Here is a 144,179-nt window from a genome sequence, read left to right as displayed (position 1 = left end):
CCGTTTTGCATAGTAATTCAAGAGAATGTCGATGAGTATTTCCTTTAATAGTGAAATTTTGAAAATAGGTAAATAATAATATCCTGGCCTACTTAAGTTCTTGTGGTATAATTAAATCTTACACTACAAAAGACAAGCCTCACATGAGTGGTATAGCCTGGCCTGGAACATTATTTTGCCGAAGCCTTTCTCCAAAAACTTCACTTCATTAAACAAAACTTTAAAAAAACAGCTTATTAGTTAATACCAATAATTACGTACTTAGCTAATATTTGAAACACGAAACACATTTGTAAACCCTACTATTCTTACACTATTGCCGTATCAAGTTTAATTATTTACGATCTACATTAAGTAAATTTGGCATTAAAGTTTCATTAGTTGGCTGATGCGTAATTATTGTACGTTTACCTCAGATATATAAATATTAGAATTTGGAGGGGAATGCAATCTATAACTAATTACATACCTATTGCCAACTGCTTATCTGCTTGAGAAATAAGTAAATATTGACTTCATAAAATCACAATTAAAAGTCTTACTACTGTCCTTGCTAAATTATTGTGTGACTTTTGGAAAAAAGGTTGATCAATCATAATCGTGATTCGCGGCTATAAAGAATTTTGTTCTTTTATCTGTCTAGACGAGAAAAAAGTTACACTCAGAAAGACGCTAACGTACTACGTGGTTTATTTTGCAATTGGTGTATAAGGGCGTATACCGTACGTATGGTCTGCGTTGCTATTTATCGTAACTAAAATGGCACGCGTTTTTTAACTGCATAGGTACTATTTGTTAAAATTACGAAACATTAGTAAGAGGTTGCTTGTTTAATTTCTCACGGCCTTTTTTTCAGAGCATAACCTTGTTTATTTTTGAATTTGATTTCGTTTTGGGGTCCCAGTATTTAAACAAAGAGTAGAACAATTTGAAATCTCACAAATTATTATGGATTTGAGGATCGTACAATGCAATTTTAACCCATGGATGTTGTAGAGTAAAACCGAGGCTTGACATTGTACCTACTGGTAAACATTTGCAACTGGGATTTACTGGGAGGCTGTGGGGTCGTATTACTCAATCTTGTGAATATGTTTGAATAATATAATTTTAACCGTAAACCGCTGTGCTACTGTACTTTGTAGTTTTGGAACGTAAAGAAATTTAGAACAGTAGTATTCGCACAACTTTTACTTTGAATCGAACGTGCAATGTAAATGGGAGGCTGCCGAAGGTGCAATTTACTGCAAATATATCGCACTAAGACTTCCTTTCAATTGTATTGCTACCTTACCAGAAAAAGGCCATTACAAATGAATTTTGTAAAACCATACCTAATACTTTACGGTCAGTTAATTTTTATTGGCGTTGGCGAGCAGTGCATTTTTTTCCAATTATTTATACTTACCTATAGTAAGAAATACCCAATTACTTCTTCACGGGCAATTATACATAAATTTCAAAAATAATTATCTACTACTACACTGACGTCTGTAACTATAACCTTATATAATGTCACTGCAGAAAAAGCGGGCTAATTACTTTCTGTTCACAGTAAATCTACCTACATCCATTGGCTATCGCGAAATCTGTTTGCCTTTCTCAAGTTTGTGATGAAAGGTGTTTGTTTTTCCCTCTCAAAGACACTTCTTTTGACCACAGGCTATTTTTAAAGATCTTATTTGGAATGAGTGTTAATTTGACGTCACGGTAATCGTACTAGGAATGGAGTTATCAAAAATACATTACGAAATCCCCCATTAAATGCGTTCACGTTATGGATGACATCAGCTACTAACGCAAACGCATATGACACATTAATTATCTGGTGACCTACTGTTTGAAACGTGCCCAGAATATTTAATCAGAACGATTGATCCAATATGTTATAAACACAAAACCTATCATAAGTCAGACTTTTTCATTTCATTTCCAAGTGTGAAGATGTACTAGTAAACATTATAATTTTTGGAAAACGCAGACTATAATGTTTCTTTTGCCAGATAGTTGTTTTGATTGTGGTTTTTTTACACGACGAACCAGTGTGCCACAATTGTTTGCTGCTCACTTATAGAACATTCCAGGTGATGCACTATAGACTATACAGATCAGGTGTATAAAAAATAAACTATTATATCAACTTTCCGTGTTTCTTCCACTTGTTTGATTAGCAATAGCACACCATCTATCACTCAGGTATGGGCTTATTATGTACGAAACTTTACTTTCCCAAAGTATAATCTCAAAAATACATCCATGTGTTATTATTATGTTGTTTCATGATGAAATGCTATGCTTTTTATTCATTTTTTTTTAATCTACGCCAAATTTGGAAGTTGTGATATTTAAAAAAACACAAGCCTCATGCGGTTTTCGAAATTTTTGAAAAATACGCTTTTTCACAAAATAAACAAAAGAATTGCTTAAATATATTGCACGCATAATATGCAAAAAATTTGATTTGATTCTTATCAATAAATAAAACACAAATTTGTTTCATGAAAGCACCTCTCAAGGTCGATTTCTTCAGGAATATCAAAATTACTTCAAGCAAATATAATATGCAAATTTCTGAAAATAACCGGCCGCTATTTTATATAAATCAAAAATGTAAAGTTACAGTAATTGACGGGGATGAGATTCCTTTCAGGTTATAATACAGGGTCTTATCTCTCCTTGAAAAAAATTGCGGCTGCCTTTGCATGGTAGAAAGCAGTGCACATATGTGGGGGGTTCAACATCCAGTTTTAAAAACGTGACACGAGGGGTACCGCAAGGTTCAATTTTAGGGCCGATTTTGTTCCTTATATATATAAATGACATAAGCAATGCCGTGCCTGATGCCCATCTGACCTTATTTGCTGACGATACCACAGTATCAAAATGGAGTGGTGGCAGCGCGGACACATCCAAAATCATACAGGAATCGACAAAGAAAATTTCAGATTGGTTTACCGCAAACCAGTTATGCATGAATGTGGAAAAAACAAAAACGGTTGAATTCTCAAATAAAACTCTAAACTGGGATAATCCGGATTATGTGAAATTCCTCGGGGTATATTTAGATCCGAAGTTAAACTGGGGTTTGCATATCGACTATGTGTCCGGCAAGATTAGTCAGAACATATATGTATTGCGACGATTGTACAGTCAGGTAACTTCAGAAACGATTACTTCAGCGTATCATGGATTTATTCATCCGCTCATTAATTATTCCATCTTCTGTTGGGGTCATTCCTCTCACTCAAAAAGACTGTTTGGTCTTCAGCGCCGGGCTCTGCGCGTAATGACAGGAACTCCATATATTAAATATTATTATAGAAATGATGTAAGAACACAGTTTAACACTATGGAAATACTTACGTTGCCTTGTTTATATATATACGTGTGTTTGTTACACGCTAAACAACAAAGAGATTCTTACACATTTCAAAACCAAATACATGGATATAGCACCAGGGGTGGTAATCTCGTGAGGAGTCAGTACCTCAGGTTGCAACGTAGCAGATACGGAGCAAATTATTATAGTCCCTGCTTTTTAAATAAACTGCATACAGACATAACAAAGCTACCATACACGATTTTTAAACACAATTTGAAAAAGTTTCTATTGAGAAAAAGTTTTTACTCTATAAATGAATTCTTAAGCTATCGTTGGCCTTCGGCCGATTTTCTGGAGTAAATTATACACGTCTAAGTGTTTGTTTGTCTGTTTATTTAACTTGTTTGTTTGTTTTTCTATCTGCACTGTTTTATACATATAGACATTAGGCCTTGACAATTGTAAACAAATTTATTTTGTAAAAACAAGAACAATACGGGCAACCATACGAATTTTCACGAAAGATCCGTGCGCGGCAGTTCTTGGTCACTTTTTACCAAAAATCTTTGTAATGCGCTAGATAAAACTTTGCGTATTTAAAATGGTGCACCCCCGTATCCCGTATACCCCGCTCGGTATTTTTCTAGCGTTTTATCTCGAAAATACTCGATTTTATCAAATATTCACGCGCTGTTATCGCGTTTAAAGTCTAGACATACTTTTGTTCCTATTTCATACGAAGCGGTTTTTGTGTAAATTTTCCTTTGTTAACCAAAATACGATTTCTAAGAAAAAAAAATTTTTTTTGAAAAGGGTTAAAGCGACCTAACCCATTAAGTGAAAGCGCTCATATTCTCGTTCTATGTTCCCTCCGTCTCTGCGCCATGGCAACTGTAGAACATTTATCCACTTCGTGTTTTTGTCACAAAATAATAGTGGTTCAACAATACATAATCATTTAGTTAATTGCCGTGCTTACGTTATATTATTTCTTTTGTGCAATTTAGTCTAGTTACGATGCGTTCGTCGGTAGCAATTTCTTGGCAGAGCAATTAATAGTGCCCTTACATAAATTATAGTGCGAACGCTTTTATTTCAGCGCGACAAAGTGTGTATTTTCGGTTTACAATCTTCGTTCGTAAAGGTGCGCCTGTACATCAAAATGTTGTGGTTTGTCATCAGAATGAGTGATATTCAATTATTTTTAAAAAAAGCATCGTTACATAATTGAAACAAAACATTCATTTAACATTCTTGAAATGTTTTAACACGACTTACATAAGACAATAAGAAACCATAAACAAAAACATAATTGGGTACATTCCTCCGATATAAGTATCTCTTAGCGAACTAGAAATCCACTGGTAGGTACATAATGATTTACTACCACAAAAGAAACCAGATACACCAGGAAGAGTATCAAATTGTTTAATTTACGCTTTGGCCAATGGGCAATGTGTGAGTTCCTGCATTGTAATTCAACCACTGAAAGAATGCCCTTATTTTAAAATTGTAAAAGAATATATTATTGTGAACTTGTTTACAACTGAAGGAGGTCATTGTGCCATTTCCTTGTAGAAATTGCATTTTACCAGTAAACATTTCTTTTTATGTAATAGGTATGTGTAGGTAATACTTTATTTAATGCTAATGATCAACGGTGGAACTACCTACATTATTTTACAATCAAATTTTGCTGGACGCGTTATTTTACCATTAAATGCGGTAATGATGGCCATTAACTGTTTTGTGCTCTTAGTATTATACTTCCTCACTTAGGTATATTCTTTTCTTTCGGTGTGTGTAGCAGTTTCGTAAGTTTATGACTTAACTAAATACGAACTCTTTCTTGCCACACTACGTTATAATATTCGTCTGTCCGGATAAAGTAAATGTACAAATGTTCTAATATTCCAATTTTGAAGGCCTGTTTTACCATATTAACAATTCGAATTCAAGTTCAAACCATCGCAAAATGTCGGATTATTATTTAATGTCCCTAACATCGTTCTCAAACTGAAATCAATACGTATGCAAAATATTCTTTACTGATCGCACGGAATGCACCTCAACACTGAACGAATTTCCAGAGCACGGTACCCTGGCTAACCCACAAGAAAATTTAAACGGGAAGTAATTTCATCTACTCAAATACCGAAACAGAATACGGTAACCAGTGAAAAACAAATAAGCATTTTATACATGATTTTTTATGCAAATAGTATGCCATTGGAAGATTTTGTATAACTTTCTTCAAGGTATAAAAAATCTCGGTACCAAGTTTGTATCCCTTCCAGCGGTAAAAAAAATCAATCAAACGGTATAGTCACAATTTTAATTCGAATATTTACGCTTTTGCGTAGAAATTAGAATTGTCATATGGAAGGTAAGTAATAAAATGATGGCCTAAAATCCCTCCACGGGAGTGGTGTTAAATGCAATTTGGTCGTTACTAAAGGCATTGTTTATTCAACAATGCTAAAGTTAACTTTCTCGAAGTTCAAGTTTTCTATTGTACAAAATGAAAACTACACAATGCGTCAATGGATTTGCATTACAGTTAATAATTTTAGTACAAGGTTTTATCGACATTTGTGAGCTTTCCAGTTCAAAATTACATTACATTATTAATTTTGTGAGTTTCCAATAGCCTTACAAGTTGTTATATAGAGCTTTTAAAGTCTATTAGTTTTATGAATCGTTATCATTTAGAACACTCGGAGCCTTTAAGAGTATTTAGATGTCTGAAAGCAACTTTAAGAGTCCCCAGTGTATCCGCGAGAGTTTTCAGGAGCTTTTGCGAACTTTAGTAGTGTTTAAGTGTCTTACAAACATTTAAAGCCTTTAAAATCATTGGCATTTGTAATTTCTTTTGGAGCTTTGTTGTTTTTGTAGTTTTTTGAGTAGGTACATGAAATGGCGTTAGATTCCTCAATAGCCCGCCATGCAAAAATTGTTAAACAAAAAATTGAGTAGTTGAAAACACCAAAAGAAATATCTTGTCCAAATAAATCAAGGGTCAAAAGGCATAGGTAATGTCATTAGCTTTATCTTTCTATGTAGAATGGTCGCTGCGAAAAAAAAAGAACAAACGCAAATTATTTTGAGACTTTTAGGAGCGTAGCTCCATAACGTGACATTTTGAATCATTGGTTTGAAATTATCTCATACACAGTGCGTTATTTCGATCTAAATGCCAAAAATAATTACGGGTCACTCTGTACGTAAGAATATTTCAATTTATTAAGTGTAAATCTGGGGGATTATTTACGAATAAGCATAAAGTCGGTTTATTGTATTTGAATTTGATATTTCAGTGGCTATTTTTGATTTTAGAATTGTTTGTAATTGACTATTATTTTCTCGTTCGAATGTTATCGCTTTTGTAAATTGTTTATTTAGGTTTGTGTATTTATTGTAAAACTTGAACGCACGTGTTTTGGTGTTGATAACTAAAAGGTGCAAGTGTTTTACGAAGTGCGCGTTATTTCGGCGTAAGTGGGGACTTCGAATCTGACGTTCAAATCTAAGTGTGATTGGCAAGTTCTTTTGTAATTTTTCTAAAGGGGTTCTGCTGCTGGCTGCGAGTGTGACTAAACCAAATTCAATTAGAAAATCCAAGCCGATCAGGGCAAGCTGAGAAGAGAAGCTCGATAAGATATAAGAAGAAGAAAGCCGACTAGAAATACAAGCAGATCGGCCTGAAATCAACAAGAAACAAAAGAAAGCATACGACAAGTGGGAAGAAAGATTAGAAACCCATGCACTCTGATCCAATTTTAGACATCCAGTCAAGAATGTGGCAGGAGAAATTGAAGAGGGGGTCAATAATAATGAAGGATTAACCAGTATGATTCCGACATTGGGTAACTAAAGAATAAATGGAACGAGTCACGAAGAATGACAAGTAGCACAGCACCATCTATGAGACTGTTATTGGAAGAATTTTGAAGGAATTACCCAAAATCTTGTTGACAGCGACATGCTCCTCGAAGGCAATGAAAAATCATAGTGGAGGGTGAAGAAATATGATTTTGACTCAGATACCGTTAGACACCTAATTAATTGAGATTAAAATATGTAAATAGAAGTAATTGATTTTGGACTGTATTAAATATAACAGATGGGCAAATAAGAACTTGTAAGTACCTATTTTAATGAGGAATAATTTAAGCAGTTTGCACAATAAAACAATATTAAATGTTCAGAAAAATAACTAGTGGTCTGACCGCAATAACGAACCTGCATCTTTCACTTTGGAGACTTCCGAGTTAGTGGCCCAAAGCAATGTTCGTTAGGAAAATTACCATAAACATCCGATTACCGATCTGAATAAAAAATCAACGCAAACTTTGAATAATTAAGCGCGTCCTAATAATCCCTAAACTGTATTGTTCTAGATATTGGGATATTGAATACTGTTAAGGTTCAAGGCTAACAATATTCACATATCAATATTTAACCAATTCGAGTCGCAAAATCGATTCATTCTACTCACGCTATAGTCAGGGTAAGTAGGTACGTCTTGAATTTGTATGCAAATGCAGTTAGGTAACATTACAATGAAAGTGAAATTGAATTTAATTATTTTCTAATTGCGGTAAGCTGCGCGCCGCCGATTTATAATAAATTGGAAAATAGGAACGAATGCATGCCAATTGAATAGCGGAACTTCCGGTAAACTTGACCACATTGCGTGTTCAACGTATGAAATTATAATAATTGCTTAACATTTTACATCTTAATCTCTTTTACACTTGTAATTTTCGTAATAACTTCAAATAAGATTGTTTCCGGCCTTTAAGAGTTGCAAATAAAATGTGGCAATATAGGTATTTCAAAGAACTTTATCTACTAGTTATTTCCTTGCTTAGATAACATCTCAATTATAAATTACTTGTTATGGTTGGACCAGTATTGTACAATTAGGCCAAACGGAAGAAGTTGCATTTATGTAATTTTATTGAGCTTAAATAGCTTCAATTAATAAAAATTTCTTCAAATTCTTGAATTTCATCTATTCCTTTAGAGCCTATAACCTGTTGAGGTTTTAAATTTTGAAAACGTTTTTAACGCATTTTGGTAAATGAGTTGACCATGTTCTCGTATCCCGTATTAGTCGAGAACGGTGGTAACTATCGACTTTAAACCTTGTTAATGCCCCCAAAAAGGGTTGTTGATTTTTCCCGGCACGTAATAAGGACGGCGACCGTGTTAGTTCACGAACTCATTTTTTTGACCCTCGCTCTTGTTACTTTTATTGATCAGTTTTCAAATGTATCTACTTTACTTCACACGCTTCTCACTTCACTTAATCGTCGTAATTTCATCTTTCCAAGACGACGGGCGTTGCTGAAAACTTTTTCTCACCGTATTTCCTTTCCGATCTGCTAGAGGCAAATGTCTCAAAAACTGTGTCCCTTTCGCTAACCACTGATGAACAATTCGTTAAATTGACATTTCCATGGGATTTTCCGGTACCAATGATACAAGTGCACTATTTTGCAATATATTGAAATATCTGAATCTGCTTGATGCACAAAAAAGATAACTACCTATCAGTTTAGAGAATTGAATATATTACTATGTAAACCATGTTACTGAACTGCGCCACACGGGCCGGCTATTAATACAAAACATACAACCCCTATCTCATGGTCTCGTATCATTTCTGATTTTCCGCTTATCTAAATTTGTTATTTTTTTTAGATGATATATAAATCCCCAGCCCATGAAAAAATAGCCAAATTCTTTCGTATAGATCCACTTATAATAAATGCAATACAAATCTGTTCCATGCAATTAATTTCCACAGATAGGATATGATTACGTTAAATACGCATCCACTGCAAGCTGTTAAAGATAACCGACCAATACTTTATACAATTCAAAACAATTAGAGTAACTTACAGATATCGCTAAGAATTGGTGTTTTCTTTAAGTTAGAAATAGTACGGCCCTCTTTTAAAAAAGGTTCTCTCCAAGAAAAATTGAAAACTGGATCGCTTTTCTAACTTAGCTTTCGTACAAAATTGATTCTCGTTGTATGGAAAGCTTCAGGATAATGAATCCTCTATTTACCTAGACCGCATTCAAAACTTGCGTCAAAATCTCGAAGAAATAACCCGAGTTGTTAGTGCACAAGAATAAAAAATGTTTAAATATGTTTTAACGGGCTTTGATTTTTGTTTTACGACAGAGAGACTGTGTATGGATGGTGTGGGGATTCTATATATATTCAACTATTAAGCTTCAACACTAAACGGTCAAAATGCGAGATAAGAGATATTAGCTGTAAGCTTTCGGCTTCTTAATGATTCAAGCTCAATTTTAAAATGCCAACTACAAGGTTAAATCTCAAATATGAAGCTTTAGGACAGAAACATCAGGATTTATACTTTAATTAGCTAACTCCAAAATCAAACTTCAAGGTTCATAGCTTCATAATGTAAGGTTCGGAATGCGCCTTTGAAAGTTCGAATGGCTAGATTTGAAATTCAAAGCTCAAGCTCCAAGATCCAACATTTTAAGGTTCATTTCACTTTTTTTGCGTATTCAGGAGTCGAAATTCGTTTTTGAAGGTTCAAACTCCAGAGCTCAATATTCTGGATCTAAGAATCAATCTTTAAAAGATGCACATGTGGATATTAAAGCTTTACCTTTCAAGCTTTAAGACTCAATTATAAAGCTTCGGTTTCACGCTTTAATGACTTTAAAAATCTACGTACATTGTATTATTAAGCGGCAGAGCAAAGCGATGCAAGCTTTATAGGGGAGTCGATGGTGTCCGTCTGTCCGTGAACACGATAACTGTCAAACGCTTGGACCGATTTGGTTGAAACTTTGCACAGTTGACCTATATGCCACATGTAATAAGCCAATTGAAAATGGGTCAAATCCAATGACCCCGTAGGGTCACACCGAGGTGCTCTGCCGCTTTTTTAGACGCTCTTTTATGGGTTTATTTGTATTGCACTTCCTTCGCAGAGATACACTTTAAGGCCCTTGTACACGTTCGGCCAACTAGTTGGGCCAACGTGTACAGGACCACTTGGCCTATGTTGGTGATTGTCGGTTTTTTCATTCGCACATCAAAGGATCTTGGCGCGTTTAGAAGGCTCACAAACAGCGTTCACACGTTGGCTTTCAACAGTCTTTTTTTAAAGGTTATGTTATGCGGCGGTTTCAGTGTTTTTATCCAGCACCTTCTTTTGAGCCATTTTTTAAATCACCTTTGTTTGGTGGTCTCCACATCTATAATCTACAGGACACTCAAAATGAAATCTACACTATAGTAAATGGCCAATGAAAACTGACAACTGAACGTTTTGTCACCTAGTGACCAACTCATTGGCCCAACTAGTTGGCCCAACGTGTAAACACAGTTGGCATTGACCCAACTAATTGGCCCAACTAGTTGGTCGAACGTGTACAAGGGCCTTTAGATTATACTTCAGTACATTTGATGTATATTTCATTATTTTTAAATGTCTCGTTTCAGTATACAATCGCGCGTTGGCCTAAAATGATTAATTGATTGTATCAACATAATTAATTATTTGATAATCGCGTAATCAATTTTTTAGTACGAACGTTTTTGGGTTGTTTGAACCTATATAATCGCCCTAGCTAATGACAGTGTATTTACAAAAATTATTATCAGATCACAGAGACTCATAATATATAAGAGACGTATACGTACGTCAGGTATACCTAATGATCATGAATTTCACACGAGTTTAGGATACTGACATGGGTGGAAGTCTGGAAGGTCATATCCTTCCTTTTGTTCATTGCATAGCCGTCTTACTTCCTCAGCACGATGGCAATTTAAAAGTTAAGGAGACATTTTTCATTTGTGAACATTTACCGTTCTATTTCGTTTATTTATTTGATTAATATTTAATTAGATAGCACACGTTTCCGTATTTTTAGTAGACGCCCATTCATCACACACATCCACGAATTTAGAAATTTCACGTTTAACTTTCTACGGTCGTTTACGCAAAAAAAGTGCAATGATGTACGACCTCAATACCCGCATCAACACTGTTTTAATCTATTTAAAAGCTTTAGAGGACAAACCCATAAATTGAACAAATGTATTATGTAGGTCATGAAATCGTCGCCCTAATTTATCAAAAAAAACATAAATTCGAGCCCCCCAGACCAGAAGAAATTATTTGAGAAGAAATTTTCGCAAAAATTTGTCTACGATGTATTTCGGCAAGACCTCACCTTGTTCTCCGTTTCTCGTCACATCACAGTTACAACTATCCTAATGAAGGAAAAAATCAAGGCTTACCATTCAGATAACCACGTTTTAGCACACTCAAAAAATGTAAATCAGCGAACGCGATTTGCGGAAATATTCGCGCGTTAACTAACACGCTCGGTAGAAATAAACCGCGCTATTTGTTGCCATTACTTTCTCTATCACAGCTACAAGATCATAAAAATTTCCTTCACGTCTTCGAATTATAAAATAAGAAACTTTCTTTGATGTAGTTAAAGGCAGTGAAATAATTATGTGTGTGCAATTTTTTTCATTATCAAAATTGCGGCCAGTATACTTTCATTTACATAAAATCAGCCGGTATTACTTAATCACAATGTAAAAGAATTTCTTTATTTACCTTACATAAATGTACCTATATGCATCACCTTTGTTTATATTTACGTAAGCATGTGGTCCTCTGATGGAGGAATTTGGCTTTGCCCATTGCGTGACGTAGTGCACGTTTGGAATTGAATTCATAATTAATATCTTATTTGGTACTTTCACTCTCACTTCGATGGATGTCACGAATAACAACGACCATTTAGGTACCAAATCGGATCTGTTTTTTAAATAAATAAAATTATACGTACGTGTGATTGATTAATTGTATTAACACCTCTATAGTTTTCACCACGACCTGAATGAATTCTTAACGCAACTGTTTGTGCGAGTATTACAATAAATTATACAACCATTGATAATAGAGCTTCCAAATTCGGGTAATTCTATTGTGCAAAATGTTTCGTAGTGGAAATCAATTGTAAGCAACTAAAAAAGCGCGTTAATAAATTTGTATGCAATGATTAGATTCGTGTTTGTTAATTGGGTAGTGATTAACATTGAACATGTGCACGAGAAAATAACAATACTGTATAGTACCCATCGTAAATACGTATAATTTTAACGGTATCTAATTCAATTCAATCGTACCAAAATCAATAAAGGCCATTGCACCCAACAAATGACGAAAGTCTAGTCATTTCGGTACCTCTCTTAACATCATGTCTATCTATTTGTATGAAAGTAATTTCCGCTCTCATTGCTGAGATCTCAAACACGCACGGGCGGAAAAAGATACGTAGCGCGGACGTAGATGAGTGGATCTCGGTGGTCCAGGAAACGGCATTGCTCTCATAAGGGTTAAAGACTAAAAGACCGGCAACGGTAAATTTTAATATAATTTATAATTTACAATTAACTATAATGTAAAAAAGGCACTCAGGGCCTGCAAAATACCACTCACCTGCGATCGATTGAAACAAATTTTTAAAAAAATTTAAATATCTTAAAAGGTTAATAATCCTAACATCCGGCCATAACTGCGGTCTTCTTTAACTTACGCACAAAAACACAAACACCAACTATTGTTGGTTCAAAATCTTTCACTGGATTCTTGATTTAAACAAACTGGCGTTGTTGTAATTTCAAGTATGATTGTGGCTTTTTGGTGGTGGATAACTTCACATTATCGGGTACTTGGGGAAAGCTTAAAGAAAGGTTCTACTTTTCTTAGAACGTCATTTAAAGGGTTTCCTTTAAAATCCTTTAAAATAATCAGTTCTGAAAATTATTTCCTAGAGTATATTCAAAAATTTTGAAATCACTCAAATAATTACAAAACTTTATTTAATATTAGTCCAAATTTTGCTAAAAACTTCAGGTATAACCGGAACATCTACAACTCTGAAAATATTTTTGCTCAAACAAACTGAATTTCGAGTATGTCCAATTGTTTGCAATATTTTCTCTTATAATAACCGACTCGAGTCGTCGTTGGACACCCTGTAAAGTAAAATTAGAGTCATCATTTAAGTTTAACTGCACTTTCCAGTCAAGAATAGCTAAATACAGACAGACTTTCAGAAACGATTATTATAATTTATAACGTATCTTTTACCAAAGTTGGAGATCAATAGCGCATTCCATTGAAAAGTAGCCGCATGGACATACAGAGGGATAGTAAGACAGAAATAGAAACCATTACTATACCATTTTCAAGAATTATAAGTATATTGCTGTGTGCAATGGCATGCGGTCACTACGCCACCCACAAAATACTCAGAACAAAATTGAAAATTATTGATTTGGGGGACTCAATAGCCTCGATTAACTTCCGAAAATTCCAAAGAATTAAACAAACAATAACAATTTTTATTAATCTCTGTCCATTCTGGGGTACAAAAAAAAATCTGACATGAAAACTCTATCTGGGTTCGAATAAACACACAATTAATTGACTGACAATGACAAAAATGTATGCCGCTGACACTTTTTTGGTCAAATTGGTAATAAAAATGGCGTTCCACATGGAAGTATCTTTGGTCTTTGAATATTGAGCCAGTTCCTTTATCGTGGTATTAAAGATTCTATCTGGACCGACTTCTGCTGTTTTGAACTACTTTTAGGGGAATGGTCCTAGACTCCTGTAATTTTTTGCAATATGTAACTGTAACCTATGATGAGAATCAGTCGCTAAATTAAGATTTAATTGCAAAAAAAACATAGTTATTAGAACAATCAAAATATTTGTGGTTTTTGCAGTACCTACCTACAGGCGGCAAGGAATATAAAATATTTTGTAATCAATTGAATTTAAAATCACAGATTTCTGCAATCTCTTTTGGAATGTTGTCTTTGATGCCCCGAATTACGGTAGAGGTCACATCGTATTTTAATGAATTTGCATTCCCTATGTAATTATGTCTGTATGTAATTAAATTAATCTGTGAAAGTGTTTAAATGTAAACTGAATTGCTTTTACCGTACCTACACGTGATTGTAAAACCGAACTTGCATTTTTATTTTTCCGCAAAGGAAAAGTATTGCTTCGCTTCGCCCTAAAGAAACGCAGAAAGAATCAGTTTTTGAAAAAATCCCTGTCGTTATCGGTGTTACTGGTTACTGTTAGCTGGATAGAGCCCTTGAAATATACAGGGCAAGTAAAAAGTCCTGGAACGGTCAATTATCTCAGTTATTTATTATGCAATTGATGTTATTATTACTATTCTTACGGATAAACCACCTACAAAATGTGACCTGAGACAATGCATCAATAGTAATACATTGTGTAAAGTAAAGTGACGTGTCCTGAAATGTGTTTAACTGTATAATGACATGACATTTTTTCGAGGGGATAGTTTGTAGTTATACCATCATTTTGTAGGTATGTAAGTATGGAGTAGGATAGTCAATAAGTAATGTCATAAAAGCCAAAATTTTTCTAGACCTACTTATAAACAATTTTGGAGGGAGTTGTAACGCCCAAACCTCCCTCATATGAGTGCACCCCTGATATTTTAAACAATTGATTAAATTAAATTTTCATTGTTTTGTTGCCTCGAATAGATTTTGTTTTGTTTAATTCATCACAGGCTACTTGATTAAAATATAAAAACCGTTGATATATCTGGTCTTATTTTCAATCTTATATGGTATGATAGCTCGTTGAAAAGAGAATTAAAAAATCTATCAGGTAATCTAAAAATCCAATAAGGCGCCTATTTAACTTTAGGAGGTTGGAAAATGTTCCTCAAAAGTAACAATCTTAAATTTTTTTGACATCACTTATTAATTAAGCGTATCAAAGACACTAACTTTTATGTAAAACTTTTTTTATATTTCTTATACTTTCGATTATATAAGACCTTCAAGGAACTGACCAATTTTAGTTTTTTGACATTTTGAATTTCCACAAGGAAATTTTAAATAAGTATCTAAAACTGCAAAACAAAACCAATTCTGTCCCACGCGATCTGGGACACACTGTATATTATTAGTCGAAAGCTTAATCATTTTCATCTTAAGTAATGATAAATAAATAAATCGCCTTTTAATTTTAAGGACGCTTCAAACTCAATAATAAACAGTTTACTCGTGAGTAGGTACATTTCTAATTTTTAATTTAAAACATGAGATTTTACCGCCAGAGGTACCTATTATTATTAGCATTTTTATACAGTTAAGGGGATTAGTGAACGAATTGTTTAACATTTAAATGGAATAAATAATTGTAATACTTGGACTAGCTACTATAAATTCCTTCTCTAAGTTCTGCACAACCTCCGTTTGTTTGGTTATAATAAGCACTTTCTATTGAAACTGAATGGTATGGAAGAATACGTAGGTACCTAGGCATGTCTACTTTACTAACGATTCTCGAGATCGTTTATAATTTTGTATTGCTGTCTGTCTGTCTGCCCGTGTTGCTCGCTTTGAAAATTGTTCTTAAGGATATAAAGGTCGGTATTGTTTTTCCGCTACGTAGACTATGGGGCCAAAAACTTACAGCTCAAAAACACGTCGAGAATTGTTCGGTATTGAGTTATATCGGATTTTTTTTATTCAAGCCTTTGCCAGAGGCAGAGAGGCGTGACCCAACGGGGTCATTGGATTTGACCCATTCTCAATAGGCTTGTCACATGTGAGAAAACTTGCAGGAGGTCGTGTGGATCATAAACAACAAAAATTTACTGCCAATATTTTAAAAACGGGCCTCTTTATTTGCTGGCTCCCGAGCTATCTTGGCTCAGTCGGACCCTTAGCGACAAAGCGAAACAGGCTGACGGCTGCTGTAATAAGAAAATTAAAAAAAAGGTTTTCGCTTTAGGGCTAGTAACTTTAGCGCATTTTCCATTAATTGATCTGTAGGTACATCCCAAAGGTTATATAATGGTCTATTTATGTGTACAAAGGAAAATTAATTAAAGCATAAATATTCTCCATAAACATCGTGTGTATTGCACTGTCTGCGCATGCGCACATCTATATGCGTTATATATGTGCCTTTACTGGAAGCATCTGTGGTTAAAATTTCAAAAAAAGTCTCTACAAATAAGAAAGTCAAGATTGTTATGTTAAAGTAGGCCTCGGGCGGACGAAAGAAGAAAGTGGTCATAATAGCACCTTCTAACATGAGTTGGAAAATGCGCTAAAAGGTACTAACGGAGTTTGCTACAACAGTAATTATCAGATTTCAGGAAATATTTCTCGGTGTAGGTTTTCTTCGCATTTTCCAACGCTATTGTAGCCACTTTCTCCATTCATTCGTCTGACCGTCCGTCCGAGGCCTTAACTACTCCTACAGTTTTTAATCTATTTAGTTCATTCTTTTTGAATTCGGTAGCTTATATCTCTGGCACCTGAGTCAAGAAAACTCTTGACGATTAATCTGCGTAATATCAGCTTTTAATATATTTGTTGAAATTTTAGCCACAGATGCTTCTAGTAAAGGCAAACATATCGCATATACTACAAATTATATGTGCGCATGCGCAGACTGGGCAATCAGCGCAATGCCAATTTTCTTATTAGTGTTTGTCCGTAGCTTACCAATGGTACGGCTCTCTTCGGGTCGCTTTTGGGAAGATACAGTTGAGTTTATAAAAGGCACTCTGATAATTGCCTCTCGTAGCATGGAAACACGACTTTTAATCCGGCTGATATTCAATACCTCTGATCCTTGAGCTCGTTGAAATCAATTGGCGAAGGTTATTGACATCGCTGTCTCTTTTCGTTCTCGAGTTAGACGGGGAATAGACGGACTGAGAAATGGACAGACAGACGGACAAAACAATAGCATAAAGGAAATTTTTTTCTTCCGAAAAATTACCTAAAAAAATTGATTCGTTTTACATGTATTTGTATTATATGTATTATAAAATGTTTACACCGTTTTCTACTTCAAGCGATATTTCTTACGATAATCAGCATTTTCAATAAACAACTTAATAGTAATCTAATTTCCCTTAATTTACAATTTATGTCGATAAAAAGTATGACAATCATTAACAAAGAAGAAATTTCGAAGAACTTGGAATTAATTAGTGTACCTACCTGAGTTACTTTTACCTATCAAAATGTTTTTATTAACGTTAATGCTTATTAAACCGGCGGCTCCTGGCGTAATGGAACTGAAACGAAAGGAAAAAATGAAATTATGTGTCACCATTCACAATTTCGAATGTAATTAAACAAATAATTCATTTTTGTATATACGAGGCAAATGATGAAGAAAAGTAGGTTAGTAGATTATTATTGATTGACACATCGCGATAGGTTTCTGAATACCTAAGGGAGAAAGTACGTTTACAATTAGTTAATGAGTAATTAAAATACTGCGCTGTCTTTTAGGTACCTCCTATTTTACTTTATGCTTATTACGAGTGTCTCTGGTTTTGCAAACAAAAGTTTGACTAAGTACCAAAGTGAATTCTGGTTGAAAATTATTAGCGCGCTATTGGGTCACTTTGTCTGCTCCCCCACTCACCCAGTTAATCACTCTCAAATCTTTATTCCTAATATGTATATATTATCCTGGTTCCTGCGTTATCTTGGTCAAACAGTTTGCATTAACGGTGACATTTCTTCCAGTTCACTTCGCCTGAAAGTTACGCCAGCAAAACGAAGAATTTACACTTTTGGTAACTGTAATTCATTCAAAGAATATAAATTAAAATGTCCTATTTATCTCGTGATCGCGTCCAAATCTAATTAATTTATCTAGATTTTTTTAGTACCTTTAATTACTCCAACACCCTGTACATTTTCATATTCAAAAAAACTAAAAATTCAACTTCACAGTTAATGAGAAAAAAAATCACCAGATCTTTGGTTTGGGTTTGCTTATCATTCATAACAAACATACAAATTTGTTGACGGAATAAACTCCTGTGGGTCGACCTCTTCAGGAATGCTAAATTGGGTGAGTCAAAGTTTTCTCCCATTGACACAAAAGAGCCAAAGATGTACACAGTTTTGATTAATAAACTTGTTTTTTGTACTAATTGTTTAACCGCTACAAAAGTAGACTCAATGAACGTTATGCACCTTGGACCACAACCCTTTCGTGGTAAGAATTTCTTCAAACCCGAGCACGCTAATCCAATAATGTAATAACTGGCAAATGTGTACGTACGATTAAGAAAGTTACACTGTAATTACGATTGAACATAAATCAGCTGTCCGTTAATTTCCACTACACAAGGAAGTTCTCTTTTTGCGTTAACACGCTGCGCATTATTGGTTGCTCGTAATGGTAACTCACAATGAAATAATATAATATCGCTCGCACGACAATAATTTAGTCGAAATGGCGGTACTGTTTTTCTTTAAAACTCCAGTAAATAACTTTCACAATTTTCACAATACAATAAGTATCATCTATGACTACGTGGCAGACAAATCTTTTGTCAGTTTCAAAAATACGGCTCTCGTTCCCGTTCACCTATAATTGAAAATGAATCGTAACACGATTTAAAAATACAGCGCTCAAATTTTCGTAGTTTTGCCTCGAAAGATTGGCTAAGAATGCCTCTCTCCCACCCGATTCTTGCTTAAAGACTCGCCGAAGGTAGCGAAGTGTCAGAGGTCACTGAGAATCACGTAAGTGTACAGATAGTGTCCAATTAAGATCTGGTCGTACCCCCCCCCCACTGAGGTTACTGGTAAAGGCTAGGCACGAGGGAAGATCACAAAGCTAAGTAAGGAAAAATCGGCATGGAGAACGGAGCACCAGGACGTGCAGGACTAAAATATTGGGGAAGAATGGGGTATATTTAAATAACACCCAGAAAAGGAACTAAACTGAAATTCTGTATTTTCCATTATTATACTCGTACATATACAAGGACGGTTCATTGGAAAATTCCCACCGCCATCTTATCTGAAACACAGTACTCCTGATCTACATAAAAATTATATTACCTGGTGACCTACTTACATCGAACTTGTTTCGAATTTTGTTACGTTTAACAGTTTACGGATTCCCAAAAATTCAAAATAATTAATATCCATAGTTTAGCCATTTGAAAGCATATTTTGCCATTTGACCACTTAGAAAATGAGGTAATTTGAAACCTTTTAAAATTTATTCTGTACAGATAAGCGACTCCTCGATTCATAAAACTCAAGTCACATTTTCCAAAACTTTACAAATTATGGGATAAGACTAAGGTTCTAAATTCCAAATTGTACCTAAGTCTTGAGAGATTGCAATTTTTAAGAATTATGCATTTATAAGTTTCTGTCGCCAGAATTGAGGAGGCAAGTTTAATTTTCAATTCGTAGCTCTTTGTTCGTTACGGAAAAGATCCTAGGCACTAAATCGCAAGCGCGCTTCAAATCAATATTCTCGTCGTTCCAAATTCGCAGTGTCATTTTCATAACTTTGATAATATTCTACTACAAAAGTGCAAACATTTACCAAAATGACCATTGCTAAATACCTAGAACACGAATTACTCGTAAGTACGCAATGAGCACCAAGTGTAGGTACGCAAAATTGCTTTGTATTATTTCAGGACGAAGAGGCGGGTCCTCTATGTACTGAAAACGATGGAACCCTGGTATGTGTAAATATAACCTCATGGGAAATTCTATGGGAGTTATTAGAAAGCCATGCAACAGCAAGTGAGGGTTCATTAGCCGAGATCGAAAGCCTGCTTATAAAATTTAGCAGTCTCCCAGTATTGCCGACCGGTTGCTTTTCCAGCACGCCTCATTTGACGAAGTTATTGTTGAAAAATTGTAAAATCAAGGAGCTACCAACGGATGTCTTTAGCGAGCTACCCTTACTTACAATGTTGTACCTAGATACTAATGATCTTTCTGAATTACCATGCGGAGTTTTCGACAACAATCCCGAACTAATCCATTTAAGTGTCCACGATAACAAAATTAAAAGCATTGAGGAAGATATTTTCAGTAATTTAACCAAGCTTAAAACTTTGTCTTTGTCGTATAACGACATTAATGAAATACACCCGGGGGCATTTCAAAATTTAGTTAATCTGGAAAGCCTTCAATTATTCCAGAATAAAATTGAATACATTGATCCCGGATTATTCGGTACACTGACGTCTTTAAAAAATCTAAATTTACTGTACAATCCAATTAAATCGTTCTCAAGCGAGATATTCTCCCAACTTTCATCTTTGGAGGAGCTCGACTTGGCCAATACTAACCTAGACCTATCCGTCGATGGCTTACTTTCCAATTTGCCACAACTCCAAGAGCTCAATTTGAGCGAGAACCCCATCAAAGACTTACCTGAAAATTTCTTAGCCAGTTTTCCCAATCTCACCAAACTGCTTATGCACGACACCGCCATCACAAGCCTACCCGAAAATATGTTTCAAGGTGCCGAAAATTTAAAATACGTATCTTTAGTGCGAAATAAAATTTCCGTCCTGCCCGATAACGTGTTTAGTAATTTGCGCTCCTTGGAGGTGCTGCAATTTGAAAATAATCAGCTGGCTGCAATTAACTCGACGCACTTTCAAGGCCTGACTCAACTTACATTGCTGGATTTGGGCGAAAACAATATAGAGACCATCGAGGATTCCGCGTTTAAAGACTTGAGCTCACTTGTAAATCTAAACTTGGAGGGGAATTGTTTAACAAAAATTGCTTCGGACACTTTCAATGGCTTGACGAGTCTAGAGGTGCTCACCCTGCGAATAAATAAGATTAAAACTGTCGAGGCTGGTAGTTTTGCACATTTAATCAGTTTGCTTATTCTACATTTAGACAACAACTGTATTGAACAGATTTCGGGTGGTGTTTTTGATGGGCTCGAGAACCTGTTGATGTTAAATTTGAAAAAATGCAGCCTTACTCATTTGGAACGCGGTTCGTTTAGTGCCCTTGCTAATGCGCGTTTGGTGAACTTGTCGAATAACGACCTGGAGATTATTGAGGAAGGTACATTTGTTGGGCTTACCAAGCTCGAAGAGCTTGATCTGACTTCCAACAATATCAGCGCAATTAAAACTGGTGCCCTAGCAGGTTTGGACAATTTGCGAAAGCTAGACTTGGAAAGTAACCTCATTGAGCGAATCGGCGATAATACCTTCGATTGTCTCACAAGCCTTCGCTGGCTCTCGTTGAAATTTAATAACGTAACTTTACTGGAACAAAACGCCTTTGAGGGTTTAAACATGCTGCAACTGTTAGATTTAAGCTTCAATAACTTAGATTTTGTTATAGAAAATGACTTTAAACATTTAGGTGAATTAAAATTTCTGTATTTGGTTTGCTGTAGTATCAACAATATTATATCCTTTAATAGCTTAAGCTTATTGGAACATTTAGATATTTCTGGTAATAGCATTAACGATCTAGATTTCGGTTTTTTGGAAACGTTGCCAGCGCTTTCATTTCTAAAAATTGTAGGTAATGAATTATCTGTGGAAAAATACATAGAATTGACTAACAATTACCCCGAGATTGTTATAAATGACGACACAGTGTGAAGCTGCATTTAAATTAAGTGTGCCTCTGCCATGTAATTGGTATCGTTACATAAGTTTATGCACAATTAATAACGCACCATTGTAAAGCTTTAATTAATAAATTACTTATTTTTCTTCTTATTCTTTCTTTTCCACTGCACCTGAACTTTTGCATCTTTACCTATGTTACATAATTTGTATAGGTATCTTGAATCATAACTGAAAATTAAGAAGCAAATTGGCTTCTTCTGTTGCAATAGGAAGTTGTTTGGATACCTACGGATATTGATTAGACCTATCAACATTAATTAAAATTGCTATTATATTAGGAATGGGGCAACGAAAACGTTATTCAACCCAATACGATTACGACGATTACGAATGAAATCACGTCCAGAGTTTCCAGAGGGAAATACAGGGTGTCCTACGACGAATGCCGGCTGTCTAGATCTCGAAAATGAAACTTTAAAATATTTTGAAAATTTGACAATATTAGGTAGTACTAAATGTCGATAAGAATAATTCATTTAAAACACTTTCTGGTGACCTTCCTGTAATATCGTAAGTTAATGCCAACTTTCTTATTTTAAATAGAACACCCTACATATTATTTACCTTTATATAGATATAGATTTCATGCATGCTGTACGTCCATTACGCCCGTTTTAACATATTTTAATTGTTATGACAAAATGGCGTTTGTTGCCCCATTTTTTTCTTTATGTTATGTAATTCAGTTGGGACTGATTTCCTTTTAAAAGAGCCCTTTACTGTTATTTTCTAGCACATTTTTCGCTGTCTAAAAGGAGGGCCCCTCACGAATTATTTCCTGAGATGCTGTTTTTGAAAGTAAAACGTGCATAACTTTTACATATACGACAACCAATTGGTCTCAGATTTTGCATACGCATGCCTTTAGTGGTGCTAAGTTAACTTAAGAAAATGAGGGGGTATGTTCTATCCTTCATGGTATTCTAATGAAAGGTCTCATCGAAATAAATTGGTGTGTACAAATGTACAAACTATAACTTTCCCGTGCGACTCTTTTTCGAGATCTGTGAGGGGGGGGGGGGTTAAAAATTAATTTTATATCGTGATCGGGTATATTCCCTTATACCTCAAGAACGGATTGTCGGAATAAGGTACTCACAAAGGGCGATTGACACGTCTGCGAGAAATATATCTATTGGTGATGTCAAAACAAAAGCCCTTTCGGTTAAAAAGATGCGCTTTATCTGCACAAGAGTTGTGTACAATTTATACTTCTTAAATATATTTTATACTAATCAAAATATCAACAGATTCCACTAAACTTGAATCCTTTTTAACAAGAAACCAATCCCAATTAAAGAATAGCTAAGTGCTTTAATATAGAAACGTTACCAATTTGCTGCAAACATTATCTTTGACATAAAAATGGTCTGCGCCCTCCATACTTGGGTATGACTCATCGATGTATATCGTAATAATTAGCTTACTGTCCGCTTTGTCTCTTACAATCTGACACATACTGCAGTTTGTTAGAAAAGGATGGCAATTCGCAATTTGAGTGTGCTGCTATAGAGAATTTTCACGAGGTAGATAATACTAAGTATAGTGAACCCAAATGACACTAAAATATAGATCAAAACTAATAAACCAGTAAACAAATCGTTAAATCCGTAATTAAATGACTAAGAAATATATTATGCCATTGTATTAAAAATGTTTGTTTATATACACTTGCTTAAAATATTGTCATTTTTACAAATGAATTTAGGATAAACACGAATTGCCAGTTTCCCATTTGAAATATAATTAATTATAATATATATAATTATAATATATATAATTATAATATATAATTATAATATATAGGTAATTATAATATATAATTATAATATATAATTATAACATTTCTTCCGCTTACATAATTCACTAACACTTTCTTCACTAACAATTTACGTAGAATCGATGTAGGTAGGTATATATAATGGTAGAATGAAATAAATATTATTACTACACTTCACTAAATTGAACAAATCAGAATTAGGAACTTAAGCGTAAATCGATTAGGCATAATGGCGTATTTGTGCGAGGTGAGGGGGTGTAGTCATGTCCCATACACACTGTGTCCAAAATAAGCATTGTCTAGCATCGAGATCTCCGAAACCATAGAAGATACGACGATGGTCAAATTAGAGAAAATATGCGCAATTAAAGATTTATTATATTGCTTTAAGGAAAACCAGATAATTCCCATTACTTCGGAAGATATGCCAGAAAAACCAAAATTTTCCAATTTCGTTTTTATTTTTTTCTGATGTTATCTGAACAGATTAAAAAAAGAAAGCCTTGTTCATTGCCACTTTTTGAGCTCTACGAGACACTGTTGAGACATTTTCTTTACAACGATTCGTTTCGGAGAATCATCATCAACTTTAGATTTTTATATGGCCCGCAAAAAATTACATACTGTATTTAGTAGCATTTTTTTACGAATACAGCGATGTATCACACGCGCAAAAAAAACAAAAGCTGGCAACTTTGTTGATTTCAACAAGATGGTGCTTCTGCGCGATAGGTATTTTCGCACGGTAGGGCGTTATGCGCGGAACACCGCCTTGTATCCGGCTGGTAAAAGTCTTTTCACTTGGGAGAAGTGGAATAGGCATATATGTATGGTATCATTTTACAGGTCTTTTTACAGCCCACGAAATTGTTAGTAGGAAAAAATGTTGTAAAAATTTAAGTTTCTGAAAAAAATGTCAAACTATCAATTTTCAGTGGTTCGAACCCCTATAAAAAGGGTTTCCACAGACCCCTCGAATTTGGAATTTAAAATCATATTTGAATATACCTATAAATAGTTATATAGTGGGAAGGGAACCCTCCGAAAACTGTTTTCTAGTCTACGATTTTATTAAATCGCATCTTTATCCAATATTGGGTACACTTTTCTATTATTTCTTTAATATAATCCTGTATACCTTTGGATACAGTATTTTTAATCAAACCTGTATAAGTACGTAGTGAAAATCGGCCTCTAGTTTCTCGTATAAAAATCGCGACTCATCTTCAAACCATCGTGGGACACTCTGTATTCAAGCAAACCAAAAGTGAAGGGTGAGGGTTAATTCTCTAAAATCAAATACTTATTTCTATATGGTTGAGTTAGGTAACTAAGGGCGCGCCTGTGAAATTCGATCTGTAAAATACACTTTATTTCCCAAAGCCACCTAGTTTGACTGACATCACCTCAATTCCTAATTTAAAGCTCATAAGTCAATAAGAGACCAAACAGAAATTAATTATTCAAAATTGAAGTCTATCTGCAATAAGTGCCATCTATCAGTGTATCTTAAAGAGGTTTGCAACTTCTCTACTAATTAATGACCACTTTATTTTGGTTTCAAGGTGTGTTGGACTGTGTGCTGTGTGTTGATTTATTTGCTTACAAAATAAGAATTTGTTCTAATAGAGGAATTTGTTTACAATAAAACGTAAATTAAATATGCCAGAAGATAATTCGGAAACATCAAAAAGTAAAAGACCTTCAGGTAGGTATTCTAAACCTAGTTGACATAATTCCACAGTAGCTTAGCATTTTATAGATTTGACTTTACCCCATTATTTTTTCTTATTGATTTTCCTCGTAATACCTCTACATAATTAAGGAGATCTGAATGCGGTATATATGAACATGGTTTGCAGCCGTTTCCTTTCATTTGATTCGTGTAGATGCTTCATGTCTCACGTATTTGCATCAAAAGTTTGCTCCACTTCGTTATAACAATAATGACGAACATGATTTTAGCAATATGTACGTGAAATTATAGCACGATCTCATCTATAACTGTGTTTTAGATAGTGCATTCAAGCAACAGCGGCTACCGGCGTGGCAGCCTATTCTAACTGCCGGAACTGTTTTGCCCACGTTTTTCGTGATAGGAATCGCATTTATACCCGTTGGGATTGGTCTGCTGTACTTTTCGGACGAAGTGAAAGAAAAAGTGATCGATTACACTTACTGTAAAAACACTGCGGGCTTTCAGTGCGCCGATATAATCAGTAAAGATCCTAATGCAAATTGTACGTGTCGTATCACCTTCGATTTAGAGACCGGATTTCAGGTATCTTGCAGTTGTTAGATGGTGGAAGTGATTCGCTTGTTTTTAGGGAAAAGTGTATATGTATTATGGATTGAGCAACTTCTACCAGAATCACAGGCGTTATGTGAAGTCGAGGGATGACAGCCAGCTGCTGGGTAGACTGAGTGATCTTGTTTCGTCGGATTGTGCACCATTTGCGTACGAGTTCGATAACAGTACAAACACACAAAAACCAATTGCACCATGTGGCGCTATTGCTAATTCGTTATTTAGTGGTAAGTATGTGCGGTCAAAGATCACATGATTTTTTGAGTTGGTATCTATTAAGGCATGTAGGCACGCATAAGACATTCTATTTTCACGGAGTGTAATGTCTTTTCCAAAATTATACTGCAAGATGTTTCATTGGTTTTGGTATCTGGGAGGTTTTTCACATGAAAACAACAAAACAAAAACGGTTCGAATTTTACAAAATTTGTTGTGTCTACTTACGTTCTGTAAGTTTAAGAACACTGTTTAGTGGGGAGCCACCTTGAGGTAGGAATTTTGGAAAAATATTTACAAAGCCAGAAACAAATGGGACATAATTGTAATTTCATTTTAATGTACTGCCTTATTTCAACCACCTAAAAGAGGCAAAGAGAAAACCTAAAAAAAATTTGCGGTGGCTAGCACAGATACCACCTGCACATCTGTGAATGCGTGTTGTACCCAGAAGTTTTTCAGCCTTTTCCTTTCTGTCTAAGAATCGGTGTACGAAATGTTAATGATGTGTTAAAAACTGACTTAAAAACACTCAAAATTCAAAAAATTAACAAGAGTCATCCTCTCACTACCACGAGAGTAGCTCTAGGGCCCGTATTGATTACAAGGAACGAAAAAAAGCTACTGAAAACCTTTCGAGCTAGGTACTCACATACTTTCTCATTTCTTTTCCGATTTGCATTTTACAATTACATTATAATCGCTCTCAACTTGTACGACATTATCGGAGAATGCGACATGTAGTTGTGTAGCTGCCACTAATTACAATCCTAACTTAACACTAAAGGATACGTGGACGGGCACAATAAAGGAAATCATAAATGCAATCACAGCAGTATAAATTACATTTGTCAGTACGGTTATGGTGGTATACACTGTGTCCGAGATAAGAAGGGCCATCGCAGATCTACTATAGAAACAGCAAAAGATACAAGTTTCGTTAAATGGGAGAAAAATTACGCCATCAATGGGTCTAAAAATAGCGTTTAGAAATTCCTGAAAAATTAAAAAATGAAGTTGATGAGGGTTCCGCAAGAATGAAACGTTGGATTTTAAACAAGTTAACCGCCACCTTAAAAAGCATTAAAAGTTGTTGAGAAGTGTCCTTGGTTTTGCTGTAGGTGAAATATTTCCGCCAGATTTCTTAACAGAAAAATCCACTCAATCATTTAAATGCTCGCGTTTGTGATTTTCGTAAGAAAACACCATAAGACGCCACTAGTGGTAGTGTGATAGACTGAAACCAAACGTGCCAAGTAATAACATATTTGTGGGAAAAATGTATTTAATAGAAACAAATAAAGGTGTTTTACAATTTTATGTTACTATTGAGTGTTTCTGAGTGGTCTGTAAACGAAACCTGTTGATCTTGTAGTAGTTTGAAACCGCTTGATGACCAGGGAGGTTTTTATCATGGCAGTTTGCAGTTATATGTGCTAAAAGAAATGTTTTATCATTTATTTCCTACTGAGACTGACTGTTTTAAGTTGTGTCATGCGACTTCCTCTTACAGATGTGCTGATATTATATAACGAAAAAGACGAGAAAGTGCCCTTATTGAACAAGGGAATAGCATGGGACTCGGACAAACACATCAAATTTAGAAATCCCGAAGCGCCGAACGGGCTGAAAGAGGCCTTTAAGGGATTTTCGAAACCGAAGGCGTGGAAGAAGAACATTTACGAGCTAGATTTGGAGGACGAAACTAATAACGGATTTCAAAATGAGGATTTCATCGTGTGGATGAGAACTTCGGCTCTACCGACGTTTAGAAAGTTGTATCGTAGAATCAATCACAGCGCGACCGGTTATAAAGATGGATTGTATCAGGGGAAGTATACCTTGGTTGTCCATTACTGTAGGTATCATTTTTCTTTTTAATGTACTAACAGTACGTACTTTTTAGCATACGATGTAAAACCGTTTGATGGTTCGAAGCGTATGATTTTGAGTACCACTTCTTTGCTGGGAGGAAAAAACCCTTTCCTTGGGATTGCTTATATTGTAGTAGGGTGCATTTGTTTGTTACTAGGCATTACCTTACTCTTTATCCATATAAAATGTGGGAAAAGGTCTGCTGGGATTGGCTAGTTATAAAATACTGACATATTCTGTTTTAGTACCAGTGAAATGATTAATGTAAATCCACGAACACCTTGGACGCCGTCGTGAGTTCTCATTAAAAAACCAAAGTAGCATACATAGTTTGTCGGACTGTAACGCAGGTATATGTGCTTAAAGTTAATTAATCTTAAGTCGATGTGATTTCTAGTTAATAACTATTTATAACTTTTGTAAGTATTCGTTAACAGTTCTGTTCAAATCTTTAAATTTGGTTGTAAATAAGTGATAAATTTTATAAATGTTTGACGTATTATTTATTACGTAAACTAGTAAATATGATTTGTTTGTTAGTACCTTACACCTTCTTTCCATAAATACAGTAGAATCTTGATAATCCGACACATATGGGACCACGCAATCGCCGGATTATCGAGAGTGATAAAGAAAAAACGCCAATTTTACTATGAATATATGTGCATAAAATGAAAATGCTTACAAATTATACAAAGAAAACAAAATATACACATATATGTAATTTTACATACTAGGAAAAATAATCTTTAATTTTTTTTGTTTCTTGGCTATATGCATTTTATCAAAAATAACATCTTCTAGTCGTGCCAGAGATATGCCGGATTATCAAGATTGCACTGTATTAGTATTCATTCATCGTTTGCTATTGAAGTATGTAGCCTTAACGGCGATTCAGAGTTCCTTAACAGTAAAGGTTGCCGCACATATGTCCATTCCGTCACGTCGACGGTTTGCGCTATGCATAGAGACATTGTCTTTTATGTTGAACGTTTTTCGACGGAACGTACTAGTGTGCAACCTAAGAGCAACACCTTATGTACATGTATGAGGTAACAGTAAGAAATAAGAAAATATAAACATTCAAATTATGCCGACATTCAGAGTTTTTCTGTAAAGACGCAAGGCATGAAATGAAATAACTCATTTTCATACCAACATCTCCGTTTATCCGTTAGTCATTGAGAAGAATTTTTAAATCGCACGTCGGCCTTTGGACGTAGCATGTATATGTATTACATTATACAATGGACGTAGTTTCGTTTCCATTGGACCGTTTTTAACAAGAGTGAGGTTATATTTGTTACATTAGCGCTTGCAGAGAGTAATTGCTTTTAGGCATATATGTTTTTTGTTCTGGGCATATATGTACCTTTTCGTTTTTGTGTAAGTTTGCTTTTCCAGTCAAGGATGCTATATAATATAAGGATTGCTCGATCCCTATACTTGTAAAGCGCAGTTTAGACGCTACAATAAATTGTAACAATTTATCGTAACGATCGAATCGTTACGATTTATCGTTGCGTGTGAACAGAGGATTGTAGCGATTTATTGGAATTGGATTGGATGGTTGATGGCGGCCGGCTTCAATTGCTGCGAATCGTAGCGATAAATTGGAACATGTAAACAATATCAGCGATTTATCGCTACGATTTGTGATTAATGTTGCCGAAGTGAACCATTTTTGTATCCATTTGGGCTACTTGGACTGTCTCTAGCGCATTTGGCGAGTGGCGATCAAGTTTGGCCACCCAAAAAAAATATTTAGCGACACATGGCTACTCATAAATCATAATCGAGATTAAGATTCTATTCTAAACAAGCAATGTAAGCAATAAAATGCGAGTATAATTTACATTAGTGGACAGAACCAAAAGACAAGTTGAAAAGTAAAAAAATAAAAACTGTATTAAACCGTGATCGACAATGAGATTGGAACAAGAAATCGTTACATGTAAACAGTATACGCACTCTTTCGATTTATTGAACGATAAATTGGACAATCAGATCGTTACGATTTATCGAAGCCAAGATCGTAGCGTCTAAACCGCGCTTAAGTCATATGTGACGTCACCAACGGAGCTGGCTCTCAGAATTGACAGTTATAATTTGCTAAGTTGCCAACGTTGTTGCATTCGCGTTATAACTGTGTGTATGTGTTCGCTATATTGCAACAAAAAATGCTTGGACACCGACGCGCGACATGCAGTATTGGACTGTAATAACAATTTGGGGTAGTATGCACATTTTACACTCAAACTGACGCTCATTTTAGTCAGTGTCAAAAAGAACGTCGCAAAATCGTTATTTTAAGATGGACAAAGTTTAAATAAACTGATTTAGCTGCAATTTTCATGGATGATGAAGAGCAAAAAAACAAAAAACGCTGGATGAAATGGGTTCACGACATTTATTTGAGTATGCGAAAAACCGAAGGAAAATTTGTAGACTTGTAGACGATGAATGACAAATGTTTCTAATTTAAATACCTACCTACAACATCCATTTGAACGTATTAGAGCCCCTTCTTACCAGGCGTTTTTTAAAGCGGCTGATAGCGTAACCTCTTCACACGGTGAGAATTGCAGCGCCACAAGTAGCGCGAAGCGATTTTCAGAAGCGCCTTCACGCAACAAAAGCGCACGTACCAAGAAGGGGCGTCGTTTTTTTTAAAAAATGGTAACCCTTTTTTGACAAGCACCTTCCGTAAAAAGGATCTAACAATGTTAATTTAGACTCGGAAAATCAAAAATGTAACAATATCGCACAGTGTGAAGGGGTCGCGGTACTAGAAGCGGAAGTCCGCTAGAAGTCTATTATAGCATCTACGCACTTCTGTGCCACTTCATGTGAGAGCGTCCAATAATAGTCCAGGAAATGAAAGTTGAAATAGTATAAAACCTGGCAAATTTTTCAAAATGCAACGATTTGCATGAAAATTTGGGATTAAACACTTGCGCCACGTTAAGTGCTTCAATTTGAATGGCGCTTGTGTTGATAAACAGCCCAAGAGTGTAGCCCCGAAATGTATACAATAATAGATTTTCTTTACAAGTTTAAGTTTTTTTATTTCAAAACGTCTGCTACTTTCTGGACAACCCTTGTATATATACAATAGCCATTTGTGATTTGTATTTCCCAAAAATAATTCAAAAACCACTCGATTTAGGTATATACTGGTTCTCAAAAATAATCAACTGGACAATCTATAGGTCTTCATTACAACTGTCTTTTCTTATGCTCAAACTATTACATAACCTTTTTATTTACGTTTAATTAAAATACACAGATAGGTATGTTATAATTTAAGTATCTCTATTATATACATTACCTATAAACTATTACATAATACAGGCAAAATTTATACATCTTATTCTTTCAAAAAATAAACAGATTACATTTCTGTAAAAACAAGAAATAACAAAGTAGTACTTAACCGGATCTTTGTTAAATGTATTTGCACATTTGACTTGATAACTAATCCTAAGAATATAAAATTACAAGCAACTTTAGGTACATAATAAAATTATTAAAAGAAAATCTGCAAATCCAGATTTCTACTTCAAAATTGAAAATATTTACAAAATACTTGAAATTAAATTATTGGATTAATTAATAAATCATGAAAGTTCATTTTCCATGTAAATTAATATACTCTAATTACTAAATGTGTTATTCACAACATTAATACATAGATATAATAGTGATCTGTACAAATAATTTTATGACAACTTACTACTGGAGTACTTCAGAAATAAATGCTCAATAGTTACAATGGTGCACGAAGTATTTTTGTTTCATACAAAAGGGCTTCTAATGTAAAAAGATACAAGTGGCAAATCCATGTAGGTATCAATTCTTTTATAATCAAATATGTATAGGCACATGCACAATTAACTGTTCGCGATCCGAAAACACCTCGCTGCACATTTCGCATTTAAATATATTTTGTGCATGTTGCACAGAAAGTTCGGCCAACTCGTGCAAGGGACTGGGATCTGTTATGAACTCTTCTTTAATAACGGGCGTAGGAGAAGCGCATATATCGGGTATAATGTTCTCAGGATCAACAACTTCTTCCTTCACCTTCTTACTTTTCGAAACAATCATACCGCCTCCTTTGACGAGACGCACTACTTTACTACCTGGCCCAATAATTGTACGCCCCGGCCTTAAGCTGTAAGTTTTCTTATCGGATTTATCACCTATAGGCGTCTGCGTTATTTTGATGATATTTGTAGGAACCGGACCAACATCTTCTTTCCGGGTTTCCACAGTCTCCTCGTTGACAATGTCAGTAGGTACGTCACACTCGCCGTTTGTTTGGAAGTGTTCCAGATCGTTTTGCAATGGCTCCTCACTGGCAAGTAAATTATTGACAGCTTCCTCCGGATCTTCTTCTCCGAATGTAGCGACGGGAATCTTGTCCGACTGTAGCATGTGATGATAGTTGACATTCTTTGTGCGCGGGCGTATCCTATCACCTGTTGCCGACTTTAGTTCTGTTGGCTGCGTGTGAGTTACCAGCGTTTTTGTTTTGTGTCTTATCTTTCCACCCTCGTTACTTTCGACCGGTACCCGAGTTTTTTGTGTGTGGATCATTTTGGGTCTTGAAGGAACAGGTTGCTGATCGTTCTTCAGTTTTCTTTTCACTTTGCTCGGTTTTGTGCTAACTATTGTATTAATGTTTTCTATAGTAGCGGTAAAATTGTTATATATGTCTGAGTAACTTTGCTCTACATTGGACTTGGGCGGTGTTTTCTTCGGTTTTCGCACTATTTTTCTCTTGTATTCACTATCATTATCAGTATCTGTTAGGTGATCTTCGTCTTCATCTTCATTGGGTCTTGTAGTCATCATTTCAATTTCATGTGGTTTTAGCTTTCGTCTTCTTTTATATTTTCTTGGGCCAACCTGAATACAGAGAGTCTTTAGTGAGTTGGGCATATATTTTACAATATGTTTGAGAACTAATTCTGGAGGGGGGGGGGGGGGGAGTGAAACCATACGTAACTTGTGGAATCTAATGATGATTTCTTACGAAATCACGATCGCGCGTATTTATTCCAAATGTAGAGTAAAGACTTTACACACTATAAAGTCAATGGTATTAGCTTAGCCTCCACCTACTATAAAACAAACGCAACTACACTTAAAAAATATCAAAAATTAAAAAAAGTTGATAAGATAAATTGTAAAAGACTAAATTACCCATAAACAAACTCCCCAATAGCGTATGCCGATTTTCAACCATCTATGTATTACTAATCATTTAAATGAATGGATGAGTTCACCGATTAATGAAAAAAATTTCAATGTGGCACTTTGTGCTAAGGGTCCCTCTCGCCCCAAATTTCCGCATACCGCTCAACCGGGTGTCAATTGGAATAAATTAAGTTTTTCTTAGTATCTTTTCCATTGTGACATAAGTATTGTTATTTAAAATAGTTAATGCAAAAAGTTGTCGCATAAGTTTAATGAACGCTTTGTAAAAAAACACGTGCGCTGGGGTTCAAACCCGTGTCATCGACAGTTACAATCTGAAAGCGGCCGCCTTTCTAAGAGAGCTATCGGACTCTGAAACAGCTTTGACAAATCTTTTTGAGAACCTTTTTAAAATCGTCCTAATACAACGCCCTTCCGCAAATAGAAAATAAAGAAAATTTGCTTATTATTATAGTATTTTCAGAACGATTTTGCAAGACTTCTGGAAAATAAATTTTATTAAAAATCCTTTCCGAGAATTGTTTTATCGTTTCCAAAATTTACACTAATATGGTATGTGTGGTACTCTTATACAGGGTGTCCCACAACAAATGCGGTCTTATCTATACCTCATTCATCTGAAATATTTTCAAGTTGGCGAGTAAAAAATAACAATGGAGCACTAAAGAAATGACCAATCATGGCCAACTAACAAAAATTTTAAAACCATAGAAAAAAATATTAAATAGCTGAAATGAACATTTAGGAATAGATTATACAAAGTTACCCCTAATTTTTGTACTTAATAAGATATAGTTATACAAAAGGGAGCTTTATTGACATTACTATATTGTCATCGAAAACATTCGTAGGTCTCGTTGAGACACCCTGTATATCTCTCTCGTGATAATATAAAAAAATGATATATAACATTTACTTACCTGAGGTTGTCTCTTCATTGCAGTATTTAAATCACAATGATGGATTAAATGAATAATCAAATCCTGTGATGTCGCAAATAGATCTGAACAGACAGCACACGAAAAAGGAGTCATGCTATGACTGTAATTAGGATCGGGTCCCGAATGATGGGATCGTATATGTTCTCTTAATACCACCCTTTGGTTGAATGCACGGGGACATACTGCACATGCGTAAGGTTTCTCTCCTGTATGAATTCTCTCGTGCTTTCGTAAAGTGCCTCCATCTGCAAACGCTTTCCAACAAAACCGACACCCGTACGGCCTTTCGCCTGTATGAATTCTGTGATGAATTTGTTGGGAGCTTCGAGATCCGAAAGTTTTCCCACATTCCACACAAGGAAAGTGCCTACCAGTTACACCACTGTGACTATGTCGGTGATTCATTAAAGTCCTTCCATCGGGAAAGTCTTCGCCGCACTCTTCACATGACACTACCTTATTTCTATGCGAGATCATGTGACGCTTTAAACGTGCTTTGTTGTGAAACGTTTTATCACATTTTGAACACCCAAATAATTTTTCCTGCGAATGCTCGAAGGAGTGCTTTAAAAGTGTACGTCTATCTTTACATGTACGTCCACACATCATGCACGTATTAGGTGGCAAACTCTTACCATGTCTAGTCAGGACATGGGCCGCGACAGTTTCGTCATTAATAAAAACCTCGCCGCAAATCATGCACCTGTGTTCCCAGCCTCTCGCGTGCACTTCTGCATGCGCCAGAAGCTCGAGCGCTTCCGGAAACGATTCCCCGCAAACGTTGCAGATGTGACCAAAGCCGGCCTCCTTGGTCATCTCCTCTTTGATATGAATCCTTTGATGTCGCCTCATATTGTCTTGTCGATGAAATGACATGCCGCATGTCGGGCAGAAGTATTGTCCATACTTGGTTTCTTCGTCTGAGTAATCTTCATCGTCGTCGTCATCAAAGTTCTGTTCAATGCCTCCGTGCTTAATGCGCACGTGCTCGCGCATGAGCGCTATGTCCCAGAATACCTAAACAAGAGAAAGTATTATTCGAACCTAATCGACATTTTCCAGTTAAATTTTGTTAGTGTATTTTTTAAATTTGAATCATTCATAATTCAAGTAAAAATACAAACCAATGATCAACCTTCATAAAAAAAGATCGTGCCATCTAATCCCCACAACATAATAGAGGTGATATTAAGACGATATACAACGAGACTTGCTTCCCCCGTTTCCTTTATGGGTGCAGAAATAGGAATATAACTATGACTACAGTCACAAGTCTCTTTAACAAACAAGATCAATTGTTTTCATTGTAATTGAGCAAATATATTTCCAAAAATTATAGTTCGTCACAGGCAACCACCACTGATGTAATAAACTGTCCCACTAGAAGTACATACCGAAGGAAGTAAAAACCGTACAACACCATCCATCCACATATGGTGTTCAATTTAACACACAATGCGGCGCCCCTTTTAGCAATGACCATAAACCATCTCCTAAATGTGTACAAAAGAAAAGTGACCCACTCCAAAAAGTAAATTCAAATCAGCTAATGGGAGTGATGTTTTCCTTTGAAGATTACTTTTGAAAACTTACAGAATGACCTCAATGGTTCTCCTCCAATCAGAAGCGCTAGTCCACTTACCAAAGCCAAGGGATTTGTGGGATGGGATTAGAAGTTTTAGGCAGCTTTAAACTTGATAAAACACTGATCCTAAAAAGATAAATAAAAACCAGGTGCCAAATTCTTGACAGAACAGCTTCCTAGCTCAAAACAGATAATATTCAGCCATGATGTATCAGAAATGCCAAACTTAACGTGCAGGTTATCTGCCAAAAAAAAACGTTATATTGCGTTCTTTAGGGGTCTATTCTATATATTGTCGTTAACAAACAATGTTGTGGTAATGACTCGATCTTCAATGATCAGTCGTTCGAAAGATAATCGTTAGCCGATCATGAATTCTCGTTACAATAGTGGGTCGAATGAACAAAATTTATCAACATTACAACTATTTCAGGGGAAGAATACACAGAAAATAACAAATAACTTCACGCCAATCTAACGTGAAACATATACTCGTATGCTGCTTACACAGAGGAAAAAAAGGCAAGAACGCTCAATGGATTTTGTAAAATATACCTACCCATTTATAATTTATAATAATCGATTAAAAATTGGGCAAATCCACTGTGGCTATCAAAACTCATACAACTAGAGCCCAATATATGCTGTACGTTGAGCAACTCAAATCGTAAGGCCTTTAGGAGAACAAATTTGACGCTTAATAAACCTCATATAATACCTGAGAAAAATTAATACAAACGGATGAAAACTGTCAAGGGGTATTTTTGAAAATATGCAGAGTGCATTGTATAGGTATATGCTAGATTTTTACAAACTTTTTTTATTTACAATGTAAATAATAAACCTTAGGCTGTCATCTTTCAATAAAAATGAGGTTAGTTATGCTTATAAGACCTCAACAAATGATTAGGGCTTGTCGTAAAATAATATTTCCATTACGAAACAACCCATTTTAGCATACAGGATCCACAAGTCGTGGCCGAACGATAATCGCTATGTAACGACATCGTTACGCGTTTAGAATAGGGCTCTTAATATGGGCAAAACAACGTTTTCTACAGATAACCTGTACGTTAAGTTTAACCTTTGATACATCACAGGGATGATTTAAAAAAAATTACATCCTTTATGCCGAATGTATACTGCCAAAATGTTAACAAAATCAAAATAACTGTTTTGCTGAAAAAAAATTAGTTTATAACTTGTGACATTTTTTCACCGTTTTTTGCCGCATTTTCCGCCCCTTGGACATAGTGGACCCTAGGCTACAAACCTAAAATATTTTCAGTTCGATCGGAACCCATATACAGGGTGATTCATATCAAAGTTACATTTTAATGGAACCCCCTGTATATTTGGATTACTTGGGCATTTTTGGTGTGACTTTATGTGACATACTTGCGATCTAAAACGAACAGCTTAGCCACAAATCGATATTTTTAAGAAATGCGTATGTCTGAAAAAAATTGAATATCGCAGTAATTATCAAGCTGTGACTTTGTGGAATTACTTACCACAAACTGTACCAATGTAGACCGGATGAGCAGGGTAGAATTCTTTTTACGTTTTGAGAAATCAATTTACTTAATAAATTTAATTTTTACGACAGGGGAGTTTCCAAAACACGGTAAAATTGCGAAAATCAAACCATTGCATAAAAGTAAAACAAAAAAGGATGTATGTAATTACAGACCGATATCGATACTTAACACCTTGTCAAAAATAGTCGAATCACTATTAAAGAACAGATTGATTTCGTACTTCGAATCTCACCATTTATTTAATAATTCTCAACACGGGTACAGAGCTGGAAAATCGACGAACACGGCACTACAAAGCATGCTAAAGTTTGTTTACAATTTCCATAACAAGGGTAAAATTGTAGCATCGATAAATTGCGATCTCTCCAAGGCTTTTGACTTGGTAGATCCGGAATTACTGCTGTCAAAACTCCGTGCGCACGGAATTAGAGGCGTACCGTTAAATTTATTAAAATCGTTTGTTAGTGACAGATATCAATATGTTGTAATTGACAAAGTCTATAGTTCGGGACAAATAGTTGAAGTAAAGTCACAAGTACGACCTGTGAATTATGGTGTGCCACAAGGCTCCATTCTCGGTCCCATTTTATTTATCATATATATGAATGATTTGCCAAATAATTTAATAGATACGTGTCACATTTGTACTTATGCAGATGATACTAGTGTAACTATTGCCTGCAGTCAAAACGACTTAAAATTCACCTTAAACAAATCTTTGGCACAACTAATCAACTGGTTTAATGCAAACTTTTAATTAACGTTGAGAAAACTAAAGTACTTGTCTATAAGAAAAATTCAACTTCTGTTATTTCAAACATAACCTACGAATCGACAATAATCGAAACAAGTAATTCCTGTAACTTTCTCGGAGTTATATTAGACCGAAATCTCAACTGGAAGGAACACATTGAACAACTACAATCAAAATTACACCAATCAATTTTTGCGCTCTCACGCTGTAGACAGTTCTGCAATAAAGATACGCTAATCAAAGTGTATTATGCTCTTTTTGATACGGAATCCTACTGTGGGGAAATACCAATAAAAATTTAATTAGCGACATTTTCAAAACTCAAAAACGGGCGCTTCGGACAATATTCTCGCTACAGCGAATGGAAACCTGTAAGCCGTACTTTCAACAGTTCCGCATTCCTACTCTGTATAGTTTGTATATTATTGAATCTTTGTGTTATGTTTTTAAAAATAAGGCATTATTCTCCTTTAATTCCGATTGCCACAAATATAATACAAGATCAAAAAATAATTTTGCAATAACCGCCTCCAAAAGTAAAGTGTATGACACATCACATCTACAAATGGGTCTACGATTTTACAATGCTCTCCCTAGAAATATCAAATCTATATCGGCATTCGTCCCATTTAAAAATAAAATTCGGAAAATACTTAACACAATGGCACCATATTCACTGGAAGACTTCTTCACAAATATCGCAATTTATTAACTGTACTTTTTATCGAAATTTTTATATACATTTAATATTGTTATGTTGTTGTTTGTTTAATTTATATCATAGTCTATTTAAATTTTATCTTTACATTTAATATTGTTATGTATATGTTGTTGTTTGTTTGATCTATATTATAGTCTATTTACAGTTTATCTTTATACATTTATATGAAGTTGTAATTGTTCCAATGTTATACCACAAAAGTGGTTCAATAAACGATCTCTCTCTCTCAATTTCCAATTTAGAACGATGGAAAAACGGCCTAAAGCGAATAGGCTTTTGAAAATTGGTGCATAACTAATTATTTTAGCTAGAATATTTTCACATTTCTTATGTCCGTTTTCTAATGCATTTTTTACATCTTTTTCAAATTGACTGAAATTTTTGAATTATTTGAATATTTCTGAAACTTTTAACAAATGAACCCTTTTACAAAACTAATTACCTTTTGTAATGCAAAAGCAACAAAACCTAAATTCTATGATTAGAGTAAATAGTACACATAACTTACCCAGAGATTCATGTAAAATTCTCTTTGCAAAAATTTAAATAGTCCCCTTTTTTATGTTGACCAAAAGATTCTACACTGCAACTACCTACACAATTTTTTTTTACTGTAAATGAAATCTTGCTAAATAAACGTCGATTGCAGTAAAATAAACGATTGGTAAATAAATAAAATGAAATAAAGTTAATCAACTTTTCCACTCAACTCCAACAAATTCCCTGCAGAAGAAGAACTCAATATTTCATAGTGGAAAAAAATCTGTACGTTCAAGTTGTATAGCATCTTAGAATGACGCGTCATCTTCTCTAACTTCTGAAACACTTTCCCTAGTCCTACCTATTTTGAATGAATTATCAAATCTTTGGAAGAAGTGAATTAAGAAAAATTCTTATGGCCCAATGGACGAAACTGCATTATAAAAGTTTGCTGCCTTCAATGAATTAATGCAGAAGAAAGTGTTTTTCCTGTAACATTTATGAGATTTATTTATTTATTATCTCTCTCTTGTTCTGGGCCCTCAACAGGCATGGGCCCAATTACAGACTGCGCATAATGCTTTTTAGAAGTGTCTGAGATGCAACAATCGACATATTTTTGCCAACGCTTACACTGAGTTTCATATACAGGGTGTTTGGTAAACATGCGGCAAAAATGAAAGAGGTTATTCCTTGGACTATTCTAATGTTATTTTATCCTTTGATGATTTTTGAAAAAAAGCTTCGTTGCGAAGATACATGTGTAATTTCTGCCCTTATTACTTAAACGGTTGTTTGTGAAATCCTCTATCATGGCTCATTATTCGAATGCGTTTTTTCAAAAAATCATCAAAGGATAAAATATCATTAGAATAGTCCAAGGAATAACCTCTTTCATTTTTGCCGCATGTTTACCAAACACCCTGTAGTGTAAATCGAGGTGTACCTAAAAGCATATTTTAACCATGGCGGACATTTTGTTGATAAGTAACAATAGACAATTTGTAACATTGCAGTGCATTTTATATTCATCATAGATGACAAACTTAGCTCCTACCTTTACAATGAAATTGAATAGTATTTCCATACCAATTTTAACCATGGTTATTTTTAATTCTTTCCGCCCGTCCGCCTGAGGGTTTGAGGTATCGACACCTAGGGTGGAGGAAAAGAAAAAAGAATGTCTAATATTCCGTTTATGCGCAAGCGCATACCAACTTTGTTATTTACCAAGATATTTTAACGAAATTTTAACTACAGATATTTCTCATAAAACGGAGTCTAAGTGAAAATAAGTACTATACCATGGACTCTGTTTGCGCATGTGCTGAACTATAGTGCAGCGGAGAGCCGGCGCTAACTCGCTTATTTGAGGTAGTTTTTTTTTTCGGAGTAGAAAGAATTGGGACCCACACCATTTTGTTCAGAAATGTTTGAACCTTCAAAATCTCGCTTTACGACATTTTCCCGTGGTCCTGACAAAAGTTATAGGCCGCTAAAGTTGAAATTTACTCATTTTCGCGCGCGCGACTAGACTACCGAAAGTATTTATTTTCTCAGCAACTAAGCGATATACATCAATAATTCCTTTTGTAAAATGAAAGTACATTTATAGCAGAATCTAAAGCATTCATATTTACCTACATTGTTATGCACAGTTTTTCGAAAAATGACCGTCAACTTCCCAAGTTCGTGTAGCAGATGAAAAGTGCGCACTTTGAACTCTCATAACTTTTTATTTCACGGTATCGATTTCCAATATTCATAGCTCATTCGATGCTCCAAAGCATTGTGATTATTTTATTTTCTATAACATTACCGTGAATTTTTCATAATAAAAAAGTTACGGTTATTTAAGTAAAAACCTACCGACCTCGCCCAGTCGGGAGTCGCGAGTGAGACGGAGAGGGAACGATAGTCAGCAGCGTTCGCTAAGCAAGGAGCGATGCGTAAGAGGTTCTCCTTTACTAAGAAATTTCTCTCCGAATACCAAAACTAGCTATTTAGGCCGTTTAAGCGTTTACAAATGCATTAATTCATTAACTCCATGTATCTCAGTTCTTTGGTGAGATATATAGGTACAAATAGGTACCTTTCCCTGTAAATTTTGGGGGTTACTCCACATTAGGTATCTCTTGTGCTGTGCTGTATATTGCAAGATCAGCAGTGACAACGGTATGATTTTGTCCCAAAGATTCAGGCTTGTTTTTTGATTTCACTAGACGATTGGTTAGGATGGTATTGTAGCTCGCTGGTGGAGAATTCAAAAACGGCACCCATATATTGAATAGTAGATACCGGAACTTACTTAGGATTATCAGCATGTACTTAGGCTGTTAAAGTCAGTTACCTGGTCGTTATCTAGTGATAGGTAAACGAGGAATTTGGATTTCTTCTGTCGATGTATCTCGCTTTTGAAAAAGGACTGTGCGTTGAATTTTTTTCGTCTGTTTCCACAGAATATGGCCTACTTATTCTTATTCTGTGACTGTTTCCTCATTGATGTCGAAGTTGCTCGCTGTGATAAAATATCATTTTTTATTTGACAAATTTTTGTGAAATGTAGGTAGACACCCTTTTAGCAGAACATGTAATATTGACGTTTACTGTACTTGTTATGCCACTGTCGGAGAACATTTTCTGACCCGAAAGACCAATTTGCAAATGAGTGTAACTTTTGTTTGAAAAATGACCTTAAGAAAAACTGTTCAATAATTTTGTCCCGTAAGTATGTACCTACACAACAAACTTCGTGGAATTTTGTCAATTTTCGTTGTCCGGCCAAGAATTGCAGTGGAATTATTTTTTTCGAATTTTCAAAAACTAATTTCAGATTCAAAAACCACCAGATACCAAATTTCGTCGAAATCAACATTTTTTCGCACCCCTATTGAGGGGTGTGCCCTTTTGCGGTAGAAATTTTGAAAAATTATTTGCAAAACCGGAAAGGGCATACAGCAAAACCTATTCAAAGACTTACCACCAGTCTCTGTAACTGTTGCTGAGAAAAAAAGAAACTTTACCACTTTTTTGAGGGTGGCTCCTAAACGAATACATGGATTTTTTTTTTTTTGGTGTTTGGATCCATCGTTCCTCGAAATGGGGGTTGAAATATATTGTGTGATCAAAACTCTCTAAACCTTCCCCATATAGTTTTTATTCGTTGAAGTTTTTTAAAAATAAAAGCGACTATAGTTTCGGCGTACTGCCATCATCAGGCGATGTGAAATTTAACAGGAAAACGGTAAGTTACAAACGTTGAAGACGAATAAGACGAACATGTTGTTTTTTAATTATTAACTGGCCGAAGCCAAGTGAAAAAACCTGAAGGGTGGTTAAACCGGAAAGGTTGTCCTAAGTTTCAAAACGAATTATTATCAAGCCTTGTTAAGACAACCAACCGGAGGGTTGAATTATTACATTAAAAGTTGAAAGTTGAATTTAACACATTTCAAAAGAACCGGGGGGAAAAAATAAACTTATAAAAGTTTTGAAACTATTGAGATGACTACATATTTAAATTATTTAAGTTAAGTTTAAATTCGAGATCATGCAGACGGCATGTCTAGAAATGATTGACCACCAGGTTTACCTATCACTAGATAACGACCAGATAACTGACTTTAACAGCCTAAGTACCTGCTGATAATCCTCCTAAGTAAGTTCCGGTATCTACCATTCAATATAATATACCTATGCCGTTTTTGAATTCTCCACCAGCGAGCTACAATACCATCCTAACCATCGTCTAGTGAAATCAAAAAACAAGCCTGAATCTTTGGGACAAAATCATACCGTTGTTACTGCTGATCTTGCAATATACAGCACAGCACAAGAGATACCTGATGTGGAGTAACCCCCAAAATTTACAGGGAAAGGTACCTATTTGTACCTATATATTTCACCAAAGAACTGAGATACATGGAGTTAATGAATTGTTTGAGATTTTACAATGCAACTCGGCGGAATGCATTTGTAAACTAAACGGCCTAAATAGCTAGTTTTGGTATTCGGAGAGAAATTTCTTAGTATAGTAAAATCTCTTACGCATCGCTCCTTGTTTAGCGAACGCTGCTGACTATCCTTCCCTCTCCGTCTCACTCGCGATTACCGACTCGGCGAGGTCGGTAGGTTTTTACTTAAATGACCGTAACTTTTTTATTATGAAAAATTCACGGTAATGTTATAGAAAATAAAATAATCACAATGCTTTGGAGCATCGAATGAGCTATAAATATTGGAAATCCATATCGTGAAATAAAAAGTTATGAGAGTTCAAAGTGCGCACTTTTCATCTGCTACACGAATTTTGGAAGTTGACGGTCATTTTTCTAAAAACTGTGCATAACAAGGTAGGTAAATTGAATGCTTTAGATTCTGCTATAAATGTACTTTCATTTTACAAAAGGAATTATTGATGTATATCGCTTAGTTGCTGAGAAAATAAATACTTTCGGTGGTCTAGTCGCGCGCGCGAAAATGAGTAAATTTCAACTTTAGCGGCCTATAACTTTTGTCAGGACCACGGGAAAATGTCGTAAAGTGAGATTCTGAAGGTTCAAACATTTCTGAACAAAATGGTGTGGGTCCCAATTCTTTCTACTCCGAAAAAATTTTTTGAACGATTTCGCGGCTCTCTCCGCTGCACTACTAACTTTTTTAATTTCTGATAAAAGCAAAAAAAAAACATATTTCCGAAAACCAAACGCAAATGGTGGCGAATTTCTCGAGAACGTTCCCCGAAGTGGATTCTCACAAAAAGAAAACGTTTTGAAAAACCGCGCCTGTTGATGGAGTTAAAACTGCAAATGCGAATTATTATATTTAAATGACAATTTGTGTGTCCCTATAAAAAGTGTAAGTAACAATAGTATCAAATTGGTTTCAGATTTTTTAACGAATAATAATGCGAATGTCTTGAGAACTGAGTATCGGAACTCATTAATCACAAAGAAAAAGTGAAAGGCCTAATCAAGACTCATCTAATGGTACATTATACTTGTCACTAGTAACAGAGATATGTGTTAGAGAACAGTGTTGAAATAGGGTACTCACAAAGTGCAGATATAAGTTATTGCGCACAGATGCATCTGTCGCACATACAGCATCTTCGATTACACTTCTTAGCTGTAGTGCATAGTAAAATTTCCCAATCTGGTTAAAGCAAGTTATGTTAGTTATGGCCATTTTTTCCATTTTCAACTCACAACTCGTAAACGAAGTAGATCTTATCAGAACTCTGATTAAGTACATTGGCAAAAAAAGTAGAACGGGTTTGCGAAAAAATTTAGACACCCTGGTATAATTAAAAAATATTTCTGCAAGAGCAAAATTTTCTAGTAGGTATCAGATGACGTAAAACAATTGAAATTCTCTTTGGCAGAAATGTCAAAATCTGGTTTTTTTGTTATAATTTTACCACTTTGTGTAAACCAAATTTTTCTGCTGTTTGGTTTATGATGATTTCTTGCTTCAAACAATTTTAAGATAGTGTCACAATCTGGTTGTCTAATATGAAAACATTTTTTTCATTCACCCCTCTGGCTCAGGGTAAATGTAAATTAAAAAACTGCAAACTTTGTTTCCCCACCTGACCGTAATACTAATAATAATAATAACAATAATAACCTCCTCACAGGTGCGGCATTCAAAAGGGCTGTCACCACCATGGACGCGTGCATGAGAAGCCAACGCCTTCTCACGTGCAAAACCGACTCCGCAGTGCTGACACACAAAGGGCTTACGCGGATCAGTAATTGGAAATCTTGGTTCCGTCATTGGGTGGTTCTCTTGAGGCATAAAGTTACCAAATTCCGGGTCCGGTTTATGCTCCATCTCTTCCATGAGTTTAACATCTTCGTCAACATAATTGTACGCGCGCGAGCTCGACCCATCCATATCCTCCTTCTTAATCTTGTAGCTCTTACGCTTCTTAAAGAAACTCTTAATTTTCTGCTTCTCAACATCAGAATCGTCCATAGTCTGCGCATCTTCCTCCTCCAACCCGTCAGTCTCCGGTATATATGCGTGAATTTTTAAATGATTCATCAAATCGCACTTTCTAATGTAGCGAACCCCGCACAAATTACACCCGTGCGGTCTGTCCGTCTGGTGGGCCACCATGTGATTCATAAGATTCGATTTCTTCCTAAATCGACGGCTACAAAAATCGCAAGGATATGGACGTGCGGCAGTGTACTCGTCCTGATCAGTTGGTAGAGGAATTTCTACATCGTCTAGCTCCTCCACGTTCTCTTCGGAGCCAACAATGATTTCAGAACAGTTCTCCCCCCAAGAGTCTGTTACGACTTCCTCATTGGTTATATCTAACAGTTGCTCTTCGACAAAGGATTCGTCGGACGCCTGCTGTATGACCATCATTTCGTCTTCAGTCACATACATGATGCCGTTACCTTGAGCCACTTCGGGGATGCTTTGCGCGTCACGCTCGGCGTTGCCTTGCACGACGACCTCCTCGCACACTTCAGAGAAGTCATTGTTCTCTGCTAGTATTGTGCAATCGTTATCGATACCACAGATTACCTCTTCGGTTTGTATGACCGTGGAGCCATCCTCCCACACTAACGTGTAACTCTCGTCCATTTTCAAATGATTAGTTTCATTCTTTCAGCCACTTAAAAAAACAACAAATTTTGTTAGGTTATCACTATGTTTGACAACTAAGGTTATATTTAATTGAGGTTAGTAAAGTTTATGATTTTGAAAAACGTAAACAAACGAGTTGGTGATAAGAATTAGGAAGAGAAAAATTTGTTTAATTAGAATACGAAGACGTAGGACATCAACCAACACAAATACGAATTGTATAACTGCGCGTTAATAACTTTTGTACTATTCAAAGGCGAATTACATCACTAGGTTATATGGTTTTCGGAAATAATTTAAACGTTAATTAGGCTTACCTATCATTAAAACACATAATTTTAGTGTATCCTACTCGAAAAAGGACTCGGTATATAATTTACAAAGAAAAATTCCAACCTCACTCGCGATATCGAACGATGGCGTCGACCTTCACAGTTTGCCTATTACAGCAATGGCTGCGTTCGTTGATTGTGTTCTAATTAGTTAATTTAATTTTGTGCAAAATATTGTCACCGAAATAATGCTACGGACAGCTTTTAAAAGATTCCAAACGAATTCAAACAATCAAAAATGTAAGTAAAATAGGTTATGGAAATAAAATATTAACCTTACCAGTACATAAGCCGCCAAAACTTTCAATTTCCGGTCGTTGACATTCCCGCCGAAACTTTGAAATGAGCACGTTCAATGGAAAAATCTTGGAAATTCCCGAAATAAGCGTAGATTGCTTTGAAAATGCGAACAATTTGGATTCTCTCGTCTACTTTCTATCGCACTGCCACACCGATCACATGCGCGGGTTAAGTGATTGGCGTTTTCAAAATTCTTTGCTGGAAAGGCCCGATGTCTACCTGTACGCGACTCCAATTTCAGTGAGGATTCTAAACCACAGGTATCCACAACTGGAAGCCAAACTAATCGAAATCGCCACTTCAAACTCGACACTAATTAAAATCCCTTACAAAAACACCCATTTAACAGTAACAGCCTTGCCCGCCGGACACTGTCCTGGCTCTGTTATGTTTTTATTCGAAACTGCTAGCAAGAACATCCTTTACACTGGAGACTATCGTGTATCCGCAAGTGACTTACGCAAATACAACGCCTTCTACTCCATGGGTGAAGTAAAACGTATTGACAAGATGTACCTCGATACCACCTTTTTCAACCGCTCATACTTCAAACTGCCACCGAGAAGTGACAGCATAAGTAAAATATGTACAGTCATCGATAAGTGGATCAAGCAAAGTCCCGCTCATATAATTAACATTAAACCAAGCGCTACCTACGGTTCCGAATTCTTATTCATGGAAATTTCCAAAATAGTCGGCATGCCCATACACGTCAATTCCAAAACTTACAACCTGTACAAACGCATACCGGAAATGGACGAGACGGTCACCTTAAGTGCCACAACACAATTACATGCGAATTGTGGCAGTGAATTTAAAGAAATTTGTAAAAAAGATAAGGCACTAATCCGAACTATCATACCCTCTACACTGTATTGGAAGAACAGGAATACGGACAGTGATTGTATTGAAATTGGGGAAACAGGGTGCTATCGTGTATGCTATTCTTGCCATGCTTCGCTAGAAGAAATTGAAGAGTTTTTATCATTTTTAAAGCCAGTTGAAGTGGAACCCTGCGTGGTTCCGTCTTCTCCAAGAGAAAAGGAAGAAATGTTTGACCTATTAGAAAAGGTGATGTCTACATATCAATCACGAAGATTGGAGGAAGAAGAAGAATCTAAACTGTTTAAACAAGTTGAAAATGCACCTAACACTCCTGAGAAATCTGAATGCGAGTGGGACGATGTATTGGGATCACCTGTTAATAATTTTAAGCGAAAAAGGTTGTGGTTGCAGGATGATGATGGTGATGAATGAATTTAATTGGTTGAATATTAAAGTATTTGAATAATTGTATCTCCAATTTTGTAACACTGTTTTAAACAGCTATTTTTACATTTTGAATGTATTTTATAATATACTGATTTTTATAGTCTCAGAGAATTTCTTTAATTCAACAGAATGTCCTAAATTGCAGATTAAAACGCTTGATTTCGTACATTCTGCATATGGCGAGAATATTTCCAGAAAAGTTTCCTGAGTTTCAATAGGTAGGTAGGTACTTGATTACTTAAGGCATTGAATAAACTTAAGGTGAAGGTGCTTATAGCAGACTCGATGTCATTTTGGAGCAAAGAGTAAGTACCCACTCTTTAGTATAAGGGCCTTAGCTTTCTGCACTAATAAACATTAAAAAATCAAAGGATTTTCTTAAAATGATAAGATAATACATGTAGTGTCACATTGTCAGTGGGCTCCAAAATGGCGGACGACACTAGTGCCGGGTTATAGAGCGGTTGAGTTTATTGGCAAATCTTATTTTCGTTGGCGCCTGCCTACGTCGAGTGCTTGGTAGTTGCTCGCACGCGTTGGTTGCTTAGACAAGATGGACTTTTTGTACCTACTTGTACTCTTTCTATATGATACAATTTATTTCCCGCATATACCTACCTACTACATGTAGGATACAGTACAAAAAATGATTGGTGTTCCAGCGCATTCATAAAGAGTTATGAGGGCAACCTTAAATAGAAGATTTCCCAATAAATGGATAGGACGAGGAGCCCTACTAGCTGGTCCGGGCGGTCACCAGGGTTGAATCCAGTTAACTTCTTCCTTTGGGGAAAAAATGAAGTTCTTGGTATATGAAATGGAAGAAAATCTTGTAGCAAGAGTAGTTTCTGCTGCTGGCAAAATAGGGGATAAACCAGAGAGGTCTAATGTTTGCTCGAGTGTTTGCTAATTTCAAGCAGTGTAAATATCTGGTTTTGTTATTGAAATAAAATTAAAACTCATTAGTTACGTTTATATAGGCACGTGGTCAGAAACATTAAAAACATTCTGCTTCAGGGTATACCAATAAACATCCAAATTACAAGGAATTAATTCTATAAAAGGTTCCTGTGGAAATTAAACAATTTATGGCCATTTGCACCAAGAAATTTAAGCGGATCTTAGCTTAAGCCATTGTTTATAGCCGTTTGCACTGACAAATTTAGCTTAACATCCATGGCAACGATTATCGAGACAATGGTTCCCATGGATTTTAGGCTAAGCAGTGCTTAAGCGTAGCATAAAATCCATGGCAACCATTGTCCCAATAACAACACATACGTCTCATATATGTTATTGCGGGAAAGAGTATATACTTTTTGGTTGTGGATAGTTTTCCTGAAAAACCAGCATCACCCATATATGACAGACCACATAATATAAACAAATAAAAAGAAATTGTAAAGCGATACGATTTGTTATAAAGGCATTGGTTCTAGGCTTTTGTGTGTATTATGAGCGAACCAAACGAATGAACGCAAATTTGGAGGAGTAGCTCCCAAAAATAACGTTTTTGACCCTTTTACAAAAATATATATTACAGCTACAGAGTGCCTGTTTTCAACACTTCATCATGGAGACTTATAGTTGGAGCAACTAGTAAGAAATATACCTAATATCCAACAATATATGGAGTGGCAGTATGTAAATAATCTAAAAATCACTGTAAGTAAATACATCTTAAAAATGGAAATGTAAAGTGAATAGATGAATCCCTCCCCCCCTCCTCAATTACCATTGATGTCTGAAAATTGTTAGAATGAAGGTGCATATAACATCTCCATAGGAAAACACCATTGAATAGTTAGCTGCTGTTACCTTCTTATCTGAAATGCAGTCATTTGACCTTCAAATTTCATTTTAACTGGTGTGAAAATATTTCGAAATAATAAAGTGATTAAAAATTTGACAACTTCCCATTTATTACTTTATATTACATGTATGTGAGTGATGATGTAAGTATAAACAAATGAAAAACGCAGCACAAAATTATAATACAAAAAAAACCACAATAAATACAAATGCCTAAATAACTAATTTATACAAAAAACTTCTAAACTTACAATTGAAAAAAATAATTATATGTATGTACTTTAATCACATTTAGGTATATACATAAGCTATGTATCACAACACTACATATTACATTTCTTATTGTAATAGCTTTAATTATATACATTTTTTAAATATTATATAAATAAGGAATACCTAAAAACATGAAATGTTAATATTAATTCTATAACCTTTATCTTAATTATATAAGTATGTAGTATTATGAATTTTTCAAAACTTTGATTTGAGTAATTTTTAATCCTAGAAAATGGGTATGTGGCAGTTTAACCGTTAAACTTAATTAACTAATAGTTGTAAACCTGAATACGTTTTTTTAAATTGGTCCAGAATACAAAAGTTTGCAACTATTTAGTGAGAAGAGAAAGTTGTGCGAAATAAACTTGTATAGCTGCAAAATCTTTCGTATCGTTTCATTCCAGACTAGAAAATTAGCTGCCTTTCGGTTCACTTCGAATGTATAAAAGTATTAAACTACACACGTCACAAATCAACATTATCAAATAAAGTTGAAGATTCGTCCGCTAGTCGAATATCTATTTAAATTCTACATATTCTCGACTATGTTAAATTTAATATAAGAAATCGAAACAATTAAAAAACATGGAAGATTAAGATTAACTATAATACTTAATGCCCGTGAGATAATTGAATGGGATAACTCATCTCAAATTCACTACAAAAGGTCATTTGATGTTAATTGTCCTGGTATATTTTCCGTTATTGCAATATACAATCTTCAAAAACTTAGTTCGTTTACCCAACCTAAAAAAATATTCCAAAAAAATTTGTCAAGTATAAAGAAAAATACAAAAGTTTACCACCAATTCTACAATGCTTAAGTCTACAAATATAAATCTCTTACGACAAATTGACCTACGCACTATCTATTGTAAATAATGTAAAAACAAATAACGAAGACGAATAATAAGTGCATAAGTAAATGTGTTGGTATGTATCATTATAATTAGTATGATATAAATACAAGTCTTATTACACACAGCTAGCCTGCCCGGGTTGTCTCTCAGTCGCACAATGCACACATTCATTGAGCAAATTTACGCAGTCACATAACAAAAATTGGTCGACTGCATAAAAGGTGCTCTTACATAATGGTAACGAGCACAAAACTGCTGACTGGCGGGAATACCAGGCAAGCAAAATAATAATAATTAAATTCCCAATCGGCTTCAATTTCTAAAATAAAAATTCAATCCGATGATATGTTAAATACGGTCAGAAATGAAAACGGTTTCGCCAAAATTGAAATAAAATAAAATAATTCAAACCGATTGGGCGCACTTAAAACACATTCACCCTATGAGACAAGCGACTGCACACTTCTTACAATCAGAGAACAACATCGGGCAGACTTTGTGGCCACTAGGCTCTCGAGTCATTGTCATGTACTATCTTTCTTTCTTTGTAGTAAATTTCTTCACTCTCTTTGTCGCACAGTAAAAGTACTACACCACCGAACAAGAATATCGCTGCACCCCAGCCGACTCCGTATGCCCAACCGAATTCCCAAATTTTTCGGTTACCTAAAACAAGAGTTTTCCATTACATGAGGTTTTATTACTAAAATTTTTTCGATGTACTGCTCCATTGGAATTAGCTTTTTATTAAAAGGCTGATTGCGTTGAAAGTGTGTATAATTATAAATAATTTCTCTAGGCTAATCGATTTCGGACAATACTTCCATCATCCAGACCTTAGTGTCAAGGTTAAAAATACGTAGACATTTATGTACGTAGTACAAGAAGAAGTCGAGGATGATTTGATCAAAGATGTGGTATGTCCCAAACCACCACATACACACACTTTGGAATACCCTTCTCCAACAATCCCCTCTTGAAATAAGAATTATAATCAATCACGATAAGAGGTGAGGAGAGTGTAGTTTGTAGAATTAATTCCTTGATCGAGACCCTTCATTATAGTAACATTAAGAATAAAACTAGTGCCCCCCCCCAATCCTACTTTGATCAGGCCTCCCCCCACCCCCACGTCCTACTTCGATAAGGGGATAAGAAAGAAAGGCGTTAGTTGGTAGTGGTTAGTTCTTTTTATTGAGACCTATAACTTTAACGCAAGATTAGTATACCCCTCCCCCCCCCCCCTAGCCCCGGTCACGAAAAACCATGTCAATGCATGGAATACATGGCTATAGGCAACCAACATTACATGCGACAAATGAGTTATTTTTAGTGCACTTTCTCTTTCAAAAAATAAAAGTGCCCTTTTGTGCTCTTGATGTCTGCTTGAGTCACAAAGGCTAAACATTCATTTACTTGAATGAGTGTGGGGAGCCAATTGAATACACTATTTCAGTTGTTGGCTTTTGTTAGTCAGTAGATGGCGCTGTATGCCAAAGAGAAAATGATCAGATAACAGTGGTAAATCTTCATAAATCAATGCAATGCATACAGATTCCACATGTACTGCTCAAAATTAATCAGATTCTAACCTAAAATTTGTACCTACCTAGATTTAATTCGGCAGCAAAACATACAGGATATATAATTAAAGCTATAAGAATGGAGACCACTGCAAAAAAAACGGTATTTTAATTATATTTACAACAATTTCATATAACTTACATGATAATCCCATAACGATTACTCCAAACCTGTAATATTTATATTTCGTATGATGCTCTTTTGTTCGCAGTCCCAAACCAGTTAAAACAGTGGCTACTAAATCTGTAATTAATGTTATGATACATAAGCCGGCTGCTGCGTGGATATAATCTGGAAAACGTTTGCATTACATGGTATTCAAGTGATATGTTTAGTACAATACTTTCGTTTCGAGAGGGGTAGCAACCGGAGGCTTCTTGTACGTTAAAAGGCAATGGTTGTTGAGCGTCATCTGCGATACAGTACATAAAAAGGCCTTGTCGCCATCCATCCGCCATTAGCCAGTCCGTCGATGCCAGGCCCATTATCATAAGAATTATCACTATGAGGCCACATATGAATGCGATCACCTGAAATTAAAAATAACATGTTAGCGTAAGCGTCTGATAAGTAATGCACAAAAATTGAGAATCATCCCCTTACGGATGTCTAACAATGGGGTGATCTTTTTAGTAAGACTAAATAGTACATACTGTTCGGTATTTGCGTTTTTGAATAGCCAGCTGATATTCGCGTCTTATAACCAGCATGATGCACAAAGCGTTAACTTTTAAAAATATTAGTACCACACCTATAAGCTCTTACTCATACGTCGTTATGGCAACCATTTGTTAATAACCTGTTATCTACAACTATCAGTATTTGAAGTGGTATTTATAGAATCACAAATTCTAAGGGAAGTTCTACACCAAACTGAATATTCTATATGAAATAATGAAGCGTGTGTTTACCTACAATTTGAAAATTGATAACTGAACTTAAAACCTTTGCCTTCCTGTCGTCGCCGATTCCAATGCGTCACTTTACGCCAGTGAGTAATCTTATCCATTTTACCTTTAATAAAATTACATTCACCGCATTGATTGACTAAAATAAAAAAAAATTGATCGGATTTAATCAAGCGCGCTAAATTTTCTTGTTGATATCTTATCTGCCAGGTGTTCTATAAGTAAACATTTCCAATTATATCATATTCAGTAATATTATTAATATTTTAATTAATTTAATATTTTCTGAATTAAAGTTTCTGTCCCGTTGGTTGGTTTCGTAGCAACGTCCCCAAACGTCCCAAAATTTCCGTTTTTTAAACATTTTCAGCCACCATTCTATAAGAAAAGCACGAACAGCATTTTTTAGGTTCTCGGGACCTTTCTTATTTAAAAAAAAAATAGTTGCTTAATGCTTTAGTCCTTTCTACCACAGATTTTTTTTCGCGCATTTCCTCACTCTCAAAAGTATCACCGACCACGAAATGAATAGTTTTTATAAATAAATCAAGGTTAAGGTCAAAACCTCGATCAAAACAAAAAATCACGTAAAACCCATAAAGCATTTAGAAGGCTCTGGAGGACCTTCGATACTGAAGGACACTCTTTTTGCAGACAGATTAATAAATACCTATAAAGGCACAGTCTTTCTAAAACATTTTTGAAAACACATAAAAGCTCTTGAAGTTTCTTAAAAACCCTTCAAATCAAAGGCCCACTGACCCACAAAAGCCTTTAAAACCTATGGTCTTAAATAGACGAAGAAATGATTGCAACAGCTTCTGGATGACTTTTAAAGCCGATTGCGACCCACGCAAACTTTTTAGGGAAACATAAAAGAGGTTAGCTAATCAAAGGCCCTCGAATCCTCTTCGCGAGTGGTGTCAAAAAAGCGCTCTTAATTAATTTAAATTTTACGACCAATTACAGATTTTTAGGGCGGCCGCATGCCGCACAAATAATTAAAGAAGTTTTAATTTTTGGGCGTTTTTATTCGAATGCACCGAGCTGGTTGGGATGGCGGAATTTTATAAAAGGTAAAGTTTATAAGGGATATTTTTGCATTTGCTGTTTCGCTAGTTATATTTGTTTACATTTATATAGCATTCAGACCGTTTTATTTTTGCTTCATCTTTCTTGGAAAATCTCTGAACGGTGTCTTGTAGAGCTCAAAGAATGGCAATGGAAAAGTGTTTAATTTTTATTTTTCTGTATTTGTTCAAATAACGTCAGAAAAAATAAAATCCAAAATCGGCAATTTTCGGTTATTCTAGCATATTTTCCGAAGTAATAGAAATTTTCTGGTTTTCTTTAAAGCATGATAATAATGCACATCTTTTTCCTAAATTGACCAACATCGTATTTTCTATGGTTTCGGAGATCTCCACAATGGACATCCTTATCTTGGGCACAATGTACAACTCGTAAATTATTATTTTCTAAAACAATTTTTAATTGAATTGAGATGTTTTCTACTAGGCTTTTAACATCTAATTTAACCTAAACTAAATTTGTAAAATAAATTTAACTAAAATTTCCGATATTTTCCATCTAAACAGTGTCAATTTTAAGGGTATTTTGAGTGAAGAGAAATTTAATGCCGGACATTTCTGGCAAAACGTAATAATACCGCATTACAACGGAATTGAACCGGTTACAAATTGGTCCTTCGAACCGAATCGACTAATTTTTTTTATCTACTCGCGATTGATTCAAAAGACCACATTATTACATGCGAGCCAATCATTATGGAATTAAAAGTTTCCAAATAAGAAGATAAGCATCCCACCCAAGAAGTTTGAAAGTTTAAATTCGACCTGTTCGTGCATTGTTGGTGTTAATTCTTCGGAAATGGATCTATCAAGGGGTTCAAATTGTAATTTCTCTGATTGTACTTGTAAGCCCAATTTTTAAATTCGTAAAATACGAGAAAAAAATCGACACTAATGAAAAAATCAGCGAGCCAACTGTTGGTGGTCACACACACGCGTCTCTGGTTTCCTTTTGAAAGGGAAAACAAAAAATCAATAGCAGTATGACGTGTGTGTGCGAGAATTCTATCCGAAACTCCTGCTAGATTGAATCTTCCAAATCTCTTCTAAAGCTCTAATAAAGGACGCGGTTTTAAAAGTTTAATGAAGCGTCGATGACAGAAACTACTTTTCACTTTCAATCAAAACTTAAAAATTTATAAGAGCGGTGAAGGGGAGACTTAATTCCTGAACGAACGTCGACAATTTTTCCAATCTACTTTTGATTAATTTCCAACTTTGAAAACGGTGTGTCAAAAGTATCGAAACAAAATTAAAAAGTATAAATTGAGTTTTCCCGAAATTGATCGCTTACATTATACGTTTCGGAGAAAAATGACTACAAATCAAAGAACTCCCAAGAAAATCCTCGAGATTTGTGATTTTAATAACGTACCATACGTGTCCCACAATATGTTTTCCATTAATCTGAAGAAAGCGGGCAATTCAATTAATTTATAGACGTATTCCTTTGGATGAAATCTTTTTCCGTTTCTGATGGTAGGAAAAAAAAACGGAAATGGATAGATTTGTCAGGGCCGCTTTTAATTATACAAATTTAATACAATTTGCGGAATTGACTCTCCCTCCATAACTTTTAAGTGGATTAAACTTTTGACGCATTACGATCAAACCGCATTTTAAAATGGTTGCAGTAGAAGTGTACACTTTAGAATAAGGAAATAAACGGAAAGAGTAATCAATTATTAAACAAAAAGTCAAAAACGTTGGGACCAATCGATCATTCCGCTACTTCCGCCCCATGGCGTTACTTACAAATTGACACAATTACTTTATAAGGTTGTAGGGAAAAACGACTCAAAAAGTACAATAGACGCGAAAACTATTTCAGTTCATTAACTGTACAAACAAGTTCCGTTATGCGAACACGGTAAAAACAGTTAAGAAACTTAAGAGGAAAGAAAACCTTGGAACTCAACTGTGCGATAGAAGCGTATTAGCACAGATATACGTATATATGTGGTATTAGCATTGTGTATTAGCTTCCAAAGTTCGTTGGTGCTCAAAAAAAAGAATTAATCAGACTTTCAATTGGATCAAGCCGCAGTCGTAACTCTAAAACCGTTTTTAGAGTATTTTTGAAAATTTATTTGCTTTTAAACTTACTTCAACTGGTTGGCTGGACGGCTGGCCGGCTGGCAGTAAATGCGATCCCGTAGAAGAACGCTTGTAAAAAGACGAGGAGTGTACATGCACCTATCGGAGACGTATAATTAACAACTTTATAGGAACGGGGCAACAAGATGTGGTGTCGGCGACATATGGGCGCCATCCCCGAGCGTGTTATAGGTACTAACCTGGAGATACAGTTTTTCTCCGATTGTTTTCAAATAGATGTCTTCGGAAAGATCTGGTCAACGCGCACAACTCCTGCGTGGCCTCGTAGGGACGAAATGAACCACCTTTTACACGGCGCGCTTCGAGGGGTAGTAGACTTTGGGCGCCCAAAAGTTTCTTAATCTCAAAGAATTGTTTATATCGTTGCGCGTAAGACTTTGGGAAATTTTCATAATTCAATTTATCATTAGAATATTCGTTCAAATTTGGTGAGGATCCAAATCTTACATGGATCGACTTGTTTATATTGTTTAAATTGTAACCCGAGTTGTAACCTATAAGGTTTGCATCACAAATGACGATGTATTACCTGCATTTGACAGTATTTATTGTTTTAAAGATATAATTCAGCTAAAGTATCGATTTTGATCTTGATGGGACATTCGAATTTTGAGCTTTAGCCGGACACAACGCTCCCAATACCACATAATAACAAAAGTTTCATACATTCAGGTCAACGGGGCAGTAAGGAAAATCAACACCACTGCAAGTCAATATTTGGTGCTGCCCTAGTACTACATCCTTCAAAGGTCACCCAAATAAAACAAACATTTATATAAAAAAAGAGTTACCCTCGTAAAAATGTATAGGTACCAAAGATATAAACTTATCGATACTATATGTCTAAATACTCTCGTCCCGCGATGCTACTTTGAAGAAATCCCAAATTCTCGGCAACAAAATGTCTGGAAAATCAAATTGACATAAAGATGTGCAGAGCACGATCAGTATGTGTAGTTTTACCCCTCGTAAATTCACACGAAGGAAAATATTTGGAAGTTTATCGATAAATAAATAAACATTAAGCTCTCGCTTTTTGCCCTCTCGAGTTTATTCTCGTGTTATTTTTCCGTCATTTTGTTATGAAATGGGTACGATTCGATCGTTAAAAAATAACTTTCTGTCAACGTTCGCATCAAATAATTTCGGCGACGAAGTTAAAACTACGAAAAGTGACTTATAGTCACTCGCTATTTTCCCTAATTGTGTGATCGTTAACGAGCAATCACTTAAGCTGTAAGCCATAGTCAACGACAGTAACTGTCATTAATTTGATGAAAGATTGCCATTCAATTTTGAATACTAAACAACTATTACCACAGCTATTAACGTTAAAAGCTTATTTATCGTCCGGTTAAGTGGGAATGATTAGCATTTTAGCATCAAATACAATGATAATACAGTCATACAAGTTTTTCTTCCGCTTGTACGGAATATGTGTATTTATTCTGAATTTGCTATGCCCCGTACCCGTATTGCATTAATTCGTTTTGCCAAAGTAGATTACCGCTATATTAAATCTTCGCTTATATTGTACTTCAAAGGCCCGTTCGTTATATTTCATTTCTCCCTAAATAGTAACAATTTTGCGTTGTGCTAAAGGAGGTTTTATGGCTAAAAAATAACAATAAGCTACGGCATATCGCAAGAGGCAGCATACCAAAGGCAGGACCAAACATATTGTAGTTTAAACTTTCACAGAAAGTTCAATTCAATTATCCGTATTTTAAACTCGAGTGTAATTAATTGAATTGGAACAAGTATGTTCCGGCTCACGTTCGTCAAAGTTCTCATAGCAGTTCGAGTAATCTATTTTCCATTACGCGACAAGCATTGTTTACTCCAAACTACTTTAATTTGATATAAATTTAATACGTCTAGAAACCGATTAGAACCTTGGAACTCGGGTCGAACCGATAGAGGGAGAAAATGAGCGTGGAGTGTGTCACCTGTAATATAGCGCAGGGTGTGTTCATTTAGAATTTCACGTTCAGCTGCGAGCAAAGTTAACTACTTCCTATAAATTATTACTTTCGGAAAAATTGAGTGCGACTACGCTAGCGAAAGTTGAGTACCTGTAAATGAAATGCGTGAAATTGTGAATTAATTTGGTGACCTTCAACTTGCGAATTAGAAACTATTACGATAAATACGAACAACAGCGGAAGTTTTTAAATACGCCATAACTAGAAGAGCCGTGATAACTAGAAAAATAGAGGTATACAATTTTAAGTTGTAAGTCTTCTATCACTTCTGAAGCGGCAGATAATGACAAATAATATATTTTATATGATACTGATGTTAACCGTTAATTACGCAATTTTTGGTGAGCATAATTTGAATTGAACTTTCAAGGGTGCCGTTATAGAAACCTAACTTTTGTGTGCCACTTAGATTAATTCAAATGTTTAGGAGTTGCTGGAAGGGAGGAGGTGGGGCGCCGATCTTGTACATTTCCTTTTGCGGGACCGAGAATTGGGGGTATCAAAAATCAGTTTTTTAAAACATTTCGTATCACAAGATCACCAAGAGAGTTTTTCAAGCAAAAATGGGTGGAGAATTTTAAGAAATTAGTGCTAGTTCAATAACTCCCAAGAAAAAATGATACAATCATAGATATATGAAATTTTGTCTATGAGCTATAGTGACTGCTCGGATAGTTAAGACTTCTTGTATTACACCAATTATTTCTTCGTTTTCCATTTTAGAAAAGTGCACAGCCGGCTGGACTATGGATACCAAAAATTAGGTCACAGACGAATACGCTCTCTTTCAAAGTACCGTTTGCTCTGAATTCTTGCTATTAAAGCAAAAACCATTTAAAGAAATTAACATTGTATTCCCGACGACACTCGAAATTCCATCTACACCGCCAGAACTGATAACCACCTGCATCGCTTGTCTCGCACGTGACATTGCCATAGCAAAACAAATGACCATTATTATTGACTAGTAATTAATATTTTTCCCCAGGAATAACCTATAGACCAACATGAATTGAATTGAAAATCGTTTCTTGAATTTCTTCTTTGATCGGGGCTTATGGTATACAACGAAAATGAATTCAATTACCTCGGGCATATAAATGTAAATCTAATAAAAGAATTGTGATATTTCTAATGTTTTTGTATTGTAGTACTTTTGTCCATAAATAATTGACTTCTAAAAACGCTAATTGTCGAAAGATGTCTGCAATAAAATGGTATAGGTGACATTAACAATTAATTACAATTTAAATCCCCTGCTTCCAATTTTAAAAGTTTGAAATGAGTTCTTAATTAAATTTCATATTTTCATAATACAAAAATGAACGTTTGATGTGAATTGGTGTGCCTAGTACGAAAGTAATTTCGAGTGCCTACATTTTTCTAAGAAAAATCGTAAAAAGTTTGTCCGGAACCGAATTGTCTTCCTTTTTAGTTAATTAGTTTTTGTAACTAAACAGCATTATCACTAATTTCAATTGGGAAGTTTCAGACTTTCAAAAGTAATAAATCGTATAGTTGCCCTAAAAGAAAAGTACGAGAAGGGTTGCGCCATTATTCAAAGTTTGGATGAAAAATAACACCCATTTCTTTGCTTTAGCTGCGAATAGACGAAATAAGAAAATAATAAAGAGAAATTACGTGTCATTGCAACAACAGAAGTTATATTCCGCATCTAAAGCAAAATGTAACGAGAAAATGTGTGACATTTTTTAATTATAGCTTTGAGCTTGAGTAGTTCTAATACGAATTAACTACCTACTGCGGTTCCCACATTGCTTGAGCAATTTGAAATGTAACGGAAGCGAATTAAGTGCACTAACGTGAAGAAAAAGGGGTTAATCGTGTTAGTCTGTTAATCTTAATACACTACGCCATTAAGTTAACGTTTAATAATGATGTACACAAACTAATTACAAAGTTATCTAAGTAGACGTGATAATAAAATTACTTGTCCATGTTGCACACATAGGTACTAACTGCAGCTGACCCATTTCAAAGTCATTGTTTTAGTGGAAATGCAAATGACGTACAAGTTATTTATTCACCTATTATACAGAATGTACGAATATGCACGTAATTTATGTGTGATCGTTAAAACAATTGTAATTTATGCATTGGGGAAAGGCAGACAATTGCAATTTAACATAATAAGAGATTGTCGCACAATTATTTCCTTTGCTATTTACTCTCCTTTTCGCGACTTATAGCGTTACTATTATCATTTTGTAGTATGTAAAGTTAGCCCTACTTCATTTTCAAAAATGAATAAATGAATGACGAAAGGTTAAATTTTTCGTACCAAAACGACTTGGCAGACAAGGCCTACTCGTCTTGCAGGCATCAAACAATATTTCTAATAATAATAATAATACGTTTATTGGTACAAGCCCAAAGGGTAACATCACAGACAAAGAGTATTTTAATCTGTGGTAACATGTTCAGCCACAGCTGATCTTCCACATGTATAACGATTTATTATGTAGGTCTGCGTATGTTGTGTTGCCTAAGGGTTCGAAATCTTGAATTTCTTTCACCTGCACATTAGTAAGGGAGGTATTGCATTTGAGGTAAAAAATGTCCCCACACTTTTATGCCGGAAATACATGTTTTGAAGCACCAGGAATTCGAATCAAACAAAATCTCTATGATGTCGGTTCGTCTGCACTCTTATTTCCGGCTAAACGGCTGAACCGATTGGAACCAAATTTGGTACACAATATTCTTAGACATAAAAGCTTTTTGTGTAAATGATTTGGTCTCTTCTGTTATTGAGGTGTATTTTGTCTTTGTGTGTAGGAACCATCTTTGATTTGTGCAGTTTTTGTTGATTTGTGCTGTATCCCCTCGGCATTCCACAATTCGTTCGTTCTTAAATGCAGGTGTCTGTTGAGGTCTGAATGTGTGATCCAATTACGAGTCCAATTACTATGCGTTCCCAGGTAGACAGCCAATCTTGCTGGTTGGTCGGCTTCTTCAGGAATCAGGAATAATGTTACGCTGAAATTGAGCCTTGCGGAAAACCATTGCTAATTGTTTAACACGATAACAGTGTGTCTTGAAATTTTCTTGGATAACTCTCTCTTTTAGGAAATTTGCAATGAAGAATAATAATGATCCGTCGATGTCCTGGAGTACTTTGATAATTCTTGCTCTTCACATCATGTCGTACGCTTTTTCAATGGCAAGGCTTACCGCAACTATATGTTCTTCATTAATGTATGCGTCGCATATATCTGTATCAATATTGATAACGTGATCAGAGAGGAAATTGATTTCTTCCAGATGCCATACTACTTTCTTATTGAGTATTTTTTCAAGCAATATGCACAGTGTCTGAGCCAGCGCTAGATTTTTTAGATACGTTAAGGTAGTTTTGATTTCATCGATACTGTTGGGGTCGTTTAGGTATGGATTTGATGTTATATTGTTTCTAGACATCTTCAATATTAATAATTTACTCTTGCCCCTCTGTTTTCATATTCTTAGGTCAATTGCACTGAGTCTATTGTATGAATTACTTAAGTGAGTAGGGTTGTTTTTATTACTGTATCTGAGATATCGATGATGTCTTCCATAATGTCTAGTCTAGAACCCCAGATTCCTTTCAAGGAAGCTCTTGCGTTGTGGGAGGTTTAATAGGAAGTCATTGTTGGGATCAGAAAGACCATTTCTCAGAGGGAAAATCTGGGTGTCAAGTTAAGTGGCATGTCCTATAATGGGAGGAGGGGGGTCGTCAACAAAGCTTCTAGGTATACAAACAACATCTAAGATTAAAAGAAAATTATAAAAGGTCGAAGATCTCTGAATTTTTGATAAATTCACGATTAATTTTTTTAATATTTCATAGCTGTGTTTCAGGGCTCAAATTGGAAAGAAACTCAGATACCCTAACAAAAATGTAGCCGAGGGTTTAGGCTACAATTCTTTTCGTGATAGGTACATTCTGGTGCGGCTTGTATGAACAAAGTTTTCTGTTTGTGGGTTTTGGACGAGGATTATTTTTGACCGAATTCATCTGAAACTTTTTAGCTGGTTTCCAAAGAATTGATCGGAAGCTGTATTTGAGTTTTGACTGACACAGTACTGCGTACGTGTAGCTAGGTGATTATTTAACTGGCTAAAGTTATTTTCGCGTGCTAATCCGAAGAAAGACCATTTTGCACATTTCTGCATTATTCGAATGATCGGGGAAATGTTTTTTTTAATTTTTCAACCAATATTTGACGGCGAAAAAATGTCATGTCATCTTTGCTAAGGGTAGCATTGCCATTTGAACCAAAATTGTATGCTTTGCTTCAAAATTATTGAGTTAATATTTTGCTTTCAAAAGGATCGTCGATGATCACAATATTTGAAGCTATCATGTTATTTATCCACCAGAAATAGTTAAGCTTCTCCTTAAAAATCGCGGCATATTTAAATGAACATTTTCTATTGGTCGAATTTTTTAAACCCGTAACACACGCAACCACTTTCCTTCAATATTATAGTTTCCGGATCGGATTTAACATCATTAACCTCAAATGCGTCATTGCGTTTTGGTCCATATGACGCGGTGTAATTTAGTATTTTTAATCTGATATGCGATTTAAATTTCCCGATTTTTATAATTTTGTGGTTGTGAAACGGGTCCTTTCTTATATTGGCCAAAATTTAGATGAAGCGGCTGGCGCGCACGTGCAAAAGTAAATCTCTCATTTGTGCATTAGGTACTTCGAATCGAAGCGATACGTGATAAGTAAATAATAAACAGAAAGTGCTGGCTGCTGGGTCTCAACAACGTTAAGTTTTGAAGAAACGCTTTTGGTTCGTTATGGTGTAGAATACCTACCAAGGAAGGAATTCTTTCCGTGCCGCTTAGGAAAACAAGACTGTGAAAAATTGCAAGTTAAATTTGGTCCGCCTTCAGTGTAAATTTGCATCTTTTTCTTAATTTTTCAGAAACAGATGTATTAAAGTTGCAAATTTCAGTTGAGACCAAGGTAGAGACACCTGGTCCATAGACATACTTATAAACTTTTTCGATGTACAAACATAATGATACATTTTCATTATCGGGTATTGTATTAGCACAATGTCAGGTTATCAAAGTGGATGTTACAAATAGTTTGAGTTAACAAAAATGCGATTGCGCATGAACATAAACTCAAACTATTCGTAACAGTGGACACATTGATATATATCAAATTCTGAAGGCAAGATGCGATCAATGACAAAAATAATGATCGCCGAATACGTAAACTGCCGCATAAGAAACTAACATGCCTGTCACATTGGGCTCCGTCGGAGGAGACACCCTAATTTGTCGGGATTTTTCTTGTCGGCAATCATTACTTTTGTCAATGGCTGTACATTCAACCGATATATGCAAACTAAAAGGAAATTTCTATTCTGTTTAATCAATAATGTAATTTTGTATAAGCGGTTCTGCATATAAATATTAAGCGTAAATCTGTTGTTTGTGCTTTCTTTACGTACGCGAACTCAGCTGTAAATTTTGAATTGCCCATAATCCTATATATAGCATTATACAGACACAAACTGACACAAATAAAGCGAAAAAGATTGAGATTAAAGACATTGTATGTACGTTTAAAGTGTTCTCTTCCAGGATCCTTATTGTTGACGTACTTGTTTTTAAAATTGCTTTACAGTAACAAATGACTCCACTCCATTCTAGAAACAGAATAAGTGATTAGATGAAACTATGTATTTAAAGAAGCACTCACACGAGTGGCTAAAGCTTATTGTTCTCTGCACTGTACCGTCATATTAGACTCTGAAAATTACATTAAAAATAAGCTGCAATTACAATACGCCTCGGAATACGCATTGTAAAGTGAAAATGTAAAAATCACACACGGAGCGGAAAGTTGTTGAAAATTGTACACGAGAGGTGTTGTTCTCGTAGTTCCAGAATTGACTGTGAAACCCATTGATATTCAAAGTTCGACCATAAATCCTTCACTTCCGATCGGTTTCATTAATTTTTTCCCGATAAAAAACGTGACCGTGTCAGATACCTATCGTAGGTACGCGCGCCTATTCCCTTTTGAATATATCGAACTGATCATGTATTTTCATCAATAGGTGATACACTAAAAGCATCCAATCGTGATTTACATTCCCGAATTCGTTCGGGGTCGTCTCTCCTATTCCTGTCCTATCCTCAAAGGTATTACCTTCTTACCCTATATATATTCGCAAAGTCCCAAAGCTTTTAAAATCGATAGGGAGGTGCGCTCTTTTGTCTCACTGCCATTTTCACAATTCGACAAATACATAAAGGTATGGGCGCGATGAAGGTTAAAAATTTTTCGTCTTCGATATTTCCGCTTTAACGTAAAACGGGCGAAAATTTACATTCGAAAATGTTCTGCGCGATCCACTTCAAAGGGCAACACGGTAATGTAATTTGAAGCAAAACATTCGAAAAATTCAAAGGGATACTCAAAGTTGTTTTACTCATTTATAAGAGGCACCTACCCTTATATTTTTTTCATCCGATGTAAAACGATATTTACGCAACTGCAATGACATTTCCAATAGCACGTTTATTAATTTTTCAGCGAGGGGAAAAGAGGTACGTTTTCAAATTGCGGGACATATTTTCGGTAAATGTTTTATGGGTGGTATATCGAAGTCTCATTTTTAAATGGGGGCGAGAGTAGATTTCGATGTTGCTTGTTTCGGTAGATTTCTGCACGATTTTTTCTAGAAAATGCGTGCGAGTGTTTCTCTACACTTCTCAAAGTAGTTTCCAGTTCATTTGGAGATTAGATTGTATCGTTGATCTGCTTTTTAATATTTTCATCTTAATTAGATTCAAAATTCTATCTCTCAATATTACCATTGCATTAACTTTAATACATTGATGTTTGTTATACCTGTTGAAGTAGTGTCTCGGTATAATACTATTAAGTGTTTTAGAAACGCCTTATACACTGTGCCCAAGATAAGAAGATCTATCATGGGGATCTCCGAAACCATACAAGATACGACGATGATCAAATTGGGGACAACTTGCGCAATTAAACAGTTATCATGGTTTAAGAAGAAAACGAGAAAATACCGATTATTTCCGAAGATATGTCAGAAAAACCGAAATTTGCCGATAGGTATCGTGTCTATTTTTTTCTGATGTTATTTGAACAGATACGAAAATGTGGATCTTCTGAAGAATTACTGACGGTTTCCGAATATCATTGACGACTCCCTTGTCGTATGAAAATGATCAGACAATGAACCTTCTATTTATATCGACTGCATTAAATCTTGCTTTTCCGCTTTCGCATTTGATTTTTTATTGGAGCACTTAAAAGACCAAACAAGTTTCAAGTTACACGTCGTTAGTTTTCGATTTTTAATTACAATTTATACTTGATCGAAACACCACTCAATACTCTGATTTACTTATTCCCCAGAAAAGTCCACTCGAAATGTTATAATTTTTAACGATAGTTCTCGATATGAATTTACACGTACGCTTATTTGACGAAGAAAATTTATCACATGGAACATTGTTCTATTTTCTCTAAATGAGATCACCGGTTAGATTGCTTCTCACCGACACTGCTGCATTCGCTGTAAAATTGCGTAAAATGTCACCATCATTAGTTTTCTGATAGTGGAGGTCCCTGATGGCTGTTCTACACGAATGTATCATCTGCTCTTCTCTTTACTCCTTCATACCCTTCTTCGTCCTCCTTCAGATCATCAACCAATTCCTTCTTCTTCTTCATCTGTTCCCTTCTTCCTGAAAATATATCTTTGGCCAATGTTTGTTTCAATGCCCGCAAACGCCCCGTGCGCGCGTAATCACTGGTACGGTTTCTTCTTAGTTATTCTTAGTTTTATAGTACGTCACAAACCTTAATTCAAATCATAATACTTTTGGCGGATTTTTTAATTAGATTAACTACAGCTCTTCCAAAAATGTTTGAAATTGACAGATGGTTTGGCGTGAATGTTAATTAAGTTTTGTTTGACCGGAAGCTCCCCCCGCAAGTTGCTCACTTGGTTCCACGCAATTGGTTAACTCGCTCTACCGCGACACAAAGTGAACAAATTTCAGATTACTTGCAAAGAGCTCTCTCCGACGGCTCGAAACGAATTCATTTCTCCTTTCTCGTATAAATAACTAATCTCCCTTACACCTAAAAAAATTGCAGTTTTCATTTTCATATCAACGACTGTATTTGTGTACTTTACTATAATTTAAAACCTACCGGGAATTTAATCGCTATATGGTATAAACCGACGGAATACTTTGCGTAATATAACTACCTTCCCCTTGCCCTTTTTTAAGTACTTTCTTCCGACACTTAGTTTTCAAGATATTCGCATTTCAAGTTTTGATGCTACGGACGGATACATGGCATCCGTACCCTCTTCCAATTATCTAGAATTTCAGTCACGACAAGTCTGCTTATCATATCGTGAAGCGTTTGTAACGCAGCACCCGTTTTCGTACAAGGAATTATACCAGTTTTATTGACTACCCAGTATATGGACGAGTAATTGGGCGCATCGTTACTAAGAAACCGTAGCTCCCAGATTTATTTATTTCTTCCAGGAGTGAGCAATTGAAGTTAAAAGTCTGATAACGAAAGCCAGATACTTTAATTTTTTGTAGGTTCCGTTAATTATTTATTAGCAGATTTTAGTTTCCCAATGTAAAGCGAAACCGAGCATTCGATGTACAAGGTCGTGCAGTTTATTTGGGCATTACTGGGATACCGAATTTGGAAATTTTAATCCGGCCATTTAAGTGAATATAATTAACCGTAGTTAATTAATTCTGTTGCAGCAAACTTCGACTGATTAGATTGGGCTTAGTGCCATTAGAAGCGCGATTTTAGGCGGCCATTTCAGTTTCAGTTAAAACATCCAAAGATTACAAATGAGTATGATGTTGAATGAAAAAGAATTAAATGCTCAATTACGTTGCATATTATAACCTACGATACCGAAAAGGTGGTCCATACGAAAGCGGTGAATGTTGCGAGGAATGCGATCCATGGAAGATGCTATCAGTCCTTCTCCATCACGCTGTAAAGGTAGTCGATCCCTTTCTATGGAAATATATAAACCGTACAAGTTCAGACTGTGCGTGCTGCTCAAGCCGATTGAATGGGAGAAGCGTATTCACATGGAAGTGTCGTGTAATTTAGCTATAAGTAGAAGTCGCCTTTAAATACACTGCGCATTGTATTCATTTATTACATTAAATGGTAATAATTATGCTTTAATCATTTCTGTTAATTTGATTAGCATTAAAAGCTCTCTTACAAGAGGTAACGGTTATATTTTAGGTACTGAAAATATCAAACTTTGCATTAAAAAAAGGTCTTACAACAGACGGTATTTATGTTCCTTGGAATCGCTTTTTAATTATGACACTTAGAGAAGAATCCAGTCCATACCATAGATAATTAAGAGGGGAGAATACGAAAAGACTACTGCGCATCGCTAATTAACAGGTACACATAGGTGGCCGCCATTTTGACCCACGACTGTCAAGATTGTGTTTGTGTCTTTCAAGTGTGTCACGGTTTGTGTTTGTGTCTTTGTGAATTCCCAGCGTATTAATAAGCAGTTAAGCCACTGAATAAAAAATATCCTAATTCAAAGAGTTAGGCATGTCCTGTATTGTCCGAAATTGTAAAAACAAAAAACGTTTTCGTCCTGAAGGTATTTCTTTCCATTGGTAAGTTAAATCCTAACAAAAAATGCTGTAGAGGGGCTAAGCTTTTAATTTGATACATTCAAGGTTTTTGTATTTTTGGGATTTTTATAGTTTCTCTACTTTTTAGGTTACCACAAGATGGAATGTTGGATGTTTGGTTGGATGCCCTTAATGTTCCGAGACCATTTACTTGGACTAGGAATAAGTTTGTCTGTTCAACGCATTTTAAGGAAGGTGACAAAATTAAAAGTGGATGTAAAACAATTCTAAGACGTGATGCTGTACCTTCATTGACAGAACACGTTGAGCAATCTGTTGATGATGCTCCTCAATTATATACTGGCCATGCATGTTCGTCTGCAGTTCATTTTGCGGAAGTAGCAACAACTTCCAACACACCTCCAAGAAGCGACCCAAGTCATCCTGAAGTACTTAAGCACCCACCCTTTACACCACCTTTAATTCCAAGGACCACATTGACGCTAAGCATTTCATCTCCCAGCAGCAATAAAAGTAGTTCTCTATCAGAACAATCGGGACATTCACCTAAGCGACCTGTAAAAATGCATTATTCATCCACTACTACGAAACCAAGGTTTGTCCATAACTATCTACAAATTCTGGTTTTAATTTCAATTACTCTTAATTTTAGAGAGTCGTCTAGCAGTACGGATAGCAGTACCAGAAGGAAACGGATATGTTCAATGGTTAAGGAGTTTCATTCGTATAGGTAAAAAAATTGGATGAGTAATTATGTGAAAGTTTGCATAGTGTTTTTAGTACTTCACCAAGAACGGTCAAGGTAAAGTTGCAACGTGCACAAAATAAACAGGTGAAGACACGCAGAAAATTATACCAAGCTAAAAAAACCGTAAAAAGTCTGAAAATTAAAGTTAGATCATTGAAGACTGTAATTGCAGACTTGAGAAAAAATCAAAATCTGTCTGAACATGCCTTATTTCATTTGGAAAAGAGCTATGAAGAAATTCCTGACGTTTTAATGGCTCGGTATCTCAAAAATCGCGAAGCACGTTGCACTACCAGAGAAAAATATCCTGAAAAATTAAGAAGTTTTGCATGTACGTTACAGTTCTACTCATCAAAGGCTTATGAGTACGTGAGACAAACGTTTGCACTTGGTATGCCAAGCCAATCTACGATAAGGAAGTGGTATGCCAATGTTAATTGTTTTCCTGGATATTGTACCCCGGCTTTTGATGCACTGAAATGTAAAGTGGATGAGGCTACGATTAACAATAAAAAATTGATATGTGGCTTGATGCTGGATGAGATGTCACTGCGAAAACAAGTCGAATTTGATGGTAAACGGACTTGGGGCTACGTAGATCTTGGCACAGGCATTCAAAACGATAGTTTGGAACCTGCTAGCGAAGTGTTAGTGTTGATGGTAGTTGCGTTGAATGCCCACTGGAAAATACCTATCGCTTATTTTCTAATAAAGTCATTAACTGGTAAGGAAAAGGCAAATATTGTATTTGAGGCATTAACGCGATTGGAAAATAGTAAGGTGAAAATAATTTCATTGACATGTGACGGCCCTTCAGCTCATCTCACCATGCTAATAGAACTTGGCTGTAAATTAGATGATCTGAAAAATCTACAGCCCTGGTTTTCACATCCCACTACTAATGAACAAATATTTTGCTTTTTGGATGCGTGTCATATGTTGAAGCTTGCTCGGAATATGTTAGGAAGTCTTTGTGAAATTAAAAATGCAGAGGGTAAAGCAATAAAATGGTCATGCATTAAAAAGTTACATGAACTGCAGGATTCTGAAACATTAAACTTGGCGAACAAATTAAAGAAAAATCATATTGAGTGGCAGAGGCAAAAAATGAAAGTAAGTATACTTATTCAATATTTCAGTGCTACTAATACTTTTACTTTCAGGTGAGTCTTGCAGCGCAGACACTAAGTGCAAGTGTTGCAGACGCATTAGACTTTCTATGTGACGATCTTCAACATCCAGACTTCCAGGATGTTAAGCCCACTGTTGAATTTGTTAGGAGAATCGATGCTATATTTGATTTACTAAATTCACGGTGTCCTTGGTCAAAAGGATTCAAGGCACCACTACGGGAATCAAATCAAAATACTTGGAGACCGTACTTGTTAGATTCTATAGAATATTTACTTTCTTTGAATGATGTGGCAGGTCGTGAAATATGGCGCACTGCACGGAAAACGCCTATTATTGGTTTTATAATGTGCATCAGATCTGCAATTGGTGCTTTTGATGCCATAGTGACTGGTGGCCCCTTAGAATACCTTTTAACGTATAAATTTAGTCAGGACCACCTAGAAATGTTTTTTTGTTGTGTTAGGTAAGTACTACAAAGTGTAATTCACTTTTCCACCTAATACCAAATTTTAGATCTCGTAATGGCTTTAACAATAATCCATCTTGTCTGCAATTTATGCAAACATTTCGCAGACTTCTTTTGCATACCAAAATTGATGCTTCTGGCCGAAGTGGTAACTGCCGTGTATTAGATGATACTGTGATACTAACAGTTCCAAGTCAATCCACTGTTCAAATGAGTGGGTCTAATATGCCAGACATACCTTTGCTGCGAAGATACGGTTTGGATGCTCTAATTGAAGAAGAGAGAGATCATGATTATGACATTTTACCAATTGCCATCGATTTCAATAATTTAACAGCTAACATTGTCACTTATATAAGTGGTTATGTTATAAAAATGCTGAAGAGGCGATTTAAATGTCCCGATTGTGTAGAAGGATGTATAGGACATGAATTTGACGAAGACTATCGATTTTTATTTAAAAAAAATAAAGGTATAGCTGTGCCAAGTTTATAAATTGTTTATAATCTTAATATTTACAGGGGGACTGTATATACCTACTAAAGGTGTTACAACAATTTGTTTAAGTGTAGAAGGTTGTATTAGAAGATTTATGGACGCAACTGAAGGTAGAATTCCCAGAGAATCCAATTTTTTTGAAACTTTTACCATCGCAATTTCGCAGAAGTTTTATGGACAAGGTAAAGTGCTTTTTCCACATTTGGAGGAACATTTTATAGACTATTCCACTATAACCAATAATCACACTGCATCGTTAATTAAAGCAATTGTAGGTGCTTATGTACGCATTCGATTTTTTAATTTGTGTAAAAGATTCACGTCTGTAATTCAAGGGAAAAGTATTAGGCAAGAACTAAATAAATTAATATTGTTTAATCATCAATAAACTTGTATTTCTGATGTGTAGTTTTATTCTCAGTTTCATTATTATAGGTAAGTCTGCTAAGTAAATCAGATCAGTTATGAAAAAGTAAGTGTTCAAATAGGTACCTATTCGTTCCTGTTGTACTCAAGGATCAAGTACCCATTTCTGAAAGTATTCATTCCTTTCGTGATTTAGTTTCCGATGATGTAATAAAAATCGTCAGGAAATAATGACAAGAACGATGTACACATTTTTCATTTGGTTTTGAACCACATCATACGAGGTGTAACGAATCTCGATTGTTGGTTGGATTTTGTTTGTCTATGTATAAATGCCCTGCTTGTAAGAATTACCAGTATATCATATACTTAAAATAACAGAAGCATTTGGCGGATCATCAATGGTGCTGTTCCTTTATTTACAGCTTAATATATTTTGTTGACAACTTGGTAATAAGTAAGCGCTAAATTAATTTAGGTTTAAAGGTAACAAAAAAGCGTTTAAATTTTCTTCATCTTCCTAAATGTAGTTATTTCTCAAAATCAAGGTTTAAAAACCGCGCGCTTCTATGGGTCAAAATGGCTGCCTCCTTGTTTAGGCATTTTCATGAATTCTGCGCATAGTGATGAGTATTCTCCCCTCTTAATTATCTATGTCCATACCCTACCCACTATATATCTTAGCTTGGTAAGAGATGCACGGTGCACTACTAAATAAGGTATGGCGGTATACAGACCAAATGATTAGAGAATAAAAAGGAATACTCAAGAGACAGGAAATGTGTATTACATTACTGCTAAACCAAAACCCTCCTGACGTCGATGGAAACAAACGTTAATTAATAAAGTTCCGCGAGTACAAATACAAAGTTACAAATTGTTTACCGAACCGAGCGAAATTTAATGCGGATATGGCTACCTTTAACTCACATGAAAGGTTTTACAAAACGTAAAATCGCAAAACAAATTCAATAATTTAAAATTGATTGCAAGTGGAAGGAGCCGAATATACGGAGAAAGTAATTTAAAGAGAGCGCGTGAAACACTTTCGGCCTAAAACACAAAATTACTTTTCGCATTTTCGCAATCATCCCCGCGAGAGGCTTTGAGGTTCATAAATAATGTGGGTCAGTCGACAAAGTTAGTGCATGGAAAATTGTCGTGTGACCAATTTTCTAGCGGGGGCAGTTGCATGTGCAAATGGCACCGATCTACTTTTGTAAATGACTAACGATCGAAAGATAAATCAGTTTTTTTTTCAACTGCATCATGCAATTGTTTTCCTTAAATTGAAGTCGTAAAAATAGTAGGAAATTACGCACACACGACAAAGCAAACGTCTACCACTAATTTATCTAAATTACAATCTCTTCAAATGTAGGGTAGTTACAAATTAAGAAATAGAGTTTGTGCTGCAAATGATCGGGGTTGGTATAACCAAGGGTTGCAATTTTTCTCTTTCAAATTAAAGTTTTAACTGAGTTGGTTTCATTCTGAGTGTATTTTTAATGAAGGTTAAAATGCATTATTAGAATCTGCAGTAATTTGCCTATACGCTAAAAAACTTTTCGGTTTGTGCTCTTATTCTTACTCTAATGTATATTCAATATTCTTACTAGTTAAATGTAAATTATTCCTGTACTAGATTTATTATTATTTTAGTTCTTTATTTTTTCCTCGATTTTTTTCAGTTAGAGGTTATCTAGGTGTTATAGATTACAACAGTTCTTTGTTTCGTCGACCGAGGTCGTGACATGTAAATTTTTCTCTTGGTACACCATTACTTTTACTGATTTCGCGTCTTATCTGTATAAGGGATTATTGTTTTGGCTGATACAATCTTTGGAGTGGTTTCTCTCTTCCTTTTGATGTCTCTGGCTGTGTTTCATTGAAGCGTTTTTAAGGATTTGTATTTGCATATAAACAATACGAGGTATGTTGCATTGTTACGCAGAATTTTTCTTAATACTTTTTATAGGGTTGTATCTTCCTTCAAGGTTTGTTTCTCTTGCGTTATTTGCATCTTTGCATCCTTTTCTTGCGTTTTTATTTCGGGAAAAACGGAACCACCGAAGCAGGAAACGTTTTCTAACTATTTTATTTTTGCATGAAAACCTTCATTCTAATCTACTTTGCAAGTTTCAACTACATGTAAGTACTGAGGCCCTCATCCTACCAGTTTCCAAAGACCGCAAACCGCGAGACTTAGTAATCACTACAGGACCGCCCTTTTGACAGCGTCCACGTCGTTGAAGCGCAAATTCTCAATTACTCACCGCGAAAACATGTCAGTGTCCTTTACGTGGGATTATGCGGTAAAAACAGCAAGTTATTGGGCCAATGGACAATCGAATACAAATAACTAGAAATTCTAAAAATACCTAAATTGGTAGCGAATCGAAAAGGCGTAAGGGTCGCTTGAATGAAGTTATTCTCGTAAACGTAGTACCTATGAAGCTTTTATGTTGAACTGAGCGAACTTCATTGTGTGGCGTCACGCAAAATGGCAATAAAGTGTAGTGCAACTTTGGCAACTACTAAAACTTTTCCAATGCATCTTCTACCTTTTTCCGTCCGTACAGAACAGCTACTACCAGTTAAAATAGGATAGAGTTAGCATCGTAAATGTCACGTACGTTGTACTGCACCAGGTGGTTGTGGTCTACACACGTAATGTAATGGATTAAACTTTCCCAATTGTATCGCAAAACGTAAAATTGCACGAAATGACGTACGGTCGATTATCGGGCTTGCATGCCCAAATGAAGTTGCAATAGTTAAATGGAATTTAACGTATGACATCCGCCTCGCCCCACATTCAAATGAGGCTCGGATAGAATTGAAATTTAAACAATTTCGTTTAATTGCATGGAACGAGCTCGGGCAAAATTAAAGTTCGTTAAAGAGTACTTAGAGCTACAATTACGATTGTCGATGAAGAATTTCGATTTTTTGTTCCCAATTAGTCCAGTCAACGAATGATGATAAAAGTTCGTGAAGAGGGAACAGAAATTTTGACTTCCGATAGTCTCCATAAATTTTGTTTTTTTTTCAGTTTTTCGCTGAACATTCGATGGCTGGAGAGGTTGGTTTTGCATAAAAGTTACAGCTAAATCCAGTCAAGTCAAGATTCACAACCCGTGACGGATTAAAAGGTGAAACTTTTTATATGCGTAGTACTAGAAGCCAGCTCCATTACAAGTCACTTCATGAAAACTCTCGAACGAAGAGTTCTCAGTTCCTCAGTCAAACTAGTAGCACCAGGGTCTATTGAACAGTTGTCGGAATTGCACGTGCGAAGGCCTGATATCATGTCAAAAAGTTTTAGCTAACACTGCCTTCCACACTTCCTCAATTTCCCTCCCTCCTTGTAGTTGATCAAGGGTTACTATACAAGATTAGAAGGTTTTTTTTTTGCAACAGAGTCGAATACCAAAGTTATACTCTTCATTCCATTAACGAGTAGCCTGTAGGCTAGCATATCACGATGGAAGGTTGATCGCATCGTAACTGCAAATGAAAGGGAAACACACTTGCAACATTTTATTCAAATTCGAAATTTAAATTTGATATTCTTACGCCATCTAGGTGTTTCCTTTGTAAACCCGTTTAGTAAAGATGCATACGTTATTCCTGTAGTAGACTTGTTATTCGCCGAGTTCTTTAGTTCGTCGCCAGAGGTCATGCAGATGTTTTTCCATGGTACTTCTAATTCCATCCCTTCTTTAATTTGATTTTACGTACAGTCGTGTTTGTTCCTTTCGTGCAGATATGATTTTGTCTTCACAGTGATTGGGTGCAAATTTTTCTCGATACGCCATTACTTATTACTTGACTTTCGTTATCATCTACCTGGATACGGCTTTGTCAACATCCGTTTACACCGAATTTGACTACCACGACTTGGAAAACTGCACTACCATCTTAGCTCAAATCAATCATGTGATCCTACATTCTACCTACTACTTTTGGAGAATATTACTTTGATATTTCTGATTTTACTTACGCTATTTGCTACGAAGAACCCGATTTTGTCTACTATTGCTTTTGTTACTCCGAAGATTCATTCCTGTTAGTGTAATTACATTGTAACCTTCAGATTGGTTTGTTATACGAATTATGTAGTTACCATTTCGTTGTAAATTATTTGAAATTACCAAGACGGATACCTACGATTTTTAGTTACGTTAATTGTGTCGTGTCCTATTGAATTTATCCGTTTTACAACCGTTCCTGTAGGAATATTTAAAGTGCTTTTACAGCCGCCGAAGACCTCTTTCCAGGGAAGAACAAATATTAAATAAATCATTGTTAAGCTGAACCAATAAACGACACAAAGACCAACCCAACCACCAAAGTGGTTCGAAAATGACGAACGAACCCACGACCTTGATCGGAAACACAGCCGACCCTCGCCTGGAGATACATCGCATCCAAATGAAGCTATCACCATTATGGTCAACGGACCCCGAAATGTGGTTCGCCCAAGTGAAGAGTCATTTCCAAATAAACGGCATCACGAGTAATGACACCCAGTATGGATACATCGCCAGCAGCTTAGCAGCCAAATACGCCAGCGAGGTCCTCACCAAACCACCCGACGGCGAGAAGTACGAAAAGCTGAAACCCGAACTCAGCTCAGCCACGAGCGCAACCCACAAGTAGAGGAATTGGCAGAAAAAACATTTTTTCCACCATCGACTTGGTAAAGGCGTACCACCAGACAACATACTAAGGGACATGGTTTTCTATTACGCGTACATCGACAATATTCTTGTTGCATCAAGGAACGAGGAAGGCCATACCCAAAGTTATGACCACACCGTATATTTATCAACCACCATTGCTGAACATCCGGTATCTTGAAGCGTTATAAGCTGGCCGCTGCGTTACTAAAAATTGTAGTTTCGGAATTTACTTATTTGCTTTAGGAGACGAGGCGTGAGTTTTCTGTGTTTTTATTTTGTATAATTGTTTGTTTTACCGCCGATAACGCACGTATATTCCAATTAAGCCAAGGTGTTAGTTGGATTATCGCATATTGAAGTTTGAACGCGCCTAATTGTTAAGCTTAATTAGTGAAAGACGATTTAATGAGATGTAAGAAAAACCGGTAGACGGCGTTCAAATTAGTCTCAAAAAGAGCGCGCTTAAGAAACTGGAAGTCCGATAGATTTCCCATATTTTTCCGATAACTGCAGGACGAGTAATTAATAAAAAAACGAATTAATTTGAATCGCTTTCGTAGTGATGCGGCGAAGAATTGGATTTTCCTTGTACCACTGCCCTAGCGTTCAGATTTCTTTAAGGTCAACGCTTGATTTTGTGGGGATCTTTTGCCATTTTTGATTCTTACCGCCAGTACCTTAATTTATTGAGTAAATTTTTGCGAAGCGAACTGCATTTTGTTCTTTTGCCATTTTGATTGACGTAAAGTAAACATTTTGCTTTTACTCCGTTATTAACCATCAAAGTAAGCTTCTCTTTCCGCTAACTGCAAAAGGGGGGGGGGGGGGGGGTTCCGTACGGTTCATCAAAAACACCGCAGAACCCCAGGCTCCCCTGCATGAGCTGCTGCAATGAAAAATTCGAGGAAACCAATCCAGGAGCGAAGGTAAGCAAATTCGTATGGTCTAATATGAAACGGGATTGCAGTTGATGGACCAAACAATGTGACCAGTGCCAGCAAGCAAACATTACAAGACACAACCGGTCCGCAGTTAACACCATTTGCAGTCAATCCACACCTTTTCGACCACATACACATACACTTAGATAGTTTAAGAACACCAGCGCTACCACCAAACAGTTGTAGATCCGTTAACTAATCGATTTGAGTTTTTTTATGGTAACGTAATAACAGATTACGTCGCTTAACCTCACATTCCAAGGAACAAAAGGACATTGCTGAACTGCCGAATTTTGGAGATTTCATTCCGAATATTTGGATAAGTATAATTAACCGTAATTGGTAAATGGTTACAGATAATAGCGCCCGTTTAAGTCGAGATTACATCGGTTAGGTGCGCCCCTAAAAAAGTTGAATTTTGACACCGGTCCCGTATTTTTAAAACGTCTGGGAAGGCCGTAATTAATTAGAGAAGTTGTAATTTTTGAACCGCCGTTCTCCATTCCAGTTTCTTGGAGTTTACCACCGTTAATTTTTTTGCGTAAAGAAGAACCGAAACAACCGTTAGTGCGCGAGCGAGTGCACGAGCTTCCGGCGAAAGTCCGTCGCAGAACAACTGAACAATAATATACAAATATGGCCCTATTTAACTAAAAGAAGTGAAAGAGAAAGTTTGCGACCTCTGTGGCAGTAGGATTGGCAAGATGGCAACGCTGTTATTCTACACCCATGTACTGCCATCTGAATGTGAATTCCATAATAGGTTCCATACAGTAGTAGATACGAGTATTTTTACCCTTAAATGTGAGTAGATTTCAATTTACAATTCTTCATCTATACCATGAGAAATATTTCCAAACCATACATATGTGAAGGTCATTTACATTTATAGAGGGTGCTCACGATTTTTGAAAAGACAATCCTTATTAAATCTCCTGCAGAACAAAAAGCACAGAAATAATACGTCAATATTTACGAGTTTCTATACATAGGGAGAGAAACCCTTACACTTATAACGATGAATCACACTACTATTTCTGCAAAAAAAACCAGCACTCGTTTTAAAATATATCGACCATCAAAATGTATAACCTTTAACAATTTTTAGTGTATAAATTTATTAACTACAATAAACGTTCTTTCAATAATGAAATTGGCTTCTGCATTTGACGTATTGCTCGGCGCAACGTAAATCTGTTCGCTCCCTTGTGCATTGTGCCTTTTTTATTAACACTAAACGCAATTGAAGAGGAATAAAAATCCTCGCTTCCATACAGATCAATCAACCAATCGAAAATGTCAAATAAATCTCCTTCCTAGCGATTTTAAATTATACACACAGTAAAAATTTCCCATGTTGGAATGGGTCTTCGAACTAATCTCGGGAAAAGTAAAATATCCACCTTAACTTCCTTAAGAAATTTGGATACAGCTAATAAAACCGTTTCTGTTTAATTTACAGTTTCATGGTAAAGCGAAAGAGAAAATGGTAGATATCCCGAAACAAATAAAGTGGGTGGCGAGAAATGGGAAAGTTCGTAATCGATGCCCCAATATCGTTAAGAATAAGAGACGAAAAAGAACTAAGCCTACAAAAGAAATCACACTTAAAGGTAACGGCGGTAATATATTTTGGTTACATGTGCGTGGTTGGGGTTGCAATTTACGTGTAGATACTTTTTTGACACCGAATACGTATGATGGGTATCCGATTTCATTCGCTTTAGGCTTCGACGATTATGGCATGAACGATGTATTCAGTTTCAAAATACTACAATACGAGAGGGCACTTCTTCTTTGAATACATTTACAGTCTGGAACGCTACCAGAAATTCATGATCACGAAAATCGAACATTTATTTTTATTTCTGGGCTATTCGGCACAAAACACCCTCTTATCAACATTACCGTTCAATATTAAACAGTTGTTCCGGAGCAACTAAAATCTAAGAGAAAAGCCTTTTTTTAGCAAAAAGAAACGCATTCACGTAATGTCCATTTTTTTATTTCTTGTGCAAATAATTAATTTTTTTATTTCAACTTATTTCAATTGCCCATAATATAAACAGCGTGCGTAACTTCAACTTTATGCATGGATTCGATAATGTATAAAATTTGAAGATTTTGGTACAAAAGTTTCTTTATGATTGTTGAATAATTGCCGTTTTCAAAATAAGTATACGGGGACAGGTAAAAGTAAAAAAACTTTTTTAAAAATTGAACACCCTGAATATTTTAAGATAGGTGTACCATATTTTCAGAAATAACACTAAAAAAACAAGAAAATACAATATTGCTTCATAAAGATTCAAAAGATTTATGAAAATTTAATAAAATTTAAAAAAACTTTTTGAATCTTTGGGTTGCGGAAATTTCGTTGGTTCCGTTTTGGTCTAAGTATAAATAGATAAGTACAAAAAAGGAGAGAACTGTAAAACTGTAAATTTCGTCCGCGCGATTTTAATGGCCGCGAATGAGAAATGGCTTTAAAAGTAACTAACTAGCAGTCGATCGACAATAGTTTGGGTGTAAAGTTCGGCTAACATATTCGTTGTGAAACGTGCAGTAAGTGCGGCGACGGTGAAATTAATCAGATAATAAAATGGCTTGTTAAGTTATGAAGAAGGAGAAATTGATTAATCGACTTTAGTTCGAGAGTTGTATTTACCTGCTAATAAATATGGAGTGCGTCTATTTCGTATTTAAAATGATCTATACCGGATTTCATTAAAAAAAAATTAAACCGTGTGGTTACCAATACCAACGAAACGATATAATAAAAGGAAACTGAAGTGTGTTTTGCACCACCCAATCAATATTCGTAAAGCATAAACATTGAACATCTATTTATAGACTCTTATCAACATCGCGAATGCGAACTCGTAAATCTAGATCTTTGACCTGGCGAAAGATTGTGATCGCTGCATGAACGGGAACCTATTTAATCTAGGGCGAGTAGTATTTAGTTCAATTGTCCACACTGTTGGAGTTATTCCATGCCTCATAAAGGACCTGCAATTACCAAACAGCGCTGACCTTACCCAGGGTAATTATTCGCCACGCAGGAATCTCTGGAGTCTAGTTCGCCGCAATATTGAACATAATAACAAAACTGGGCATTGACTTTTTCCGCGTGCCGTACTTGACATGCAGAGTGGACATTTGGTCTGGAACACTGAACGTATTTTTAATAAAATTTTTTTAAAGAAGCCTTTTATGGTATCCAGGATTTTTAAAAGTTTGCTACCAATCTACACAAGCAATCTATACCTGCATTTGACAGTATTTATTGACTTGAAAATATAATTCAGGTAACGTATCGATTTTGATCTTTCTGGAAAATTCAAATTCACCACCACACCACACCACATTATTTATATAAAACGTAATACATACAGCTATTTGTATAGGCAAAGCAAAAAAGGTAAGTTTTATACAAGGAGTTAACAGCCTAAAAAGCTCGTGTTATTGGCACTTTGCCTTCTACAATCGCTTTCGATGAAATTTTCTTCCTCTCCTAAATTTTTAATTTTTTTTAAACATATCCACGTGTTTTGAACCTTAACATGGGTATACGGATGAATTCATTTGCAGCTGACCTTTCCCCTGTGCTCTTCAATTTTTTGTTGCCATGGGCGTTAACATGTCATCCTGACATCGAGAATGGTCGTCGCGACGCTGTGACGGAATGTACTTTAAAACACTTTATTGGCAATAAACCCTAATGCCGAGTAAAACTGAAACGAGCAGTCCATGCTGAAACTTTGAAAAAAAAGAGCAATAAATTTTTAATCGAAACTTTAAATTGGCATTTTATTAGCACTTAATTAGCCCTCTCAAATAGGAAACATTAACTTTGAACCGCGTACCCCCATTACAAATTGTCGCATTGATAACTTAAGCAATCCAAGTGCTACTGTCCCTGTAAATCCTGCGTTCAAAATGTTGGTAATATCATTAGTATTCTGCCAGTATAACGCATTGACCGTACTAATGAATAAATTTAATCCACTTTGAAGCTAGTTTTATTTCGGAAATCTTGTTTAAATTCATTTCGCACTGATTGGATTATATAAGAAACGAAAGAGTGTAGTAGTTTCCTGGAAGTTTTCAATTACTAGATTGTGTGCACTTTTAGCTGAGTATAACAAGCGGGATCTAAAAGTGAAAAAGGAAGCAACCCAATCAGATGCTGTTGTAATTTATGAGAGGTGCCATTTCTTGTGAAATTTTATTACGGCACGAACATTGAGCATAGAAGAGGAGGACACAACTTCTAATCATAAACTTATTCTTAGAATTGCAATAAGTGCGTGAAAATGTTAGTTTTGGCACAGTATGTTACAAACATCTGGCGTTTTGCCTTTTTAGGACCACTTGTACAAAGGCCGGTTAAAGCTCGCTGGAAATTAACCATCATACAGTGGGTAAATTATAACTCACCCACCTTACACAAATTTGACAGCAGTGTGAATAAAAGGCTTATGGCCGTTTGCACCGACAAATTCTAAAACACAATTCCTAATTTCTTGAAAATTTTGAACCCAATTATGAAGTCTTCATTTGATCACTTATTTCTTTAAGGGCTTCTCTGTTATTATTTGAATAAGTTTAATCCTTTTTACCCTTAAAGGCACGGTAATGAACTGAACATACAAATATAACAAAAGTGCGATTACCTTACTTTTGATCGGCGGTAAGTTTAATTATTTTAACTTAACCGCTTCATCACCAATAACGAAATCCCCTTAGCTATCTTCACGACTTGCTTCCCCCACTATCTTCAAGAACTTCAAGAAAATACGCCTCACATGGGTTACTAATCGGTTCCGCCAATCGGATTAATTTATTTTCACCAAGTACGTGTCAGAAGTCTCTCAAGTTCTGTCGGAAACCTCAGCGTCATCATTTCCCAGGCCCTAAATAATGGATTTGAATCAGCCGTACGGTTACGTAGAGTCTATTAATTCTGTCTCACTCGCAACTTCCCCCACCAAGTTTTCAAACGCCAAGGATCGCACTTTGAAACTATTCGCCCAAAAATGTACACAGCAATATTTTGACCACCTTGCATATTTTGTAAAACGCCACCACATTATTGCGCAACACCAAACAAATTCAATGCTAAACCCTTAATTGGAGGAAACCACCCTTACTACCGTTCAAATGATAAAAATCGAATTTAAATCCCGCCTACACCCATGTATTCTAATTACAAATTTAAAAAAAAAAGCAATTTAACTAAAACGCACTAGCGGAGACTTCCGTTACACTACCTTAAAGAACAGGGCAGCAATTTGGTTTGGAATTTTCCGACTTTTTTAACGTCTACCTCAAGGGAAAATATCGTCCTTATGACAAGCAATAGTAAACAAGAATGTAATATTGAAAGTAAATGCGAAATTATGGAAACCATTTTGAACATTAACCCGTAGAATTAATCCAAAAAGAATTGGCCGAAATCCATTTCAGTTTTTAGTTGTTTAGAAGTCTGCCAGTCGAAACCAATAAAGGTGAGTGTCAATTCCTCATATTAAGAGACTGTAAAGTTTGTTTTCTGCGAACTTTTCTCCAATATTAATCATTTTTCTTTGTTATTTTCTTTGACACCTCAAGTACTTTACGTAAACCGTCATTGATTTTCTTATATTCGCCTCAGGGACTAGAGGATTAGACCGTCTGAAGCTGCAATTTGTAATTATCTACATTTTGCTAAGGGAACATTGATCGAGTTTGAGGAGGTCCTAATTAAAAATGAAAAATCAAACGCGCTACTCGAAACAGCGCCGTTGAGTTGATGATGCCGATCATAATGGTTCATTATTAATGGATCGCCGCTCTTCACCCGAAAACGTTACTTTAGTCGAACCTCCCCATTTACTTCCAAACGAACAATTATTGTCAAAAGCCTCAAATTTCGTGCGAAATTGAGAACGTGTCTTATTATTTTCCTAGCGATTAAATTACTGCAAGTTTCATAATTGAAGCAAGTTGAGATGAAAGCGTTGCTAACGCACGCCTTCTTTAGTTTTAGTTGCCTTTTAATATAAATTTAGAAGTCTTCGCAGGCAATGAAAGTTCTTTAAAAGGGGAACATCGACGGAGATGCTCTTATACAGCTAATTACTACAAGAAAGGGAATTTCATGTAGATAGAATTATCTTTCAATAATGCTACGGAAAATGGATGCTATACATTAAAAATTTAAATATCAAAGTTTAGCCAACTTTTTAATATAAACTCCCAACAGGAAGTTTTCAAATTTTCATAAATTATAAAGTGAACTTGCCTTACCGTTGTTCTTTACCTAAATTCCGTTTTCCTTTTTTTCTAATTTTACATAGAAATTATGATATGATTATTATCTCTACATTAATATTTCAGTAGGGAAACGTGTAAATGTTGGAATGTGTTATCAGGGAAATTATTATTTATTCAATAAAAGTATGTTAAACAGAAAAATATGCCCGTCCGGCTAGAACTATACATTTTTGCATGAGGCGATGGGGGTATCCCCATCGTCAAATGTATAAGATACAATAAAAATCTACCATTTTTGATTTACTTGTTTCGGTTTTAATGAGACAAGGTAGTTAACCGATTGTATAACCTTTGGACTTTGAACGATTACCAACTTATGGACTTTAAACGGCGAGCAACCTTTGAACTTTAAACCAACCTTAGGACTTTGAACGACGACCAACCTTTGGACTATAAATGGTGAGCAAACTTTGAACTTTGAAAGACGACCAATCTTTGAACTTACACTATCACAATTTCGAAGATCACCACGTCGTTACCCTTTGAAACTTCTATTTAATTGTGAAAGACATCGTCAGGAGGAGAGTGAGATAACTTCGACGGCACCTCATGGAATTTTACATGGGGTAGAGTTAGGATCTCCCTATATGAGTATTGCCTCATTTTTAATATCGTACGGTCGTTAACCTGTAGACCTCTATTGAGTTTTTAAAGGTTAGTTTAGAAAATTACATATGACAACACAAAACATTAGGCCCAATGACCTTTGGTGATTTTAAAAATACAATATGACACCGTTAAAATTAAGGTCATCGAACTTTGATAACTTTGAAAATGAAATATGACACCTATAAATTGGAGTTATTAACCTCTGGTTACCTTTGTATCGCATCATGTGGGTGGCACTCCCTAGGTACAGACGTTTTCAGGTCGCCTCAGCAGCAGTTTGTGAGATTTAACGACAGTCGTGGTATAACTGCCGGGACCGCCAACTTTACATGCCCTCCGATCGTAGTCAGGAGATGTACTGTACCACTAAACACTGGCAAGTTGTGGGATTCGAACTCACAACCTGTGAGGTTAGAGTCCTAGTCTTAAACCACTACGCCAAACGAAATCCGTTTTGAACAGCGACCAACCTTTGCACTTTGAACGGCGACCAACCTTTGGACTTTGAATTACCAATAACCCTTCGACTTTGAACGGTAAGCAACCTATGAACTTCCTCGTCAGAAGGAGAATTTAGCTTAATGGAATTATACATGGAGTTTTTTTAGAATATCCCTATAAGGCTACCGCTTGGCCATTCAGCATACGCTATCCATGACATAATCTGTGAGTAAAGGCCAAAGTGCAAAGTACATAATTTTTGAAGGTCATTATTTGAAGGGCAAATATGGACAGTTTAGCGATCTTTCGCGTAAATGTATAACTAGATCAAGGTTATACAACGTGTAAAATACAAAATGTACACATACATGAATAAAAGTAGATCAAGTTTACAAAAGTTCAAAGTGCAAAAGTACATAACTTTGCAAGGTCATTCTTTGAAGGGTAAACAGAACGGGGACCAAACGAGGTCTTCATCTACTTCTCACTTTTGACATTCTCGGAGAGAGAGAGAGGTTTAGGGGTCAACGACTGAGCAAACAACTGATCTGTAACCGAAATCACCACGTGGCATCTGTGTTTTACCTTGACCTATGTGGCACCGTAAAAAGAATTGGGGTTGACCTTTAGTACCCTCGAAAGTAAAAAATGACACACAAAATGGAGTCACCGCCACGTGACACGCGACCTTTGAACTTCACCTTAACCTACTTTCCACCAGGTAGCGAGCGACCTTGAACTGAGCCAGATCCGGTCTTATATGACTACTTCGAATGAGTTATGTAACATCGAAACTATCCATTTTTATGAAAGTATACAAAATTAAAAAAAAAAGTTATCAATCTTATGGATCTATAGAATTTGAAGAATTAGAAGAAATCTAAGAAACTGAACCATCCAAAAGTTATGGTGGACTTCAATACTTTAAAAGTTTTAAGAATCCTAAGAGGGATCAACAACAGTAAGTAACGGAGGAATTAAATAAAACGAAATTTGGAAAAACTTGAATGTGATGGAAGATTTCAAAAACTTCAAGTGTTCACTTTCTTTTTCAAATTTGAAGCATATGACGAAGGTGAAGAATGTGATTTCGAAATGCGACGAATCCAAGTCCATAGAATTTAAGTTTTTCGATAAAGTATCTAAAAAAATTATGTGACCGCTGAAGAGGTTTTAGCATATGCAACAATTTCAAAACAGCGGCGTGATTTATTAGTTTCTCTAAAAAAAATTGAAAAACTCAAATTTTGAGGAGAACAAGCGAAATCGTTAAAGTTAAGGGTGTAACATGTTAGATAAAAAATTAAGTACTTTTTCAGTACCTACTTTCTAAATCAGAAATAAAATATGGGGTATTCAATTAAAAAAAAACGCAAGTAATACGCCACGGGAATCCCTGGTGATCAAACATATTTGTGAAACATGACGACGGTAATTGTGTACCTAGACTATGATTCTTTTCGGCATCTTTTATTGTAAAGGAATTATAATCCGAGGGGCTACACTACATCCTGTATCATTCCCTCTTTATTTTTGTTTCGAAAATGCGATGCAACAGCATTTTATCCCCTCCTTCTTTTGTAGTAAAAGACGAGTATGGCGAAGAGGATATAACAGGAATAAAATAAAGAAAAATCATAGCAGGAGGAATTAAAAGTTATGTTTATGGATTAATTAGTTACATCGCATGCTGGTAGCCGTTTATCCAGGCACATTACAAAAATAAACAAGCAACTTTTAGAACCAAAAGAGAAATATCGCATCTGTAAGTAATTCTATAGATTGTTGTGTAACACATTGCCCCAAGTTGGGCGCCAAATAAATTATGTCGTAATTAAATGATCACATTGTATATATACAGCACGTTTTTAACATAAAAGGCACGTTGCAACTTTTGCAGCATACTAAGTAAGTTTCTCAAATTGAATCGGTATATCTGTAAAGTTCCTTGCACTAAAACTTTTATGAAGTTTCATAATGCGCGCAGCGGATCTTTTCACGAAAGAAAATTTGGAAAATGTCTAACATTGAACGAGATCGACGGGCAATAGACACAGGTGATTCCATTAATGTCCCATTTATAACATAACTGAAAAAGTAAATTCTATCAGTACAAAGTTTTTATTGTGCGGAAAATTCTGTACCGAATACTCCATTTTAAGAAAACTTTCCTCCTTTATGTCACCTCGATGATTTATAGAACTTTGACAAGTTTGATAACCCAGAGAAAGGAATTGGGACAAGAAGTACAGCACCGTCGATCGAAAACATCTTTCAAATCTTGTGCTGGGCTTGAACCTCGAACTTGTGGTGTGTTTAATAATTAAACGCTACTTAATTGCCTTAAAGGGAATAAGCGGCCGTAAACAGTAAACGATGTCTGCGCAAATGGATGTTAATAATTTTTTAACTTGATTGCCCCACGATAACCGAATTTTTCGGCTTAATGAATTCGCGATAACCTTTACAGTTCCCTTTAAATTATGTTCTCTAAATGAAAATAATGTGATTTGAATTTCGTGCATTCAACTAGGAATTCAATTAAGCGAAAATTGATATGAAGGAAAATTGAGAATATAACGCAATTGAAACGCCGCCGCCGAGGTAGGTACTTATTGATGATTTTTCAAGTGGGGTTGTATTTTTCGACGGGATGAAAGAGTGCGGAACAAATTGTATATTCGTTTGATCATTCGAAAACATTCAACTTCGTTATAATTTTATTGGGCCGCTTTTTATTTCTTTTCCTTTGAGGGTGGTGCCATGTAAATAATATGTGACACTTTTCGCTAAAAATTGAAATCATTTCTATTCCAAATTCTGGGGTAGTAGCAACTCGGCCAAAGTGATTAATATTGTATGTTGGAAAACAGGAAAATTCCCGCTGCTGCTAATGAGAACACTGCGAGTGTACCTGCCGTGAGGAGATATCCACAGGGAGGCACCGTCCTTCAGTTAAAGAACTAAAGACTGCAGAAACTCAATAGGAATGATATACTTACCAGGTAGTCGCTAGGTCTATTAACGGGGCACTATCGAATCAAAAGACATCTGCACACAATGGACCCCAAGATGGGGGTAGAACTCCTGTGTAGAGACTGCGGAGAAAGCAGAAAAATCTCTGCATACACTACATATTGTGAGGTGTATACATTCAAGACACATGTTCTTGGGGAGAAGGAAGAGGCAACCAGAAATACAAGATGCATAATCGAACTTCACAGACGCAGGATGCTAGCCCAGGGGTGTGGTTTCAACAGTGCCATACAGTAAGGGTCTCCATGGTTGTTGTTCGCTCTGCATTTCCTAATCGTCTAATTTCAAGTTATGGACAATGGAATGAACAATGGTATAGACAATGAAATGGACAATGGTATGGAAAATGGAAAGGACAATTGTATGGATAACAGTATGGACAATGGTATGGGAAATTTTGAGGAAAAAGGGATGGGAAATAGTATTCACAATGGTATTATGGACAATGGTATGAAAAATAGTATGGACTATGGTTGGACAATGGTAGGGATAATGGTATGGTCAATGGTATTGACCATAGTATGGAAAATGGTATGGGAAATGGTATGGAGAATAGCCGCCGCGTTCTCCCGATCTCTTCATCTGTAATTTTGGTTTGTGGATACTTAAAATCAAAGGTATATGAGCATAAACCCCTACATTAGAGGACCTGAAGACAGCAATAAAATGAAATAATTGCAAACATTAACCAAGATACGTTGCAAACGATGGAAGAAAACACTTTCAATGTTGTCTTCGTAAAAATGTATTGGTCAGATATTATTTTTAGCGCATTTTTTTAAGAATTAAAAAATCGTCTTATAATTGAGTCTGAATTAGGTAACTGCTTAGTTACAACAAAACAATACATGACATACTCGATGACATATCAACAAAGAAATTGTTTGATCAAGTAGAGAAGTGAGTCAAAATCAATACCTATACTCACCGTACCACTTCTAACATCACATGAAGGTCTTTAATTAAAGGTTACTAGAATATTTACTCTCTGAATAAATTACACTCGCCGTTTGTACATTTTGAACATTGTTGTCAGCGAACAAACGCATCTACTTTATAGGCTATTCAACTTTTCAGAATGGAACTTTATACGTAGATTCGGCATTGTATACAATTTGAAATATTTCTCGTGCCTCCATTTTGTGTTCGATCTCTGCTTTTTCGTCGTGTAAAATTCTCCCAGTCACAGACCACTTGATGCCGGTGTACAATATATGAAAAACCTCGTGAAAAACATACGATTGTGGCCCAGCATCAGATGTTGTGATCGGCATTCTCTCCTGGCGAGCATAATAGCCGTCATGAGCTCTTCTTGTGTCAAACAACTTAAAATGATAAACTGAACATTTAAAAACATTCGCTCCCTTAAGAGATATGGGGGACAATAAAAAAAATTGTTCAAAACGACTCTATATTTTCTTACTTAAGAAAGATACAGAAGCATGTTTTCTATCAAAACTTTCTATATGATGATTGTTGAATAATTTGCCGTTTTCAAAATAAGTGTACGGAATCAGGTAAAAAAGTTATGGGACGTAACCTCATTTTTAAATGAAACACTCTGTATATTTTCATCTAAAAAGATAGCATATTAAATTCTCTTTTCAAAGATTTAATTTCTGATTTAATGCCAAAAAATTTCAGACAAATCAATATTCATTTAAAAAGATTTTTTTAATCGTTTGAACCCTTTTTAAAAATCTTTTAAATCTTTCATGAATCCCTGGTGTTTTTGAAAAAAAATTACTTAATATGCAATTTTTTTAGATTACAATATACCGAGTGTTCCATTTAAAAAAATGAGGTTAGGTCCGATAACTGTGTGACTGCATCCCGTAAACTTATTTTGAAAACGGCAAATTATTCAACAATCATTATCAAAAAACTGTTGTAAAAAAATGTCTGTGTCTGTTAATGAAGAAAATTTTTTTATTTCGCCCGTATCTCTTAAGCGAACGAAAATATTTACCATTTTAAGTTTGACCCAAAAAGCATTAAAGAAACCGCGTTGTTATAAACATTTCGTAGTAGTCGAGCATAAGAATTTGTTCATTTGGAATAAATTTGTTTTGAGGCTCTCGCCCTAAACTATTTAAAATCCAAACGAATAGCGTACTGTATTTTGCCATATTTATACAAAGTTCGCTTTTTCTTTGAACGTAATTAAATGTTCAAGTCCAATCAATCAAACTCAATTTATTCTTTAAGTGTGATGAGTTTTCCAGTAACCTACTTCAGTTGACAGTTGACTTAAAATTCTTATCAACTTGAAAGAGCCGAAGGCCGTAATCAAATTTCAAAAATTCCAATGAAATCACTACTCAAATTTTGCATAAAATCAGAAATAACATTCAGAGACAGAAATTAGACCTATCTGACACAGAAAAATAAAAATACAAGAACTAGAATTCAATGAATTAAAAATGAAAATTCCAAAAATTTTGCCAATTCTGTGTCCATTTGAAATAAAACAATTCCCAGGTCTTATTCAATTACTTGAATTACGCTATATACAGGATGTTCCGACTGAAATTACGTTAACAGCACAACTCTACAAGGTCGCTCTCATCTTCCGCATTGTGTAAAAGTAGACAAGCCACACCCATGTAATTTACCAATTTTTTTTTTAAATTATATCCCCTAGACCTTTCTGGTAAGGCAAACCTAGCGCATATTGTAAAAATCAGATGCGCGCATGCGCAGACTGCGCAATCACAACTTTTTACACATTTCTTTGAAATGTCAACCACAGTTGCTTCTAGTAAAGAAAAACATAGCGCACATAGCTACTCATCAATACATAGAAAATGCGCTAAAGTTACTGGCCTTAGAACGAGAACCCTTTTCTTGTTTTCTCATTTACGAGGGAATCTAAAGGAGGGTGAGCTATCAACCCGCCCCCAACATTCTTACAAAACTGGCATATCGGCTACCAAAATTACAGGGAGGGGGAAATTGTCAATATCCCATAGCAGAGTTAGTTGATTTCTTTTATTGCGAATACCGCCAGAGTATACATACACTTTCATGTACAATATAAAGCTGACCTACAGTTCTGGTCGAGTATACAATTCGGAAAAACGAAATCACGTGACTTAAAGCAGTAAAAATTAAGAAAGTTCAATATAAAGCACAGAACAGTAGTTGGTACGTGCAATTTCTTATCCGGAGAATACTCACCGTCGAATTCCCATCGCAAAATGCGGCTGCAAGACATCTGCGTCGGCAACCGATTAAAATAGTTTTTGATTTTTCATCGATTACCTATGTATTTCGAAAGGATGCACAAAAACGGAACCAACGCAAAAAAGACGACCGCGTCCGCGCCCACCCCAATTCTATCACCACCACTATCGACTTAAAAAAGAACAAACGCAAAATGCAAACGAGATGATTCTGCCGACTCGCGCTCACTAGAGAAATTACTCGACTTAACCTGCTCATCAAAAAACCAGAAACTCCAAAACAATTAAAATACGCAACTAAAAAAATTCAACATACAAATTCAACGGATCTACAGAGACTCCCGTACAAATTCTGCTATCATTATCAGCTTCTGAATTTTAAGTAACTGTTATGTGACAGCTAATATTTTACGCTTCTTACATTTGCAAACGCTATTGCCGTTGCATTTTAGATTAATCGAATATTCTCGGAATAACTTGATCAAAGCGCGATTTTTTGACATAGCTACACGACATTTCCTTTCATCGGGAAGAGAGGAAATAAACGTTTAGCCCCTCGAGATTTCTTTGATTTAAACGTACAAGTCGAATGCTTCGAAATGAAATTAAAAACGGGACAGATCCTTATTTTGTCATAAACTCGAGCCGAGACGCTTTACCGTCGTTCCAAACGGCGTTTGGAAATTAGTTCGTTCACCCCAATGAATTTGTTGAGGTATCGTTGTGGGTGGAAATTCAATGCCAGTAGTTCCAATAAATTGTTACTCAGATTTAGATCCACTCATAAGCCCTTAATTTAATTAACACCACGTCCGATCGGTGTTTATAACATAACATCTTTTAATTAAACTGCGGCGAATTGTTCGTTTCTACGAATTTGCACATTCGTATGTACACCCAGCATTTGAAAATAGAAAAAAAATCGGATGTTCCCATTACCAATGTCAGGAATAAATTAATTTCATTCGTCTACGCTCTTCAAAAGTTAACTTCCAAACAAGAATGATACGTTACTGCTCGGCGGGGCTGGTAGGCCATATTATCTCCAAGGGGAGAGGTTTTCGCGTGAAAGTTCTGAAAGTGATTCGTTTGAGGTGAAAGTCTTCACAAGTGAAAGATCGTTCATATTACCAAAATCTTCATCAAAAAGCTTTACGAGGTAGGTACGCAAATTAGTCCCAGAGGGCCGTAGTTAGTTGTCGACATTGTTTTTGCCTCGAGAACTATCAAATGTGAACCCTTCTAGTTAAGTATCAAATTATTCCGAACAACACAGTGAAACTGTTGCCCCACTTTCGTTTTTAATTTCATTGCAATTACGCCCCGTACATTAAAACACATTAAAAGTGGCATCTGTGTAACGTACAGAAAAAGAAACAGTAATCCCTTTGAAACTCAACCACGAGTAATGTCTTATCTTGATTAGCAATGTGCAATCAATAATGCTTGTCTTTGCGATTTTAACTCGTGGAGGATTAAACATCGCCGGCTGAAAAAACCCAATGTGCGTTTTCCTTTCTAAAAATTTAGTTCTCATCAGACTTTTCATAATATTGCCTGTAAAGCTTGTGTCAAAATCATCGATTCGCTCGCCACTTGGTATTTAGACACAAAAGCTTTTGGAGAAAAGTTTTACTAAACAGAACTTTGCAATAAAGGTGTGTCATGAATTTGAAGGAATAGAATTTTCGAATGGCTAAACTTTGCTGTTAAAAGCGGCTTTATTTCTGTTTTCGGTTTTGCATTTTTTTCTCGCACATTTTTAATATATCTGTAAACGTTTTGTGAAAAGCTTCAATTTAAAAGCGTCCGAAACATTCGGATGTAAATTTTTTTGGTATGAAACACCTTCCGCAACGTGAGCCGAAAGCAAAAGGGGAATTTTGCGGAAATCAAAATCGCGTTACAACTTTTTTATAATAGCCGTCCTTATTTTTGGTATGTCGTTTTTTTTTTGGAAAAAATTTCGCCGCTACATTTCCAAGTACGACAACAGAAAGCTGTTGATTTGCATAATTTTCTTCATTCAACTGATAACTCCGCACCCCTTTATTTAACCATTTTACTTTCTGTGCCAACAAAAGATGATGAAAGAATAATTTTAAAGTAAATTAAGAACTCTTTTTGTTAAATGTTTCTTAAAAAGAACGCGCGACCATTTAATTTAAAAGTGACTACGATAGTGATCATTAATTGAAGTTGAATGCCTTATGATCACGTATACATGAATTAAATTGCAATGTAATGTAGATGTGGTTTGTTCAATTCCTCTTTCACTTTATTGCGCCATCTTAGTTGAAGATGGATGATGGTGGATATCATCAAACTAAAGATGCTGATATTAAGAAGGCAATTCCATACAAATGAGAGACCATTAACACGATAACTCCGGAGACAGATTTTTTCCTGAAACTGATTTCCCGCTTGAATGAGGTCGTAGATGAACAAAAGGGATTGAATAAACAATTTTAATGTCATTAGTTATTCAACAAAAACGTCAATATTGAAACTGCAGACGTCAATTTGATGCGCCGTTCAGATGAGGTACATGACCTGTAACGGTTTATTTTCTTCATTACAAAGCAATATCGACTTATTGAACGATCCTGGTAACAGTCGTAACCTTGGAAGAGATGACTCCATCTATTGTTAGAATTTGAACCATGCTATTTTAGCGGGCATATTGCCGCGCCGCGCCGTGGCTAGCCGCATTTCGTTTGAAGAACAGCTGATTCGTTAGTGAATACGCATGGAATATTAATTGCCGCCATCCATATTTTGTTAATCTTTGGCAATTGAATTCATTTAATTGATTGATTCCGCAGTATTGGACGGGTTCACCCTTAACTCCGTAGAAAGATATAATTGCATCTTTTTTTTGCTTTTGGTTTACCGTAAGTACGCCATTTGCATTTTACGTATCTAGGTACTTGAAGTGTATCTTTCTTGACGTTTCGGCTGATATTTATTATCCAGTTTTCCATCGACGATTGCTGTATTCATATATAATTAACCCTCTTTTATTTAAAGAGGTATGTACATTTTTGGTTATCAACAGAGAGGGTTACTTTTGATTTTCTTTTAGGGCTCAAATCTTAGATTGAACTACCAATTTAAAGAACCAGCTTCAGTTTCGGAGTCGCTTTAAGTCCTTCCATTTTGTCGACGTACGACTTTGGAATTGATATAACCTTGGAATAAACTCACCTTTGTTTGCGAGCGCCAACGTCTTTCGACATATCTACCGCCTACTGATAATGAGCGGCCATTTTTTGGAATTAGGCCACTGGACCATGCACCTGATATGATAGCAAGGATTCCATCCTCAACAAAGAAACAACTTACGTTAGCGTGTTAGATTTAACTATTTTGCCCCTTCCGGGTTATACATATATGTTATTACATTCGATTACTTGTTACCTACCTATTGAATATTTTGGTGATCTCGGTTAACATACTATGATCGAGTTTAACACGCGTATGTTATGGTAGATGGCCACTTCCTTCTGAAGTGGGTGGTCGATTTCAGTGTTGTGCTTGTGATAGGGGGTGTCGTTTATCTAGGTTGATATAATGCCGAAGACGAGAGCGATTCACCCTGTAGTAATAAATTTACGTGTTGTCAACGTAATTTTCGGTTTAAGCATTGGAAATAGCAGTCGGGACATCATGTATGTAAAATGTTTCAATTATATGATAGGACCTGTATTTTGTTTATTCATAATAGTTTGTTCATGCTTTTATACACTGATTTGTACGGAAAATTCGTTATCGATTAAAATTTTGTTTCTGTTACTACAGTCATTTGATTTATTGTTTCGGTTTTAGTATTCGATTTACCCTAGTATCAGTCCTTAGACATTGCCACCGCAATATTTATGTGCCGCGCTATTCACTATCGCTCTTGTTTGTTTGTGTGTGTTATCTGTTACAGATAAAGCAGAAAACCGCCCTTCCGAATTCAAAAGGCCGTTACAATCAGATTTCAAAGGTAATCTTTTATTTTCAACGACTGCTCTATATAACGTTTGATTACATACTGGTTTGCGATACAATCGAATTGTAATTACTAGATATGTGTGATGGTCATTTCACAATTATAGCTCCGTTGTTCTCAGCGGAAGGCTGTTTTGATATTGATCCTGACTACGTATGATCCTCTCTCGAGAAATTTCTCACAAAATCTAAATGCACCCTGGTGGTGATTAACTTAACTGCTCGCGGCTCGGCGCAAGTTACACCGCGATTTAATCTGAATTTTTCACGAATTAATTATAAACCACTCCATGCAAACTTACTGGCGGTTAACTTAAACTATTCTAGCCGCTCGACGCGAACATTACCGTGACTTAACACTCATTGCCATACGCCACTCAACCAATAAAACTTTTTTTTTCCTCCACTGACAGTTTTAACACAAGTATTTTCCGTAGAATTCCTACAACTCCAGAAAAAAGACCGCTATGCGCCAAGCTTGATAACGACGGAGACCAAATAAACAAAATTTCCCTGTAATTTAACAGAACTACGCCATATTTCACAACTTACTGGCACTTCAAACTTCCACTCGCAAACACACTGTCAGGACTGTAATCCAGGACCACTCGCCCACATATAACCTGGAAAAAATTTAGGAAATCCTATTAAATAATGAAAATCTGTTAACGTGCTCCCGATACAGTAACCAGGCAATGGGCAATATTGCAGTGACGTCACAGATGCGTTCGTCCTTGGTTAAAATAATCGAAGCCAGATGGACGCACATGATTGATTGCATTATTTAATTTTATGAAATTTGCAAGTGTGTTTATTGTGTATTATCTTGTATGATTGATGTATACAGCTGGACAGATGGGATAAAATTAATTTGTTCTGTAAGAGTCACTTAACAGGTTTTTCGGGATAGATTAAATCTCGGATTAAATATAGTTGATGGTAGTTTAGGGAAAAATTAGGGGTGCATTTTACAATTAAAATTTTTGACATTGTTTTAAAAAAATTGGCTTGTGTGTTTACAAACCCAGTGTCGCAGCGTGTTAGTTTGGGCAAGCCAAGTGGTAATTTGTAAATTAAAATTTTTTTAAAACTAACTGTTAAAATAAAGTAACGAAAGTTACGAAATCATGTTAATTGACGAACAGTGGAGTGACAGTTTCATTAATATTGATAAGTAGTAGATCGGAAATTTTGCACGACATTTACAAATTTCTGTTCTTTTGTGTGTCATACTGTGCACCCAGGTGAGTGAGTTATACAGCAGTCAATTTAATTCAATCATAATATTTGATATAGGTTCCTAATTAGTCAAACAACTGTAAATTGGAATAGCCCGTTCCATTTCGTTTGCCTAAAAAACAACTAATGTAGAAAATTATTTCCAAAAAAAATGGAGCTTATGTCTGTATAGGTCTAATAATCCAAATATATTAACAACCCCACATTAGACCATTCCGTCTCCATTACATTTACCTAAAACAACCACTACGAGGGTAGTTTTTTGTGTAGGTAGATACATAACACAACATTTATTACAACGTTTTTCTGCCTTCAAAAAAATTTCTTGTGCAAAATATGATGCAACAGTATTGTGTATGTGCCTTTGTAAACGTTCCAAAAAAATGAAGCGTATGTTTAGAACTTACTGCTCGCGTTATTTAAAGGTAAATAATGTACAGTGTGTTCCAGATCGCGTGGGGTTGCATGGGTAACTTTTTTATTATTAAAGATGGTGAATAAGTTAAATGGAAAATGCTTTGCAGTTTTAGATGATTATTTCAAATTTGCTTGCGAAAGTTCAAAATCTCGAATAGGTTGAACGTAATTTAAAAAAAAATAAAACCGGTCATTTTCGAAAATATCATATATCATCGAAAGTATAACAAAATACAAAAAAAAGTTTTATATAAAAGTTACTGTCTTTGATGTGCTTAATTTATAATTGATGTCAAAAAAATTCAAGATTGCTACTTTTGAGGAACATTTACCAACTTCCTGAAGTTAAATAGGCGCCATATTGGATTTTTAGATTACATAATAGAATTTATAATTCTCTAACGCGGTTAGAAAAGCTAACTAACACTGTTAAAGAATTCTACGGGAGCGAATTATTCTAGGCACGAATTTTCCGGGTGCGAATTGTCTGGGAGCGAATTATTCGGGCGCGTATTGTCCGGGTGCGAATTGTCCGGGATCGAACTTTCCTAGGAGCGAATTGCCTTGGCGGCGAACTTTCCTAGGAGCGAATTGTCCGGGTGCGAATTGTGCGGGAGCGAATTGTCCTATAACCCTTATGCTAGTATCATTTTATGAGGAAGGTCTTGTAAATAAAAAAAATTTTTTTTCAACTTCGGCTAGTATCTTAATTCATAACTCGTTGAAAAGAGAATTAAAAATTCTATTAGTAATCTATATGGGGCCTATTTAATTTTAGGAAGTTGGTAAATGTTCCTCAAAAGTAGCCATTTTGAATTTTTTTTACATCAATTATAAATTAAGCGTATAACGTTCACTTTTGATTTGATAATATAAGGCAATCAAGGAAATGATCGATTTTAGTTTTATTGAAATTACGTCCAACCTATTCGACATTTTCAACTTTCACAAGCAAATATCTAAAACTGCAAAACATTGTCCATTTAACTAATTTTCTATCTTTAATAATAAGAAAATCACCATGCAATCCCACGCAATCTGGGGCACACTGCATAGGTGGATTTAATATTAATCACAATTTTTCAGGTAATTGGTACCTATTTAAACAACCCTATAAATTACAGACCAGTCCGTCCCCAACTCCCCATTACGTTTACATAAGAGGAACATGTACGAACTATTTTATTGACATTAATTAAGGGTAAGTATATATTGATTTAATATCAATCACAAAATTAATGTCCAAATACGCCCGAACAGATTTTTCCGTTTATATGTGCTGTAACAAATATGCAAACTTCACATGAAATATGTAAACCACGAACATGTGAACTGTTATTGAAATACGCAAATATTAGTTTGTTGGGGAAGGAGGAAGGGGGTGTTGTCATTCATGATATTTGATAGTAGGCTTAACCAATGTAAGTAAATACAAATGTTTTATTGTTTGTCAATTTAAGGTTGTATGCGCGTGAAATGAAACATTTGTAAGTAGTTCCTACAATAGCAAATAATTGTTCTGTGATCATGATCGGCCACCCCTGTGTTGTAGACACGCAATAGTGTATAGGAGTTATGAGCGATAAGTAATTATTCACTTTTACCAAACAGTTTCTAATTACGATGGTAGACATTTGCAAATGATTTAATACAAGCCTGTTTTTGGTGGACCAAAAATTAAATACTAGAAAAAAGAGAACAATTTATAAGCAAAGGAAACGTACAAAACGGGTGGCGGAATCTTTGAAGGTTATTTACTGAAATTTACAACCCTTAAGCACCAAGCAGAAACTGAATTTAGTTAATGGTTGTTTCAATATTACTTCGCCGAAACCCCAATCATTAATTAGAACTTTTCGTGCGTGAAAACTATCGCCACGTTACTTCGTCACAATATACCTACTCTCGGTCTTAACAGTCGTTCGCCGTTAACAAGAAACAAGAGCAAATAGAGATTTTACTCCCCCGGCGGTTTCAAAATAGCGTTTCCGCTCGTAAATCGCCCAATTAAAATATGTACGAAGTTAGATCGGTTTTTAAAGAGCGGCGCTAAACAAACAATCGCTTCCTGTTTAAAAAAATGAACTGTTCATTTTTTAGGGTAGGTACTTTCGGTAGGGCTTAAAATTTGATTAGAGTATCATTTGTAGATAATTGAAAATTTGACCAGATCGATTCGCGTTTCCAATTAACCTGGGGTCGGAAATGTTTCGTTTGGGAGTCCCGAAGACAGCATTTCACTAAGTGCGATTTTTTGTGGTCTAATCTATTTTGAAGTTAAGTAATTGTAATAAATTTTGTGACAATGCGGAAACAAGTTTGGAATCCGCCTTGAGGGTTGGGTCTAACAAGGTGGTCGAAATATTCCAAATTACTTAAAAATGGAGTAGAGAAAATGTGCTAAAGTAAGTTTTCTTGCAGTAATTTGGTTAATGTACAAACAAGTTCAAGCAAGTGGTGTGAATTTTCCGACTTTCGAGTATAGTACGTATGGTTAATGCTTTGCAATTCGGTACATAACTAATGGAGGTTTTCCTCATATTTTGGCCTATATTGTCAATTCACGAACTTCGATCTACAAATTTGATAAAGAATCCACCTGCAAAATTTAATCGTAATTCGTTTTCGAGATGTGCTTACGGGTGTAACGGAACACCCGTTTTTGTACAAGGAATTACATCAGGATTAATGAATACATTGATGAACACCCGGACTTCGATGAACTCAAACGGGCGCTTCCTTACGCGAAATTGTAATTCCGGACATGCGGATTTCTTTTCTAGGAGCGCGAAATAGAAGGTAAAAGTAATGTTAAATTTGTAAAGCCACTTTAACCGCTAATGAGGCAGGTGCCGAACATAATTGTGAAGATTCTAATCGCTCCCGTAGAGATAAGTAAATTATTTTTGTAGCATCCGATAGTTTTCGGCATGGGGAAGCATCGGGAAAAAATTAATATTTTAGGATTTCAGATCCGTTAATTAGGTATTCTCCCGATATCATTATCGCATACCTTTTGCGATTAACCCGAAATTCCATGTAGCAATGAGCTTTAGTGGGTTACCGAATTTGGAAATTTTAATCCGGCTTATTAAGTGAGTATAATTAACCATAGTTAATTAATTGTGTTGCAGCAAATGTCGTCGGATTAAATTAGGCCTAGTAGTGCGCTTAATTAATATTGATTTTGAGATATGAAGAAGTTTTAATTTGGGACGTTATCACTCGTGTACGCCGACCGGCTGGAAGTTTATAACAGCACGATTTAGAGGGAATCTTTTTTCATTTTGGCTTCGTGTCATTTAAGTTTAAATTTTTGCATTTGAACGTACCGTTTAATTTCAAGCAACTGTTTGTGGGCTGACTTCCCGACAAAGTTCGTCGCAACCGCGAAACAGGTTATTTTTAAAACAGAGAGGGCATGGAGAAGATATCGCACATTTACGGATAAATAGATAACTTGTATAGAAGAAAATTATAACGACCCGGGCGGGAGTAAGATTGGGAGCGGCAACTTTCGTATTATTTAAGATAGAGATTGGGGATATTAAAAAAAAACTGCCGGTATCTAAAAAATGTTATATCATAAAAATGTATCGTGATTCGTTTAACTCAAAAATCGTAATGTAATGGACGCCAAGAGAATATTTCTTTTCATTTACCAAAGGATACTAAAATCCCTAACTAGCTATTACAAACAATCATTTTTTCGTTTTTAGGGCATTTTTTGCAAATTTATTTTGCCGTAAAATTTACATTTCCCGAACTGCCCTTATGATTCGAAACTATGGTTCGGAAACAAGACAACTAATTCAAATTTTTCACGCCGAATATCTAAATTCCCTTTTCATCGAATTCATGCGATCTCGCCTCAATTACTGAGACACTTCATCTGTTCATTTTTTCAAAACCGAATGATACCCTCCGTAATTACCGAGTTGTTTCTCAGACTCGCAAATGGCGGATTACCTATCAAAATTATAATACCTAATGGCTAATGTTGTCTATTGGTTAGTGTCTTTCTTACTACCGATCTCAAATGTCTTTAAAGGTCGTTAATCATTCCCATCTCTTTCCCAAAACAAGCTGACTCAAAAAGCCTCCACAGTGACTTTATCTCATGATGAGTTTACTAATGTAATACTATATCTCCATAAAAAAAGACTGAATTTGCAACCGATCACCGTTATCTTGACGCCTCAAGTAATTAATGAACAATAACACATTGAACATGACTAATTACAAATGACGAAATGACACATATTTAGTTGACCGCAACCAACCAGTTAAATTCTATACATCATCATGACCAAAATTCGTTTGGCAAGACACTTTTACAACTTTACAAATTCTAATTTACTTATTTATGCGACAAAAATTCAGAAATCCAAACCTAAATACTCTCGTTACACTCTTATCTCTTGATTAACACCTTTTGCAGAGTCATTTGCATAACGGATAGAAACCATACTCTCCAAAATTAAAATTATCATATCTTAAAGGTGGGTAGAGAAGACTCGCAGCGATCAAAGCAGCGTTCGAATTATTGTAGGGACGCTAAAACGGCATTATTATCGTACAAAAAGTAACACTCAACCATATCTCGCATTTCCTATGATTTCCTATGATTATTTCATATGAAACATAATAATAACTTTGAATAACTGAGTATAATTTTGGTACTAAACGCGATGCCCATTTCGTTTTAAATAAACGATTTTTATTTTTTGAAGGGAAAACCATGCGCCGAACAATGAAAAACCAGAAGATCTAATTTGCTCAAAAATGAACGATAAAAATACCCATAACAAAGTGTCTGTTTTTAGAAAGAAAAAAAAATTACACAAAACATTCACGAATTGCAGGTGCGCATTATGGACGAGATGCAGGCAACGCTTCCAAGTTACCCAAAATGCCGTTGGAGGCTTTCATGATTGAAATAGGTCATTACTAAATTGTAAACGGCAAATGTTTTGAGCATTTCCTATAAATGTAGTGACGTTAACTATAATTAGTTAGTAGTATGTGTAGTAAGCAACCCTAGAACACCCGGTATATTGCATAATTTGTGAGCCATCAGTATAATGGGATCAGTAGAAGACGCAATCGTCCCTGGCGAGCACATTTGAATATTAGTAGAAACCGGATAAACTTTTGGCGCATTTTTGTGATGGGCGTAGTTGTTCGAGCAGTAGACTACGAACTGAGAGGACACGGATTGGATCATCCCCACTCTCTTCACGCACAGCTATCGGAGCCAGATTATATGGCTGTTACATAATTTAGCGTAAAACGTGGGGCTTGTTTCACCACAGTTTCTTTGGCGCGGTTTAAGCCTGAGTTCGGTTATCTCATGATTAAGTAACTCGTGCTGGCTCTAGAAGTGGGAATGAATGTATGTATTGACGTGCGAACGTGCATTGCAACGGACCTAAGAAGAACAGCGTGTTTCCAGATTTTACCGCGTATGATAGTGTGAGCGTAAGAGGCGAGGTGAGGCGCCGCAGCCGCTAAACCCACACTTTGGCTCTGTTTATATACTTTACATTTGCAATAAACTTACTATTGACGGCTACAAATTTGGTCTAACTGTTGAAATTGTCTAATTAATAATAACTTGCCTTACTGACGAAGCGATCCAAAGAACACCTACCTGCAAAAATAAAAATAATTATTATGGTACACATTAAGAATAAATTCGAGTTTCAACAAAATTAAAAAAAAACATCGTGATTTTTATCCATCACAGATTCAAATTCATGTTACGGAATAACAATCAGGTTTAAGAGTACCTATATGTAAATATATGGACATTTCGAAGTAATTTTTTTTCCGCTAAAATAATATTCCAATATAAAGTAAACATCAAAATTCACGTGAAAAGCATTTTGCGAAAAACGTGGAGAGCTCTTCAACTTACGCGTGCTCAAATTTTCCCATAAACCTGAAAACTTCTATCAATTACGCGAAAAAACTGTACGTACTTATCGGCCATTTCAGATTCACGCGGCAATTATTTTTAATTCAAAAAGCGACATCTGCACGGCATTGTTATTATTTACACACTGTGAACGGATATTTCTCTTGGTAATTGCAATTACGTGCAAAAATATGGGAAACGTTCTAAATGATCTACATTAACAAATTTTGTATTCCTACTTGATGCAGATAGATTTGCGGGAAATTAAAAATACAGTAAATGCGCAGGATGGGATTCCTGCCAAGATGTGTTTTTTCTCTCGGATCTGGCCACACAACTAGAGGTTTCTGTTGTATTGTTACCATGGGAACAGTAAGCTAAAAGTATGATAATCAAAAATATATAGAACGATTGCTGGTTGTCGGAGTGGAACTATGTACTGTATTAGGTATATTGCATAACTAAAAAAATGACACGTATCGGAGCATCGCATATATTTCACTTAGGGCGGTATAGAATATGAAAAAAATCATTCAGGTGTAAACCCAATGCTTTTATAATCGAAAACATTTTCCAGAGTTAACACAAAACATCAATAGAGAATTGAGCATTTACCTGTGCAATTTCGTTTTCGGCCATGTGAGAAACTATCTATTACTACCAGGTCTAAAAGGGCACGGGAGATGAAAATATAACGATATAAGCAGCATGGACACCACAAAACCTCACATCACTCACAGTTCGTGAAAAAAACAAAGTTTTGTAATCACCCTGTATTAACATCGAATATGTAAGGTCTATAGTTCATGAAGAGAATTTTAAGGTTTGTGTTTACATGTGGTGGAAACTAGTGAAAGGGTACGTGCGATGTATAAGGAAAAAGTACATAGGGGATGCTCTGTATTACGGCGCTGGTTCGAATGCTGGGCTCGTTGCGACGCCGACACCCCCACCTCAAGTGAAATCGATCATTGAAGCCTTGCTGCGCCGCAGTCTAAATTTACTTTATTCTCAAAGCGTTTTGTCGAAAAATCGTAAAAAAATTAGTTATGAATACTTAAATTATAAGAAAAGTTTGAAGCACTTACAGAACACGACACCCACGTTTTATTAATTCAAAAAATATGCGTAGGTGGCATTTCTGTGTGGAAGGTAGATTGTGTCTCTAAAAGTTAATGGGGTCAAATATGGGGTAGGCAGTCAAATGTTGAATTCGTGTTCTATCTAGGACAAATTTTGTTGTTCCCTTTAAGATGATCACTCGGCAGAAATAATTTAAATTCCGCTTTTTGGAGTTTATCTCCCGAAATCGTTTTGTGTATGCGAATTATTGCCAATAATTTTTATGAAGGGAGAATATGGTTGCAAAGCTGATGCTGCGTGAGGGCGAACACCCCCTCTCATTCTCGGATCGGTCGGGATACAATTTGAAGAGACTTGCTAAATAAAATTATATCACGCTTCTCGTTTCATGTAAGGTTAGAATTGGCAAAAATCGGGATTATAGGACACATTACAATTTGGCATTTGCCTGGTTGTGCAAATATTGGGGGAGTGCTACAAAAGAATGCATCCATTCAAGTACAACCGGAAAGATTGATAAAGATAAAATAAATATGGACATGAAAAGCAGGAGGAAAATGTACTTCGACACGAACACGTTACCTTAACCATAAAGCTCCTGATGTGGTATTTTTGTGTCAAAATAAGAGCTAGTTCACATTACTCTCCTTGGAAATATGTTCCAGAAATGCATTCAGAATAAATTTACGATGCATTACTGGATATTTGCAGTTTTGAGTTTGATGCACAATAGCTAATAAAACCATTGTAAGTTAAAAATAATCGTGTACTTTTCTTATAGCTGTAGACATGAACACGCAATTCACCTGTAATAAAAACGCGGACCGTTACAGGCATTATACAGAGAAAAATCAACATTTACGCACCGCACTGGATATCAACAAAAACATGAATTGAAACGCATACAGAATTGGCAGCACACTCACCCTATACCAAGTGTGTTTAAGTCTTAATAATGTGACTTTGGGTACGGATCAAAAAAATTAATCACAATTTTGCATGAAACATTTATCTGGATCGTTAAAGGGTTCGAATAAATACACGATTTACATGAATTCACACAAACAAAATTTATTCTAAGCACACAAATTAAACTAACCATAATATTCCAATAATCAAAATGGACTTACAACAAGGTCCGTTTACACACCTCGCATAAGCGTTCGATTACAATTAAACAAAATAATGTGCAAAAAAAACACTAAATGCGCGAGAACAACGCACTTAACAAAACATATCGTATTACACTTACTTTCCTTACACTTAACTTCTCTTCAGGTCACAGTAACGTAATTTTACTCAATTGACTTACACTGGCTGGCCGAACATACGATAGAAGAAACGATGACAACTTCATAAAAACTGTTACACACAACTTTTAAATACGTCTTCTTAAAACTTTCACTCACACTCGGCTGATTTCCTGATGAATTTTACTTGACGATCAATACGAAACTGAATGCAGGACGCGCGCCTACTAAGCTTTCATCGAAATTAGCGAAAAGGTCCCTTTCTTACGCCAACTTCAGTATGTAACGTGTCTTCTTACTTCCAAATTTCGAAAAAAACTTCCTCCAATTAACGGAACGTAGCAACACGACAAGCAATCAAAACTTCGTTTCTCCCGCTCCTGCAGTCACCTTGGTATCAAAATTTTACGCAGCATTGTCTTATCTTAGATAACAATTTCTACGAAAAACGCGCAGATTTTTGCCCATTAAAATGCATTTTTATCGCTAATAAATTACACCAACCTTTTACAAAAATAATTAAAGTGACCACAAATTAAATCAGAACTGTCACTTAAATAAATTGATAACGAAAATTGCCCTAGATTTAACAATTCTAGGAAATAATCTTTCTTCAAGAAAAAATACACCACCTGATACAATTAAACGCAATAATCGTTTACACGTAATAAATAAATCAAATTATAGTAACGTTTTATTATTTTTTCTATGGCGATCGATTTCGGTTAAAAAACCATCCTCAGGTCAAGCGTCTTGTAGTTGACAACAAGTAGAATAAATTAAAGTGTGGGTTACACGTAACACCCCCCCCCCCCCCTCCTAGAGCGAGTTAGGGAATTATTGCCTAAGAAGTACGTTGTAAATTTCATTAAGGTTGATTCCCAAATGAAATACTAAAAGCCGTATTAGGATTGGATGATTTTGCAAAGAATAACATGATTATCGGCACTGTTTCAGTTTCAAATTAAGAGTTTAAAGCTCAGTTGTTTTAAGATTGTGCGGTTTTAAGGATTGTTTTTTTTGTGTCAATGGTTTCTCAATAAAATTGGTCGCTCTATTGTTTTTTAAGTCAATGGTCCGGATACGGTACTATTCGATTAATTGTATGAGAAAGTGGGTCACACCAGTCTGGCGAGAGATTAGGCAGAATTAATGGGTTATACGTGTCCGTTTCTGATGAGTTGGATTCGCTTCGTATCACAGCATTAGAACTGCTTGCCCCGAGAATTCTGCCAAAGATTAGCAAAAATTGCCGATGTCGTGGTTTCTGTCTAAGCGAATGCAATCGAGTAATACGCATAACGCGCGAATTTGAACTTGTCAACAATTCGTCTTCTTTAAAGGGGTACCGATTTTTTCATTCGAAATGTTCCAAGAGTGATTAGCTTGAGAAAACACGATAGTAAAATTGTCCTGAAATCGAACCGGGGACACAGAAAAGTTGAGTAAACCAGTAAAATAAGGTAATTGCATCTTTCTTATAACTGTGTATACAATCCATTACCGAGACTTTAAGGGCAGAAAAAAGGGGATATGTAAGTGAAAGGAAAAGTTATTGAGAACTCAAGCAAGGAGTCTATTCTTAGCACGATGTGACTTCATTTTATTTTATTTGAAAATGCGACATTTTCCAACAACGAATTCTATTCTGCAAAATAAGGGTAGTTTGTAGTAACATCCATATATCAAAATCAACGATATCTCAACCAAAATTCGTGTTTTTATTAATTTATCTCACACTACAAAACACAAACCAATTTTACATTTTACCATGATCAAAAAGCCAATGTCGTGTAGGAATGCTACTCATATTACTTTGTTGCATTTTTCATATGGATATATCGATTATCGATAATTTTTTATTATCTGTACTGTATTCATAGCGGCTGACAATTCACCCAATTTAGGCTTGAACCTCCTTTAACTGTACTATGTCCCTGCTACCCAACTAATAATTCACGCTTGCGAACTGTACTGCATGACAGCTCCTTGCGTATCCCGAGCCTAACGCGGCTTCCCGCCGGCTGCTTATCGCTTAGTATATCCCAAAAACTCTCTCTCTTCTAATCCTCACTTTCTTAATTCCCCAAGAAACACCTACAAAATGGCGGATAATGGTTCTAGAAATAACACCGCGCCGTGGCATGATTATGAGCAATTCTGAATCAATCGTTTGGTCACGTAAAAGCCATTAATCTCTCGGTATCGCCCGTCAGAGGGCCGCCAATAACTTTCACAGGCAATACCGGTGTTGACCAAATGACTACATAACTAAATTAAATCGATAACATTGAATTGATTATTCACACTCAATTTGGCATGTGCGCACTTCTGTCTACCGTTCATTTCGTGGCACTACTAGTATTCCCCTAATCCTCACAAAAATAATAGAAATCTACATTTATTATACGAAATACTAATAAAACACAATGCGGAACCACTGCGACTTCGACTATTATTTCGAATTTCTTTGTAAAACATTTGAATAGTTTTTTTTCTACTGACAAAATTACTAACAAATGAGTTCGCTCTGGATGCGGCAACCATTTATCTGAAATTACAATTTTATCCCAGACTTGTAACAGATGCCGAGCAATCAATTCAGTGCAATTTGTGTGCATGTTCTACTCAAAATCCCTTCAATTGTCCGATTTTCAGTGGATATAATATAAGCAGAACTTCCCATACTTGAACTAGACATAATATAGAATTGCGCAATGTAGATGTCGAGTCGAGCGCTTTTCCATTACCATTCTATGTCATTTGTAGGATAGCAACACACTCAAAGCCCGTAATATGCGGAGATCTTTATAAAATAGCCCCTGAGAACAGCCAAGTATCATCCCAATTGTTCGACGTGGTTTCTCTGTTAGTGTAGCTTTTAGATTTTGGCTCTCTATAAGTGTGTTGTTATTTGCAGTACGTTTAATGCGTTCGTTCGATTTGATTTACGCCGTACTGAGCAAAACTACCCGTGTGTATACACCGTAGACAAAAGGATCTTTTGTTGTGTACAAGAAACAATGCGAGTATGCGTAATTGGAGCAGCTGTAACCTAATTTTTTACCCTTTGCGATTCGTGGTCCAACACAATCGTTTCGGTTTTCGTACTTCGAACCAATAAGGTTTTGGCAAATTTGAGGTGTAGAATTGACGTAATCGAATCTCAAAATGGTAGACTCGCACCTGTTTAAGTGTCAGTGTCAGAACAAGAGTTTGAGTAAATTAAAGTGCGCGGGTGAGGAATAATAAAGAGCCGATCGATAAACAAAATAATGTCGCGTCCTTTTGTCCAAAAAGTCGGATATATATTCATGTTACCTTTCTGATCATTCCTATTTGGCATTTCTGACTATTGAAAACTAAAAAGAAATTTTCTTGAAAATGAAAGACGCTTTATCTTGGACAGACAAAAATATTTCATGAAAAGAATGCGTCACATCCGCATTCATTCCTTATCGCCGGTGACTAATCCTAATCGACTTGATGGCGCCTTGATATCGCTCTAGAAAATTCGCTGCGATTCGCATCAAAAAGTTATATGTACAATTGTTTTGTTGATATTACCATTTTATACGCTTAACAAGTTTTCGTAAAAAAAATGATATACAAATTTACATACATTTTTGAGAAACTGCGGAGTAACTTTTTGGAACCACCTGTATACAACATTTTGTTGTGCATTATCATCTAGGGCTCTAGGGTGTTTAGTGAATATATTGTGTTGATCTGAATTTTTTTGAATTTCCGTTTATGTGTGCGATATCTTGGGTTAGGAATGTTGGAAAAGTGTTTGCAAAAATAGAAAAGGTAATCCGTTAATTCCATCCTCCGTGTTACGAGTTCTGGGAAATTACCAAATTCCCAATTACGGAATAAATGTAAATTTTAGGAACCTGAAGGCGTAACTGTCAAACGAAACATTTTGGTCCTTCAGTTCATTTGGAAAAAAATGTGCGGGTGCCACACTCTGTCTTCATACTTAATTGTTACACCCTGTATAAATACAAAATCACTTATAGTCCACTCATTCTAGTCGTTTGTACAGTTTCCCCAGCGGACTGGATTTTTGTACCTTGTATAGTGGTGTAATTGCTTTATTACATTTATTGCAGTCTACATTGATATCGCGCGGGTAAAAAATCGGTTTCTGGCAAATATAGCGATCCCTATTGTTCGGAGGTCGAATAAAAATTATTTATTAAATTGAGTTTGAATGAGTAGGCTAAGTCGATCTTTAACCTTAAGGCTAGAGAAAGTGATCCCTTTAACCGCTAGGTAGAAGTAAAACAGATGATTATGCATTCTAATTGCATCTGTCATTCTTATTTCAAATCTCACGCGGAGGACGATATAAAATTACGTTTAGAACATATGACAATGCCGTTTCTATGTAAACGACTGCGTCGGTAAAACCTAAACTTACTATTTTTGAGGTATAAATTAAATTCAGAATTGTCAGAAGCTTTACAATGATTTATGTGGCTTCGGCTATAAAATATTTTGTAAAAAGTTTTGTATTATACACGACGATAAAAGTTGTGTATGACTCGCTTGCAAAGATTTTGTAAGAACGGAATAATTTTGCTTTAAATCTTAGCGAGAAAGCTTCGTTTAGTTTACGTTTGATGTTATTTAATGCAGGTAGTAATCTTTGCATTTTTTAATAATTTGTTTGTATTTTGTGATGCAACATTTTACCTTTGTTTTATAATTTTTAATCTTTGTTTTTGAAATTGACTTGTTATAACCGTAATGGAGAATCACGTGTTTGATACTGTTAACTTTTATTGTTCGAAACCGCGTTCATTTTTGTTGTAAATGTTTGCTCAATTTTTGTTTCTGTTTTGATTACAGGATGAATTTATAAATTTTGATCATTATTTTAAATATTTAGAAATTATCGAATTGTTTAAAGTTTGATGTGTATATGGATTTGTTGTTTGTAAACTAACATTTCCATCGTGAATGAGACGGTCACGGGGGTGATAAATAACTGTAACCACACCTTGGGTATGTGGCCTGTATTCTTACAAGTGTTCCATCCCTACTAAAAAAACTGTCAAAAACATACTATGTGCTTTCTGTCAAGTACGATATCAACAAAAATGGATGCTGCAGTAACATTATAAATAGAAACATGAAATGTTTGTATAAGTACTGATTAATGACACATTTTGAGACGTCAGCTTGAATACCCATTTAACATAGTAGATAGGTAATACAAAATATATGTAAATTATAAAAAAGGAAACATCAGACGACATTTTCATTAGTGCCCGTATAATTTATCAGCGACACATTCTATGGTTAACCAGCTTTATGTTTTTAAAATCTCAGTTCGCTGTAGTGAAATCTCCTCACCCTTACCTAATCAATACGTTGTAGTTTATGATTGACGATAAGAAACGTTTGACTACATTACGTCCGAATGCGCATCCGTGTTCTGCGCAATCACCATTAGGGTAGTTCTCTTTGGCGCATATATAAAACTAAACAAACTACCTCGGGACTTCAGAAACTTCGTAAATTACATTAACCCTTACAATCTATGTTTACCACACTATTAATTTAAGATCAGGTGCTCCCCGAGTGGTCTTTTTAAACTTTATTCTCTTTTAATGAACACGCTTCTTTGGGAAAGTTTCCTTTTCAACGTATAAATTACGCCGTAAATGTTCATAGAGTGTGTGCATTTAATTTTCTCGTAGATTGGTTTATTGGTAAAATAGGACGTTTGAAAACTATTTCGCCGTTCTAAAGCACTTTTACTTTTGACCCGGCATAATTGGCGATAAATAATTGAGATAGTTCGATGGTATTTGATTATTAATTATGAATGAACGTGCGAAGGGGTTGTTTTGCGTCGAAGTTGTCACGAATAATTTAGCCTACATTTTTTGGACGCAAGTTTTCTATCATGTAAAAAATTAGTGTTGGAAAGAAAACTATCAGAGTGGAAGTTTGGACAAGACCATTGTGAGTAAATTGTAGCCATTTTATTGACCAATGAAGAGAATGACAATTTCTATCAAACGTCGCTATAACCTATCGTCAATATCGTCAATTTTGAGGTTTGTATAAATTTTTAGTGTCCTGGGGCCTGGGGCAGCCTACAATGATAGTCGCAAATAAGAACACATCAAATTTCACCGCGTCGATCGTGCAATTGTTCTCATCTACAGTAATATATTGATCACATGCATTTCAGCTTTCGAAACGCTTGGGGAAAATTCCAAAGTCCTTCAATGTCTTCCTGAATCTGCCCGTTAATCTGTGTTGCCGGTCAGCTTGATCCTAGATAAAAGCATCGAGGAATGATTACTGTGCATTCGACAGGGTTCTGAAGATTGAAGAGGACGCTTGTTGCCTTGTACGTAACACAATGTTTCGAAACATTGTCTTTTAGAAAGAAAATGAGACAACTGCTCAAAAAGTGTATACAGGGTGCTCAAGAATTCATGTCAAATTTTGAAATGACGTAGATAGTCTAGTCAGTATAGACATTTGACCATGCAAAAGGTCAGACAGTTTTGTAATTTGGCACAGACCAGACTCCATCTTGAAAAAAATGGCGGCCAAAATCATAAATTCCTCCATATCTTCCAAACGGATGCCTATATCGGAAAAATAGCTCTTATAAAATTTATTCATTATTGAATTCTTTTCAGATTTACCCTCGGCTTTACCATATAACATGTTTTGCTGCGACCAACAGTTTCGGAACTACAGCGTTTTAAACTCAGGAATAAAATTGACAAAATTCAATTTCATAGAGTATAACTGACCAATATATATGTAATATAATAAATTAATAACATGCCTTTTCCGGGGTCCCGTGCACCCACCAGTTGCGTTTGTAGTTTTCACTCCACCATCAGTAAGATCCCCCCCCTCCGACTGGCATTTATAGATGCGCCACTGCGCCGGGAGGTACCATATTCCCTTTGTCGGTACCCACTTCCGACATCCCGTTCACCCGCAATGTTTCCCTAAAAACCCGCCACAAAACAGTACTCAAATTTTGGGTACTTTTAATAGCTCGAGCTTACAAGATCTTTCCGGCGGCACCACTTTGAAAACAATCGGACCAAAACTATAGAGGAAAATAGTAAAAAACTGAAAATCTCCAGGTTAGTATATCACGCTAAGGGATGGAGCTCAGATGCCGGCGACCCTCAGCATGTATCCCCGTCCCTAAAGTTGTTAACTAAACTGCCCCGGTCGGTGCATGTACACTCCTCGTCTTTCTACAAGCGTACTTCTACGGGCTCGCATTTGCTGCCCGCCAACCGGCCAAAGTGAGATGAAAAGCTACCTTTTTACAAATAAATTCGCAAAAATGCGCTAAAAAAAACTATGCAGAGAACCGGAAACTCCAGTGCATTTTAGTACGATTGCAACAGATTTCGAATGGTAAGGTTTCGGCGGATTTCCAAAGACATATGGGATGTACAAGGATGTCCATGGAGATCCCAGAATATCCATGGAGATCCAAGGATGTCCATGGAGATCCGAGGATGTCCATAGAGATCCGAGGATGGCCATGGAGATCCGCTGATATCCAGAGGATATCCGAAGATGTTCGGTGGATATCCCTAGATTTACACACCAAATGGATGTATGGTGTACCAAATTCCATTTGCGATTTCCCCCTCGTGCCTGACAAACTTTCTAACACTAAGTAAACATAAATTTCCAATGTTGTTCTTTATAATGTTTTAAGAATAAAATTTATATTTGCTCTGCTCCACCCGGTATAATTCATTAGTACTAGTAAAAGTACGCTCGCCGCTATAAGAACGGCTATGATTCTTCTTCGCAAAAGTTATCACCAGTTTTCTGTTGTTTGTAGTTTACTATACTTCTCTGGAATGTGTGCCGGTAAAGAAAATCAAAACGGGCCCAACGCAATGGAAGACTCGTGTCAACTGATAATGCCTGTATGTTGCGGTTACCCGTTAAGCATTAAGTATCTCATATATTCTGATATAACTTTAAACCTACTCGAGTTCACCATTCGCGTGAAGTGGTACATATGAAAATTTCCCTAAAATTAACCACCCTTAAAAGTATTCACCTACCAAAATCAATTTAAATTCTCCCCTATACCTATGTATCCCTATTATATTAGCGAGTGAAATGGCGTGCGGCCCTACACCACCCACAAAACACCTGTCCAGTTAGCTGAAACCAAAGCAAAATTGAAATTTAGAATATGACAATCTGTTGGGAACGAGAAAAAAATCTGACATGAAAATATATCCTGACGATTCGAATAAACATAATTAGTTGACAATGACAAAAATTTATTCCGAAACACATGAAATGACAAATTAAAACAAAATTCTTGAAAGAAATAAAAGTTGACAAAGCTTGCTTACACAAAAGACCCCGCACACAGGCGTTCGAAAACTAAAATAAGAAAATCTTTTTTCTCTTTCAATAATTTTTAATAATCTGGTCGTACAAAGGTTTGCGATAACAAGGCGCACTTAACTTCACACGCTAATGCCGACAGCTTCTGAACTTCACTGTTCTTCAACACACAAAACTTTATTAATAAACATTAACTTGATGAATGAAATGACGAATTGCCGCTGAATGTTCGGACGGTACAAACTTTTAACTGTAATAATAAGAGAACCTGATTTTCTCACGCAACTTTTGTTAACTTGCTTCGTCACAGAATTAAATATAATAAAGACAAACTACGTCTTCAACTGACCAAATCGGGCGGGACTAACCGAATAGCGTAAAGAAACGTATACGCAATAAGAGCACGTTCGATATCAAAACTTCTTATCGCAAACAACCAGATGTGCCTACATCCTGGCCTACATTAAAGCATTTTAACTAAATTGAATGAATTACAATAACAAGAGAGCCCAAACAAAAAAATAATACTCAATTACAAACTCTAAAAGAAAAAATAACAAATTCAAATGACACAAACTACTTAATTCTGTGTTTATTCGTAAATAATCAAAAACTTTGAAAATGACAGTCTCAAATTGGAAAAAGAGTAAGTTCATTTAATAATAGCCGAGATACGTCACCGTACAGAAACGGCAAGCTTGGTATCTTGCCTTTTGACTTAATTATCTTTTGAGGTTGTACGCCGCATTGACAACACTCGGAAAACTCTTATATTTTATGACGACTACACTAAAAGTATAAAATTTCGCAAATAAGAAATTTCCCTTTCTCGTAAACCCATAAAAAGTATACTTTTATACAATAAAGTGTTTATAAGCATTGAGTACCTACATTAAAATGTGGGCGAAATTTAATTAAAACTTCCAACCTAAAAGTAGAATAAACGCCGAGGTAAAAGCGTTAGGGAGCACCGCTTCCTCTTACAAGTGTAACAAGAACACAGATAAAATCGAAATAATGAATAATGAAAATGAACAGTCGAAGAAAGTAAATTTCCTTTTCTTGGCAAACTTGCCCAATTTCGCCTCTAGTCAATCGAATCCGGAATTGTAGTTAAGATGGCTAATTTAACTCAAACGACCATACTCACTACTCTTAGTTTAAATTGCCAATTGGGTCACGGCGATATGTGTAAGCTAATAAACATACCATCAATCATTGCCATATCGCTTTACACAAAGGGGCCTCCGGCCTGTACGCAATTTTGGAAAACATGCGTGCGGCGCATATATAAATCGAGATTTAATGAACCGTTCGGTTAGAGAGGATCCCAGATAATTACCATTCACCTTTAAAACAAATTGCACGGTAGTTGTACGGCTTATGCGTGGTAATCAAACGGCTAATTTATTTATACAGGCGACCCGAGTAGTTTTGCCACACATTCCTGTATTTACGCGCGCACAAAGACCATTGTTACACCTTACAAAACCAACTTTCAACCCAAAATTACCATAGTTTGTGTAGTTGTGCCGTACGTGATAAATTCGCCTTTCTGGTGTTCGTAAGGAATGCAATGGGTACAACAACAGCCGAAGTTAGGTCTAAGTCATGCGTCTCTAATCTCAACACTTTGCATTAGATACCTACGTTAAATAAACAAAAGTAATTTATAGAATGGTGTATTCTGGGGAAAGTTAATGATAGAAAGGGCATTACGTGTTGATTGGTAGTGAATAATTACGCGTTTACGGTTTCGTGAATGAGCTTTAATATTCATTTACGAGCAAAGTTTACCAAATGCAGAATCCGTGAAGAAATTAATTAATAATATCGATTGTGACCTAAACAGTATATCATAAATCGAATTTAGCTACCACCATTAAAAAGCAATTGATTTATGAGTTCCATATTATGATTTTATATCAATATTGTGTTATATTATATTGGATGGCGAATGAGATCCTGCAACTCATGGAAAGTAGAAGATCCTATATCTTGTCTGGTATTTACTTTCATTGCCGACCTGCCTAGCAGAGTTGGGCTGGGTCAAGCATAGAGTGACCCGGTGACCCAGTGACCCAGTTGACCCAGCTTGACCCGGTGACCCAGCTTGACCCGGTGACCCAGCTTGACCCAGCTTGACCCGGTGACCCAGCTTGACCCAGTTTGACCTGGTGACCCAGCTTGACCCGGTGACCCAGCTTGACCCAGTGACCCATCTTGACCCAGCTTTACTCAGTGACCCGTCTTGACCCGGTGGCCCAGTAATTAAATTATTGTTAGGTATCATCCAAAACAATTTCAAGTAACTTTTAATTTAAAAAAAAACTTCCTCAATAATATTCGGCAATATAATAATTTCATTCAAGAGAACTAATACCTAAAAAAATCAAATGCATTTGTTTATAGTTTGTAGTCAAGTAGTGAATGAAAGTATTTAGAGAAAAGATTTATTTGGATTAAGCTAACTAGTAGAAAAAAATTAAATGTGAATGAACACCTGTAAGCAAACTGGTAAGCCCTGAAGCAAAGAAATAACATTATTCTAATACAATTCGGGACATGGAAAGTTTTTTACGGCAGTATTAAAGCAAACATCACAGAAATGGCAGTTGTCAAGCAATCGAGTATTATTTTCAACAAACCAGCATTTCATTTATTTCATAATCTGTACACTTGAACCGAGGGCACTGACTTAACTGCGTTATTCGATCAAACTAGGTGACTGGGTCGAATTGGGTCCCCGGGTGAAATTGGGTCAAACTGGGTCACTGGGTCAAGTTGGGTCACTGGGTCTAACTGAAAAGAGTATGACGTGACCCAGCGACCCAGTTTAATTTAGTGACCCAGGTGACCCAGTTGACCCAGTCCAACTCTGCTGCCTAGCTCAGATGAGCTTACGTTAGTAACTCTAACTTTGGCTACAAGTGTCCTGGGTTCGAATCCCAGGTAAGGCATGGCTGTTTGTGATTGTATAGTGGGTTGAGTGGGAAGAGTAGCAAATTGCTAACACTCCGCCCACTATAAAAGGCAATAAAAAAAAAGCCAATATTCCTAAAAATCAGACAAAACACACGAACTCTGGACGAGCACGAGAAGTTGAAATTATAATTAAACAATGGCACTCTCTCAAAAAAGAACAAAAGCTTAAACCGTTACTAAACTCAAAAATATCCCTATTAGCCAGCTTATTAAATGTTACATTAGCAAATAACGCAACAAGTAATTCTAAACAGCAAATCCGAGTCATCAAATAAACGTCCAAAAAGACGCACGAAATATAGGTCATTCAACGTTGATTGTCTCCATAGGGTTTTAACTGCGTGCCATCCACGCCTGCAGATCTGGTTCGTGGATCGAACTGCTCAGCTCTTCTAAATAAAATTCACGTAGATTGAAAATATTTCGTACGCAGTTTAATCAACACTTGATGTAAACACCATCAGCGCTGACACTCTTCTTCGAGTGTTAGAACTCGTCTCCATGCACTGTAGCTACAAACCTACACATATTTGCGCCCTTTGACCTAATATAATCGCATGATAAAAATAGAAACTTAACGATACCATATGAATTTTGTTTATATTTTTCCTTTAAATACAATGCAGGGAGCAACAAGTAATTACTCCAAATTAAAAACAATCAACGCCCGTTACAATACAGGGATGTGAGCCAGCTAATGTACTTTTGTTTCTTGAATTACAATAAAGCATTTACTAAAATCCTGAATCACCGCCTTATCCAATTACTGGAAAAGAAAAATTAAGATAGAAGAGATATATGAATCATCTGCCTTCCCTGCTATACCCTACAGAAAGGTACACCGAAACGACAAACACGAATTTTCAGAAAAATTACAAATTTTAAGGGGTGCCAAAATTGCCCTAGGTCAAGGTTAGTATTTGTTGGTATGTGAAATTCTTTATATGCTGGAAATCGACAAATTTGGCATGCGGTTCGACCCAGATATATAAGTTTTCACTTGAAATGTCTAACAACATTCATGAATATGTGGGCTGTCTTGAAGCACGTTTAAATCTCAGTTTGTTGTAAGTAACCTGACATACAAAACGGATGTACCTCGAACAGTTACGCGCGTACTAATATTTCTCGAGTCTCCAATAATAATAGAAGGCACAATATCTGCGATTAAAGCGGTTAATTCTTCTTCGCAGAATTAGCACTTAGCAATTTGGTTAAAAAAAATGGTCTTCGTTTCGCCCGACGATTTTCGCGGTCGTAATACAACCCAACATGTTTAAAAGAAAATCGAAATAAACAAAATGCTCCCGTTACACACAGCCAAAAAATTCAGAATCACGCTAGTTGAATAATCTGCCGTATACGAGGGGTAAAAAACTTACCCGACCTAACCTTATTTTTTTATGGAAAACCTTTATTTTAATCTAAGATAGCATTTGAACTCTGCCAAAAATAAAACATTCAAAGTATTCAATATTGATTCAAAAAATTTTGAGATCTCTTTTAACTACGAAAATGTACGGTCATTCTGAAATTAACAATTTTTTCGGCATCTTCAGACCAGACTTGAAATTGGTGCTTTTACAAGAGCAGTAAACGATGTAAAATTTGCTGAATACAAGAAATAACTTTTTGTTAGACTTTTTGACAAGTAGTCTAGCAAAAGTTTTGGATATGCGACATTAATTAATATCGTAGAACGAGACGTAATGTGCAACCACCAATTAAAAAAGCTTTTAAAGTAAAGCAGTAGCTTTAGTCTATTCTAAAAGCAACAACACACTCCAATACTATTAACCTCTTCTGCAGAAAATCGTCAAGAGTAATTCGAAAAATAACTTTTATAACTTCATCATATAGAAAATGAAGGAAAAGCTTATTATGCGCTCAAAAATGTTTTTATAGATATTACTTTATTCCCCGACAAGTAAATACTTACAGCAATTTCCCGAGCGGTTGTTCAAATCATGACTTCCCTAGAGACTAGAAGCAATCTCATTCTCAATGACCGTCATTTCTCAGAGACTTCGGGATCGTTGAAAACTACCAGATATGCACGCGGTTTTCCATTTGAAATTTTTCATACCCAGTGTATCCCAAAACACCTAATTTCCATTATACCACTTGACGATCCCGAAACTGATTTGTTATGACAATTTTCTTTTCCGCTCAACTTCTCGAAGTGAAAATCAAATCTAAACTTTTAAAAATTCTATTCGTTTCTAAGTAACGAACAATGGCGAAAATCCAATTTTGTTAAATCCCACAGGAGTCGCGGATAACGAAAATATCAATTTTAGAAAACTCCCAATTGCGTAGAGGTCAAACAATAAAATTATTGCATAATAGAATTTTTGCCGGAAGGCTAATTTAACAACGCCATCGGTATTGTATGTGCAACTAATAACGTAACCCTTCTCAATTAAGTTAGCAGGGGATTAATGTAGACCTCCTGACCCCAAAAACGGCTATCGAATTAGCATCCCTCTCCTACATGTGTTTTAAAAAACGGATTACCGGTAATTGTAGAAATTAATAACGCATTGCAAATGTGGTATTAATTTCGGCGAGTCGCAAATATATTGGCCAAGGGTTTTGAAACGGAGGCGGTGTAAGCCTACTTTGGGTAAACAGCATGAGTAATTCAAATGATGCTTTCCTTCGAGTTTCAGACAACCCTAAAGCGTCGTTTGAACATAGTTATTAAGATCGTCTCTCTCACTTGCCCCGGTTTTGTGAAACTCGAGCAGTGGATGGCGGTTAGTATGCGAATTTGAGGAAAATCGACTGTAAATTGAATGCACGTTAATGTGCTTACGTATCGATTACACAACCCTCGTCCGAAATCTCAAGATTGAGTTCTGTTATATAAACTAAATACAAACCGCACATCTGACAAATTTCAACCGAACACAAATGGTCTAAGACCTTTCTTTTTATAATCGGCGAATTTGTGCTCTGCCTCTAACTTTACGTTGAAAAACTGGACGTAATATTTTAGTTAGACTTTTCCTTCCACTTCCGATGATATTCCCTATCTTCAACTTTATGACCATACACAAAACTTTATCTCTCATATCCCTTACGAATCCCACTTGCTTTCAGATTTAAGGCGCTTATAAAAAGTAAGAGGACAAGCAAATATGCCCGGGTCAATACAACAGAGCAAAATTATACATTTTCCATCATCCCTTCGATTTTAGATGTCATCTATTAATTAATTATCCCCATACCGACGCATCGGGTTATAACAAATAGGAGTTTCAAAACTGATCAATATAAACTACGTTATACGTAAACCTTTGTGGAAGGTTAATGGAGCAGGTGACAATAACGAGCTTCAAATGTACCACTTTCATCAATCATTTGAGAAATAAAATCGCTCGATTTAGTTCATATTCAAATAAAAAGTGCTCACATAATACCGATTCGACAATATATTAAAAAGAACGCAACCTACAAATAGAAACACAACTCGGAATTTATTTTTCTTCAAAAGTTAATGAAGCGCGAAAGGTAATTTCCGGTAGGTTTGCCCCTTCGAACCCGACTTCCACGATTAATTTCCACCAAAATGGTGAAAATGAAAATTTTACAAGCAATTTCGACTATCTATTTGTGAACGCTCACATTTAATTAACTTGTTTAGGTACACGAGATCGTGTGTTTCCAGGATCAAAAAACCTAACCGCTGTACTAATGTCGGTAGACGGTAAGAGGAATTCATCTAAACTATTTTCAAGTTGATGGTTTATTTTGAATGAACCAAAGAATCAAGATGTTGTCGTGCAACCGTCAATAGTAACGAACGTGCTTGTTAAAAAGCAACACGTCGATACCATGAAGCCGTCCGTTATAAGCGCCTTCGTCGAAGCTGTCGTTAAAACAGCCGCAATACGTTGCCGCTTCAACGAAAGCAACAACGCCATCGTAACTATATCCATTTCTAGTATTGTGTCGTTGTACTGGTCGCCATCCAGATTTAGAATAAATTACTTCATTTTTATTTTTTAATAATAAATTAAGCTCCCATGTTGTTGGCCGCGTAAAATTGGCACATGGGAAATATACCTTCTTCAAAATTCAATAATGTACCAAACCTCGTTTTCATTGTATCTCTGCTGTTATCGGAAAATTCGGTTACAAAAAACCCCTGCCAACTTCACGTGAGCACCGAAAAGATTTCCTGATAGATAATCAAGAACTTGTTTGCAGTTGGATTACCAACTAATGACGTAAAGCTCATGTTTGGTTTAAACTACTGTAGTATACAAGCGAAAGGCTATAAGCGCTAGTTGGAACAGGTTTAGCCGTATTCAAAAGTTTTATTTTCAAATTTGAATATTGTTCAACGTAGGATAATTTACACATACCGCTTCATAGCGTACGTGAACGAAAGATAAAAAGTTAGCGAGACCGAGTTCTAAAGGGGGTTTTCGGCAGACGAGGGTTGATTTTCAGAGTTACCACGTATTATTGGTGTGTGACAATTTTATTTTCGCATAATTCCGATAATTTTGAGCTGATTCTCGCGAGCGAGCACGTACCAATTTGGCACGCGAATTATTATTCTTGGTTTATTTAACGTCAATACAAAAGCTTATCATTTAACTTCAGAAAATTCAGAAGCGATCACGTATAAATATAAATAAAAATTAAAAATGAGCCACCCAACAGACACCTATATAGCTAGCTCAAAATGCCATTATTTGCTTAACATTTTTTTAAAATGCCTCTCAGGGCATAACTGGGTTCCGACACACACAAACCTGAAAACTAATTATTCCCAGTGTTATTAAAAATTAACAAACACCATAATTTAGTTTATGTACCATTGGTAAGCTCTCATTAAAATTTCGTGGCTCTCTGTTAAACGGATCCAGAGTAAAAAAAATAAATAGTGAAGCCGCGCACAGATTTTCTATAAGCCGTAATGTATTTAATGCGTCCCAAACCGACTACTATGGTCACGTGACTTTTTCGACTTTATCAAAAACGGGACACTGAGTATGTCTTTTTAACTACGGAACCGCATGTGTCAGTTTCAAACGTAATCGGCGAAAACGTGCTCTTAATAAATTTAAGGTAACATTGACATAAGCTTCTTATAATCGACCCGCAAACAGCATTACGGCGAAACCGGCGACTTAGCCCAATCACTCTCGTTTATTCCTTGTTCTTCGTATTTAATGGTTAAGCCACATCTGTTCAATCTCGCACACGGCGTTGTTAGTAAATAAATCCAATTAATTTTTCCGATATCAAAACATCTGGCCAGATTTTTATTTTACGTCGACATTACATTGCATAAACCGGAAATTACGTTGACAGCAAATAAATTTTTTCACTACATGGTGGCCCGCTCTCATGTTCGGGATTATTTCAACCTAGAGAAACGACAACACAATAATATCGATGTGTGCAGAATTTGACGTTACGAGAAATATCCTCGCGTACTTATGTGTGAAGATTTGCGTGTAAAAACATATGAAGTAGCGAAATGTTGAGTACGTCGTTGAGAATCATTTAAATAAAGTCAAAGTGTTACCTGCAATTTTAAACGTGCGAGAAGGGAGGAATTACAGTCAAGCCCGGGACGTGGTATAACATTTTAGCAGCCTGATTCGTAGCAAGCCTGTTTATTACGAGGGAACATTTTCGAATCGGAGAACCGCAGTTCAAATAAAAATGGGATTAAATAAATTGACATTAAAACTCACTGTGATAGCTAAGAACTTTTTTTTGGATCGTGGACAATAAGTCAGTAACGGCTGGTTAAAAACAAGTTGCTCAAAATTGAGCGACGTCATTCAGCATAGAGCATACGGCAGGAAATTTAAAGACAATTAATCGGTGCATTTACCCGCAACAAAACCTAGTTAATAAATTGGGAAAAATTAATATCAAGACAGCGGAACATTGGTATTTTATTCCTGGGCATCCTCACGATGTCGAGTATTATTTTCGCAAAATTTAAGTTGGTATTTGTCATACGTAAGGACATTTTTTCATTCATTCGTCACGAAGATAACGTAAGCGGAGTGATGCAGAAAGTCAACTGTACTATCGAAGCGACCTGTGTCCATATTTCTAAAAGAAAGCGGCATTTTCCAAGAAGATTAATTGTTACATTTATTTTATTTGCATGTGGTCGAGTGGTTTTTCGAAATTTGCATTAGTAATTTTGTTTAAGGGAATTTTAATATTCCTAAAGGAATCGACCCGTGAAAATGATTTAAGAATCGAATCCAAACAAAGGATTTTTGTTTATTTTGTTTCATGAGTGGAAATTGGCATTTAATTTTAGTGATACTATTGCTTTGGTAGGATTAAAATTTTGGTTAGCATTCAGAGGTGGGTGTATGTTTTGAACAAGAATGTAATTTACTATGTAGTAAAAATGAATTTTAAACAAGGACAGTGTATGCGCATTTATTCGAGTTGAATCAAACTCGAGTATTAGATTTTGAATTTCAGATTTTAAGATGGATAACAGGCAAAACCCAGTGCTGTAGAGGTCCAATTTTATGTTATGCAAATGGGTCTTCGATTTATTGGTAACAAATACTATGTTGGTAACTCAGGTAACTAAAGTAAAAAAAAATCCGAGAACCGCGAAGGTACATTGGAAACGAATTTTGGTACATTAAATTGAGAACCAAGTACATTGGTTCATTTTTGAGACGACAGTTATTCACAACCGACATGATCCATTGTACACTATTTCCTATGTAAAGCAGATTCTAACATGGTTTTACCTTGCACTCTCAATATTTTTCTATTTTGATTCTGGTTGCAAACGTGTAATTTGACGTGCGAACATTTTCTATCCAGAACTTTGCAAGGCAATTTGCAGTATCCACGCGATGTGAGCTGAGCGAGTCGATTTCTCACACAAGTTTTTTTTAACTTCCCTCCCTTAATCTCCCCACAAAACAGCTAATACGTGTTATAAATTTTAAACATAACATAATTTTTCCACGTTTAACTCGATTCGTTCAGTTTCGGAAAAGCCTCGTTGAAACTTTCCAGCTATTTTCCAAGTGCGTTTATTTTAAGAACATTTTAAAACACTCGAGTAGTCTGCTAATAGACTTCTAGTGTTTAATTTTTGCGAAATTCGAGTTTCCAATTACTCGAAGAACACCCACTCCATCTAGCAATTCCTCAATAAACGAGAAGATTGAATAAACTAGGAATGTTATCGCATTCAATTAAATTAGTGACAAAGGGTAATAAAATCTAATTACGACCGGGTCTCTGACGAAATCTGGAGTAATTACCTTAAGGACAATTTTTACTACTCCGCGTATTACTACTTAAAATCTAAATTAAGAAATTATGTTGAGGACGAGTCACGTACGCCCGTTGTACATTTAACGCTCGATTATTTTTTTTCTTCATTTAAAACGTGAGAGCACGTGTTAAGTGGGCTATTTTTAATTATCGCCGAAGTTTATGTGATTCGAGAATGTTCCTTTTTGTGCCACTTTAAGGGAAAAAAACGGGTAAAAGGCGTAAAGTAAATGGGCCCATTCATCTTACAACGCATAGACTGCTGCAAAAAAATAAGGGATCGGCATTGCGTTTCTATGGCTTCATGAAATACGATTTGGATTTTATAGCCTCTCCAGTTGGATAAGTGTTGCTTCGTATTTGATTGCAATGCTCTGCGGCCGGGTAACCAAAAAGGGAAGAAGTAATAAACTTTTACCTTAAGTGCTCTTTTCAAATCTCGCATTTCAGATAATTCAGTAGAATTTTGTGATTTAGCTTTAAACTGCCATCGACGACGCCTGAAAATTTGAATTAAGATCGGGAAGAGATATGCGGACCGCAGCTTCAAATTTGGAAAACTAATTGCTACCGTAGTCGTCTAGATATTTACCTCCCTTGTATTCATTTGCAGTTTACCCGGAAGTTGGTGAGATCGACATCGATGATTGTGTGAGGAGTATATTAGGGTTTCAATAATATTTATTAGGTTAGATTCCTTTCAGCTACAACCCCCTCCAATACAAAAATTCAAAAAATTGCAGTATTCGTTTGTTCGCTCCCCTACACCACCCACGCAGGAAATGTTTCTCGGTGTACTACAAACGCCCCTCCACCCCACTTCAAATGAAGAAATTGCGTGTATTAAACCACATGTGCAAGTGCTAATATTGTGCCGTAATATATCTATGGACCATTCTTTTCAGATACTACCAAACTCATTAATTTTTTGTGCAACATCAAATTTGGGGTTTTATTCTAGAGTGAAGATTTTTGTATTGTTTAAAAAAAGTTTGGCCCGTGTGTTTACGAACCCAGTGAATTTTGGCTTCCAAGTTAGTTTGGGCAAGCCAAGTGGCAATTTGTAAAATTATTATTATGTGTATTTTTGCGTGACGTTTTTGTTCTTTTGTGAAGTCATGAGGCGAGTTCCAATACCAATAATGCCCCTTGATAGATAGTAGCTTTTGTTGCTAACATTGTAACTATTTCTATTAAATATATAGATCATGAAAATTATTTGAATTAAACCTTTAACGAGTAAATTTGATGATAACGTTAGTCACATTTTATCGGGTGTTTATGTAGCTATTTATTTACTGGCCGAATGACAATAGAGAATGGGAACATTTCCCGTAAAATTAAACAAATATCTAAATAACGAACGATAATCACAATGCAAATCGAACAAGCGAATAAATTCAAAACTCGGCCGTATATGAAAAGATTTATAAGTTGGGTTGGGGGTGGATGTGTGTACTGAAAACTGTACAGCAAGTAAAGGGTCGGAATGGATAAAGCGAATAATGCGAACGTTTTATAAAACGTTATCTCACAGTAGGTATTTCTTTGGGTGATACCAAATCGATTGAGAGTTATTTCCGCTGAAATATTTATAAGACGAAGAGTACTGAATCACAAAGAATTTTTGTTATTTAAAGTAAAACGACATTGTTATCCAATTTACGGATAGATGCAGTTATAAACGTAGCAAAAGATCTTGGGAATTGGATACGTTCTAACGCTGATGGTTTCTGCGGCAATAAAATTACAAAAGGCTTACATTTCCATTTGGTCAAATAAAATTTTCTCTTTGAACATTAAAGCTGCCGTTTACAACGTCGCAGAAAAAACGCGTATCTTTCCGTTTTATTGTTGATTACGAGTTTATGGGTGGTGACTCTGTGTTTTGCTCAATATACGGGGGCCCGGGGTGGGAGAGGATGTATTTCTCATTTTTTTCAAAATAAGAATTTAACATACCTTTAAGGGCCTGGTTATCGTCACCGTCTCAATCGTGGTCGTAGGTGCCATCACAACCTGAAAATAAAAGGTAATTAACTAATGATCAAAGCCGTAGAAACGCAAACAGTTGTCAACAACAATAAAATTTGTTCCAAAGGAATTTATGCATAAAGGCGGCACGATATTGCTCTATATAGTTAATAACACACGAAATGACAGATTTCATAAAATGTAAATTTCATTTTGAATTACAAACGTTGCGAAAAATGTGTACTGTGCATTGAGGAGTGCTTTATTCATTGTAATATGTTTTTTCTCGGAAATATGCAGCGCAAAAGAGCTTGAGTTAAACATTTCTCTTTGCAAAAACATAATTGGAAAGTGCACGGTTTCCAGATCCCAACGAATTTGACTCTAAGTAGTCAATAATTACAATCGCCTTATAAGGAAATATATCAACTATTCTTTCTATTACTGGAAATTTCTCCTTTCCAAATTCCTGAAAATTGACTTCAAAATCTGCTTTTTAAACTACTTGCGCGCGAACAATGAAATACAAGATGAACGTAAAGTTTGGATACATTGACGAAAGTTAAATAAAAAAGTGGTTCCAATTTGCACATTTTCTTTTTAAAAGTGAGTAACTACCTTCTTTGGTTTCACGAGCAACAAACCACTATACTGACTTTTTTCCTTACACTATTGTAGCTAAAATATACGAGCGCGCCTCGGAGCGCGCTTAATTAGTTTGTCCCTAACCGAGTACAGCTATTAACCTCACCAATAAAAAAATTGGGAGGTTAATGAAAGTACTCCAAATTTTGATGTTGAGATTTCACGGATCTTTACGTTTCGAGATCTGAGGAGTCCAAAACAGTGCTTTTTAAAAATATCTGTGCGTACGGCATGATTCTGCTAAACAAGGTTTAACCGAAACTACCGCTGTTAGATTAATGTACCGGGGAACTGACACGTCAGCGAAATCTGCACCCAGCGGATGAACTGGTGCGCCCTGACGGCTGATGGCGGGAGTACGCAAGAACAGTTGACAGGTTAAAACTCTCGGATGATGTTATAAAGCCACCGCGCATGCGCGCTATTGCGTTGTAGTTTTCGTTTTTACGACAAATGGCGAGGGTGCGCGATATTGGGTGACGTCACAGCGTTTACGACGAATGGCATACGTGACGTTCCCCAATTGTTCCCTTACAATCTGAAATCCATTAAGAAATCCATGCTCTACAGAAATCAAATGATGCAGAAAAGACTATCTTCATTTCCACTACTGCTCGCGTATTTATTTTTCCAATACCACTACCAAACCATTTATTAGTCCTCTGAATTTCGACAACCTGTATAAATTTTCTATTATATGCAATCCATAAACTACATAACTGCTAAACTTCACAACGAAATTTCGAAAATATTTAAATGCAAATTTAGAGCTACCGTTACAAACCAACCATCAAACCTTAGAGATCTTAGAGATTTGTCTGAGAATCCATATAAAATCTTCTTAGAATCCCATTTGTATTACCTCCATAAAATCATCGTTTGAGTATTTTTTGAACCTTCTCAAAAAAACAAAACAAAATATTTTTGAATGATTTACATTTCGAAAAATAATATGTTCGAATCAAAACATCGATAACATAAACAGACCTATTGCTGCGTAAACTATGTCGGTTTAGGTCCAGTCAATTACTAATCAAATGTTCATCACAATTACAATTACGGTTAAACACAAAACGATTTTGCGTATCTAGCCTGTACCTAAGGTGTTTGTTTCGTTGAAAAAAAGATTAGTTCCTAGAATTATTAAGGATAGGAAAATTTTTATTTCAATTTTGTTTTCAATTTGTTTTGTTAATTCATTTGTGACAGTTCACATTCGATTTATTAGGTTTTCGTTTATTTTTATAAAAGATTAATGTAATTATCTAGAGATAAGGATGCCTTTTAATTGAAAAAACATTTTGTTTATATTATATATTATGCATTTTAGATAACATAATTCAGCGTAAAGTTTGCGTACGTGACTGTTGAAAGCGCCCTGTAGCAAGGTGTTGATTGGTTTGTCGAGTTGCCAGGTGTCGATAATTGTATAAGAAGTTTCGATTTGTTTAAGGAGGTTAAGTCCGGATGCGGAAGTTTAGACGGGGCCTTTTTACCAATTACGAGGTTTTGCTTCATTGTGCCGGTATACGGATGTGTACTGGGAGAGATTTAATTAGAGTGCTAAGGTTGAGGTGTTCTGTGCACGATTCATTTTGGCCGAGTTATTACACACAGCACATTTATTTGCTCGCCCAACGTGGGGCATTGCATTTATTTTTGTATGTAGCCCGAAGTTAAAGGGCCACAGCACTATATACATAACGATTTTTAATAGAAGCGACACCTTTCGTAAGAGTAAAAGCACCGATGTAATAAATTTCGAATGTGACGGTTTAAGAACTCGCGCGAGTGCGATGATCTTATCACCTTGTTTTTTAATCAAAATAAACCCTACAAAAACAAGCTATATTTATCTTTACCGACGTAAATAATAAAGTTAGCCGAGAAAGTTGCAACTGAGCACGTAATAACAACAAGTTACGCTCGAATTTTGAGTAGGTAATTAACACAAACATAACATAAATAGCGAAAATATAAACACGAACATAAAACGTTACATTACATGTTTTCAGCGTGAAACAATATACTTACGTTTATAAATAGGTCAATCAGATAACTATTCAGCCCTTAAAATACCACAGTATTAAATTAAAAAAAAAAGAATCAATAGCGAAGAACAAAAGGATAATGCAATTGTAAGCGTGGGTTTCGAACAACAGAAATCCAAAAATTCAAATTTAAAGGTAACATGCGAAAACCGAACTGTCACAAAGTTGTTCGCGTAACTTCACATCGCAAAATATGTCAGAACACGAATGTTTTGCTACGGTTTAGTTAAAAAATAATTTAATTTAGAAACAAAAAAGTTTAAACGAGTAAACGTCACCGCCGCTTATACAAAGACGATAGAAGCCGCGTTGGGCCTTCAGACGAACTCAATTGAATTTGACCACATTTATTAAATTTGAACCCGCCTGTATACTTTCGTAAACGAACCAATCAACGAGACTAGAGAACAGAATTGATTACTCAATTCTACACGTGGAGCTAGATTTTTAAACCGAAAAAGTTTGTGTGATAGTTGATCGGACGAACACAACAAAGCAACCCCATTTCGAGCTCTTTAGGCGGTAGACAGGAAGTTCTTTGAGTTGACTTCAAAACTTAATCGTATTGTGAGTATGCGACAATTTTCGTCGGACTATCCCCGTAATTACACTACACAATTGTCATATAGGGGGACTATAGACTTGCCAATGAGGGTTGGGATTCCTTTGAGTGGTTCCGAACGCCACGCGCGTCACTCTGAAACTTTTATTGTGCCAGACAGAATCCCAAACTATTTGCGAAATTACTCCACCCCTCACTTATTTTGGAGAGGGTGGCGAGCGTGGCGGAAAGAATCGTTCATTAGTAACGACATTTCCACCCATGCCCAAGCAATCGCGATAGGAAATGATAATGCAAAACTGATATCGGAAAGCTTCGTCGAGCTAATTACCGACAGGAAATTCAAATAACCCAAAAAAGTAGAAAAAGTAATTTATTTGGTAGACACGACGTAATTGTATATAAATTAAATTTTCTAGTTTTCATTGGACTGGATTGAAAGGTTTCATTTTTAAATTTAGTCGAGTTTCAAGAAAGTAAATGCTGCGTGTATAGAAGGGTGTCAATCTGGAAGCTTTCAATGAGATCCAGTAGTAAACGAAAGTATCGGGTTTCGGAGAACTATGGCAACACCGCCAACCTTCCACCCCCACTCATAAATTAAACAACAAAGAATCGCTTGCCATATATTTATGCAATGGCAGGGGCGCATTAATATAATAATTTTCGGTGTATTCCACAGAGTGGAAAGGGGCGCTGTGTATGAAAAGGTTTAAAGGGCTATAGGAATTGTTTCTATAATTGACGCAGTCTGTCAATTACCACTAATAGACACATTACGTTATTTAAAGCTGATTGATAGATAAATGTGTAAATTAAATATAAATGAGCGATGAGAACCGTGGCCTTTCTGCAGATAAACATGTCAACCCTCTAATTAAAAATTATCACTAATAGTCCAGGCTAAATAGCTCCAAAATAATTTATTTTCAAAAAAAATTAGTTACCAGGCGAAACCGGGTTTTTCAGGCAGGTGAAATGAATAGAAATTGGGAAAAAATAATTAAAACATTCACACATAACCTGGAATTTTCCTGGAAAAACCGGAAAAACTGTTTTTGAATTCCAAGTAAAATCGAATTCTTTTGCTTCCTGATGAACAATTTGTTTTTGTTCTTCCTGCCTGTTTTGCAGCTGATGGGATAAAGCTGGGCCTGTTGATCGTTCATTTACAGGAATTATGAATAAAATCCTCCACGATGTTTATTCCAGGTTTTACATCTCAAATCATTTGCTTTGACCGGTAAAACTAACGTTCTTATTGCAGAAGTTTTCAACAGGCCCAACGCAATTGCATCAGCTATAAAACAGACAGGAAGAAGAGTCAGTGAACAAAAAGAAATTGTTCAGGAATCAGGAAGCTAGATAATTCGATTTTATTTCGAATTGCTTTTATTGCGGTAAAAATGCAGAAAACAGAAGTAATAAAGATGTATTAACTAAAACAGTTGAACATAAGATAACAAAAGAGAATATTTAAGCAAACATTAAAGAAGACAGATTTCGAAAAATCTTTATGAACATCCAACATGTTGATTTATCATGTCACAAAGCATATATATCTTAAAACTGTTTTTCCAGTTTTTGGCGATTTTCTCGAATTTTTGCCATAGGAATAATATTTTTTTAATTTTGTTTATTAAAATGTTCCTTCCCGAAAATTTTGCTACCCCGCGCACCTCTGTACGATGAAAAAAAAATAGAATTTTCATTCCCTTGAAAAAGAGGTGGTTTTTTTCACAAATCGTGAGATCTTGAAAACGGTTCGACTTTACGGGCCCAAAAAATTATTTTCTTTTTTATCTTAAAACAGGCTATTTTCCTCCAAATTTCAAATCCCTACGATTCGCAAAAATAAGAATAAAAAACGAAAAAAACAATTTTTCCGGTTTTTCTAGGAAAATTGGAGGTTATGTGAAAATAGTGCAGATACAAAAGCTCATTTTTTAATCTCTATAACTTTTACATTGAATATTTTCGTCTAAAATTAATAGTTTTGCTACAATTTGCAAAACACCACTTTCCACCCCTTTCAACCACCGTTATTTCATCCGCGGAAAAATTCAGCCGTTTTAATTATTTATACCCAATTTCTATTCATTTCACCTGCCTGAAAAACCCGGTTTCCCCCGGTAACTAATTTTTTTTGTCAAAAAATATTATATAGCCTGGACTATAATTATATTGTCAATTAGCCTGTCGGTTAGCTCTAATGTCCAAAAAATTCAGTACGAAGGATTTTGAAAATGGAAGATCAATCTTTTAGACATTGTGAGCAGTTCCACCCTGTATATACAGAGCTGGCAAACGCGCAAATTATTGGAAGGGGACAGTGATCTGCGCGGTCCCGAGCACCAACGCTGGCTGCGTAACGGCACCTTCGTTTTAACTTAAGAATAATCACTTACTGATTCAGGTTGTTCATACTAGTATGAGTTTCCCAACTCGGGTCGTAGTCTGACTGTGCGCCATGAAAAAAACCTGATCGAAACGCTGCTATCCGACAGCTGATGTTGATCAACTACTGGGTTCAAATACAAATTCGAAAAAATAAAAAACAACTATTGGAAGTGGAATGAAGAAATTCAAGAAAATGTTGAAAAAAATTATAATTTAAAATTTAAGAAAACTCCACATTTGGAAATACACATTGAGAACATTTTAAAAAAATCAAAAAATGCACAACCTGTAGAAAACTATATTTTAACTATTTGGACTAAGTACTTACATACCATTTCAACTCATACGGATAATAACACAATGGAGCTACACATCAAGAATAAACTTAATATTATATAACATTTTCTATGATTTTAATACGTGTAAAGAAATGTCTTATCATGTTTTACAAAGTTATTTAATTTAATAAAAATTTAATAAAAATAAATTAGATAATTTTTTTTTAAATGGCAGTTTCCTACATGTACAGAGCTATGGTAATAATTGAGCATACAAAATAAAAAACAATTTTCTACGTGCCTATACTGTTTCTGTGGAATCAATTCAAAACACAAAATTTAGAGTTACCAATTTTTACAACATTAAAAGATTCTCAATCTCAGTCCATCTGAACCCCCCCCGAATGAAATTCAGGACGGTATTTTTTCAACACATTTGCCAAAATTAAGATAATTCCCTTATTTCGAATTTAATGTCTTGATATGTTCTCTACTCATAATAAAAGCTTTCATTTTATATTTTTTATACTCTTCAAAAAAAGCTTTTCATTTACACTGAAAGGCACGTATTGTTCAACCTCTTGAAATTCCTCAGCTTTGCCTAACAAACAAGCTAATAAAACTCAGATTCAAACTGTATCTTATTAAATTGATACGATCCCGTTAATTTTATGTTTCTCCTACACATTTGGAGCGAACTCCGCGCTTCGTCTCGCTTTATTACGCACGGAACAGGGAAAGTGTTACACTATATCGCATTACTAATTCCATTTAGAGATTATAAGGCATCAAAACAAGGATAATTGATTACGCGAAAGGGAAGAGGAAGATTTATTGTACAAATAAACTTTAATTAAGAACCGTACGCATAGGAATGGCATATCGAAACAATCGGGAAAACAAGACGGACAAATTAAATAAGACCGTATTGATTTTCTATCCAGAAATTAATTAACGTTAATTGTTTCTTTTGGGTTCAACCAAGGGATTGGTATCCGGAGAGTTTAACATCTGGAAAGGTGTCACGTGAAGCGTGAAATAAATTTTCTTGATGTTACTAATCGGGCGAAATTGAGAACGCCATGTCCTATGTGCAAAAAGTGTAATTACGGATCACCTTGTGTCCTAGGCACAGTCAATGGTTGCCATTTTTGTGCCATTTGATATACTCTCCTGGCAGCAATAATTTTGTTGGCCGTTAATTTGTTTTATTTTTTCATTTCATTTGATTTTCTTTATGTACTATCTGGGAAGGGAAAAGGGCTTTCAACAATGATTTGGTGCACCGCATTGTTTAATTTTGGCTAATTAAAAATACCTAAAAGTATTTCTGTAACGTTTAAAGCAACCTTTTACATTAGTTTTAAGATAAGTAATTCCTGTATGGAGACAACAGACGACATCTAACGGAGGAATTTTACAACACAATACCGGATGTTAAATCAAATGTTGACGTTCCCACTTGTATATTGTCTTACACCGGAAACCGGCGCCATTTTGTCTTCATATAGACTGAAGAAAACCCACTCTTTTTTGGTCCAAAAAACCTATACCGCGTTTCCCAAATGAAACTGAAAAGGCTATTGAAATAAAACATTTCGGGCATTCCAATAAGGCGAACTAATGCAACTAACAGAACGTTACGTAAACTTTTATACTGCTTTTACACAATGGCCCGTATGCATAAAAGTAAGCAAATGCTTATACTTGCAAAATTCAAAGTAAATACTCGTAACTGCCCCTTCATACTGGTCTGTTTAGCATAGTTTAGCAGCGCTGCACTGTGTCCTGGTCCTTCTGCTTAGCAGCGCTGCTCAATCGCCCAGTGCGAAGGAGCACTTACGAGTATTTACTTTGAATTTTGCAAGTATAAGCATTTGCTTACTTTTATTCATACGGGCCAATATGTAGAAGAAGTACGAACATAGTCACTGAAAGACTTATTGCCATACATTGTCGAATCAAAACGAAGTTGGGTGAAATTCGACACGGGCTTTTTTTGTTGAGATGCTGCCACCAAAAAGCATTACCTACTGAGACATTTGCCAAGATTAAATCTGAATTTTCTAGAATGTTCGAGGCGGAAAAAAGATGCTACTCAACATAGGCAAAAACAGAAAGAGAGTTAGTAAACTTCAAGAAACACGTAATAAGCATTTTGCTTAAATAGACGGGACTTTGTTTAAAGTGAATACTAGATGTAAGAAGGAGTAAAATTGAACTAAAACTTTCCAACTCGGGAACATCAATTGTAAATTTACAACTCATTGTTCAAACGAACTGAAGTAATGTTTCCTTTAGCATCAGTTTTCCGTCTTATTTGCGTACATAAAGTTTCCAAACAATTTTCAGGCGGGCTTCTGAAAACTGCATCAGACTTTTAAATGAATTCTGGCTTTTGAAATTCCTGCACTGCGTATTATGTAAACTATTTTATTAACTGAAAATTATCCGCGTGATGCAGATTCCGCAGTGCAAAAAAATTCAGCCCGTGTTAGCTATGAGAACGCTTGACAAAATCCTAATTTCACACATCAACCGGTCGAAACGTAATCATTGTATTCATATTCCGGCAATGTAACATTGATTAACATTTATATAGGGGCTTCATTTTAAAGCGTAAATTTTAATTATTTGAATATTGCCTACTTTACATAACGTCAGTTTTAAACAAATTTGTTTTATAAGGCCAGCAAAAACCATTTACAACTTCATACAAACATAATATAATAATTCAGCTTGAACAGCCTGACAACTCGTAATTTAAATTTCTACCACCTAATTAAAACATTTCCTATTCCTTTCGAAGTAATAAAATTTAATTTGAAAAGTTTTCATATTGGAAGCCTTAATAATCGCAATTTGACTAGTTACTCGCCGACGTACCTAATGATTCTTATCAATTAAAACAGTTCCCTAACTAGTTCTGTTAAATTATATTGCTGTCCCCCTTCTTCCAGAGTCGCTGTGAACTATTCCAACGTAATTTTCGTATATTTCACTTTATCTGTTCGTTTCGCTATCTGTTTAGCCAATAAACACGCTATTCCCAGAGCTTTGCATGTATTACTCAATTTAAAACAAAATCATACATTGTACAGGTAGATACCAAGAAGTGTCAAAGACATCGCTATCAGTTTACCCCACTGATTCCCACCGAGATCAATAAACACCATCAGCCTAAATGGGGGTCGTTTTTTAGGAAAAGTTCTCGTTACAAAACCAATAAACGGAGGTGAGATGACTTCTTCAAAATTCTTCTTGATATATATTTAGGTACTACTATGTAATATATTTCTTTGCTCTAATGGTCCCTTTCTTTTTAAGCTTTGAGCAAATTATCGTCGTCTACTCTACTAATTGGTGTGTTTGAAACAACCTTTTTCCCTTTGTGAGAAATTATAAATGATATACAAAGAGAATATATTAAACATTTGTTATGATTAAATACTAAAATTAAACAAATTCTGCCAATCCTCTAAACGGACAAAATATCCAATTCTGACTGAACTAAAAATATTCTTGCTGGCCAGATAATTAAATTTATTTTAGAAAACAATGTATCAAGTGATTGTAAATAAGGAAATTCCAATAATTAAATAACGTGCATGAAGACTAATTCACCGATAATTCGCACTCGGAAATAATAAAAATTAAGTTAGTAACCATCGCCTTCAATTCTTCAATATTGCCATCGGTGTGTGCACTAACGCTATCTTTGGTGTGTTTTCTCTTTCTCTCGTTGATGCCTGTGGTGGCACCATTCAAAAGTTTTTCTGCATCTGTATTTGAATATAAACAATACGAGATAGGTTTCATTATTACGCATCATTTTTCTCATTACGTGTTTTGCTAGGGATTTAACTTCACTCAACGCTCAAGTTTAACCTTCTATTACCATTTTCTTACAATTTTTTTTTAAGTTCTCTTCTGTCTTTCGTTTGGAATACCTTTCTAAGTTGACCTACCTGGATTTTACTTACGAGCCACGCAGTACGTGGATGATATTGCATTTTTATTTGGACTCGTCATCTTATCAACCCTGAACGGCGCGGTGGATGAGTTTCTACATTACCGGCAAGGTCCCCGCCATTTCTGTGAATCCAAACAGCTGATTCTACCTACATAATCTACTTCGAATTTGTTTATGCCTGGAGATTTCAAGATAATTCCTGTAATCGCAAGTATTTACGAAACCCTGGAGAACATTATTGTTGTAAATCGCTCCTGATAGTACGTGCATTGTTTTTGCTGTTACCGAAGATTTAACTTTACCGACCGATATCGAGATCCGCTTTTATCTACATTTCTTTCTGATTGCTACAGAGATTCATTCTATTAGTTCGATTACATTGTATCCTTCAGATTAGCTGTGTTATATCAGATATTAGTACCGTTGCTTTGTGAATTAGTTTTGAAGTTACAGAGGCTTTGTCCGAAGCCGATATCTACAATTTTTTGGTTACGTTGTATATTTACTCCGAAGAATTTGCTCATATTGTTTATGTCATGCATTGATTAGATCAATAGACATTTAGTTATTTGTGCACTGTTAAGTGTTTTTCTTGAATTTAACGTCTCGCACTGTAAGGATAACCCGTGGTTATTAATTACAGTTTATTATCCGATTGTCTCCGTGTCAGACGGTAGCATTGCTATTTCGCAATATTTTATGTGCAGCGCGATTCTCTACCCTTTTGTTAGTTTGTGTTGTTATATGTTACAGATTTGATCTTCTGAACTGAACTGAACGCCCAAAGGTAATTTTTATTTCGATGACTCCTTATTTAACGTTTGATTACACACTGGTTTTCGATACAAGCGGATTGTAATTATTACATTTTCTTGATGTTCACTTATAGTTGTTTTCTGCAGAAGCCTGGTTTTGATATTAAATTTTATCTGATACGTGTTGATCCCCCTTCATTAATCAGAATTCAAATATTGACATTGCAGATCTATATACGTGTGTTCTACTCCTATCAAGTATTTTATTCTTTAGCTTTTCAAGACCAGAACAAGGATCTCTGCCTGGTTTCCCCCTTTTGGTAAGTATTCTCCCCTCTTTTGACATTTACTAAAGACCAAGTGGCGCCTATCCGGTTTACTATTAGTACAATTCCCTTTTGTTTATTTTTGCTATACTTCTTCGTTCACCCAACAGAAATAGTTAAGCCACTCCTACAAAATTTGGGCCAATGTAAGCAGCAACCAGTTTTACAACCACAAAATTATAAAAAGCGGAAAATTTGAAAAATCAAATTGAAATGTCACTTGCTCAAGACTAATTATGGCGCTATCTCTCTGAACATAACTCGTGGCAAAAATAGTAAAACCTGCAAACTGTTAAATACATGTAAATATGCAACATAAAAACACTGTTTATATTGAGAAAAGTACAAAAAAGTATTATTACAGCAGCACAAAGTTTTGAAATTACAAGTGCACTTGAATATAAACAAAGGTACATAACAATTTAAATCCTGTATCGCTTCACTCGGATTCGGACTCCGTTGATGTCGAGTCATCTCCCACATGAATTACTAATGGCTCCACTACGATGTCCATTAAAATGTCAATTTGCCACATTTTTTCCTCTTCACTTTGAGCATGGCGAATTGCGTTCTTCCAATTTTCAGCAGTAACATGTTCCACTGCTTGTTGAAATAGTGGATGAAGGTCTTTCATTTTAAATGTGGTGTTGTTTCTGGCCACTTCACCTTTTATTTGCGCCCATATCAGTTCAATTGGATTCAATTCGCAGTGATATGGAGGCAATCGCAGCACGGTACGATTGTGTTCCTTTGCAATTTCATCAACTACATATTTTGGTGTAACAGCTGCCCGTTTCACAAGCTGTAGAAGTTCAGCTCTTACCATATCTTCTTCGTAAGGTATCGATTTGCTTGTTAACCAAGTTTGTATATCAGCTTTTTTCGTACTGGTGTTTGGTATTTTTTCACTTTTCCTGCTATGATATGAAGCGTTGTCCATTATAATCACAGATTGTTCATCAAGATGTGTAACGATTTCCATAAACCACTTTTCAAAAACTTCACTGGTCATTTCTTCGTGATAATCCCCTGTTTTCTTCGATTCAAAACACTGCAAACCTTCCTCGACGAAGCCATCCTCGGACCCTATATGGAGAACAATAAGGCGATTTCCTTTGCCCGATGGATCTTTCAATCCAGTTGATAGCCCGTTGATAAATGCCTGTCTTGGAGTGAGAATTGTGGTGTCCTTCCATACTTTGCTTACAGTATGCCCAGCATTCACCCAAGTTTCATCTAGGAAATACAACTTCCTACCTTCTTCACGATATTTTCTAATTTCACGCAAGAACCGACGCCTCCAAGTAATTATTTCGTCCTTTTCCCTAAGAACACTATTGCGTGACCTCTTTTCGAATCTACAATGACAAGTACATAATATACATACACGTAAAGAAAAAAGGTTTACTGACCGAAAACCTATTTCTTTTATTAATTTCCATAAAGTAGTTCGTTTCAAATGGGGTAAGTCTTCGTCTTCGTGTATTTAAAATGCCAGTTTTGTCTTCAACTGAAAAGTGCTTGGCAGAACGTTTTTTCGGTGGAGAGAAAGCAGCACCGGCGACATTCATGTTTGCGTACAACTTTTCTTGATCGCGAATAATATAACCCTAAAAACAGGCATGTAAAAATCGTGTATAAAATTTTATAATTACTCACCTGACTATCTTTAGAATACACCGACGAGTCTTTATAAAGACTATTTTGTGTGAATAAAGGAGATTAATGGCAAATTGACGCAAGTAAAGATGTAAAAACGTAAAAACCGGCAGAAACGCAATAGGCAAGATGACAGATGACAGATTACCCAATTCGGCCAATTCGCTTTACAAGTGTGATTGTGGCTTCAAAAATTACACCAATAACAACGTCGTATTCAAATGTGGCGGTAATTGTTGAGGAGGGGCTTAACTATTTCTGTTGGGTGAACGAAGTATAGTAAAACTGGGCTATTGTATTCAGAAAACGAGGCTTGGATAACGTCGTTGTGTAGCATTTGCGCAACTTGCCTGTTTACTTCCTCTTTCTGAAATTTGGGAATCCCATAATTTTTAATTTATACAGGCGATTTTTCTGTTACATAGTTTCAATTTGTCTGTCCATTTTGAGGCTCGCATCTTGGTGGAATAAATATTGTACTATCCTCCTTCCTCTAACGTACTGAAAATTGGGGTGGTAATTGTATGTTGGCCTATTCGAGTAGTCATTGACAATACTCCCAGCTCTTTAATTTACAACACATCGGAAGTACAGTCCAATAAAAATCATTCAAATTCGCTTTATAATTGACTAAAAAGTCTCTTCCCAAAATACCATCACACGGAATAGGAAAATTTTCATTAACAATATGAAAAGTGTGCTTTAATTTATTGCACATATTAAAATCGACGTTTCCGTATTAGTACCTAATGAATTTATAAAACTTTCCGTTACTCCTTTTATTTTACTAAAATTTGACTTGGTTAGACCTCATTTTCGAACGTTTAAAAATAGAAATGTCAGCTCCACAGAATCGTTTTTATTTTACAATTTTGAAACATCAAACTGAAAAACAGTTTTTCTTTGGTCACCTCACTTATTTTATAGATCAAACAATTTCCGGGGTATAGATACAAATATTTTGCAATCAAACATGGCTATATTGTGCGTTTTTACTGCATGAGCGCAGCGGCGAGTGGGCTAAAATGTCTCACGACACGAGAAAAATGAGTACCTACAAATTTATTACACCTCGCATAGCTGCGACTTACTCAACCACCACAGGGTTCAAACGAATACAAAGATTATATCACACGAAGTCATTGTTATCAAAATTTATTAACTATTTTATTAATATAAATATCGCATTGCACTATAAAGATTATAACGATTGCGTGACTAAAATATTCGGCCGGGGGTGAATATTATTACGTTTTCCTACATTGAGAACGCTAAACCACAATTTATCTATTATACACGGGTATAGTAAAAAAGTAAATTTATATTTTTGCATAGATACTGCTGATTATATTATTGAAATTATTCTTTATCTTGTTTTCACGTGATGGAAACGCTTTTGGGCTTGTTTGCAGTTTGCGTTTGGCAACACGCATATGCTTAATAAAGATGTATGACGATTCCCTTTAAGTGTTTCCATATCTCGCATATCTACGAGTTTCTTTTACTTTATGGCGTTTTGTACGGGTTAACTAATAAACTAAGCATTTGTCATGCGAGGGGTGTAAATTGGTTTGTTGGCGACCCTATAAATTTTATTGTTAAACACTCTCAAGTGATTTTTAATTAAGCATTTCTTATACAGTTGTTATGCAGCGTATCTCATATGGAAAATATTCCAGAATACTCAACGCTTCTACTCGGATCGCCATGACAACACCGTTACAATCGTCCATTCTTCCCGAGATTCTTCCTATGTTAAATTCTCTTTTAGCAAATATTCAGTATATGGATTGCAGAATGATATAAGAATTTAAGAATTTCGAACCAACTAAAAATGACGGGCAATAAAAGCATATTTTTACGAGAAAACGCAGGGTTAATAATGTATGAGACGAAATGAGAAGTTTTCCTTTATTTCACTTGCGAGTAGGAGTTTGTTCTTTTACCGTCATAAATATTAAATAAGTAACTAGATTGTGACTGCAGTAAACCTATTGAGAAATGTGCTAAGAGTACGGACAAACAAGAGTGATTCCCAAAAAATGAAAAAAACAATCACAAGTGCAAAAAGGTTATTAAAATTGCAAAAGTAAATTGTAAGGAAAACGCTTGAAGTATGCGCGGTCGGCGAACAATTAAAACAGATTGCCCACGAAGCACGGAATGCCTTAAATAATTAATATTCTGGGGGTACGCAAAGACTAATTGACAAGTTTGAGTGCGGCAAATAAACAACTTCAAAAAACATATCGCTCGTTATATGAAAATTGGTCGATTTTATGACGTTAGTTAGTTATAGAAAAACGCTCCGCTGGATATTGCTTCTGTTATTTTACTTCAAATTAGTGAAGCGTGTATTACAAGAGCTACAAATTTGGTGTATGTCTTTTCGTTTAGGTACCGTCGTCGCGTAGAAAAAATTGTCTCTCCACTATTTTCATTTGGAACTGGCTGCTCCCTGTTAGTGAAACACACACTACCCTTGAATATAGACTAAATCATCGCTTTTTAACAAAAACCTTAATACATTTTTGCTCTAAAATAATTTGGGGAGCCAATAATCGCATGTTATGAATTTTACATTGAAATCCCTATGATGCGTTACGCAAGTCACCACCCTGTATGTAAACCTGTTGTACACAAAAATCACATTTAGAAAATATTAACCTCTAGGAAATTGTAATGGTAAAGCACGTCCTTTGATTAACTAATTGGTAGCTATCCATCTTATAAAGGCTCAAAACGGGGTGATATTGACTAAGTGGATTGATAAAGACACTAAACCTTCCCCATACTTCTTTTAATTATTTCAGGTATTAGATTGAAGGCATTAGGTGACAGCGACTATAGTTTCCCCATATTGATAACCAAATGTACCATTTTAATATGTAATTTTCAACCACCTTTATATGTTCCTTTAAACTTAAGCTTGATAATGACCTTCGGGTCGAAACTATAGTCGCTGTCACCTAATGCCTTCAATCTAATACCTGAAATAATTAAAAGAGGTATGGGGAAGGTTTAGTGTCTTTATCAATCCACTTAGACTTTGATTAACTGGTCCTGTACCAAATTCTAAATTTCCTCATATAGTTCTGTAAGAAAATTCCCTCAGTAATTTTTCTTCGTGCATTTTCCACCGAAATGTAATATCGTGAAATTCGCCCCCAAGAAAAATTCTCCCCCGAAAGGCTTGCGCCGTAATATTTTTCCACAAAATGTGTCACACACTGTTTTGTTGCACTACGGTAATCGTTGATTCAAAAAAAGGAAAGAACAGATTTTTAATATCCAATGACTTCCGGTCTTTTGTTAAGGAAATATCTACATTAAAAACGATATAGGGTACAGGCTCTGGTTAAGTTTGTAAAGGTTAATTGTTTACGCTCGAAAACTCCTTCAAAAGAGAGCTTTTTCTTGAATTATTTTACTGACTAAGTACTTCCCTTATTTTCATCTTCAAAGATACCCAATCAAGATCCAACCTTGAGGTATAAATTTTGAAAGATATCAACGTCAAAAAGGAAAAGTTTTTAATTTCATCATGGAATACGAAGAAGAATTTGACGAAAAAAGAAAAAAATATCAAGAGCCTGATGTATTTGAAGAATTTTAGGAAACTAATGAATCGTATGAATTCTAAAAGAGGAAGAATGTTACGAACCTGGTCCGATAAATTTAAATAATACCAAAATCCGAAGAAACGGAAGACCGAAAGCCCCAAGACGAAGAATTGAACGGAGCATACAAGAAGATTCTAAACAGAAGGATAATTAAAAGAATTCGACGAAAAGCCCGAAGAATACTTAAATACCCGAAGAATCGCAGCAATCTGAAAAATCGAAAGAATTAAGAAGAATTGAAGGAGCCTTATGGATTGGACCAATTTGAACAATTTGAAGAGTCCGAAAAAAGAAAAAGATGTAAAGAATTTGGAAATTCGAAGAAACTTAATGATCCGCCGGACTTCCACGATCTGATTGGTCCAGTGTACCAGAGAAATCTGAGCAATTCAAAGGAGTTAGAACGGTGCAGAATGGAAAGGATTCGGTGATTTAAAACGATTTGAATATAATCCGAAGGATCTGGGTATGAAAATTCCGAGAAAACAAAGGAATCCAAAGTGACTGATGACAGTGAAAAATTAGAATCCAAATAGGTATTTTCGTCGTCATGTAATAGTATTTTACATTATTAGCCAGGTAAGTGAGTTTTTACTGGCGAGGAGAAGAAACTATTACCTGGAGTATAATGTACAATCTTTTATTTACTCATTTGTAAACAATAGTAAACGTAAATAATTAGTTCTTAAATTAATCTTGAAGAAATGTCTAAAATACCTATCATGTGATCCATGTAACAGAGACTTCGCATTAATTCTGGCCAATGAAATTACTATGTAAAATTTTTACAGGTCTGCTGTCAGTTTTACAAGTCAGTAGCGTTTAAACATGACGTTTACCCGTTTGCGTTTTGTCTTGTTAATCAACGTTTACAACTGAGTAACAAATAAACAATATGATTTATAAAGATTTCGTTTGTGTTAGTACTAATAAAATAATTGATTTTTTACCTGAAATAATTGGATCATTCTGAGCCACCCTCTATTTGTATTTACCAGGGCTGTGGAAAGATTAATTTTGACAAATTGACATGAATGTAGATTCAATCAAAAACGTAATAATTATAGACTAATTAAAAACAGAGAATACAGTTTTAACAACTGATCAATTAGATATGCAAATTAACTCCAATTCCAATTAAAAATCGCAAGAGAGGAATATTAATATCGATTGATTAATATTCCTCGCGATCGCGTTACTGGAGCAAGAAAGTTTATGCTTATTCAACGAAGGCGGAGTATTTCTTGTCACGTTAAATCCCAAAAGGATTAACTAGGACAAACCCTTATAACAATATTCCAGCGGCGACAATGGCGCTTTAAATATCACTTATACACAATAATTTGTTGTAATACCGACAGTGCAAAATAGCACTTCAGACGATTTAATCTCCACTACGAGATCTTGCTAGAAAGCTCCGACCGTCGCGCTACTACCTACAATGAATTATAAATCAAACAAGATTCATTGAAAATTGCGCTTGAACTTTTGAGCCAGCCAGTAGTAGGAAATTAAAACCATTATCGCACGTTTCACTCTTCAATGTTTTGCTATTTTTTTTGTCTCCAGAGAACTGTAAATACCCGTTAGTCCCGAAAGATTCTCAAATTTATTTTATATACGTACTTTTTTGCGGTGGAACTTCTCCCTACAATTTCATTGATTTCGACTTAGCGAAGCTTATATTTCATACTTTTTTTTAGCTTTTATCGCAATTTACGAACATCTGTATTTATATTGCTTATAAAGTTAAAAGCTCACTTCTTCCGGAATGTTCTTTATATTTCCGAATTCCGCTCTCGTGACGAGCTTTTTTCAAGAAATAAACTAATTCTGTACTGTTATAGTTTAAACGGATTCGGGAGTTGCTTGTAATACTACACCAAACTGTCACTTTAGTGTATTAGCGTTGTAATCCTATTTTCACGAACGGTGATATCAAAGCTTAAGTTTGCTTTTAGGTCTTGGAACGAACAAAGAGCGCGTAGAACAATTTCGGCAGTACGTATATGATTATAAACAGCGATATAGTTAAACAATTATTAATTTTAAGTCGAATATATGCCGTCTTTGTTGGTTGCGTGATCGTTTTACTAATTATTAATAGGGGCATTATGAGAACGGTTGCCACTGACTACAGATTTGAAACGGGTATACCTATCACTACCTTTATTAGAAGATACGACGGTTAATTCGTATAGGAAACCAACCCTTGCACTTTGTAAATACATCATGGACATTGGCCTAAACATTGGCGCACTTAAAGTAACTAGGACCGACAGTAAAGCGTCCTTTTCGTTGGTACTTCAAAGCTCGACCAATAAGGGGTGCCGCTACCTGCTTGCCTTTAAAAACTGCGTCTATCACATAGTTATAATTAGCTTAGGTATAATGAGGGAAAATCACGACTGAGGCAGTGTCACACTGTACCTTTGAGAAGTTCGGAGTAAATGTGGCCAAAAGCTTTGGGAAACAAATTGTGGAAGGATCGACAGGTCGTGATTAGTGAAATTAACGAATATGAAATGTGGAAAGTTCGGCATTTTTTTACATTTCCGGTACAATTCGAAATTTGAAATTAAAACTTAAAACTTGAAGTAGAATTTTGATTTATATAACTAACTAGAGTTTTTCGGGTTACCCTTTCGAATTATAACGTGACTTCGTTTTTATGTTGAAATTTTGCCAAAAGATTGAATGATGGTCCTTTCATTGCGCGATTTTGCAGTAAACTACCCATTGGCTAGTTGAAGTTTTAATAGGTCAGCTGCAGTTCCAAACAGGACGATG

At 35.7% G+C, this 144,179-nt stretch overlaps 6 protein-coding genes and 1 long non-coding RNA gene across 11 annotated transcripts; 4 read left to right on the top strand and 3 right to left on the bottom strand.

Moving 5' to 3' along the window:
* Positions 1-19,723: 19,723 nt before the first annotated feature.
* On the top strand, positions 19,724-21,926 carry LOC116179863 (insulin-like growth factor-binding protein complex acid labile subunit). Its single transcript, XM_031499726.1, has 2 exons — positions 19,724-19,843; positions 19,901-21,926. The coding sequence occupies exons 1-2, from the start codon at positions 19,808-19,810 to the stop codon at positions 21,851-21,853; spliced, it is 1,989 nt and encodes a 662-aa protein (XP_031355586.1). The 5' UTR covers positions 19,724-19,807; the 3' UTR covers positions 21,854-21,926.
* A 3,273-nt stretch (positions 21,927-25,199) lies between these two features.
* LOC116179014 (cell cycle control protein 50A) lies at positions 25,200-28,590 on the top strand. 2 transcript variants are annotated; one of them, XM_031498708.1, is made up of 6 exons: positions 25,200-25,371; positions 25,679-25,944; positions 25,991-26,198; positions 27,701-28,045; positions 28,094-28,259; positions 28,308-28,590. In XM_031498708.1, the coding sequence occupies exons 1-6, from the start codon at positions 25,326-25,328 to the stop codon at positions 28,357-28,359; spliced, it is 1,083 nt and encodes a 360-aa protein (XP_031354568.1). In that variant the 5' UTR covers positions 25,200-25,325; the 3' UTR covers positions 28,360-28,590. The 2 variants fall into 2 exon arrangements, with proteins under 2 accessions (XP_031354568.1, XP_031354567.1); XM_031498707.1 differs by lacking the exon at positions 25,200-25,371 and adding an exon at positions 25,522-25,634.
* A 2,631-nt stretch (positions 28,591-31,221) lies between these two features.
* Positions 31,222-46,363, bottom strand: LOC116177809 (zinc finger protein 184-like). Its single transcript, XM_031496920.1, has 4 exons — positions 46,234-46,363; positions 44,939-45,944; positions 34,209-35,246; positions 31,222-32,976 (listed from the first exon to the last, which is right to left on the bottom strand). Exons 2-4 carry the CDS (start codon positions 45,911-45,913, stop codon positions 31,930-31,932), a joined length of 3,060 nt encoding a protein of 1,019 aa, XP_031352780.1. The 5' UTR covers positions 45,914-45,944; positions 46,234-46,363; the 3' UTR covers positions 31,222-31,929.
* LOC116177810 (protein artemis) lies at positions 46,350-47,926 on the top strand. Its single transcript, XM_031496921.1, has 2 exons — positions 46,350-46,488; positions 46,540-47,926. Exon 2 carries the CDS (start codon positions 46,591-46,593, stop codon positions 47,803-47,805), a length of 1,215 nt encoding a protein of 404 aa, XP_031352781.1. The 5' UTR covers positions 46,350-46,488; positions 46,540-46,590; the 3' UTR covers positions 47,806-47,926.
* Positions 47,927-50,209: 2,283 nt separating this feature from the next.
* LOC116178040 (transmembrane protein 47) lies at positions 50,210-127,845 on the bottom strand. 3 transcript variants are annotated; one of them, XM_031497309.1, is made up of 6 exons: positions 127,797-127,845; positions 125,106-125,162; positions 52,696-52,882; positions 52,494-52,643; positions 52,378-52,440; positions 50,210-51,434 (listed from the first exon to the last, which is right to left on the bottom strand). In XM_031497309.1, exons 2-6 carry the CDS (start codon positions 125,154-125,156, stop codon positions 51,274-51,276), a joined length of 612 nt encoding a protein of 203 aa, XP_031353169.1. In that variant the 5' UTR covers positions 125,157-125,162; positions 127,797-127,845; the 3' UTR covers positions 50,210-51,273. The 3 variants fall into 3 exon arrangements, with proteins under 3 accessions (XP_031353169.1, XP_031353170.1, XP_031353168.1); XM_031497310.1 differs by lacking the exons at positions 125,106-125,162; positions 127,797-127,845 and adding an exon at positions 102,766-103,062; XM_031497308.1 differs by lacking the exons at positions 125,106-125,162; positions 127,797-127,845 and adding an exon at positions 53,006-53,217.
* Positions 123,192-124,321, top strand: LOC116178041. The gene is made up of 3 exons (XR_004146797.1): positions 123,192-123,546; positions 123,594-123,792; positions 123,848-124,321. It is a non-coding gene; the product is annotated as an uncharacterized LOC116178041 (long non-coding RNA).
* An 8,578-nt stretch (positions 127,846-136,423) lies between the features above and the next one.
* Positions 136,424-138,025, bottom strand: LOC116179378. Of its 2 annotated transcripts, none has more exons than XM_031499164.1 (2): positions 137,520-138,025; positions 136,424-137,465 (listed from the first exon to the last, which is right to left on the bottom strand). In XM_031499164.1, exon 2 carries the CDS (start codon positions 137,117-137,119, stop codon positions 136,547-136,549), a length of 573 nt encoding a protein of 190 aa, XP_031355024.1. In that variant the 5' UTR covers positions 137,120-137,465; positions 137,520-138,025; the 3' UTR covers positions 136,424-136,546. The 2 variants fall into 2 exon arrangements, with proteins under 2 accessions (XP_031355024.1, XP_031355026.1); XM_031499166.1 differs by having other exon boundaries at positions 136,424-137,717; positions 137,767-138,025.
* Between the last annotated feature and the right edge of the window lie 6,154 nt (positions 138,026-144,179).

Source organism: Photinus pyralis, unplaced genomic scaffold (assembly GCF_008802855.1).
Source record: "Photinus pyralis isolate 1611_PpyrPB1 unplaced genomic scaffold, Ppyr1.3 Ppyr1.4_LG8, whole genome shotgun sequence".
Classification (NCBI taxonomy): Eukaryota; Metazoa; Arthropoda; class Insecta; order Coleoptera; family Lampyridae; genus Photinus; species Photinus pyralis.
The sequence above is the reverse complement of the archived record's forward strand: the minus strand, read 5'-3'. Positions and strand labels throughout refer to the sequence as shown.

Coding starts and splice junctions, on each gene's coding strand:
- LOC116179863 (XM_031499726.1), top strand. CDS start 19,808: ATGACCATTGCTAAATACCTAGAACACGAATTACTC. Junction 19,844..19,900: donor ACCTAGAACACGAATTACTC/GTAAGTACGCAA, acceptor GTATTATTTCAG/GACGAAGAGGCGGGTCCTCT.
- LOC116179014 (XM_031498707.1), top strand. CDS start 25,553: ATGCTTCATGTCTCACGTATTTGCATCAAAAGTTTGCTCCACTTCGTT. Junction 25,635..25,678: donor GAACATGATTTTAGCAATAT/GTACGTGAAATT, acceptor ACTGTGTTTTAG/ATAGTGCATTCAAGCAACAG. Junction 28,260..28,307: donor CATATAAAATGTGGGAAAAG/GTCTGCTGGGAT, acceptor ATTCTGTTTTAG/TACCAGTGAAATGATTAATG.
- LOC116177809 (XM_031496920.1), bottom strand. CDS start 45,913: ATGGACGAGAGTTACACGTTAGTGTGGGAGGATGGCTCCACGGTCATA. Junction 35,247..44,938: donor AATGCCGCACCTGTGAGGAG/GTTATTATTGTT, acceptor TCTCTTGTTTAG/GTATTCTGGGACATAGCGCT. Junction 32,977..34,208: donor CAATGAAGAGACAACCTCAG/GTAAGTAAATGT, acceptor CTCTGTATTCAG/GTTGGCCCAAGAAAATATAA.
- LOC116177810 (XM_031496921.1), top strand. CDS start 46,591: ATGAGCACGTTCAATGGAAAAATCTTGGAAATTCCCGAAATAAGCGTA.
- LOC116178040 (XM_031497308.1), bottom strand. CDS start 53,062: ATGCTGGTTATAAGACGCGAATATCAGCTGGCTATTCAAAAACGCAAA. Junction 52,441..52,493: donor AATCGTTATGGGATTATCAT/GTAAGTTATATG, acceptor TTTTTTTTGCAG/TGGTCTCCATTCTTATAGCT. Junction 51,435..52,377: donor TGCTGCCGAATTAAATCTAG/GTAGGTACAAAT, acceptor CTCTTGTTTTAG/GTAACCGAAAAATTTGGGAA.
- LOC116179378 (XM_031499164.1), bottom strand. CDS start 137,119: ATGACCAGTGAAGTTTTTGAAAAGTGGTTTATGGAAATCGTTACACAT.